This window comes from Pectinophora gossypiella, chromosome 24, assembly GCF_024362695.1.
Source record: "Pectinophora gossypiella chromosome 24, ilPecGoss1.1, whole genome shotgun sequence".
NCBI lineage: Eukaryota > Metazoa > Arthropoda > Insecta > Lepidoptera > Gelechiidae > Pectinophora > Pectinophora gossypiella.
In genome coordinates, this window is record NC_065427.1 from 8,701,885 (window position 1) to 8,827,588 (window position 125,704).

Below are 125,704 nucleotides of genomic sequence, written 5' to 3' on the forward strand. Positions count from 1 at the left end.
TAATGGAAGATAAAATTATGGAAGTACCTACCTTAAAAATATTTAATTACCTACCTATCTACTAAGTTTTATAATGTCTTTCAAAAGAGATCTAATGTGTTATACACATTGCATAATGTTTTTACATAATATTATTTATTGACACAAACTATAAATTACAATTAAGCCTTTCTTGGATTTGTTATATTTCCTGATGTATAGCCGACATCTAAGTACCTACGCTTTACTTTGGTACTATCTCACATTATAACTTTTGTCACATCCCGGATAATGTCTGTGTAAAACACTTTTTACACGACATTATACATTGACGTTATCGTACACGCGCATCTGTGTGTGTGACGTCTGACGCCATACGATTGAAGACTAAAATAAGACCGAGAGGGGGTGAGGTAAACCTAGGTCAGCCGCTGGTGCGGGGCGAAGAGTTGCCGTTCTATACGTATGCTTTTGTGATAAAATGTTAAAAATGTTAGTGCGACAGGGTTCTTAAGTTGGTTTATAATATTGCTCATAACTGTACCTAACTATATTAACTTATACAGCAATGGTAAAATGTTTAACTAACTTTGGTCCTCTAGCTTGCGTGCGGAAAATCTTAAATTATTTTTATTTAATTTGTAAAAATTGAGCCAATTTATTTATTTACAGTCTTTTAATTGAGCTTCATTATTTATTTTACATACATACATAAAGTCACGCCCGTAATCCCTAATGGGGTGGGCAGAGCCACAAGTAATCAAAGACAACTTGCACTTATTTATTTTACGAAATCAAAATTACAATCTTTGATACCTCGGGACTGTCAATTTATCCCTAATGCACCTCAAGGTGGTCAATTTCGCTGGAGAGCTGGGTACGAGCTGCTCCTCGGGCCTTCTGAGGGGTCTAGCTGGTGGTATACACGTCCTGGGCACGTTGACGTGGGGGTGGGTCTTGACGTGCTTTCTGAGGGACGAAGGGTCCGTGTAGCGCTTGCCACAACCCGCTGCGCCGCATGCGTAAGGTCTCTGGAAGAGGAAGGCTCTTTAACCGACTTAAAAAAAGGGTCTCAATTCGTCAGATTTTGTTTTTTAAAGAATCTCTTGGTATCAAAAACAGTGACTGTGCTCCTGTGGTACACCGGCTTGCTTATCAAACGGGGAGTGCCGGTTCGAACCCTGGTACCAGACTTGCACCAAAGACCAGTATAGACAGCGATACGGCTCTGCTATCACGTTGGTAACAGAAAGCTCGGTGAGGCGTGGGTTAACTCACGTCGCGATGTGTATAGATGTACCCCTGATTACCCCAAATGAAATGACGCAATCAAAGTCCAATTAAAACTAATTTTGCACTTAAAAAGAGCATAATCGTAACGAACAAGTCGAAGAATACTTACAGCATTAAAATGTGTTCTCTGATGCTTGGCTCTGTCTGAAGAGTTGGAGAAGGCCTTCCGGCAGTGAGGAGCAAGACAGGCGTAGGGCCTCTCGCCCGTGTGGGAGCGCACGTGGATCTTCAGGTTCTCCAGCCGGGAAAAAGCCTTGCCGCAGCCGGGGTGCTGAAGAGACGGGAGGAGTTAGGGTAGCTGTTACAAGAGACCGTATCTGGGGCCTCTGGTTAATAATACCCCTAATATTATCTAGAACAGGGTGGTTAACATTTGCATTTGCGCATGTAAAAGCAAGTGTGCACTGTCAAGAACTGTGAGAGCCATGTTAGTGCCTTGGTAGAACGCTTGCCTCTCACTTTGAGGTCGTAGGTTCGAATCCAGCACAGTCCTAAATCAATGATTGTCGAATTTGTTTCCTGCGCCGGTTCCAACTTTATTGTACAAATGAGCTATTAATTATGGCTCGATCGTTGCAGACGACTCATGTTGGTCTAACAGAAAGCTTGGTGGTGGGTACTTAGGTCATCTTGCGATGGATGTACCTCTGACCTGATACCAATTGGGAAACAGTCGTGTTATGTTGTGTGTTTAGTCTCATTTCTTATTATGAAGGCATTATCATCACTAATTTAAGAGCCACGCTCTTATCTGTGTAGCATTCTCCATGCAACTTTTTAGGGAAAAATAGTTCAGTGGTTTCCCTCTTAGCTTGCGCCCTGTAGTACTCTGTCTGACGCGAGTGGGATGACGCCCAGAGTAGTATATTTCAAAGCCGTACTGGGACTCCTCCGCCTCTGAAGTGAATAGTACTGACAATCGCTGCTGCCCACTGTCAGGTTCTGAAGGCATAGGGGGCTCCTTATTTGCCCAGTCAAGTAGTGAACGCTAAAAAACTCACATGGCATCGATTGGGTTTATGTCCGGAATGCACGCGCATATGAATGAGCAGTTTATATCTCGCGTTGAACGGTCGACGGGCACGCGTGCAGTCGCGCCAGAGGCAGCTGAATTCATCTCCTGGGGATGAAGATATTAGTCGTAGATATTATAATGAGCATAATACAACACATAATTCTATAATGCACTCAGAACAATATTATGTAAAAAAAAAAAACACAAAAATGAATTCCAAAATTACCTTTGTACGAGTTGACATGAGCTTTTTCGATATGCTCTACCAAGGTGTTTTGATTTGGATATCTTTCATAGCAGTGTTCCCATAGACATGTTCGTTCACCTGAAAAAAATGTACAATAGATAGAAATCAAGTCAATGACGAGATACATGACGTTAATATTGTTCTATTTGGATTTGTTACTCTACAACTCGATGATACTGCTACTCCTGCCCTTAACTCACTCTAGGTCTGGTGGGATCGGTACAACATGTATTCTTCTTCCATTCATCTCTGTCAGTTGTCATCTCAGTACTCCCATCTCACACACATATCCTTCTTTTCACAATCCATCCCCCCACATTCATACTCATAATTTTCCTCGTTACATGCCTTTCATCCCTCCTCATTACATGCCCATACCAAGTCAATCAGTTGCTCCTCAATTTCTCACAACACAACTCGATAACAAACTTATTTCTATAACAAACAAATGTATAAAAAGCAATGCTCAAAAATGTACGGACGACAATCCCAAAATCGGCAGATCCCGATGCCACATAATGTCAATCAATGAGTTACAATGGTACATTATGACTGAAAATTATGTGTCTGAGTTTTTGAGCGTTTTAGATAAACGTACCTTGTACTTTCTCTTTTTCAGCTTTCTTTTCAAACTGCAGCGTTCTGCTTTCTACGGCAGTTACCTCTTCATCCTTCTCAAAATTCAACCCAAAGTCATCCAAATTAACAAATAGTTCATCTTCATCAAATGTTTCTGAATTTTCGTCGTAATAAGTAGAACTTTGTACATCGCTTTCTATAGATTCAGATACGGACACCTTTCTTCTATCGAAATCAAATTCTGTACAACTCGTTGGAGTGTCTGGTAGGTTCTTAGCATTGTCAATATTGTACAGAATATTATTCGGATAACTGTAATGCTCTATACTGTTCATTATTTGAGTATTTTGCACCGGATATGGAATGGTCTCTTCAACGTTGTAATTGCAGTACCTTTTTGAAAACGCTGTTTCCATTGAAGGTAGAATCTTCTCATTGTTTGCAAGAAAGTCTTCATTAAAACCTTCTGGCGACAGTCTAGACTCACCTTCTTCTCTGCAAAGTTCATCTATCAAAGATTCATCGTCAATGTATTCATTGGTTTCGTATAAACTCGTCTCGGTTTTGTTTGTGCTACTATTTGAATCAGTTTTGATACTTTTACTATCGAAGTCTATACTATCCAGATCTAAAAGAACTTCTTTGATGTTTTGTTCATCAATGTTGCTATCTATAACCTGATCTATGATTTCTAGATCTGTGTTTTTGTTGCTGTTCCAATCGAGGACTTCTAAATCGAAACTTTCTTCAACTCCATATTTGAAACTGTCCTTTTTCTTGCAGTTTTCTAGTTCCAAGTTAAATTGTGTCATGTAATAAGCGTGGAGGTCTGAGACATTGTCGTTTCTCTCTTGGAAAAAGTCTTCATAGGGCATTACATCGTATTCCGCCATTTTGCGTAGTCATTCAACTGTAAATGAGACATTTTCGTTAGTTACATACTCTTTTGACATAAAATCCTTTACATACACACATAATAGCTCAGTTACTAGTAATTTGATATATATTTTTTGACGTGATTTATTGTGTAGATTTGCTGCAAACAGCATTAACCGCTTGGCCTGACAAGTGGAAGCGTTGAGGGCTCTCACCCGGTAGTAACTTTGATAGGCTTTGAATCATGTAAATTGTTTTGAATTTTTTTTGACATGTAGTTATTTTATATTTATTTTATTTGGGGATCTTACAGATAAAAATACCTTCTCTTCAACCATCAGTTCAGCTGTGCCTCGTTCAATCAGTTCATGGGCGGAAACGTTTAAATTTCAGAGCTTTTCAATTCAATTCAAAACATTGTATTCTACGCAAACACAACTTATAGGACAACAAAACTCTAAGCTCTGGAGCACTTCAGCACTAGTAAAACTGATCTTATTTTTTGCACACTTTTCAACATAGCTAACCACATTGCAAGTTCATTCACCTATTTGCTATACCTCGGTAAGTACTTCGCAATTTGCCATGTGCGGATCGTTAACAACACCATGTGTTTTGCTATTATTATAAAAATAAACTTTCTCCGTACATCTGTGGATTAATAACATTTATAGCGTCTTTTTGCAACAAACTTTTTTAAACATTGCTTTTTTTTGCAGGAACGTCTTTCAAACTTTGGTTTTTTGCAAAAACTTTTTATGTTCTTGCTTTTTTTTGCACACGTGTTTGGATGCCTATTTGGGATTAGGAAGTTAACGGGTTTAAATAATTATTATTAAGCTCAATTCGGATGTGTCATTAGAATTTTTGGTTGATGATTTATAAGCGGTATATTTTTAGGATGGTGAATACATTAGTTAACCACTGCACAATCATCTGGACAATCATGGCACACAATAAGCTCACTGCTACATCCCAATTGGGGTAGTCAGAGGTACATCCATCGCAAGATGTACTAAGTACCCACACCTCACTGAGCTTTTTGTTAGACCAATGTGATAAGTGAACCGTATCGCCGTCTATAATGCTCGAGCCAACTGTGTTGGTCAAAACTGTACTTAGGATAAATGAAGAATGAGAAGCATTAGCGAATGAGGCATAGGTGGTGATAATAAGCGCTTGTTTTGTACAGATAGATGGGTACACAAATTCACGCCTTTTTGCCTATTGGAGTCGGCAGAGCAACAAGTCGTTAGAAGACAACGTGTATGGCCACTTGTCATTGATGGATTAAGTCTTCTTCTTATCGTGTGGGTTGTGAGATGGAATACCAGCCTCATCAACCCTGGTTTCAGGGTTATGATTGAGCCGCTAAAGGCCCCTGATATGGCTCATGTAACGACTACTCACTTACATCAGTAAATAGTAACCGGGACCAACGGCTTAAAGTGCCTTCTGTAGAACGGATCATCTTACTTTCGGACAATCAGGTGATCAGCCTGTAATGTCCTAACCAAACTAGGGAACACAAAGTGATTTTTGTGATATGTCCCCACCGGGATTCGAACCCGGTTTCCGGATCGTCCAAAGCTCAACTACTGGACCACAGAGGCCGTTCGATGGATTGGTAAGATAGGTGTAATGGTTTGCAGGTGACAATAACTATTTGGCCGCACAGAAAAGAGAGTAGTATAGAAAGTTGTCTGACAGATGTCGCTGTTAGCGATATGGCGGCCTTAGTCATCTTTTAGTTTTTCCTTGTTAGTATCTGGGGGGTTAAAATGGCCACATCGTAGCACTTTATCTAAGAAAGCAATATGTTATAATATGCTATTTGACATTTGTTTGCATTGCTCACGTACTTTTATATACGCAAATGTCAAATTGCAATATTGCTTTTTTAGATGAATTGCTTCGATGTGGCCTTTTTAACCCCCCATGTTCTGTGTTTGTGTGTGCAATAAAGTGTTTATCTACGGGTACGGGAGTATTCCCGCCAAGTCGAGCGAAGCGAAGCGCACGGGCATACATTTATTCATTACATTTTTTTTTATAAGTGTTGATAGTTTCCTCAAATTATGTTTGCCTAGAAGAAATCGTTTTAAGCGACCCGCCATTTGCCGTGAACCTAGGCAAATTATGAGGCACTTACCCCAAAAATAATATAGATGGCGTTTGCAAGATTTGACGTGATAATTACCTATTTTCTCATTACTCGGGTCGTTAATTAGTCAAAAATACAATGTAATGGCAGAAGCATATAAAATAATTGTTGCTTGATATTTGGATCACATTATGTAGGTATTGAATTATGTTGCTATCTTATTGCTTCTCTATATTTTGATCAGAATAATGGGTGGAAGATGTAATTGTGTCTGGGTGTAATAAAAAGGGTCATCATTTATACCCAAAAATGAACGAAGGAAAATCTTTACAGTGCCATCTATATTGTTTTTGAAGAATGTAGCCTGAAAAGTCCATCATTCAGTACAATAAATTATACCCCTTATATGTATAGATTTTACGATTCAAGCAATTCAAATGCCTATTATTTTTGCCTAGTACCTACTTACCTACTTAATTTAATACAGGTTACTTATACCTAGACTAATTATATAACAGTTAATTCAATTAAAAACTTTAATAGAAGGTTAGGTACTTTACAATCTATCTACCTTACAAATAAAATCCTAAAAAGATTTTAATATAATATCTACTTTTACTACTAAAGGTGGCGTAGTTTGTTTTTAAGAAGGTTTAAAACATAAGTAAAATTATAGGTACCTAGTGGCAATAAAAAAATGTTAAAAAAAATAAAAGCACTCACCTAATTAAAACCACAAGTTGAAACACCAACAAATTCAAATTCAGAATTTTTCACAAATAAAAATAAAATTCAAAATGGCACCAACTGTCAAATTGACACATAACCTCAAAATTATCACTAAAGGGTTGACACAACCTTACTCATTCCCGTTTCAGTTTGAAATAAACTGAAATAACCTCTTCGAACTACCGGGGCTTAAAAAAAATGGATTCAACATGTGCTTTTCAGCTGTCAAAGTTAGTTTTACAGTTCAAATTCTGCACTACTTTATAACTTTGTTGTTAACTGATATGACATAAGGTTGAAATTATAACAATCATTCGTTTTTCAGTAGAAAAAATATGTTGGTAGTAATAGCATCTAGTCTTTTGGCGCCTAAGAAACCATTTGGATATTTTTATTGATTCATTTGTCATATTTGAAATGGTAAAACTATTTGGAATATGTTAATTGAGTTCAAAAGAAGATTTTAACAAGTTTTAATAGAAAAAAAATCTGCTTGCTTTTTAAAATACACAACATTAAACATAACTTAAGCTCACGACTAAAATTTCAATTGGGTTAGACAGAGGTACATCCATCGCAAGATGAACTAAAATGAAGCTTTATAAAATATTTACAGTTTAATTGTATTTATGTTTATGAAGCTAAGTTAGCGATCAATCGCAGGCTGCAAAATAGTAATGTAATGTTTATTATTATGAATTAAACGTTTGTGTTTTTAAAGTGAAACGTGGACTACGACACAGAGAGATACAGAGAGGTTGAAAGCGTTTGAGATTTAGTGTTGGCGAAGGATGGAGGGTATAAGCTGGACTGAAATGGTGTCAAATGAAAAAGTGCTGGAAATAGTTGAAGAAAAAAGAATCACAATACATAATTTGGAGAACCGGAGAGGAAATATGACTGGCTACCGGATACGACACGATTCATTTATAAAAAAACATCACAGAAGGAAAAAATTAAGACAGAAAAGGGTAGACCTAAGGGAACTTTTATGAAATAAATAAAAGAGAAGGTGCAGGTCGTGTCGTATTAGGAGAGAAGAGAGGAATGGCGATTACTCCATCGACAAGAGGGTTATCTCTTAGATAATGAGAGAGAGAGAGGATTATATTTATTATTGTTCGCTTTAAAAAAATGGACGGTAATCGAACCTGGGTTAGTTTGGAGTTAGAAGTTAGTTCCTAACATACTTACTTACCTAACCATCTTCGATCGAATCTAAATACTTTCGGTTCAATTTTCTGGTTCCTGAAGCAATCACAAATCATTTACTGCACATTTAATGTCATCATCATCATCATTATCAGCCGTACGACGCCCACTGCTGGCCATAGGCCTCCCCCAAGGATCTCCACGACGATCGGTCCTGCGCTGCCCGCATCCAGCGGCTTCCCGCGACCTTCACCAGATCGTCAGTCCACCTTGTAGCGGGCCTACCCACTGAGCGTCGTCCGACACGTGGTCGCCATTCGAGAACCTTTCCGCCCCAGCGGCCATCGGTTCTCCTCGCTATGTGTCCTGCCCACTGCCACTTCAGCTTTGGCAATTCTCCTAGCTATGTCGGTGACTTGAGTTCTCCTGCGGATCTCCTCATTTCTGATTCGACATTTAATGTAATTACACCAAATAAACGATTGTTTAAATAAAAGAAAAAATGTTTATTTCATTTTTAAATAAAGAAACTAATAGGTAAATAATAATAATTTCAATGGATTATTTTATTTGCCTATTTTTTTGTAACAAGCTGGTAAATTAAATTCAAATTCAAAACTATCTTTATTCAGTAGGTAACATAGTTACACTTTGAATCGTCAATTTTTACATAACGGACGTCTCATCCGCCTAAAATTACTGCAGCTTCTCACAACCTGTATAGCTGGGGAAAAGAAGCTGCAAGAAAAACCTCGGTAATGTCAAACCACCATAATGTCAGCCAAATGTGACTTATTGATGCCGTAAAGGGATATGGGCCCTTAAAAGTAAACGGCTGATGAAGACATAACGACAGGCGTCAAAGTTTTTATGAAGTAGCCGTTTTTTTAAGTTTTTATTATTTTAACTTGCGCTGCGAAGTAGTGTTTGTTTAATCAAAAAGTTTCATTATGTCCTTAGCGTCATCGGCCTCCGTAGTCCAGTGGTTGAGCGTTGTGTTCACGATCCGAAGGTCCCGGGTTCGATTACCGGTGGGCTGAGTCATTACAGGCTGATCACCTGATTGTCTGAAAGTAAGATGATCCGTGCTTCGGAAGGTACGTTAAGCTGTTGGTCCCGGTTACTACTTACTGATGTAAGTAGGTAGTCGTTACACGAGCCATGTCAGGGGCCTTTGGCGGCTCAATAGTAACCCTGACACCAGAGTTGATGAGGTTGGTAATCAACTTCACAACCCACACGATAGATCTATCTGATACATTGTAGTTATCTTAAGGTCAATAATCGATTAATTATGCATTAAAATGTATTGATATCTGCTACACGTGCGATTTAAAGGCACCTTATAACCTTTGTCGATGTCTGATAGCCTTGCACGCTTCATCAGCCTCGTGTGGTTCGTCTGGGAGTCGAACCCGGGAGTATTCCACCTCACAACTCACACGATAGAAGAAGGACCTTGATACCGACCCCGCGGGCTTAGGGCATGGTCGACGATTCCCATTCAGCGCTTATCGCTATCGACCCACTTAGGGTCAATTCATTCTTTCAAATGTTTTTCTGGGCTGGGCACCCTCAGGCCTGTTGTCTTAAACGTTGTACCGGGTGAGAGCCTTCACCACTCCCCATTTGTCCGGCCAAGTAGTTATTTCCATCTGCGGCAAATCTACAATAAGTCACGTCAAAAAAAACTTGTTTTCTGCAACACAGGACACTCAAACTCCAACAAAACAAACACTGTAGATAATAAAATAAAACAAAGTTAGAAAGCGCATCGCATTATTACTACACTTATGCGTCCCACGTGTCTTTAATGCGTGCAATGCATGCATAGCGTACGGTGCACAGAGCACGGAACAAAATAACGCTCGGCATCCAGAAGCGTTTTTAATAAAATTATTCATAAAGAATCATTTGAAAACAGTTACGTATTCAATAGATTCAATTTCAGTTCTCTCCAGCAATAAAACTTATAATTTACCACTTGGTACATACTTCGGAATATATCTCGGGTGAAGAGAATAAACAGCGGAAAGATATCCTCAACACACGGTTTTTTAAACCACATTTATGTTTTATTTTAAGAACTAGAGCCCTGTGCCGAGGATTTTCTTGCAGCTTCGTTTTCCTGGTTGTACAGGTTGTGAGAAGCTGCAGTAGTTTGAGGCGGATGAGACGTTCGTTATGTAAAAAAATACGACTTAAATTGTAACTATGTATGTTACGTACTGAAGAAAGATTTTTTTGAATTTGAATTTTAGCGATTGTAAATCAATAAAATAAAGACAATCAAAAATCAAAGAAAATTAAATAAGTACTATCACAATTTTATTTTTTAATGGCTTGTAAATGTTGCATACACGTTATAAATAAGTTACACATAAAGTGTTTTATTTTGATTACTATCATTTTTCGATCTAAACATTTAAATTAATTTTAATTTATTTTATTCTTATTCTAAACATTACACTCGTCTATACTGGGTGTTAGTGACATCGTAACGAATACTGAGGGGGTTGATTCAGACCATGATTCTGAGTTAAAATCAAGTGGAATTTTCCGTCGCAAAATTCATGATTTTTTTTAGTTTTTTTAAATTATTTTCAATTCTATACTTTTGCGATGAAAAAATCCACTTGATATTAACTCAGAATAATAAGCTGAATCATCCCACTCAGTATTCGTTACGATGACACTTACACCCCACACAGGTACATACGGTAGCTATATAAGTAGGTATGGGTGTTAGTGACACCGTAACGAATACTGAGGGGGATGGTTCAGACCATGATTCTGAGTTGATATCAAGTGGAATTTCTCTTTTTTAAATAAAAATTTTTCTTTTCTTTTTAATTATTTTCCAATCCATACTTTTGCGACGGAAATTTCTACTTGATATCAACTCAGAATCATGGCCTGAACCACCCCTCAAAGTTTTCGTTACGATGTCACTAACACCCTGTATAATAGCAAGCTCTTTTACATAGCGTGTTATTTGGAAGTATTTATATATTATGTATATTAAGTAAGTAGATATCGACCATTACAGAGGCGATACTGTTCACCACATGATTGATTTTATACAGCTCGATGAAAGCGGGTACGGTCACGAGCATTAATATGTATACACTTTGGTACCATGTCACATTAACTTTTTTGACAAATTGTACTGTAAGTCTCACTAAATGTCAAATATGTTAGCGCGACAGAGTTCTAAAGTGGGTACATTATATTGCTCATGACTGTACTTAGTTCATCATGCGACGGCTGTAGCTCCGCCCACCCTGATTAATAATAATAATAATAATAAAGATCTTTTTATTTGTTCTCCACAATGTACATAAATGGGTTTCACAAAATAATGCACAATTGAAGGGTATGTACGAGTGGAGACTGGCGCCCGAGATAAGCCAGAGCCTGTGTTTCGGGATCACCAGTGCTCCAGATGTACTTCCCGGATGTCTTAACATTAGTTACCTATATGTATACATGTTTAAGTTTTAAACTAAGAAATTTAATTGGTGTGTGTGTGTGTGTGTGCGCGTGCGTGAGTGCATGCGTGCGTACGTGTGTGTGTTTGTGTGTATAACTCCAGACTAACCTGGTGGTGTTAAGAGGTCTTCAGTGGCATTGTAGTTCATCCCTTTGAGCCATGAGATTAGTTTTGTTTTGCAGTAGTATTTGTTATCAGGGAAGATAAGAAGTTGTTTGTTGATTGGGAATATAGTCTAGTTAAATTTATTATATTATTATTATTTATTTATTTATTTATTTATTTTTTATTTGTATATGTTATGTACCAGTCAGGTTTTAACTTAGGTATCAGCTCTAGCAGCGAATGATCGAACGTGATATTCCGTGCTCTATGGTGCATGCGATGCCCGATGCGTGCGCTTTAGATAAACTTACGACAAAAATAAAATCAATTGTTATTTTATTATGCGTCCTTCTCATTTATGAAACATGTGCGTTAATTAATAAATGTAAACAATTGACTCCTCGTCTTATTTCTTGCGTATTTATTATCTTAAACTCTGGGGGAGGGGCAAAGGATTCATCCTTTGCGTTGATTGTAAAAAATAAGTCTGATAATGGCCCCGATTCCTGACAAGTGCTAATTTTATTTTAAGTTATACCTGTCATTTCTTTATCCGCCGAAAAGGAAAGGGACGGATGATAGCCAACGTGTTAATTTTAAAGTGAATGAATAACCCGTGCGAATAAAATAGGCATCTCGCTGGTATGCTATCCGTTTGACATGCTTTCTACTTAATTCTGTCGGTGTAAAATTTTTAGACGGTTGTTTTAGATTTGTTCTTAAAATCGACGTGTATTCCATAAATATGCCCGTTTAAGTTATTAATTTGTCTTAAGTACAATTGTCACTAGCACAGTTGGCTCGACATCGCTAGACGAACTAAGTACCCACACCGGACCAATAAAATTTATAAAAAAGTTTACTAAAAGTAGGCGAAAATATGTAATTATGTGACATTTATCATAGTAAGAGTAGGTTGATATGATGAGGCTTTTCGGCGGGAAACGGGAACGGGACAGTTGCTTTCTTCATTGAGTAATCTAAATAATTAATACGAAGTGGTGTTTTGTGGTTAATGATCGCATTAAGTTAGTCGGAAGACATTCGCGAGTGTTATTATATTGGAGTATTCAATAAACAAAGTGTATCTGCCTATTTTCGCTTCGTGCCGGGAAGCCGCTTCATAACTCAAAAGTTTATGCGGACTTTTGAGTTAATTCGTTTGGGGTTCGGAGTAGGAGTCTACTCCGAGGGTGGGGGCTTAGGTTTCATCATCATCACCTTTCATCATTTCATTAATCATCAAGAAAAAAAATACGTCCGACATGGCTGTATGGGCATAGTTCCCTTTGCCTTACCCTTCGGGGAAAACCAAAACAAAAAAAAAAAATTGATATGATGAATGAAATGTCATTCCATTATCCTAATAATACTTTACAAAAACTATATTTCTGTTAGACACTAGAATAGATCTAATTTCCTATCCAACCTATTTCTTTCTTGCTTAACAGTTTTTAAATGACCTAACTGCTATATTTTTTTTTTAAATAAGTATAGTAAATTAGTAATTGTTTTAGTGTAATGATCTGACCTGATGTCTGATGATTTATGAACGTTTGGCATCTTGACTTTATCTAGGCCAGAAAGAAATGCTTTGCACTTGTCTCTTCACAAGCGATGCTCAAACTGTAAAAAATGATCGATTCCGGCCTTTTATTTTAGTTATTTGGGAAACAAACAGTTGTCTTTTATAACAGATTGAAATAAGTACAGTCGTGAGCATTATTATGTACCCACTTTAGAATCCTGTCGCACTATGATATTTGACATTTAAGGAGACTTACGGTTTCATTTGGCAAAAAAGTTTATGAGACATGGTTTCAAAGTGTATACATATTAATACTCTGTGACCGTACATATAAGTAGCTTAGATTAGTAGTTTGACTAAGCAGGGACGGCAGACAACAGGCCTGAGGGTGCCCAGTTGGACGCCAACCTCGGCACAGGACGTCGTTTGAGAGGATTATATTCGAAATAAGTAATTATTCGAACCTTGTGGGTCGATAGTGATAAGCGCTGAATGAGGGAAATCGTCGACCACGCCGGCGGGGTCCACATGTGCGGTGTCGTGTTTATAAATTGCATCTTCTTCTGCTCGTGTCGATGGCAAACTAAATAGCATCGGCCCAAAACTTGGCAACAAGTATGGCGCTATCTGCAGCGCTCATCAGATCCTCCTGCGTGCAGGTGTTCGGGCACGCAGGACACGATGTAAGATGTTCCATCGTTTGGGGAACAGTGCCGCACTTGCACTTTAAGTCCGAGCCATCCGAGAAACCCCACCTGAACAAATTGTCCTTACACAAATTGCATGTAAAAGTTGTTTACATTATCAATGTTGTAATAATAATCAAGTAGTAGTGAAACGTTCCCAGTTTGAGCGCCTCTGATCGTCGCGGTGGTACACCAAATTAACACACTCGTGCGCATCCCTACTGGTCAACTGCGGCCCGCTGTTTTTATGCTTCAAGCACGGGCTTTAAGTATTATTTTTTTTATTTTCCAGAAATATACTATAGCGCCATGGTACCCCAGTTTGAGATCGCAGGTTCGAATCCAGCACGAGTCTAAACCAATAATTGTCGAATTTGTCTTCGAATTCATGTTTGGATCATAAATTATTATCACGTGCTCGGCGGTGAAGAAAAACATCGTGAGGAAACCCACATTTCGGAGGTATGTGACTTAACCTGTTTTGGGCTGGTTTTCCCTTCGCGGGCTGGAAGGTCAGACAGGCAGTCGCTTCTGTAAAAAACCGGGCCTGTCAATCTTCAGGTTAGGTAAGCGGACGTAAAATTACCTAAGTAAGTTTTGTTAATTAGTGTTAAGTATTCCGAATAATAATGTAATAATTTCAATAAACTTTGTAAGGAAGTTGATCTTGACTTGTTTAACACCGGTTTTGTAGCGGCGAGGAGATTACTCAGTCAAAGGTTTTTTGATACCTAATCTTCTTTTTATGTTCTTTATTGTAACTTTAATTTGCCTGTGCACAACTCTCTGATATCATATTAACTAGTTAAGGGTTATCAGTGGAAACCTGTAATTAGTTTTCAACTGTTATGTTTTTTGTAACTGTTTTATAACTGTTGGTTTTCCTTAAATAAAATAAATAAATATTTTTTCTTCTACTTCTTTTCTTCTTCTTCTTCTTTTGTACATTGGCTTTCTTCTCAAACGGTGACCTCCGCCGGTTTGAACCCGTTCCCGGACTTGCACCAACGAGTTATGCAGTCATCACTAACACAGTTCTCTGGAGAATATTTTTGTTTATAAAGCAAGTTTAAATCATCATCATCAATTTAAGAGCCACGCTCTTGTCCGTGTGTCATTTTCCATTCCAGTCTATCAAAGGCCAATTCCTTGACTTCCCTATAAGACACGACGTTAACCTTTTCTTTAATCTGTTCCATGTAAGCTCTTCTTGGTCTTCCCCTTCCTCTCTTTCCTTCCAGCTTTCCTTCTATGATGTTTTTAATAAATTCGTCGTGTCTTAAATTAGGTGTCCAATCATCTTGCCTCTTCTGTCCTCAATAATTCTCAGTATTTGTCTCTTTTCCCTTACTCTTACTAGCACTTCCTCATTTGTAACCCTTTCTGTCCAACTTATTCTTTCCATCCTCCTCCAACACCACATTTCAAAGGCCTCGAGTCTCTATCCTTCTGTGGTAGTTTATATACCTACTGTAATTTCTTCTAAAAGTTTGCTTCCCACGGCTATCTTCTAAACATCACTATTCGGAAGAATTTAAGAGAAATATACCTATTTTCTTGTTGCATACTTTTTAGAGCGTTATTTTTTTTTTTCCGTAGGCGGGTTTTCGTTTTTAAACTAATATTTAAAAAAAAACTATATTCTCAATTCCAGCCCTCAACTTGAATCTTAGCAGCCCGCGCACATGTCTTCGTTCAGAAATAAATACAATAATGGTAGAAGAGTAATTGTACTGCGCATGTGCGTAAAAAAGATAATAAAAATAAACTTTCCTTGAACGCTAGATATGAGGGTTTTTTTCTTTTAGTACAAGAGTGTTTATAAAAAGTAATTAGTAGGTATTTTGTTTGAGGAATTTATGTATGACCTATATACTGAAGGCGAAAAAATTAAACAACTGTTGGTATTCGTTTGTGGCAGATGAAATATGCGAATCGTAACGGTAAAATGGTTATATTTTATTTACAATTGGCTACTTGACTCTCTAGCCATAGAAGTAGCCAATCAGCTCGCGACACCAAACACTTCAGGACCCCGATACCGACCCCGCCGTCGACCCACTAGGGTCGATTAATTCTTTCAAATATTTTTCCTCTCAGACTACACCCTGAGCCGAGGTTCGCGCCCAACTGGGCACCCTCAGGCCTGTTGTCTTAAACGTTGTACCGGGTGAGAGCCTTCAGCGCTCCCCATTTGTCCGGCCAAGTAGTTAATGCCATCTGCGGCAAATCTACAATAAGTCACGTGAAAAAAAAGGCTACTTGACAACCTAGTCAAATGAGATACTTTTCACGAAACGTCAAAACGAAAGTTTTCTTTGGAGTTTGTATTTAAAATACTGTCCTGTGACGTCATCAATAAAAGCGGTCAAACGTCGTACTCATTGTTACTTAATTCATAAATAAAATTCGAAAATAAGTCGAAAAGTAAAATGTCATTGATTTTTGATCATCTTAGCTTGGCTTCTATTTCTAGATTAGCATTTTATAATTTATCTTTGACCCAGTCCAATACCCAATCACCTAAATAGGTATTTACCGGTCTAATATTATGTAAATTTTGAAAACAGGTAGGTATGATTAGGAAAATATTCAGTGTCTAAATTGGTACTGATAATGATACAGATAACAAAATTCAATGAGGGGCTACTGTTTAGGCTATGTTCACCAAAAGATTAGATTAGATTAGATTCATTTATTTCACATTTTAGACACAATATTAAACGGTAACAACATAAATATGATCGTCGGAAATGATAATAAAATAATGTCAACAAAGAAGATAATAAATTAAATCTTAATGTCAAAAGATAATAAATCAATCCTAACAATGTCATGGCTAATAATAATTATAAATTAATTATGTATAAAATAAAATTATATTCAAGTAATTACAATAAAATACAATATCAAATTCAAATAAATTCAAATAATTTTATTGTTAAGCTATAAGTTTTTAAGGTCGAAAATAGTAATACGTGGTGATACATTAGTTTCATTTCAGCTACCTAATTAGGTGTCAATTTTTAATAAAATCGTCCACAGAATATAGCTCCATATCCAACTAAAGGTTTTGTAGACGGTGATCGAAAAACAATACAGATGGCGTTGTATAGCTTTAACGTGATAATTACCTATTTTCTTATTACTCGGATACATAATTAAAGTACTAGTTTTTTTTTTTTTTTTTGTATTTTTTAAATTACATACATAAACTGCCTATATACGTCCCACTGCTGGGCACAGGCCTCCCCTCAATCAACCGGAGGGGGTATGGAGCATACTCCACCACGCTGCTCCACTGCGGGTTGGTGGAGGTGTTTTTACGGCTAATAGCCGGGACCAACGGCTTAACGTGCCCTGCGAAGCACGGAATCATCTTACTTTTTCGGACAATCAGGTGATTCAAGCCTGAAAAGTCCTTACCAAACAAAGGACAGTCTCACAAAGTGATTTCGACAATGTCCCCATCGGGAATCGAACCCGGACCTCCAGATCGTGAGCCTAACGCTCTAACCACTAGACTGTTATTCTTTTTTTTTTGAATTATTATTTAATTGTTTTTTAAATTATTCTTCTTTATTTATTTAACAGTTCATTGTACACTAAATAGAATATTAAACAATTAGACTAACACAAGACAGACAAACTGATAGAGATGAATCGTCAAAACCTTTTGGTTAGATGCTTACTTAACTTGGGTTGTCCTTCGGGTTGGAGTTGGAAGGTCAGACAGGCAGTTGCTTCCGTAAAAAACCGGACCTGTCAAATCTTCAGGTTGGATTAAGAAGACCCTGTGAAAAACGGGATAACCTTAGTCAGACAATGATTTATACGTTCTAATTCTACATGAGTAGGTAATATTTTTAGCCGGGCTTGCATACCGACACGTCAAACGGATGTAATCGTCATCTTTCAAGACGATTTTTATATCACAAGACATGAGATAAACGCATCAACTGTAGTACCATTAGACCCCTGTAAAATGCTACATACAAACATACATAAACTCACGCCTATTTATCACCGACCGGAGACTATAGAATTCCATTTGCTTCGATCCTGACACACTTCTCTTGCTTCCTCCACATTCATCGCTTCATACACGCACGCCAGTTCAGAGTAGATCGTATTCAACCTTTTCTAAGGACATCTCCAATTTGGTCAATGTAAGTCCTTCTAGGTCTTCCTCTGCCAGCCCTACCATCAACTTTCGCTTTATACACCGCTTTTACAATTCTATTATCCTTCATCTTAAACGTAATAATGGAGTTCGGGACATACGTAATAAATGAACAGGTCAGGTTTGAACTCCAGTACCGGACTTGCACCAATGAGTTATTAAGTATCTTAAGTGCAGTTTTCACTAACACAGTTGGCTCGACCATTACAGACGGCGATACGGCTCACCACCTATCACGTTGGTCTAACAGAAAGCTCGATGAGGAGTGGGTACTTGGTTCATCTTGCGATGGATGTAACTCTGACTACCCCTATTGGGGTATAGTCGTGAGCTTATGTTATGTTGTGGAACCCATTGTTGATAGGTGGGACAGTCCTATTCTGGATTTCTGGGTGAAGATGCGTGGGATTTCAAGATATTTCACGAGGAGGATGCTGTTGTAAATATCTAAACAATGGTGCTAATTCCTGTAAATACCATCTAATTTTATTTTAGGTTATATCTGTCATTTTCTTATCCGCCGAAAAGGAAAGGGACGGGTAATCGACAAGCATAAAATTTATGGAACACACGTCAATTTTAAGCACAAATCTAAAACAACCGTCTAAAAATTCGCCCGGGTTATTCATTTATTTACTCATTCTTCCTAAAATTAAGAGCTGTCAATCATCCGTCCCTTTCCTTTTCGGCGGATAAGAAAATGACAGGTATAACTTAAAGTAAAATTAAGAGATGTCTGCAGGAATCGGGGCCAATAGCAACTTAGCAGTTAAAATATATGTGTAAGTGTGTGTAGGATAGGTACTAACGTAGTTTAAGTTCACTTTGTTACTAACAAATATGGATTTAGGTCTAAAATAAAATAATTCATTGCCCGAGGAGACGATTTTTTCTGTCCTGATTTATTGTAGATTTGCCGCATAAGGCATAAACTACCTGGCCGGACAAATGGGGAGCGCTGACGGCACTCACCCAATAGTCGAAGTGACGAAAGAACAGCGCTTAAGTAGGTAAATGTTTGGAAACCTACTATGAATTCTGGCCATTATTCCTCTGGTTCCCGCCAAAAATTCTCTCTATCCCAAACCTGTAAAAAAATAAAATGTCAGTCGGCTTAGCGCCATCGCGCGCGTATCTTTGCAAGAAATTTAAAGAGTGATAAAAGGCTGTTCAACCTAACAATCTCGTCTAAAATACATTGAAAAATGCATAATATCAGCTTCCAGAGTAACCGGAGTTAGAAAAAAAAACTAGCTACGGAGGAAATCATGTGAGTAAGTACCTACTTATGTTAATAGGACAGTTGCTTTTTTTTGTTTTCCCCGAAGTGTAAGGCAAAGGGAACTATGCCCATACAGCCATGTCTTACGTATTTTTTCTTGATGATTAATGAAATGATGAAAGGTGATGACGATGAAAGATGAAATCTAAATCCCCACCCTCGGAGTAGACTCCTACTCCGAACCCCAAACGAATTAACTCAAAAGTCCGCATAAACTATCGAGTTATGAAGCGGCTTGTTGGCACGAAGCGACAACAGATAGATACACTTTGTTTATTGAATATTCCGATATAATAACACTGTCGCGAATGTTTCCCGACTAACTTAATTCGATCATTAACCACAAAACCCCAGTTCGTATTAATTATTTAGATTATTCAATGAAGAAAACAACTGTCCCGTTCACGCCGAAAAGCCTTGGAGTTCAACGATTACATTAGGTATTTATAAATATCATTGTTGATCCGGAAGTCCCGGGTTCGAGTTCCAATCCTGGCGGAGACAAAGGTAATTATCACAAAAAATCACTTTTTGGACCCTGGTTTGGTTAGGACATTGGTTAGGACATGACCCGTTTGTTCGAAAGTAAGATAATCCGTGGCTTCGGGAGGCACGTTAAGCTGTTTGTCCCGGTTAGTTCTTATGATTTAAGTACGTAGTCGTTACATGAGCCATAGCAGGGGCCTTTGGCGGCTCAGTAATAACCCTGACACTAGGGTTGATAAAGTTGGTAATCCGATTCATAACCCACACGATAGAAGAAGAATATTATTGTTCCCTATTATTATCCCGTTTTTCACAGGGTTGGCTAACCTAACCTGAAGATTTGACAGGTCCGGTTTTTTACAGAAGCTACTGCCTGTCTGACCTTCCAACCCGCGAAGAGAAAACCAGCCCAGTACAGGTTAGGTCACGTACCTCCGAAAATACATTTATCAGGAATGTAGTTTATGTAGTCGAAAGTGTATTTATTTTTAAATGCACAAGTATTCCCATGCTGCACTATCCCGCTATATTACTTAATATTCAATATCTCCTATACTTAATGGTTACCTGGAAGAGATTGCTACTTAGCAATAAGGCCGCCTATTGTACTAATTCTATTTCTCTTTTGTTTTGTATTTTGTTTTTTCCTGTTTGTGCAATAAAGTATTTGTTATGTTGTTATGTTATGTAGGTTTCCTCACGATGTTTTCCTTCACCGCTTAGCACGTAATAATAATTTATGATCCAAAGATGAATTCGAAAATAAATTCGACAATCATTGGTTTTGGTCTGTGTTGGATTTGAACCTGCGACCTCAAAGTGAGAGGCAAGCGTTCTACCAACTGCGCTACCCCGGCTCAAATGCATTATTTGTGTTAGGTTACTAGGTATCTAACAAGCGAGTCAGTCAATGGTTCCAGCATTCGGAAGTGGTGTCATCTCGCGCATGCGTCGCGCATATGACCTGCTGACTCATTGCGATGATAAGTTGCTGCTGCACTTGTATCGATCAGGATACCTAAAGAAAATATAATTATGTACTTATTATAATATTCTAGAAAGATTCATTAGATAAATTCACTGTGGTCTTGTGGAATACCGGCTTGCTTTCCAACCGGGGTGCGCCGGTACGAACCCCGGTACCGGACTTACTTTATACTAATTTGAATCACCTTATTGTCCGAAAAAGTAAGATGATTCCGTGCTTCGGAGGGCACGTTAAGCCGTTGGTCCCGGCTATTAGCCGTAAAATCACCTCCACCAACCCGCATTGGAGCAGCGTGGTGGAGTATGCTCCATACAACCTCCGGTTGATTGAGGGGAGGCCTGTGCCCAGCAGTGGGACGTATATATAGGCTGTTTATGTGATACTTTATTGCACACAAAAATTTTTTTTTTTTGATAAATAGTCGATCATACTAAGGTTTTTAGCTTTCTTGTGATAAGAAAGGATCTCCTTGCATGATAGTCGATATTTTTTCTTTGCTCTGCAGGTTATAATACACAAAACGACCTTTTAATATACCTACTACCGCGGAGCTCCATGGGTCGTAAACTTTGCGGACGAGTGGAGTGCAAAGTTGAAGTATGAACTATTTGCTCATACTTGTATGGCGCGCGTTTCACACTCACTTGGCCCTGTCAACTTCTTTCGTCTATTCCGTGACTACTCTGGGCGCCATTCCACTCGCGTCAGAGAGAGTATTGCGGGGCGGAAGGCAAAAGGGAAACCCCTGCCGTATTTTTCCCTAAAAAGTAGCATGGAGAATGCTACACCGACAAGAGCGTGGCTCTTAAATTAGTGATTATGATCTACTCTCAGTACATACATATACTGCCTATATACGTCCCACTGCTGAGCACAGGCCTCCCCTCAATCAACCGGAGGGGGTATGGAGCATACTCCACCACGCTGCTCCACTGCGGGTTGGTGGAGGTGTTTTTTTTACGGCTAATAGCCGGGACCAACGGCTTAACGTGCCCTCCGAAGCACGGAATCATCTTACTTTTTCGGACAATCAGGTGATTCAAGCCTGAAAAGTCCTTACCAAACAAAGGACAGTCTCACAAACTGATTTCGACAATGTCCCCATCGCGAATCGAACCCGGACCTCCAGATCGTGAGCCTAACGCTCTAACCACTAGACCACGGAGGCTGTTACTCTCAGTACAATCTTCTTCTATCGTGTGGGTTGTGAGGTGGAGTACCAACCTCATCAACCATGGTGTCAGGGTTATTATTAAGCCGCCAAAGGCCCCTGACATGACTCATGTAACGACTACTTACTTACCCTCAGTATAATAAAATATCATAATAGATTTATTTGTAAGGTTGAATCTGGGGGTTTAAAATGGCCACATCGAAGCAATTCATCTAAGAAAGCAATATTGCTATTTGAAATTTGTATTGCGCACTTACTTTTATATGCGCAAATGTCAAATTGCATTATTGCTGTCTTAGATGAGTTGCTTCGATGTGGCCATTTTATCCCCCCAGATGTTGAGTTGAATGTTTAGAAATGATTACAAAAACCCCTTTCTTTAGTAAACGATAAAAGCATGGTGTAATATCATAGCTGCCGTGTGCCGTATGTTGATTTATGAGACGAACAAGTGCAATAGGGATGTGCCGATGTTGTGTCGTTGGTGTATCGATATCGATAATAATATTATAAGCTTCAGAACTGGATTTAATTTAAAAAAAAACTCTTACAAAACAAAATTAATTTACTTATCAAGAATTTTATAACACAATAAAGCACATAATTAGGAACAGAATAACAGGTAACTAAATAAATATAAGAAAAATATAACGATACCGCACATGACTCGTCGAACACGATGCGTACTATCGGAGAGCCAAGAACGAAGTGAAACTTGTTTGTCAGAACGCTCGCCTTTTTTAGCAATGGCTACCACACCCCTACTCCAATTACTTAAAATTGCTAATAATATTTTTATTTTAAGTACTTCTTCTGTCGTGTGGTTGTGAGATGCTTCGAAACGCACTTTAACGTGTTGACAGTCCAGAACTCTTTAGTTGGGTAGCGACTGGTTGGTCTCCGGCCTGTCATGAAATGACATTTTTATTTTACATTTTTAATACGTTTTTTTTTTGTTTCTGGCTGACTTTCTGCGGTGTTCCCTTACTGTTTTTACATTATATTTTGGCTTTTCTCTTATTTCGTTTTATTACCCACTATCATGAGCCGCCGAGTATTAAGTCCGTTACAAGTCCAGTGATCCATAACGAATCATGACGGACTAGGTCCATACTTCCGTGACCCATACATGGGTTGTAAGTCTGGCATATTACTTCAACCTTTGATAAGTTACCCGTGGTCCAAGTGGACCACCCGCCCTATGTGCGTACGTGGTCGTTTCTTAGTGACCCATGCATGGGTCACGGAAGTATTGAGCTAGTCCGACTCATTTGGGTTATGTTATAAGCGCTGAGGGGACACTAAAAAGGATTGTTTATCATTAATATAGCTACACTCTTCTTCTTATTATGTGGGTTGTGAGGTGGAATACCAACTTCATCAACCCTGGTATCAGGCTTATTTGAACCGCCAAAGGCCCCTGACATGGCTCATGTAACGATTACTCACTTAAATCAGTAAGTAGTAGCCGGGACCAAAGGGTTAACGTGCCTTCCGAAGCATAGATCACCTTACTTACGGACAATTACGTGATCAGCCTGTAATGTCCTAACCAAACTAGGGATCACAATGTGATTTTTGTGATATGTTCCCACCGGTATTCGAACCCGGATCGTGAGCCTGTTATAGCTACACTGATATTTATCGATACTTCTATCGACTCTGTCCCCTCTCTAGTCCTTACTGACATGTGGCCCTTAATTATAACTCCACTACAAAACCAGTGAACCGACAAAAAATCTAAAATAACTGTATTTTTAATCCCGATCTGGTTACTGAACTTTGAAGAAAAAAAAAAACACCTTTTTTTCTTTCACCGCACATGTCTACGAATGGGTTAACTTTCTTTTTATCTTTTTTTTTCGTCCGAAAAAGTGTCATTTCGATTTGAAATGGAAAGTTAGGGGTTAATGTAGTATTTTTGAACGTGTTTTAGTGGATTTTGGTTTTGTTTTTTTTTTAACTAGATGAGTAATGGTGTGACATGTGGCAATGATTCGGTCGTGAACAACACGTGAGAAAAGGCTTTTTTAGGACAACTCGTCACTGGTATTACACATCCCAAAAAGAAAATGATTTCAGGATGAGTTATTTTGCAAAATGTCTTAATATTACTATTAGCTCTTAGAGCGATCAGAATATAGTCAAAACTATATAAACGCCATTTCGAAAAATCACACTCCGATGTGATTTGTGCTAACAAAAACACGTAAGTTAACAAAAGACTCGCTAGTTTAAGTCCAGGTAGAACAAACCATCTTTTTTACGGTTGGAAAACTATTCGCTCCACACATCAACATAGGTCGTGATTAGTTTACAAACTGCAAATAAGTTTGTAATCACAGACGGACACACAACCAACGTTTGAAGTTCGGAACTCTAAAAAAGTATAAAAACTTTCTCGTATCGTTTAACGTTATAAAAGTGTATTTATTACTTTTTCTCTAGCTCTGCTCCTACACGAAGAAAAAATCATTTGACCAGGCTGTATGGCTATGTTCCTTTGCCTGCTCCTTCTTGGTGCAAATTTAACAAAAAAAATCTCTGTCCCTTCTTTTTTGAAAATTTTGTAATATATATGAAAATGCAAAAATGCATTCATTATATTTAATGAACAGGTATGAAAAAGCTATATAAATAAAACAAAATATTAATTGTAATGATTTGGTTTAATACAACACTAATTAAGTATAATTTACAATGATTGATTAATGTAATCACGCCTCAACTTTGGCGCCAAAACAGCCGCTGCGGGCGATTCCAAAATACACATATTTCTGTCTCTTTTACTTTTGTAGCCTCAAATAAGCCACGACAGAGACAAACATATTTTCGATTCGCCCGCCTAACATACAGCAAAAACCGCTAATCGGTACAAATTAATCATTATTATTTCCATAATAATTATAACAATATCAATTCCAGAATTATTTAAAGTGTGGTCAAATAATATTAATTGTGTGCACAAAATTGGTGTGAAATTCATAATATACACATATTTTTAATGGAATAAAAATTGTACTTTAATGTCTCTGTAAAATATGAACAAACGTAAATGGCTCAACCAATTATATTAATTATTAAAAATGGGTTTTGAAACAGAATAAAAAAACTTTTTTTTGTTCTTTTCCAGCCTGTTTCTAATCATTTTCAATAAAAATTAAGTGACAATAAAAATGGTCTAAGTATATGGATCGCATTTAAAGATAAATTCTATCGGTAAGTAAGTACTTACCTATATGATGATACTCAGTGTTAGCATTTTTGTAAAAAAAAATACTCATTATGTAAGTATTCTGTGTCAAAACCCTTCCTTCGTGACTGGGTTATAAGTATACTTTATGTAATAACAATAAGCTCAGAATTAAACCAATTTATAGAAATTATTTTATGATTCAATTTTGAGTTCGGCCCCCGCGGCATGTATTATTATCCCGCGAATTATATCGACGGCTTCTAACCATAGACGCAGCGAAGGCTATCTAAGCAGATAAACCTCGTACGGCTATTGGTGTAAGCCGCGGCGCGGTTACTGTGTCGCGGGGGCTGAAGATGACAGGCGAAAAGTAAGAAATATGATTAATATGACTTTTAACACTATTTTGAAATTTATTGCAAAGTCGAATACACATTTACATATCCATCGATATTACAGCACTAGATTTAAATATACATACACAATGTGATATGATTATTTTGACCCTCTTTTAATAATAATAATTTAAGTATATTAATTCCAGAATACATAGTCTCTTGCGGGTATTCGAATATTTCAAAATAAATGCGCTTTATGAATGGTACCGAACTGAATTGCACGTTATATTTTTTTTGTATTGAAAAAAAAATACCAGATATAATTGAAGGTACAATGAAAATTTTGCCTACAATTTTTTTTTTCTAATTTTCTACAACATGAACGATTTAATATGCAATAGTAGATACAACGTTTACACGCATCTAAAGTTATCATTTTCGAAGAATTTACAATTTTTTTATAAAATATTTACACCTTACTAACTAATCTAAAAGATTAAAAAAAAACGCAATTCCATGATAGTTTACGAGCTATTTCCATAAAGTAGTACCATTAAAAATTATGGCACACTCGTCATAAATCAAATGGGCTAACAATATAATCTTAATTTTAATCATCAGATCGTTAATTAAATTAAAAAGTAAAAATAATTTTAATTTTAAATCAATTCCATTTTGAAAAAAAAAATGTGGATAATAATACATCATCTCTATTGATTCTTGTTTATCGGATTTTGAGATCTTTAACTTAATGCAATTCTGTTATCGATGTAATATAAGTAGAATATTCTCACTTGGATGAAATTGGATGTAACATTTTAGAGTTGTATAATAACAGCGAATCTCATAGCTCTATACTATTTTTAAATTCTATAAATTGAATAAGACTGATAAAAAATATAATATTTAGATTCACATTTTATATGTTAGCCTCTTACTTAATATAATAATGATAATAATAAAAAAAAAAACATCCTCAATAACATCAAATCGTTTTTTTTTCTTTCAAATTTGATAATATAATAATAAAATATGTCAAAAATGAATATGAATTATTATACTAGATTCGCTGTTTAAACAACCTTAATTGAAATAATATAACCATGTACATAGCGGTCAAACACATAACTCTCCTTTTTTTCTTCGCCGCAGTCGGATAAAAACTGAAACGCTAGGCGTTATTTAACATCCATTACAATACAATAAACAGTCCAAATACAACTACTTATTGTTCAATATTATTTGTAAAATACAAATAATGATTATATATTTAATATTGATATGGACCTTTTAAGCCTATTTATCGTTGACGCGCTATAAGACAGCGGAATTCGTTTCATCTAAAATGTCCTAACACTTACACCTCTAAATACCTCTAACAAATATTTGAAATGCTTACCTTAAATAACCTAGAAAAAAAAACTAAACAATAAAAAAATAAATCGTAAAAACTATTAATACTTCGAATTCCCGTTAAAACCGGGCGAATTAAAAAATAAAAAAATATTTGGTTAACCCTAAACTTACAATTCCGTTTGGAGATCGTCCATTTTCTTTTTAATTATAAAAAATCCAACAGTGAACACATTACACTTTTAAAAACACTTCTAATAACTTGAAATACATCTACACCCGTAAATATAAATCGTATTACATACTGTGATATTTATAGCACTACTCTATTATACGCAAACTATAATCGTCTTTAAGTACGCAAACCACTTGTAAAGTTTCCAAATCACTTTTACCACTTTTCACGATAATTACAACATTAATTTCGCCGCATACTATGTCGACACTTTCGCATCCTAAAGCGTTGTATTTCGTATTTCGCTTATATATTTAAAAAAACACATTCTATCTCGCTTGAATACTCACCTCATTGACTTTAATCTTGTCGCATTCTTTTTATTAATTCTACTTCTCATTGTATACATTAATTTAATAAGAAATATTCAAATGGGATATTAGTATATCTCGCGACCGCACTAGTTGTATCTCGAATGGATATTCGAATATACTATGATGGTATACTTTCGTATACTTATATCCGTTTACTTGTCGGATCTCTGTTCGTTGAGTGATAGATTTTCTGCTTCGTCTTTGATGTGGGATATAGTTGCACGGTATCTGTCTTCTGAGCGAGGGTAGTCATCGTAGGGACTGGTTTCACCAGATCGATTGCTTGACGACTCTTTGTTGGAGCTCGAATAGTCGGCTGTGGAAAAACAGTATAGATAAGAAGTGCATTGACACAACTTCCACACAATATCCCAGGAAGAGGAAATGACTGAAAACCAGCGCTGGATTGCGCCATAGCATGGCTCCATCACAGCACAAGCTGAGCCATTTCCTTTTGCCCGTATTCGTAATATTCATAATTACATAGTTCTTGAAGAAAAATATAAACTGTTACTGGCAATAAATTTATTCAAATTCAAATTCAAAAATATCTTTATTCAGTAGGTAACATAGTTACATTTTGAATCGTCAATTTTACATAACGAACGTCTCATCCGCCTAAAACTACTGCAGCTTCTCACAACCTGTATAGCCGGGGAAAAGAAGCTGCAAGAAAAACCTCGGCACAGGGCCCTAGACGTTCTTTATTTTATTCTTATTCTTAAGTGAAAATACCGATCACAATGAACCGCTCAGAAAGTGATTTCGACAATGTGTTCATTAGCAATCGAATCCGGATTTCCAGATCGTGAATCGATTTAATCAATAGTGTGGTTCTTCGAATATCGGAAGTTAATACATTATCATTATTGTCATTATCGTAAACGAAAAATATTTCAAAATCTTTTGTATTTTTGCAATATCCACTTATGTATGTCGCCAACTTACTTAAGTTCTAACTGAATATTTGCAGAAAAAGACCTAAGGATTCTAGGACATTTTTGCTTTAACAGTAATACTGGCCAATGGCGATCGAAGAACCAGTCTCTAGTGACCTGGAAATCCGAGTTCGATTCCTAAGAGAGACATTATCGAAAACACGTTGTGAGACGGTTCATTCTGATCTGTATCTTAAACTACCCTAAACATGACTAGAGGATTGTTATTGTATAGTGAAACTCATAAAACGTACCTTTGTTAGAATAATCAGAAGCTTGCATCTCGTTTTTCAGAGCGTAGATGTTGGGCTTGATGTCTTGAGCCTCGTTGGCGCTCAGATCCTCTGCCTTCACGTCATGAGAGGATGTGCTGCTGCCGTAGCCGTTCATCATCGGAGGCCGGCTGGGGAAAACGGTTCATGGTAAGTTTCCTTCTTTCGTTTTGCCTCGGATAATACACTACGTAGCCGAATAAATGAAAGCTTTCAACTGACAAAAGAATAAAACCAAAAAGTCTGACTCGGAGACTTTTCTAATTCAATTTGTCTGAAGGTGCACTCCACCCAAGAAGTATGTATCCTTAAATCACTCTAAGTGCCGTCGGTCGTTGACACCATCGTCGTTGGGTCTATAAGCGCCCTAACACCAGTGGAATGTGACAAATTAATCCGGACCGTGCAGTTTCGATTTTAGATAAATAGCAAAACAAAGTCTGATAACACTTAATCCCAACCCTATCTAAACCTCTTAAGGCCAAGGTTTACAGACTCAATAAATAGTTAAACAACGGGGTTAAAAGAACATTCGGTCTTTGAAATTTTAAATTATTATTTTTATTTTTGGTACAAATATGGACAACACAGAAAGCTCGGTGAAGTGTGAGTACTTAGTTCATCTTGTGATGGATGTACCTCTAACTAGTCGTTTTGGGTTATAGTCGTGAGCTAATGTACGCGGTATAAATATCTTACCTGTAATCGTCATGTGAGGAGGGATAATCATCAGCTCCCTGCATCATGTGGTCCTCACCAGACATGTACGACAAGTTGCAATCTTCCATCATGCCCTGTTCAACACAATTAGCAATTATTATTTTAAATGTTAGATATTTTGCCTTCTATATTTAAATTCTCTTCGTTTTGTGAAATAAAGCAGAAGTTTTATGTTTAATTGTGCATCATTTTATTAATAGGAATACAAAATCCAGGTAATTATTTCAATTTAATAAACGTTTGTTCCAAATCGGTGCCTTAAAGTGAAATCCGTGAAAACGCCTTTTTAAAAAATTACATTTTGATGTAATTTTCTTCAATAAAACCTCAATTAATAAATTAATTGAATTCCGCGTTAAAATTGGGATCAAGATATTTTATCTGAATTGAAACTAGCGTGTCTATTGCAAGGGTTTGTTAACAAGAATCTTTTAGTTTTTTGTAAGTTTTTCTTTCAGTAAGACTCTTTTTACAAGGAGAAATTTTAGTTTTCATTTCTCATGACGGTAATATTTAGGTGGTTTTTGTGCTATTGCTATCAGGCATATTGGTAATTTATGACTAACCTGCAGGTTACGTTTCAAAGCCTCGCTGTAGCCATGAGGGCTGGTCATCATTGGTGGACTTTGAGCTCCCATGAATCTGCAATATCATAATATCATTATAACCTCCAAAGATGATAATAAACAAATAAAAAATATATATTTTTCAAATTAAATTTTGACTTTAAAATTGAAAAAAAAAATGATTGATTTACAAAATTGTAAAACTTTTAAGTTATTATGGAAATAAATAAAAAAATAAAATTATACCCTGGCCATAACAGACCTCTTCTAATATTTTTATTCGCTTAATTCTAATGTGTGTTTTGTACCAGTGTAATTTTGTAAAGTGTCTAATTTTGATTCAGATCACCAATTTGTTTGTAAAGTTATTGATGTTAAAGTGAGTGTATGTGTGTGTGTGATAGAGAGAGATAAATAGAATAATAAAATAGACAATAAAAAAGGCAAGCTTATTGAAAAAAGTTATAGAAAACCCAAACTACCATTCGACAATGCACATGCTGAAGCTAAGCACTTACCTGACAAAGCTATAGGAGTTAAAAGACATGCATACTAAAAAGATGGGAATGAAAAAAGTTGAAACGATCTCTTCAGTCTTACTCGGTTTTCCAACGACGATCCTTCTTTACAAAATCGTTTTTAATGCAATCATGCATATCATATATTTTAAACAGTATGTCGTACACATTAGGCGTTTCGATAAAATTTAAAATTATATCGGAAATTACAATGCAACATATGATTTAAGCTATGTCTTTTGAACAAGTTATGTTGTTAAAAACTATGGCAAAACAATTGGTTATAGCTTGTCACTCTAGGAGTCTAATGCAAGGGTGTGTGTAGGTTTCTAAAATACATCATGTCTCCTTTTAACAATAATAAGTACCCGGTAAATGCTCTCCGTGGCAAATAATTATTCAAGTATTTATTTACAATAATCCACGAATCTAACTAAATTATTGAAGATTTTCTCAGCAATCCGTGATATCAAGATTTTAATTTTAGACAATTTAAGTATTTTATCAGATAAAAAAGACGATTTTGTGCTCAAAGAAATATATTCTTTGACTAAAAAATGATAAAAATAAGCATATCAGAAAACTACACACACCAAAATATAATTTCGTCTATTTAATTTGGATATTCATGTGGTTCTAGTTACATTCTAACATGACATGTTGAATTAATCTATGTTTACACAGTGATACACCTTACATAATGGTCATACATATAACATCAACTAATTTTTGTCAACCAAAAATTTTCTTTGCAGTCAATTTTTGGTTTTGATCTTGTGTTTCACATACAAAAACGCTATGGACGCGATCGTCCAACGAACTTACACGACAATAAAGATATGATAATTTAAAACTTCTTAAAATATTGTTGGATCAAATAGAAAGAACCTGAATTTATAAGAATCTTACATTGTTAAAGTTTATGATGTATTTTAGTATCCAATGGCCACGATTCAACGACGTTGGAGTTGTAAATTATAGAAAAGCGTCTGATTTCAAAAATAAAGATAGCATCCTAGACATTTTTAATCAATAGGCTAATTTCCAACTAGTCAAATCAGTTACTTTTTACTAAACGTCAAAACACGAAATTACTATGGAATTTGTACGAAAAACAACCTGTGACGTCATAGAAAACCGTGACAAAATGTCACACTTATTATTACATTTTTCTTTATTAAAAATTCATAAATAAGTTCAATAGAAAAATGGAAATGTTTTTTGTCACCTTTTGATCTGTCTTTATTTAGTACTTAATCAGAATTTCAAAATTTGTTTCTGACCTTGGAAACTACTCAATTACCAGTGGCCATTGCTAAAGCAGAACCTGAGGTCTCAGTATTCTTCATATTTCCAATTGCCATTGGTTTTCTTCTATCATGTGAGTTGTGAGGTGGATTACCAACCTCATCAACCCTGGCCACGTCACCCTGGTCAAGTGCTACAGGCAAAATGTCAATCAATGGCATATCAATCAAAAACGTCCCTGCAAAACGATAGGTCTCATAAAGAGCTGTCTGTCTGTTATGTAGTTATTAACGTCGTGAATCGTGTCATTGGCAAGGCCATCTTGCCAGCCTAAGCTAGATTCGTTGGACGGTCGCTTCGGATGCAGCTGCGCCCTTACTGTGGTGGTGGTGCATTGGGCCCGGGAGCCGGTTCATACTTTCTCGGCCGCCCTCGGCTCAGATGCCTCCTCTTCACGAACTCCGCGTCATCCACCATCCAAAAGGAGCCGAAGTCGTCTTCGTACCGCACGAAACACTTGTGCAGTGACAGGTTCGTCCGGATAGCATTCTATAATTCATCTCCGTTTAGAAACAGTCAGTGAATTAGTGCTACCATCGCGTTTGGAGCAAGCTGGGCTTTTCTTGTATACCAGTGAAAAAGCATGATCGGAACACTATTGTTGATATTAAAAATGAGTCAGATACAGTATTCAAAGAAAATATGTACGAAGAAGTTAATTTAGAAAATGATTTAAATACTAAACATCCCCAAAATACAGACAAAGATAACAAAATAATTGACGTACACAGTTTCGTTGCGTACTGTACACGAAATAAACATGATACTGACGTAGTAGTTTCCCAAGGGTACACAATAAAAGCCCAGACTCAATAATCCCGAGTCAAACGATGAGAGCACAGACAGATCGTCGTGGAGAAAACGAAATCATGCAGGAGGGCCCAGAAGAGACCTGAAGGAAGGGAGAAGATAGGAGCAGGTTGTAGGCAAGCGAGAAAACGTTATTCACCGTTGCGCTGAAACCCACAAACACACACAATGACAAGTCCTAAATACGAGTTTACATCACCTTCACAATTTGGTAGCGTTACAGTTGACATACTTCGGCCTTGAAAATTAACATGATAGTAGTCTAAAAAGATTGGAAGTTTAAACCACCGATTTTCGATGGTAAAAGAAAGTTTAGATACTTTTGAAACTTAAGTTTGTCTCTGTGGAATAAAGATAGTTTTTAGTAGTCAGTTGTAACGTTACTTACAAATCCAATTCAAAATTCACTACACAAACAATTACAAAATTCTGTAAAGTCTGAAACGAGACAAAACGTTTATTTACACAATAAAGAGTTAGATACATCGCTAGGTTAGATAGAAAATATTTAGGAGAAGATTAAAATGTATCCCAAAAATGTGTCGTAGTGTTGAAGATGTGGGTAGTGTTATATTTGTGAATAGCTGTGAATAGTTTGAATATTTGGTGTGTATGTGTGTAGTATGTATATGCAGATGATTGTGATAATGCGCGGAGACGAAGAGTGTTGTGTAGGTTTTTAATTTTGTTAAGTGTTTAAAACTTCAACAATGAAACCATCTTCTAACTTCGTGTTTCTGTGTGCAGGTATATTTTTAATTCTCAGGCATATTTGACTAAGTCCAATATTCATGATGTATTGTGTAAAATGAATTATAATAGATGTACTTACTAGAAGTAAATGGTTACATTAAATTATCTTCTTATTTATCTTCTTATTCTATTTCTCTTTTATTTTGTATTTTGTTTTTTCCTGTTTGTGCAATAAAGTATTTGTTATGTTGTGTTATGTTGTAAGGATCCAGGTTTTGTGACCTGCTTATGTAAGTAGTGTCTTTGTGAAGTGTATTTTTAAGTGGAGGTTTGTGTAAGACATCTGCATCTGTTGCATCTGTTGTTAGTAATTGTTAGTTACAATTTCTGAATTAGTAAAGTGCTGAATGATATTTTCCATGTGCATCCGTAGCAGTTAGCATTATGCTATTTCATGTCTTTAAAGTTAATGTGTTTTAGATATTTGTATTATGTATTGTATTGTATTGTTTTCATGTGTACAGTGCTGTGTTTGTAAAAAAGAAGTAGGTTAGTTAGTAGCGTAGGCAGTAGTGTTAAATTTGTGTTTGACTGTAACAGTATACTTAAGTGATGTAGTATTTTGTTAGAGTAATTTTCATAGTTATAAAATGTAAGTGTTAAATGTTACAACGTAAAGTATTTTGTATCAGTCAAGTGTAGTATTAGAATCATGGTAAATAATGAGTAAGCAATAGGATGTTCGTTCGATTTTAAAAAATGTGTTTTTAAAATTTAGAATATTGCCTTGAATCAATAACGTAAGTGTTTCTAAGTTACTGTGTTTAAGTGTTATTAGTTGTTTTTGGTATATTGGTGCTAATTCCTGTAGGCACAATCTAATTAAGGAAAGGGACAGATGATTGAGTGAATGAATGAATAACCTGGGCGAATCAAATAGGTATCTCGCTGGTATGCAACTCTCAACACAATTCTGGCGGGTTATTGGCCAATGTGCAATCTTTAGAGTGTTGTTTTAGATTTCTGGCTAAAATTTACATGTGTTTCATAAATATTATGGCTGTGGATTACCCACCCCTTTCGGTTTTCGCGGATAAGAAAATTACAGTTGCGAATAGTTGTGTAGTAATAGTGTCTTATTTGTGATAAAGATTTGTGTGTATCATTATGAGTATAAAATGATTTATTTGTTCTTGTGTATTTCATTTGAATGTTGTATGTCTGCAAATGTCATTATTGTATTTAGAAAACAGAGTAATGTGTAATTGTACTGTATTACTGATTCATGTATGTATCTGAATGACAAAAAGAATGGAATATTCAAAATTAAAATCGGTCTGCTAGGCCGGGGGTCGTACCCCGCGTGCACGGGCGGCGGCGGCGCGTGCGCAGCCCTCTGCGGCCGTCGTTTGTAGAACTCCACCTCATCCACGGTCCACACTGCTCCCTTCACATTCTCCACCCGCATGAAGCATTTGTGCAGCGACAGGTTGTGACGCACAGCGTTCTGTTTGTACTTATCTAGTATTTATATGTTCACGTATCCATTTCAGATACGACAATGTTCCAGTATTCATACAAATTTAATAATATATTTAATTTAATATATCTTGTCAATATTAAATATATCTTATAAGAATATTCGTTCCGTTTACTTCGAATATTTAGAACATCATCATATTATTAAGTCAACACATTAAAAATGACATATATGATAAACACAATAAGGTACAATTAACCAAACATAACAATTGTATATTTTATCTCATTATTATGATTTTGTTAATTATATTATGTTTGATTAATTGTACTGAAACATTCTGTACGATATCATTAAATACGTATTAACTAAATTAAATTTACTAATTTCTAAGTTGTTATACAAGTAAAAAACTCTTAAAGAGCTATTTACTCGTATTTTTATTTAAATAATATTAATTTTATATATTATGAAACAAATAAAAAGAAATCTACTATAGTTTACATATATATACGTAATATTAATTACCTTTCTTTGTCCGACAGGTAAATTGTACACATTCAAATATTAAAGTATAACTTTTATTAGGTATTGTTATTAAGTTGAATTTCTTTTCTCGACTATCTATACCATATTATTTTTAATATTATTATTTACAAATATTGCAAATATATTTATTTTATAAAGTGCTGCTGTAAAATAAATGCTGTGGTCGGTTTACTATTTCATGTTTTATTAAATTATTCTTTATACGAGTATCTCATTCGGATATTAAACCCTATGCGGTATTTCATATGGATATTTTATTTTTCTTCTATTACTAGATGCCGTACTTTTGTTATTTCATTAACTTTCTTCATCAGTTTATACTTTTTTGGCGGGATATTGAAAACTAAAAACCCATTTTTTTTAAATTTGGTACGAAACCCATATAAAAATACAAAATGAAGAATGTAAATGAATTGACGAAGTTCAAATACGTAATATTGAAGGTTCAATCTCTACTACAAATCGTTTACACAAGAATGTTTGTTCCATTATCAGGATAAATATGATTTCTTATTTCAATATTAAAATAGATTACTTATATTAATTTTTTTTTCATTAAATTTTGTAATATTAAAATAATTTTTTTTTTGAATATTTAAATTACAATCTAAAACATACCTTCCAGGTGGCAGCGTTGCGTCTGAAGTAACAGAACGTGGTCTGGAACCAGTTGTAGATCTCGTTCAGTGTCAACTGCTTGTCTGGAGACTCGATTATGGCCTGTAATTTCAAGTAAGTAAATTGTTTCAATATTTGCATAAAAGTAAGAAAAAAAATGTTCTTTGGCCGGTATGACACCAAAAAAATATTAAAAATATGCTTAAATTATAATAAAAAGAATACAAATACATTTTATCACAAGAACAAAATCATGGGAAAAATAAGTGATGGGGCATGATGGAAACGATTGTATTTCTTCAATCCTTGTTTATTAAAAACGTTTTATGAATTTAATACATTTTCCATTTTAAAACAATCGACCGCCATTTCCCTGTCATTCCACAATCCTCTCTTTTCACATTAGAAGAAGAGCAAGTTAAATGAAAATATGGTTTATTTATCACATAAAAGAATTTCTTGTATATAAGCCGTGTTCAGAAACCACGACTACAGATTTAAGTGAATACGAAAACTTTAAAAAAATAAAATAGTGAAAGCAAAAAATAAAGTATTACCTGCAGTGAATATGTTTTACTATGATAATACAGAAATATAAAAAAAAACTACTTAATGTGCCTGGGGAATAAAAGTGCCTCTAATATAGAGCTCTGTGGCAGAAAAAGAAGATTTCTGTGTATAAAACGAAAATAACCAAGATTCATTTTCATTTCTTATTCTGAAAAGGTAACTGTAAATTGTTTCGAATGTAAAATAATTACTGTATATATTATAATATCTTATTCTTATTTAGCCTATACGATCCCACTGCTGGGCAAAGGCCTCCCCTTGATTTTTCCACTCCTCTCGACTTTGCGCGATCTCCGGCCAATCCTTGCGATAAGCATTGAGGTCGTCACACCATCTTTTACGCGGTCTGCCTCGACTTCTAAGCCCGCCCTGAGGTATCCAGTGAGTAACGACTCGTGCCCACCGCTCCGGATGCATCCGACAAACGTGTCCGGCCCAGTCCCACTTCAGTTTGGCGGACTTTTTCCCTACATCAGTGATACCCGTTTTGGATCGCAGTGTAGTGTTTCGCACACGGTCGATTCGTTTAACGCCTAGGATACTGCGTTCCATTGCTCTTTGGCAGACCTTGAGCTTGGACTTTTGAGATGCTGTCAGTGACCATGTTTGGGCACCGTAGGTTAGGATCGGCAGGATACACATGTCGACGAGCTTACGTTTCAATGAAAGGGGGAGATCCCCCTTCATTAGATGCTTTAGTGACCAGTAGCTCTTCCAGGCGTTGTCGATACGACGGTCGATCTCTTTTGCTTGTCTATTTTGGAACGAGACTACTTGGCCCAAGTAAATGTATTCGTCGACATAATGTATTACCTGCCCATCAACCTCAATCCTACTTTTCCTGCCATTGGTCATTAATTGGGTTTTCTCCCTGTTCATCATTAGTCCAACCTCAAGGCTCGCTGTGCTTAGATCTTGGAGCATTTGTTGGAGCTCATCTGGCGTGGATGCGAAAAGTACTATGTCATCGGCGAAACGAAGATTTGTAAGTCTTTTCTCGCCGACGACAATTCCTTTTTCCGTCCATGGGACTGTTAGCCGCCTGAAAACTTCCTCCAGGGTACAAGTGAATAGTTTTGGGGAAAGGGGATCACCCTGCTTCACGCCCTTTTCTATTCGGAATGTGGGACCCTGAGATTGAAGCTTGATGGATGCTGTACTGCTACTGTAGACTGACTCCAAAAGCCTTACGTACGTGTCGTTTATCTTTTGATTACGAAGAGCTCTGAAAATCGCGGAGTGTTTCAGACTGTCGAAAGCCTTGGAGTAGTCCACAAAAGCTACATACAGTGGCTTATTAAATTCATTCGACTTCTCTATGATCTGGTTCAGTGTGTGCAGATGGTCAGTGGTGGAAAAATAAGGGCGAAATCCGGCCTGCTCTATAGGCTGTTGTAAGTCCAAAGTCCCAGCTATTCTGTTCTCTATTACTTTTATAAATGTTTTATATATATGGGAAACAAGGCTGATTGGTCGGTAATTATTGATGTCAGACTTGTCTCCTTTTTTGTGAAGAAGAATGATATTAGCATGACAAAAGTTATGTGGTAGTTTTGCTGAATATAAAATACTATTGAATAAATTAGTCAAATGTGGCAGTAATATAGACTTTCCTATCTTTAAAACTTCGGTGCTAATACAATCTTCGCCTGGGCTTCTACAGTTCTTCATATTTTTTAGGGCATATGCTACTTCTTGACCTGTTATAGGACAGATGGCATCAGTACAAGAGTATTCCGTGGATGGTGTTGGTTGCGAGCAGTCAGAGTATAGAGATTTGTAAAAATCTGTGCATATGGTAGTTATTTTGTCTCGGCTATTTTGTTTGTATCCATTTGAGTCCTGTAAATTTGTAATCCACGTTCTGCCCTGTATCGTTCCTTGCTTAGCAGTTCGTAACGATTTATTGTTTGCCAGTGCGGTTTGGAATAATTCTGTATTTACTGTTCTGATATCTTTTCTTATATTCCGTTTCACTTCCCTATCTAGATTTCTATATGTGTCTGTATTTCTTTCTGCCTGTGTTCTTCGTTCAATTAATAATAATGTGTCTCCTGATAGTCTATTATTCTTGAATCTACGTTGTTTTATTTTTCTACTAGCTGTATCGATGCCAGTTTTTATGTTGTTATATTGAATTTCAACATCATCTGTGTCCATGTTTAAAGAGTCAAAAGCATTCTTTAGTTCTAAATTAAATTTTTCAATATTGTTAATTAAAATTTGATTTTCTATTTTACAAAGCTGTTTCCTGAATGTGTGTAGTCTATGAATACGAAAGTTGAAACTGATTCTTGCTCGAAGCGGGCGATGATCAGAGCTACACTTAATTTTGTTAATTATTCCAACGTCTTTGATGATGTGTTTGCTGGACGATAATATGTAGTCAATCTCGTTCTTTGTTTGACCATCTGGTGATACCCAAGTCCATCGACGTTGAGGTTTTTTGGCAAAAAAGCTATTGCTAACACTCATCATTTGTCCAAAGGCAAATTGGATAAGTCGAGTGCCGCGATCGTTTCGGTCACCGAGACCGTAAGGCCCGATGATATCGTCATTATCCATTTTTTCTCGTGTGCCAACTTTGGCATTGAAATCGCCTAAAACCATATTCCATGTGCCTCTGTTGTCACTGCATGCCTTGTTGAGAAGATCGTAAAATTCCTCTACCTCATCATTGCTATGCGCAGATGTTGGGGCGTATGCTTGAATAAGAGTGAGGGTCTTGTTGTGAGTGAGTCGAAACTTCATCGCCGCAATTCGTTCGGAGTAGCCCTTAAATTCAACTATATTGCCTTTCCATTTTTTAGCAACCAGAAATCCAACACCATACATGCCGCTGGTGGCTCCAAAATGGAAAAATATATTGTCCTCTCTTTCCACCGTTGATTCTCCTTCTCGGCGCACTTCTGAAAGGCCAATGATATCCCACTTGATATCTTTCAAAGCATTTTCCAGTTCTATCAGTTTCTCTTCCCTCATTAGAGTTTTTACATTGTAAGTGAGTATACTAAGCATATCGGAGTCCTTTATGTCGCAAGCCGTAGTCGTTTGACGGGAGGTCGCTCTCGCCCGGAGATTATTCGCACCCCTGGTTCCGGCACCGATCCGGCTCCCGTCAGAGCCATCACAGTTACCGGAGCCGCCGGGCACTTGGGGCCGGAGTTGTGGAGTATTCATCATAGGGGGTTTGGACCTTTACCCACCACGCTGGTCCAATGCGGGTTGGTGGGCCGTCAGAGCCTCGTTTGTTGATTAGCAGGATGCACCACGGGCAGGTGAGGTTGACTTGAGACCCGAAAGATGATATATGGGTCCCCTTACATGCCTATATATTATAATACATCATTTTAAAATAATAACTTATGAATAAGTTAGTCAAAGGCTTACTAAAAGTCTACAAACCTGGCGAATGAGTGATGCGTAAGTGAACGGAGGCCGCACATCTGCCGACTTGTAAAACTCGCGGTTGCGTTGGATCTCTGAAATTAAAATTGATTTTAAAAATGGAAATTTTTCATAGGAATTCACAACAAAAACCTTAACTGAATGTTTCTTTTCTGTGAACACAAACATCATTTCTTCTTTTGAAATGTTGTAAGTAAATTGATTTTATTGATGATTATGAGGAACAAATTATCCTAAGTTTGATGACACTTTTAAATACTCCCAATGGTGCTGATTGTAGCTTAATTTTATTTAAGTTTGATAGTATTAAAAACTAGCCTTATCTCTGTCTTGCACTCGTTGTAAGTGAAGGACGACACTATTTTTAGAGCTGTAAAGTGTCCGTTTTTTTGACGTCACTTATTGTAGATTTGCCGCAGATGGCATTAACTACTAAGCCGGACAAATGGGAAGCGCTGAGGGCTCTTCCCCGGTACAAAATTTAAGACAACAGGCCTGAGGGTGCCCAGTTGGGCGCGAAACTCGATTCAGTTTTGTCAGTCAATCGGCAGCATTGTATATTTTTCACTAATCATCATCATCAGAAATCAACATCGTCAAATACCATAACGTTTACTTCTGAAACATGTTTTGTAATAGCTTTACCTTGTTGGACATCTAATCCGGCTCTTTCGAGCATATAGGGAAGACCTTTGACAAAAACAATTGGAAATTTATTTTTAGCATAATAGTCAATACACATAAAACCAAGTAAGACCGAGACGAAATTACTTAGGCCAGATGTAAAAGAAAAGGTAAAGAATCGGCAAAACAGGAAAGATCTCCACCAATACATTTAAACAATTGTAACTACAAAATTAAAAACTAAAACATCAAATAATCACCAAAAATAATACAATTGAAAAGTAACGCATCCAAATGCATATGAAAGATTGCTTTCAAATGCAGATTAGAAACGCATATTAAAACCGATTTATATGTCATCATTACTAATTTAAGAGCCAGCAGGGCTCTTGTCGGTGTAGCATTCTCCATGCAACTTTTTTAGGGAAAAATAGGGCAGTGGTTTCCCTCTTGCTTTCCGCCCCGCAACACTTTGTCTGACGCTAGTGGGATGACGCCCAGGATAGTCTTTTTCAAAGCCGTACTAGGACTCAGGGGTCCTCTGCATCTGAATAGTACTGACAATTACTGCTGTCCTCTGTCAGGTTATATGTATAGTCTTGAAAAAAGTGTGTGAGGCCTTATGATGATGATAGGAAAACCAATTACCTCCAGCGATAGCGACCCCAGATTTGTCGGAGACGCGACGTCGCACCGGTCCCGGGGAAGCTCCTTCGCTCGCAGCGCCTGAAAGTACCACAGATAAAATAAATATTACTAAGGAACCAGAGTAAGGACCTCATACTTTAACTACAGGTGCTAGGGTAAGGAATGCAATACCGATCTCGCGAGATCTCGTAAATTTTTTCGGGATCAATCCCGAAGCATAATATGATGAGATCCCATTCGAGAGTGACGGGATTGGGCGAATCTCATTTAATTTCAACCAAATAGACTAGAAAATTAATGGTTTCTATCCAGATTCTCACTCATCAATGTATATTTTAATTAACAGTTATCATACGTGGCGCCTCTTTTAAAACCGGCTAAGTGGGAGTTTATACGATTGAAGACTAAAGTAAAACCGAGGAGTGGAGGGATGAGGTAAACCTAGCTCAGCAGCTGGTACAGAACGGCAACTCTCCGCTCCTCATACGTAGTATTATTCCTTATTCTATGCTTTGGATTCGAAACCAGTATGCTTACCATGCGGATGTTTGGCAGCATGGTGCGTGGTGTCCCTGGCAGCGTGCAGGTGACGCATCATAGCGGCGAGGCGATCCCTCTCGCGGCGTAGCTGCAGCTCCAGCTGGGCCACCACCTGCATCTGCACTCGCGCCTGCGCGGCTGATCTGTCGTCGAGGGTGTGAGCTGCCTCTAAGTGCCTGGTTGGGTAAGAAAACACAATACTTGCTGTTTCTCAAAACTTTGTTTGTGTGGATTTTTTTATCCCTTAGTTAGGCTGTCGTCAGACGGATGAATCACAGCAACCACATGCAATTGGATTCGTAACCGCGCGCAGTCGCGTTGATGATAACAGTCGTGATATCAACCTTACAACTTTGTCACCATAAATTTTCTTATATTCATCTTAGGACTTCGTATCAACAGTGGCTGGGCTGCAAGTTGTTTTACTACTTCTGGCTCTACCCCATTAGGGATTACGGGCGTGACTTTGTAGTAGAGTAAGTACGAGCAAAAAGGTATCAAAGCATTTAATTGCAACAGGTTATTTCAGTCATGCAAGTTGCTCCTAGCACGTTACATTTTGTTTTTGATATCCAAGGTCTTACTTGAGGAACGCCTGGTAATCCTCAGCCAGAGCGTCGCAGCCGGGCCACTTGCAGACTCCTCGCCCGAACAGAGGATGTTCCTCCATCTCACTACCCCATAGCATGAGGCCTGGAATACATGGTTTAGCTTTAAATCAACATCATCATCTTGTATGGGTTGTAGCGTAGATGGACCTTTCTAGTCAAAACTAAAAGGCTCAGCGAAGCATGGGCACTTCAGTTCTTCATGCGATGGATGTGCCTCTGATTTGGAAATCATTTGGGAGTATAGTCATGAGTTTATGTTACACTATGACTTCATTAGGTCTGGTTTAGAGTTATTGAACGACCTCGGAAATATCCTGAACTTCGGATGCGGTTCTAGATCAGATAATTTATCAGTTCAGTTGACTTTATTGGCTGATCAACAAGATATTTGAAAAATTTTGGCTTGATTCTCAAAGAAAATAATAAAACGTTGATTTGGTTGTGTTAGAGTTTCTGGGTTTTCATTTGGGTTGAAAGAACAGGATGTTCCGTCAAGTCAAATTCCGTCAAGTCTTCTGGTACCAGAATAATTAGATTCTTTGAAAACAGGATACTTCCAGGGAGATGATGATGGACTGATCTTCGATGTACTTACATACATAAGCATAAATAGCCCATATACGACCAAGCCTCCCCTCAATCGACCGAAAGGGGTATGGTGCATAAGCCTTCTGAAGCAAGGAATTATTTTACTTTTTCGGTCAACCATGTGACTCAGCCTGCAATGTCCTAGCCAAACAAAGGAGAGTCTCAGAAATTGATTTTCGACAGTGACTGAATTTCGAGTCCTCGAGCCTTAAGAACTGGACTACAAAGGCTGTTGTATGTAATTACAGAAATGCTTTGGATATAAATTTACAGACCTGGTGGCGCGTTGGGTGGTACAGACAGAGGTCCATGCATCAGGTACTGACGCTGCACGGCCTGCAGCTGCTGCACTAGTTGCTGCTGTTGCGCGCCCAGCTGTTGCTGGAGAGAACCTGAGGACATTGGTAGTTGATGGTCAGGTATCAGGGGCCAAGATAGAAACGTGAAAATCCCCAATATTAGGCAGCCAAATTAGTCAAGGATGGGCCCCAACAGTGGGTGGATACAGGCTGAGTAGATAAATAGGTAGTGCAAGCAGCACTCACCAGGCGACGTGTCCGGGGGCGGCAGATGAGACTGCGAGAGCAGGTTCAGGTTGATCTGGTCCTGCAACCGGGATTGCTCCAGCTGCCGCTTAGCAGCCTCCGACGACATGTGCTGGTGACAGAATGGTTGGATTAACTTATTTGACAAACTGAGGTCTTCTGATAACATAATAGACTAGATTTCTGCGTTCTCCAGTCTGTCGTGTTCAACTGCTGAGCACAGGCTTCTGCTCTCCTCTTCCATAGTTCCTCCTCCAGACAGTCATTCTCCTTCAAAGGCATCCAAATCGTCTTTCTATCTTCAGAATAGAAATTGTATTTTTAAAAGGACGATACACTCAAAACAAAACAATAACATCATTTTCCTCATATTATCCCGTTTTTTCCAGGATCCGCTTACCTAACCTGAAGATTAGACAGGTCCGGTTTTTTACAGCAGCGACTGCCTGTCTGATCTGCCAACCCACGAAGGGAAAACCAGCCCAATACAGGTTAGGTCACATATCACCGAAAATGCATTTCTCGGGAACGTGAGTTTCCTCACGATGTTTTCCTTCACCGCTGAGCATGTGATAATCATTTATGATCCAAACATGAATTCGAAAACAAATTCGACAATCATTGGTTTAGGCCTGTGCCGGATTCGAACCTGCGACCTCAAAGTGAGAGGCAAGTGTTCTACCAACTGTGCTATCACGGTTCGTCCAAACAAAACAATTTAAAATTTTCACGAAATAACAATAAGGCAAGTCGAAATGATCATAAGGTGGTGGTGAACGTCCTGAAATGAATGGGCTTCACTCAGCACAAGTATTATGTGGACACTGCTGAGTGAGGCTGCACCTGCAGGAGAGATCAGGAACCTATAACTTCTAAGTATCGGAGTTATTAGCATCATATTACTTGCAGCTAACTGTCTATTCGAGAACTTTGTTTTTGATTGTCGGCTTGAGTGGACGGAGTTTGGAAAAAACCTTGACAGATAGAACTGAGGTTCTGGACCACCATAACATATTCTCCTTCATAAAGACATGACGTTCGGAAGGAACATAGCAACCCTAATTTCCTCTTACCTGTTTCTGCATATGATGCTGATGGAAAAGTCGTTGCTTCATCAGCGCCTGCAGCTGCGAGTGTTGGTCTAGCAGCTGCATGGCCAGCAGGTCTGGTGCTACCAGCGGCAGTGGGGAGCGCGGGGCGCCGGCGCTCCCCGTGGGGGACCCCGGGGCCGGGCTCGAGTGGGTTGACCCGGGGCCTGTTGGTGACGCTGGGGCTGAAGCCTGGGTAAAGAGGAATTTGGTTAGTCCTGGTTGCATAAGAAAGCATGACGCCTGTTTTCTCGAAGGGACGCAAAGGTGTATAGTAGATACACCCACCTCTCACCAGCTATGTTAAGTTCCACGTAATTGGGGGCGAGCCTATTTCCATTAACCGAGCACAAACCCTGGAAACCACGCAAACTGGGCTATCATGGATTTAGTCCTGTATGGTTGAATAAAAAACAACAAGTAGCATTACTTTACGATTCTCTAAAAATAAATCTTTGCTGGCCTTTCAAATCAAAATCAAAAATTCAAAATCAAAAATTATTTATTTACCAAAAATCAATACAATCCTCGTGTTTGGGACAACCTTTAAGCAAATATTTACTTGTGTTAGTAGCTCCGCTCTTCTATGTGATACATTGGTATTGGTAATAAAGTAAACATAAAGTACAAAAAAAAGAACAATAAAGAAAAATAAGAAAATAATAAAAAAGAGGAACATTAAAAACAAGTGGGTATGTGTGTAAACTTATAAGATCTATATTAGTGGTGTTAGTGTGTGTATATGTGTGCGTGTGCTTGTGCGTGTGTGTGTGTGTGTATCACTCTGCTGAAGTAAGAGCGAGACAGAACATGCGTATTCTTACCCGTGCGAGGGAGAGAGGCTCATTGTCTCTGGGCGGGGAGGCGCGGCGTGGTGGCGAGGAGCGTCGGCGTCGCCGCGCCGCTTCACCACCCCACCTGCCGGACTCCTCTCTGGAAACATCACACATAAACATCATCATCATCATCACCAGCCCATTAACGTCCCCACTGCTGGGGAACGGGCCTTCCCTAAGGATGTATAGGGAGATCGGGCCTTAAACCACCACGCGGGCCCAGTGCGGATTGGTGGTTATTAATGACTGCTAATGCAGCCGGGACCAACGGCTTAACGTGCCTTCCGAAGCATGGAGGAGCTCGAGATGAAAACTTTTTTTTTGTGGTCCCCCATCCTATGACCGGCCTTTGCGAAAGTTGCTTAACTTCAACAATCGCAGACCGAGCGCGTTTACCGCTGCGCCACCGAGCTCCTCAATATATAAACATAACATAGATAAATAAACAGCCTATATACGTCCCACTTCTGGGCACATACCACCCCGTCATCAACTGAAAAGAGCATATTCCACCACGTGCATAAAAAAAGCAGCGCAGTGTGGAAAACGCGTGATTTTTCCGTAGTCGGGTTTTACTTTTTAAACTTATATTTTTTCGGCTGCATAATGATACTATAGATGGTTTTTTTTTCAATGTTTTATGTGTATAGGTACACTAATTAATAAGTCAATGTAATCGGATCAGAAGGATCGTATATTACGTCCTTCGGGCGCCGATGCTTTTCGGTACCGGACCTAAGCATCTATTTGGAACCTCATTGCGGCTAGAATTTACAGTCATGAGCAATATAATGTACCCACTGTAGGACTCTGTCGCACTAACATATTTGGCATTTAGTGAGACTTACAGTTCAATTTGTCAAAAAAGTTAATGTGACACGGTACCAAATACATATTAATGCTCGTGACCGTACTGACATTCTATATGGAAGTCGCAACTAGTAGGAGATATGGTTAATGCCAGAATAAACTACTAAATCTTTTAAGGGGCAATGTATACGTTTTTACAATAAAATTACCATTGACATTCAGATTTACCTTTGAACAGTTTTAACACAGTAATTAATCAGAATCTTTGTAAAAAAGGTTATTATAAGATTGGTGATTATCTAGATAATATGAATGCATGGGATTAGCTGTCTGGGACCTGACATTTGGCAGCCAAATTACTAAGTCGTATAACAGAATTATTGTTTAAAAATAGGTCCTCTAGGGCCCTGTGTCGAGGTTTTTCTTGTAGCTTCTTTTCCCTGACTATACGGGTTGTTAGAAGCTGCTATGGTTTTAGGCGGATGAGACGTTCGTTATTCGATTCAAAGTGTAACTGTGTTACCTACTTACTGAATAAAGATATTTTTGAATTTAAAAAAAAAGCTAAACTAGACAGACGAAAGAAGAGAAGAATAGTTGAAGAGTAAGCGAGATAGAAGAAGTATTTCTCTTACCGGTCCAAACAGCGGTCCAGCTCGAAGGCGTTGAGTAGCGGCGGCTTCGCGGCGCCACCCGGGTTTGAGTTCAGTGCCGGCTCCGGACCCTAGAACAACACAAACAACAAAAAATTACAAACTGTACAGGGCGTTAGGTGACATCTTACCGAATACTCAGCTCATGAATCTGAGTTAATATCAAGTGGAATTTTCCGTCGCAAAACTCACGATAATGTTTGTGTCTTATTAAATTATTTTCAGTTAAGTACATACTTAAACATATTGTAACCTGGAACCTGGCAGAGGGTAGCAGTAACTGTCAGTACTATTCAGAGGCGGAGGACAGGAGTCCTAGTAAGGCTTTATAATAGACTACTCTGGGCGCCATCCCACTTGCGTCAGACAGAGTACTGCGGGGCGGAAGGCAAGAGGAAAACCACTGCCCTATTTTTCCCTAAAAATTAGCAAGGAAATTGCTGCACCGACAAGAGCGTGGCTCTTAAATTGATGATGATGACTTAAACATATTACAAGTCATTTTTTGATCCCCAGTTTGGTCAGGACATTTCTGTCTGATCACCCGATTGTCCGTAAGGTGATTCATGCATCAGAATGTACGTTAAGTAGTCGGTTCCGACTTCTGCTTATTTATTAAGCACGATGTCGTTACATGAGTCATGTCTGGCGGCTCTATAGTAACCCTGACACCAGGGTTGATGAGGTCGGGCATTAATCCCACAACCCACACGAGAGAAGAGACTACACTCAGAGTTAGGGTAGTTAATCAGAGATACATCCTTCGCATAATAAAGTAGAGTTTGGGCCTGTTTTTTCCCGTTTTCAGACGACATTATTCCCAATAGTAACGAAGGCTGAAAAGCCGCAAAAATCCGGAAAACTGCTTTGTAAAATGCTTTTATAAATACAAAAATCATCTCCCTAGCATTATCCCGTTTTTCACAGGGTCCGTTTACCTAACGTGAAGATTTGACTTCGATGGATGTACCTCTGACTAACCCAATTGGGATATAGTCGTTAGCTTGTGTTATGTAAATAGGGTTAAATCTAACGATCGTTTTATAATTACAAAACTACTTAATTCCTTGTGTCGCAAAACATTTTTTTAAGATCATATCCGGCACGTTTCTAGATAAATTAATGCTTTAGTAACATCCTTCGTGCTATCTGCGATAGATAATTCCGAAAGATAATTATATAAAAAATCTATTTGTCGATACCTATGCAACCATTGATTGGGTCATCATCTCCCTAGTCTAGGGCCCTGTGCTGAGGTTTTTCTTGCAGCTTCTTTTCCCCGGCTATACAGGTTGTGAGAAGCTGCAGTAGTTTTAGGCGGATGAGACGTTCGTTATGTAAAAATTGACGATTCAAAGGTGCTAATTCCTGTAAATACCATCTAATTTTATTTTAAGTTATATCTGTCCTTTTCTTATCCGCCGAAAAAGAAAGGGACGGGTAATCGACAAGCATAAAATTTATGGAACACACGTCAATTTTAAGCACAAATCTAAACCAACCGTCTAAAAATTTTACGTCAGTCAATAACCCGACACATTAATTTACTCATTCTTCCTAAAATTAAGAGCTGTGAATCATCCGTCCCTTTCCCTTTCGACGGATACGAAAATGACGGATATAACCTAAAATAAAATTAGGTGGTGTCTGCAGGAATCGGGGCCAATGTGTAACTATGTTACCTACTGAATAAAGATATTTTTGAATTTGAATTATCCCGTTTTTCACAGGGTCCGCCTACCTAACCTGAAGATTTGACAGTTCCGGTTTTTTACAGAAGCAACCGCCTGTCTAACCTTCCAACCCGCGAAGGGAAAACCAGCCCGATAAAGGTTAGGTCACATTCATAAACCTCCGAGAATGTATTTCTCGGAATGAATGTGGGTGTCCTCACGATGTTTTCCTTCACCGTTGAGCATGTGATAATCATTTATGATCCGCATGGATTCGAAAACAAATTATAAAATCATTGGTTTCGGGCTGTCCTGGGATTCGAAGCTACGACCTCATTTTGAGAGTCAAGTGTCGCCTTGGCTTAATTTTCGCCAGATATCGATTCATAATCTACACTACACTACTAGAAAAATGGTATAACTAAGGATGTTTAAAAAATTAAAACCAAGCAGTTTACAATACACATTTACACGAAGGTATAATGTTTATAATAGAACGGTGTTATTTATGATAACAGATCTCCCTTCTATGACCTCATATTGTAAATATCACTGTTACATTAATACTAGGTACAAGTAACTAGTATAATAACACTGTTATTTTTTATTGACCGTCTCTTCAGGATGTATAGAGAGAGCTATTGTTTTTTTGTGAAAATAATTACGTTAGGTTTTATTGTTCGTTTTGTAGCACCTTAGCATGTGTACCTAGTGGGTGGTCCGGTTAGTTGTCATAACAGCCTCCGTGGTCTAGTGGTTAGAGCGTAAGGCTCACGATCTGGAGGTCCGGGTTCGATTCCCGATGGGGACATTGTCGAAATCACTTTGTGAGACTGTCCTTTGTTTGGTAAGGACTTTTCAGGCTTGAATCACCTGATTGTCCAAAAAAGTAAGATGATTCCGTGCTTCGGAGGGCACGTTAAGCCGTTGGTCCCGGATATTAGCCGTAAAAACACCTCCACCAACCCGCATTGGAGCAACGTGGTGGAGTATGCTCCATACCCCCTCCGATTGATTGAGGGGAGGCCTGTGCCCAGCAGTGGGACGTATATAGGCTGTTTATGTATGTATGTATGGGTGGTCCGTAGGTCTTTGGCGACAACTGATATTATTATATCGTACGATATCGTACTAATTATGGTAAGTATAACAAAACAAGGTATGCTCAATCCTACAAAAATCCGCCATTGCTAGCCGTTTGATCTTCCTCTTATCGTGTGGATTGTGAGGTGGATTACCAACCTCATCAACCCTGTTGTCAGGGTTATTATTGAGCCGCCACAGACCCCTGACATGGCTCATTTAACGACTACAAAAGCCGTTTGATGACGTTAGTGTTTTGTAACTTCTGCCTAAAATGTACATGTGTTCCATAAATTTTATGCCTGTCGATTACCCGTCCCTTTGTTTTTCGGCGGATAAAAAAAAATACATACTTAAAATAAAATTAAATGGTGTGTACAGTCATGAGCAATATAATGTACCCACATTAGAACCCTGTCGCATTGTCATATTTGACATTTAAGGAGACTTACGGTTTAATTTGTCAAAAAAGTTAATGTGACATGGTTTCAAAGTGTATATTAGTACTCGTGACCGTACTGGAATCAGGACGATTATTGATACAATTATTTACACGCTTATTTCCCGTTGAGAAGGCAGACACCACGGAATTCCACTTACTGCGATCCACTTCGCTTCTTTCATTCTCACCAAAGTCTAGTCCAAATATTCCCAAAATATCATTTTTTTTTACAATACTTACATCAAGTATGACAAAGTGCTATTGGCATGTTTAGTGTTTAGTATATTCTAGAGTTAGTCAGAAGTTTATACAGCCGAGGTGTTGTTTACATAACCAATATACAAGTGATTACATCATGCACGAACATATAAGGTAATCAATATTTAGTGCTTAGTTAAAAAATATAAGTTTAAAAACAAAAACCCGACTACGGAGAAATCAAGAATAAAAATAATTAAAGCACATGATAACGGGTTCTTACCGCGTTTTAATGGGGATATGAGACTCCCGATATTTCGACACTGTTGCAAGTGCCATGATCACGGGATGACTGATGAGAAAGAGGGTAGACAGATATGTCTGCCCGTAGAAAATTATGGATCTACCTACTCCACTCCAATCTACTCCACTTCAATCAAAGACCAATTCTTTGACTTCTTTATAAGACACGACGTTCACCTTAAGCTCTTCTTGTTCTTCCTTTTCCACTCTTTCCTTCTATCTTCCCTTATGTGATGTTTTAATGAATTCGTCGTGTCTTATTAAGTATTCAATCATCTTGCCTCTTCTGTCGTCAATAACACTCAATGTTTGCCTCTTTTCAAACAAGTTTGCGAATTGTTGATAATTTTATTATCATTGCAAACAAACATACGTAAATCATTTAAATATAAAAAAAAAACTATCCAAGGTTATGTAACACAGTATATGATTAAGTAAATTCATTCATCATAGCTCGTTCGTATTTCATGTTAAGTAACCTAACGTAAGCTCACGAATATATCCCAATTGGGGTAGTCAGAGGTACATCCATCGCAAGATGAACTAAGTATCCACAGAAATCAGAATCATTTATTCATTTATGTAACATTTTAGAATTTAGGTACGTCATTTCGCAAGGTGTTATGGCTGAGGAGAAGAAATGACAAGAAACTGCAACAGCAACACATCTTTTAAATCAATGAGGGTATACATTACAAGTTATTTAATAACTAGAGGAACACATTCAACACCAGGTATTTTTTATCATTTAGGTAGTCATTAACCTTATAACAAGAGTTTTTTACATAAAGTAAGCTTAACATGAGCTTTAAATTTATTTTCTGATAAATGTAAAATATTATCTGGTATTTTATTGTAAAAAACGTATAATACATAACCCCTAATAAAGATGAATTTAATTTACTTAATCTAGAATTTTGAACAACTATTCTCAGTAAGTAGTTCCTTTAACAGTTCCTCTGAAGGAACTACTGAGCATTTTTTGTCCTTGTAGTTCCCTCAAAGGAACTAAAGGAACTACTGAGACTACCAAGTTCCTTTATTTCTGTATCAAGTGTCAGGAAAGAGATTATATGCAATAGCAATTTTTTTATCCCACTCCACACCGAGCTTCCTGTTAGACCAACGTGATAGCTGGTGAGCCGTATCGTATAAGTTAAAATTGCACTTACGATAAATTAATAACTCATTAGTGTAAGGTACCGGGATTCGAACTGGCGCTCCCCGTTTGAGAAGCAAGCTTGCGTACCACACGACCACGTCAAGTCAAGTAGCATACATCAAATCAAATACACTTTATTGTGCTGAACTTTATTTCAACAATCAGACATAACACATGAATACAGCACAATTTGGACGGCTTTATTTCTCTACAGCAATTTCTTCCAGGGAAATAAACATTTACTAAACTTGGATGTGGGATACATATGAGTAGTATGCATAGAAGTAGTTGTGTAGTACACAATAAAATTTGTTTTATATTATGGCAACACCGCGTTTAATCAAATCAAATATACTTTATTGCACACAACATACAAAACAAATTAACACAGATTATGATAGATACAGTACAATCTGGCGGCCTTATTGCTAAGCAGCAATTTCTTCCAGGCAACCAGTGGATAGGAAACATTATTACAATAATATTATTATTATTGTTTTAATCTTTCTTCTACCCTTCTAACATCATGGGGATGGGGCTTTTTTTACTTTTGTTAATTTCATTTATACAGTCCGTCCATTTCTAAAAGTCAAACATGTGTTTTTGTTTATATTTAACACTAGCAACTCACAGTAGTATTCATGTTGTTGTTTTTTTGTGTCCAGCTTAATTTACCTCCCCCTTTCATTGTACTTAGGTGAGATCACCTTCTTCACCGGTTCACCACTTTAAGGCTTACAGGCGCGAGGTTATGCTATGTTTGTTATGTTATTAATTATGTTTATTATATAATTTGCTTTCTAAGCTGTTTGTTTCCTAATCAACGACACGTTATTATTGAATGACGTACAATGAACGTGAGTACTTAGTAAATAATGATTCTGCTTAATTTTGATGTCTTACAATTGTGTTTGTTAAAATTAAAATGCAAAGCACACGGTATTTTATTTATTTTCTTTCACAGTAATTTGTTCAAACATCCATGTACAGTCATGAGCAATATAATGTACCCACTTTAGGACTCTGTCAGTTCAATTTGTCAAAAAAGTTAATGTGACACATGGAAGTCTTTAAATAGGCTCCGGACACAGGTTGGCTGCTGCAAGGATAATCTCTGCAGGTGGGGATACCTTGTTGATGGTTGCGATGTTTGCGAGTGTGGAGTATCACCACAAACTATGGCTCACCTTTTGTGCTGTCCTAAGTGCTCTAACACCTGCACTATTAAAGTACGAAGCCACTGACAATGCCGTAAGCGTGGCCAATTATTGGTCAGCAAAAATTTAGTTTCGATCGCCATCGACTCGCAAAGAAGAAGAGATGTGACACGGTACCAAAGTGTATACATATTAATGCTCGTGACCGTATGTTGTTTAGTCATAAGTGATGGGGGACTTTGCAAGCTACGTTCCCGAAAAATATACCTCTAGATGGCGCTGTACAGATTTGCCTTCGTGTAACCTTCTAATTTCATGGATAACATGTCAGGGTTTCATCATCATCATCAATTTAAGAGCCACGCTCTTGTCGGTGCAGCATTTTCCATGCTACTTTTTTAGGGAAGAATATGGCAGTGGTTTCCCTCTTGCCTTCCGCCCCGCAGTACTCTGTCTGACGCGAGTGGGATGGCGCCCAGGGTAGTCAATTACAAAGCCGTACTAGGACTCCTGTCCTCCGCCTCTGAATAGTACTGACAGTTATTCTGCCCTCTGTCAGGTTCCAGGTTACAGTCCATGTCGGTGTTTAAACCACCGAATTCGACTTTTTGAGTTTCAATTCATACTTGGATCACAGATAATTGATATCACGTGGTTTCCAGGATGTGTGCCTGGTTAATGGCAATATCTGTGACTTGCCCCCTATTACATGGGACTTAAAAACATAATTAAAACACATAATAATGGGTTCCGACAGAGGGATTGTGTCCTCTAACATGATGGACTAATGTTATGGGCGATAGGCTGATCCCTTATCACCATAAGGTTCATCATATCCATCTTTGGACTTCGTATCAACAGTGGCTGCAAGTTGTCTTTGATTACTTGTGGCTCTGCCCACCCCATTAGGGATTACGGGCGTGAGTTTATGTATGTATGTATGTATGTAATAATGGGTTCTTACCGCGTTTAAAATGGGGATATGAGACTCCCGATATGGCACTCGCAACAGTGTCGAAATATCGGGAGTCTCATATACCCATCCGTTGTTATGTGTTTTAATTATGATAATAACCGCGTAAACTTAAAACAATGTCTTAAAAACATAGTTGGAGAGAAATGGGTGTGTATACTATATACCTCTGCCTACCCCTTCAGGGATACAGGCGTGATGGTGTGTTAGGTTAGCAAGAAAGCAAGAAAGTACAGTTTACACTAACACAGTTGGCTCGACCATTATATACGGCGATACGGCTCACCACTATAATATGATACAATCTGACAGAAAGCTCGGTGAGGTGTGAGTACTTAGTTCATCTTGCGATGGATGTACCTCTGACTACCCCATGTGGCATTTAGTCGTGAGCTTATGTTATATTGTGTTATATTTTTACCATTGTCACTGTCGATTGACATAATCGTTTGCAACTTGGCTAAGGCCGTTTCCAATCATTGAACAAAGCACTAAGCCCACTCGGAGAAGTTCACCTTAGCTCTGAGTAAGGCGTTCATTGTTTACAATAAATGGTTGTTTTGTTTTTTTCGTAAAACACGCCTCGAGGCGGGTGGTATGGAAACAATAACACGACCATAACATAAACATTATATGTTGTTGGTTCACCGGCTGTGATATGAAAGTTGGTGTTTGTGAGTGATAAAGACGGGGCACGTGAAATTGCTGCGATAGATTCAATTTAACATAACCTCACTCCCTCTCGAACATAGTTTAGACTTGAATCGTATGGCGTCAGACGTCACACACACAGATGCGCGTGTACGATAACGTCAATGTGTGGTGTCTGTGTAAAACGAGGTTGTTTGTATGAAGTGTCCGGGGTGTGTCATAGGTGTGATGCTACAGGGTGTTAGTGACATTGTAACGAATACTGAGGGGGGGTGATTCGTACCATGATCCTGAGTTGATATCAAGTGGAATTTTCCGTCGCAAAATTTATGTACTTAAAACATAACATACGTAACTAGCCTATATACGTCCCACTGCTAGACACAGGCCTCCCCTCAATCAACCGGAGGGGGTATGAAGCATTCTCCACCACGCTGCTCCACTGCGGGTTGGTGGAGGAAAATTCATATTATTTTTTTAATTCACTTTTGCGATGGAAAATTCCACTTGATATTAACTCAGAATAATGAGCTGAATCATCCCCCTCAGTATTTGTTACTATGTCACTATCAAGGTGATTTTCCTGTCGGAAAATTCATGAAAATTTTAGCGTTTTTTTAAATTATTTTCTATTGTTACTCAGAATCATGGCCTGAATAATTCCTCAGTTTTCGTTACGGTGTCTTTAACACCCTTTAGCATCGTATGACACACCCCGGACATTTCATACACACAACCTAGTTTTACACACAGACACTACACATTGACGTTATCGTACACGCGCATCTGTGTGTGTGACGTCTGACGCCATACGATTCAATTCTAAACTATGTTCGAGGGGGAGTGAGGTAAACCTAGCTCAGCCGCTGGTGGGGAGCGGAGAGTTGCCGTTCTATAAGTTGTATTATTCCTTATTCTATGCCTATGAAGAAGGGGTAGGCAATTACACGATCTCTCACTCCCTGCCAGTTATGTTTCTAAGTCGAAATCACTTAGTGATTGTCCTTTGATTCATAAGGACATTGCAGACTCACCTGATTGTCTGACAAAATAAGATGCGTCCCAGGGCACGTTAAGCCGTCGCTCCTGGTTATTAGCCGTAAAATTTTTCCACCAACCCGCAGTAGAGCAGAGTGGTGAAGTACATTCTATACCTCCTATCCGGTTGATTGACAGGAGGCCTGTGCCCAGCAGTGGGACGTAAATGTGTACGGTCACGAGCATTAATATGTATACACTTTGGTTCCATGTCACATTATCTTTTTTGACAAATTAAACTGTAAGTCTCACTAAATGTCAAATATGTAAGTGCGACAAAGTCCTAAAGTGGGCACATTATATTGCTCATGACTGTATGTCTTATAACTACAACTCACCTGTCTCACAGCATACAGCATCGCAAATATCTTCTGTCTCCCTCTTACACTTTATGTAACACTGGCAAAATATCCTAATATTGCTTTAAATCTTTAGATTTTCGGTATGACCGCTAAACTATCAGTCATGTTCGTATTAACGTTGTGTTATTACCGATATATTACCGTTATTACCGATTTGATCATCATATTACCGATAGGTCCGCATTATCTTTTGGTATTCTGGAAACGGTAAAAATTGTAGCATTTGTCGCAGTACAGTGTTGTTTATAAGATAATAGGTTTTGGGTGACATCTATTTAGAAAAAACCCTCCAAAATAAAGATAAAAAAGATAATAGGTTTCCGCTTAAAATCACTTCACTAATTTAAGAGCCACGCTCTTGTCAGTGTAGCATTCTCCATGCTACTTGTCAGGGAAAAATAGGGCAGTGGTATCCCTCTTGCCTTCTACCCAAAAAAATAAAATAAAATAAAAACTCCTTAAAATATAAGCCAACTGAATAACATAAGGGCACAATAAATTTGTTTTAATGGAAGATATTTTTTTTGCATCAGATTATAATAAAAAAATATATTATTGTTATTACAAAATTAATCACTTGAAGGTATGGATAAATAGATGTACGTCGTTTCTATGTTTTACGTCAGATCTTTATAAAACCTATAATAATTTTTAGATAACAGTTAAGCAAATGATGTAATGACATTTGGCAGTACTTTTATAAAAATATTGGTGCTGATTCCTGTACACACCATCTAATTTTATTTTAAGTTACTTATTTTAAGTTAGAAATTTAAACAACGCTCTTAAAATTTTACACTGGCCAATAACCCGACAAAATTAAGTTGACAGCATACGTCTAACGAGTTGCATATCAGTGAGTTTTAAAATTAAGTTGTCGTTGTCAATAATACGTCCTTTTTCTTTTCGGCAGATAAGAAAACGATTGGTATAACTTAAAATAAAATTAGGAATCGGGGCCAATAAATAAATAAAATTAACTACGAATGCCGTGAGTGGTTAAGTTTTCGTAACAATTTTAAAATTACTATTATAAACCTGGCATAAAGTATTAAATATGCTTCAAGATCCAATAACGCAAAAAGAAAACCGGGTGAGAGCCCTCTGCGATCTTCATTTGTCCGGTCAAGTAGTTATTGCCATTTGCGGAAAATCTACAAAAAGCCACGTCAAAAAAAAAACAAAAAAAAGAACATTCTATTATACTGTCGTCGTATCAAATAATCGTATTTCAACAAACTGAGCTTAATTTAAATCCATCCTACATTTGCCATCGAAAACTTAATTAAAAGCTGTAAATTACAAAAAAGCTTTCCCATTTAATAAAGGCAAATCGGAAAGCTCGAAACTTTTCGCAACTACCTACATATAATATTTTACTGAAAAGCTTCGGGAGCTTTACTGAAATTTGCCTCTGTAAAGCTCTCGCCCGGCCCACTGTTCAGCGGCGAGATCAGACGAACGGTCGACCAATCACAGGCCGTCACTGAAAAGAGACACGCCCACCCGCTTTTGAGAGACGCCGCCCGCCTTTGATATACGCCGACAATATAGCTGACTTAGAATTTACTATATACATACATGTATAAGATCACGCCTATTAACCGTTGGGGTAGGCAGAGAACACGGAGTTCCACTTACTACGATCCTGACACACCACTTTCGTTTCTTCCACTCTCATCAAAGACTTCATACATGCTCGCCAGTTTAGAGTATTTAAACAATTTAGAGGTTGTTTATTTAGAGTAAATATGTATAGAAATTATTATGTTTGTTTTTATATTGAGGCCGAAATTCGTTTGAATTGGAATTTGAGGGCGTTATTTCGATGTCATTAGCAAAAAACTTGTAGAAAGGAGACCTTTTCATGGCAATTTTATAAGTACATCATATTTTATATTATGGTTTTATACCTGTGTACGCTGTTAAGAGTCTATCAAGTATTTTATGCTAAAACGGCCTCCGTGGTTGCCCAACCCAGTCGCTGAGCGTTGGGCTCAGGATCCGGAGGTCCCGGATCTTGCGTTCCGAATCCCGGTGGGGATATATCACAAAACTCTCTCTGCCATCCCTAATTTGCTTAGGACATCACAGGCAGATCACCTGATTGTCCGAAAATACGATGATGCTCGCTTCGGAAGGCACTAAGCCGCTGGTCCCGTTACTACTTTGATGTAACTTAGTAGTTGCATGAGCCATGTCAGGGGCCTTTGGCGGCTCTATAGTAAATCTAACGCCAGGGTTGATGGAGTTGCTAATCCAACTCACGCGATTTCACGCAAACAAATGAACGTGGGAAATGATTTCGATTTCATTTTTTCAACTGAATTTCTCTTTCAGTTTGATTTCAACGTGGTTTCTAGGAAAATAGTTGTTAGACAAACCTTGGCACAGGGCCTTAGATGTTCTGGTCATTGAAGAGGGTAGGAACATGCAGAAGCTGAGTGAATTAAAATAGGACTGGGCTGGCCACGTCTGCCGTATACCGGATGACTGGTCTCTGGATGAGTTGTCCCCAAATCCCGGCTCGAAACCACTTTATGTTTCGACCATAGATAATTGATATCACTTCCCATTTGTGCCTTCTTAATGGCAATAGGCTTTAAGCACACCCTGGACACTTCATACAAACAATCTCGTTTCGCACAGACACTACACATTGACGTTGACGCGCATCTGCGTGTGTGTCGTCTGACGCCATACGATTCAAGTCTAAAATATGCTCGAGGGGGGTGAGGTAAACCTAGCTCAGACGCTGGTGAGGAGCGGAGAGTTGCCATTCTGTACGTTGTATTAAGTAAAACAGGTCCTAAAAAATTGGTGGTTATTAACGACTGCTAATGCAGCCGGGACCAACGGCTTAACGTGCCTTCCGAAGTACGGAGGAGCTCGAGATGAAAACTTTTTTTTTGTGGTCACCCATCCTATGACCGGCCTTTGCGAAAGTTGCTTAACTTCGACAATCGCAGACCGAGCGCGTTTACCGCTGCGCCACCGAGCTCCTCACAAAGGATCTTAATAAAGGTACTTAATATACTATTGGACATCATAATAGGGAAGATAGAAGGAAAGAGAGCAAAGGGAAGACCAAGAAGAGAAGGCGAACGTCGTGTCTTATACAGATGCGAAAAAATTAGCCTTTGATAGACAAGAATAGAGAACGCTACACCGACAAGAGCGTGGCTCTGAAAATAATGATTACGATGAATATATTGGACATTTCAAACAATGGAATTGTAACAAATGATTAATTTTAACGCAGGTGTAAACATACGTTGTTATTATTGTTTGCGCGTGATTCATGATAATTATGAATCAGTGGTTTGATCACAGTGAATGATGTAGGAAACTAAATGGTATGTCACTTGGGTTTACCCGTTGTAAGTGACAAATATATCACTTTCGCAGGTCAGCTGGGAGATGTTTCTTGTAGAAATAAGCCCCACCTTTTATATCCCACGTCTCTGTTTTCTTAGATTGTATACCGGGCATTGAGGAGCTCGGTGGCGCAGCGGTAAACGCGCTCGGTCTGCGATTGTTGAAGTTAAGCAACTTTCGCAAAGGTCGGTCATAGGATGGGTGACCACAAAAAAAAGTTTTCATCTCGAGCTCCTCCGTGCTTCGGAAGGCACGTAAAGCCGTTGGTCCCGGCTGCATTAGCAGTCGTTAATAACCACCAATCCGCAGTGGGCCCGCGTGGTGGTTTAAGGCCCGATCTCCCTATCCATCCATAGGGAAGGCCCGTGCCCCAGCAGTGGGGACGTTAATGGGCTGGTGATGTGATACCGGGCAACAGCCTATAGAGCTCTTCATTCATCCGGACGAGAAGTAAATGGCATCCAACAGTAAAATGTACCTGATAAGTATTTGACGTTTCAATGTTTTTTTTTCTTCAATAAACTGTCAATTTCAATCGGTCTATCATATCTGACGGTATGCAGATCCCTATTTCGTCGCTCTAAAGAGAGAACCACCTTTTTGAAAAATCACATTCGGACATTCGGGTGGCATTTTTGTTACACCCAGGCATAACACACATAAATCTATACATATCTGATCCAAATATCAAGCAACAATTTGTTTGTATGTACGGTCACGAGCATTAATATGATACACTTTGGTACCATGTCACATTAACTTTTTTGACAAATTGAACTGTAAGTCTCACTAAATGTCAAATATGTTAGTGCGACAGAGTCCTAAAGTGGGTACATTATATTGCTCATGACTGTATATGCCTCTGCCATTAAGTACATTATAATTTTGTAGAATTATGCATCCGACCAATGAGAAAATAGGTAGTTGTGACGTTAAAGCTATATTGGAAGGTCCTTCATTAACTTAGTGACTGCATGTCAATGTATAGAACGTTTAAAGCCCTGTGCCGAGGTATTTCCTGCAGCTACTTTTCGTCCAAATCGGAGATATTCTTAGAAAATATTTACGAGAGTTTTGATTAGGTACTATCAGAAATGATTGATGAATGTGGAAAAAGCAAAAGAAGTGTGTCAAGATCGAAGTAAATTGAATTGCATAGTCTCTGCTTACCCTGGTGTTTTATGAGTACATAAATAATTAAAATTTGAATTAATTACTTGGGCGTCTGTTTCCATACCGATACTGAAATATTCTAGAAGATTTTCTTTCTTTAAGACATCCTCAATATGATTATGTTCGTCTTGGCCTACCTCTTTAAATCATATCATATCAAATATACTTTATTGCACAGAACTTAATTTCATCATCATCATTCATAATCCTCATCCAATTCTATCATTTCCTACCCTGAACAAAAGTACGCTAAATTATTATTTATTTATTTTATTTATCATAGATACAATTTAATGCTACATTTTAAATAGTTAACATCGGAAAACCCTAAAAGGGTTTGTCCCGACATTAATCCCACATATTATTATACTAGTACATCTTAAACTAAAGATAATTACAATCAAATTGCGACACCCAACGAAGATAGATTTGATAGATTTTTATCAAAAGATAGTGTAAGTAGCCTTCTTCAGTCGTGTTGATTGTAAGATCAATGGCCGACCTTATCAACCCTGGTGTCAGGTTTGTTAATGGGTAAGCTAACCGTGTGTTTGAGCACTAAGTTTAAAATCGTAAGAGCGAATGTACTTTTAAAATCCATTATCTGTTTGTATTGGTGGAAAAAAGTTTATAAGTACCTAATTTTTGTTTTGTGGCATCTTATTTTTTAATAAAAAGCCTTTCAAGTGTGCATGTAGGTCTAGATTTCAAGTTTCTATTATAGATAATAAGAAATTAGGTAGATTTTGTCGTCAAGAAGCAAAAAAACTCTACGATTAGAAAATTTTACTTACTCATTTTCTTTAGTACCTAATAAAATTCCAATAATCAGATCAAACAGTATCCAATCAAATAATTTTAATTAAGTAAATTTCGCCGATTTTAAATTACACTAACCAAACTCTCAATATTATTATGCAAAATATAATAATTTCATTATTAACAGTATCGAAAAAAAATACAATCGTATATCGAAATCACGAAAAACCCGACGTGGAAAGCTATTTCCCGCGCGATCTCTCATGAACTGTCAAAGTTGGCGCTGAAAAGCGGGCGGCCCCCATTGGCCGGTCGCTTATAAGCGACGCGCTGATTGGTCGGCGACAACACATGAGCGACGGGCCACGTGCTTATAAGTTCCGCTTTCGGAATTCAAACTTTTCCGACTCGACGCGCCTTCGAAAATGTACTTTTCATTCGTCTATTTTTAAATAAATTTATGTACAATTGTAGTCTTATAAAATTGTTTTTTAAAAGAATGTGCAAATGTTGAAATTATAACATTCCAGTGTTTTTTTATCAGAACACGGAACAGATAATTGCTTGTATATCGTAACCTTAACGCAATTCTTAGAAATTAATGCTTTTATAAACAGTTTTGTTTCTACACTTATTGTGCATATTATCACGTATTATCTGAATCGCAACAGTTGTGAGATTAAAATGACGTACTACAGTTTTACTTACGAGAATCTGATGAGTAAGCTCTCGCACGTGACAAAACCTTGAAGATTAAAAACAAAAATTATAAAAAATCCCGAAAAAAGAAAAACTCCTTCCTTTGTTCAAAATAGCGAACTGCTTTATCGGTGCGTATACACTCGGAAAACTGCGAAAAACCGCGCGAAAAAACTTTTTTCACTCACAGCCATTAATTAAACAATAAACAACAACAACAAAAAACAATTAAACAACAAAACAAATAAGCAACACTGTACAGCGACGAAATCTACCACTTATGAGCACCGGCGCTACTGCAGCGGCGAATGCAAATTATTTACTTCACTGCAACGCGATGCATTTCAACCAAAAATACACGGAGAAAACACTGACAACATTAAAAAAGTATTTAGGGTATGTTGTGCTCTTGTTAAAAAAAAAGAATTTATATTTGGAAAGCGCGCCTCTAAACAATACACAACAGCCTTCGGCGCGGCGGGAACAACAATGCTAGGGCGAAATAAGCAAGAAATATTTAACTACCGCGCGAGGGGAGGGGCGGGCAGTGCCCCACAGTATTGGCGCTACGGCTGTGTGGTAGTTATAGTTTACGTGATACACAGCTCAAATACAAATAATATAAACATTACAACCGAGCATGCGCCGTAGATGCAGACAGGGACGCAACTACATCACTCTTAACGCGACAACGCAATGAAAAAAGCATTTTTAGACACTTGAAAAATGTCCAAACTAAATTTACGATGCGTAAACTAGATACGATAATGTAGTGGATTGTCTAAATCGTTTTTTTATAGATTAATTTGCATATTTTTGACAGCGTCCTTGGATCGGCGTTGTGCGCATGTGCGAAACGCAGACACCAAAAATGTTATTGACGATGCAAAATGTTTATTTTTTGACGCAACTCTGTGGCGGGAAATTTTTGAATTTGACATTACAACATTTTAAAATTCTATTTTTATTTTTAAGTGTATTCTTATTTAATTAAAATATTGAATAAGTAAGTACTAATATGCAATCTTTTTGATGGCAAAGAAAATCCTGTAACCTAACCTAACTTTTTATAAGTGATCATGTAGAGAGCTAAGAAAAAAAAGTGTCAAGTAGGCATAAGATAAGGAAGTAATCAGTTTTCAGCATAAGTCTGTGGGGAGTTAGGGCTGGATTTATTTCAATTATAATCCGATATGATAGCACCGCGCATGCGTACGGAGACATTTACACCGAAACGATTTACTAACTCGGAAAACAAATTTGATACTCCTCTACGAAAGTACTTGGGTAGTTTTTAAATTGAAATTAAAGTAAAATTGCTTGTTTCAGGTACAATTCTTTGATTGAATGTCTGAATATCATTCAGGCTGTTAGTCAAACGGCGTCGTTTAGTGAAAAGCCTAGGACTTAAGTAGCGGATTAAACTATTTAGTTCAACGTAGTGACTGTTGTGTGACGGTAATTAAAGAATATAAAAACTGTGTTTTACTATTTAATAAAAGATAACTGGGGGGTTAAAAAGGCCACGTCAAAGCAATACATCTACAAAAGCAATATTGCTATTTGACATTTTGTTTACGTTGCGCGCTTACTTTTGTTTGCGCAATGTCAAATTGCAATATTGCTTTTTTAGATGAATGCTTCGATGTGGCATCTTTATCGCCCCAAGTTGTTTACCACCACTGTTTAACAACCAGTTGTCCCAAGCTGTCGTTGTAGCTTCCAACCCAGCACAGGAATTAGGTGAAAAAAAATCCTTATAAAAACGTGGCTCTATTAACAAAATAGAATAAGAAGTCTATCCGTTTGCCGTTTTACGTGTAAGTAGGAGCGTGACAGACATACGCGCCCGCTCCCTTACTCCTTAGAAACTAAGGCCGTTTAAGAATAATGTAAGACCTAGTAAATGTAGCTATCAATTGGTGCGGGGCTGAGAGTTACTGTTATCCCTAACATTCCCATGCAATCCCGATCTCGCGGGATCCCGTTTTCGCAAGATCTCATGATTTTTTTCAGGATCAATCCCGAAGCATAATATGACGAGATCCCATTCGAGATTGCCGGGTTGTGCGAATCTTCTTGAGTTATTCTTTTGCTGCTTTCGAAAAAAAGTTAATTTAGTAAGTAATATTGAATAATAAAGGTTTTTGTTTTCTTTCAAAAAAATATTTTGTTTTAATTAACCTCACTATTACCTACAAACAAGCAGTTTTCATCGTTTTCAACCATCCTAAATTCAAATTCAAAGTACTTTATTTGTAAGGTACAAAATGATCTTATAGCTAGGATGTCCGCCATATAGATGTCCGCCGCAAACTTTACATAATATTTTATTCCCGAAAATTTCGGGATGTTTCCAATCACGCGGGATCTCGAATTTGCGATCTTGAGTCAGGATTGCATTCCCTAGTTGCCGTTCTATACCTAGTATATTTTTTATTGTATGGGTTGGGTTCGTTCACAAATATCGGTGTAAGGACGTCCCCAGCCACTAGGCCAGTGACATTTTTATTGGGCGATGATTTAGCACCTATCGATTGATGTCGCCTGCAAAGGAATTAGAATTTAGGGCGCTGACTGTACTAGTCTGCTCTATGTCTGGATTTATTGAAGAAGATATGCGTTTTTTTTTTAATTTCAGAAAATGGCGGGCGTTGATATTTTTTTTTCAAATTTAGAATTTTTAGTTTCGGTTTATTTTCTTCTTATTTTTTTTTAATAGTCAATTTTAGCTAAGAAGAAGGAAGGTAATAATTACTTATTTGATATAGAGAACAATTAAGCTACAATACAAATAACAATGGAAGCTTTTTTTTTCATAAATCCATAAATAAGTCAAAAACAAATCTACTACGAAAATGTACGTTTCACTTCAAAGGTCCATCGCAAGAACCACCATTTTCCATCAAAAACTATCTCGTAAAAAAAAACAATCGGAAATTAATTGCGTTCCGAAAAAAAAACCTCTTCAGCGACGGAATTCCGATAGAAAAAATAATGAAAAAAAAAGTAGAATTAAGATGGTGTGAGGATTTTTTTAATTAATGGGCTTGTGACGTCGGAAGGTGGGCGTGGTTGGTGCTGAAGAGCGACGCCCAGCGCCGCTTTATAGTGACGCCTACTACAGTCTGAGAGCTTGCGAACGAAGATCTGTCGCTTTTAAACGTGGATTTGTTTTTCTATCGACACACAGATAAGAAAGAAATAAAATATTTAAAATATTTATTTTTATTTATTACAGGACGCCACAGTAACAATACAAAAACAGTAGAAAAAAAATAATTAAAAATTTTACTTAAAAAAAAACGAAGCTTGTGCGGATTTTATTAGTATGAATTGAATATGCTTTCCCTTATTTTTTTTTTATTTTTTTTTTTTAAGTATATTAATGTTGGTACTGACGAAGCCTGTGAAAATAATAAAAATCCACCGATTTACAATCTGTTTTTTATTATTATTGTTTCTGAATAAATATTTCTTAAAAAAATATATATCAGAAACGTAAAAAAAAAAACAGAAAAATAATAATAAAATACAAAATGGTGGTCGTAACAGTCACACAGATGTGGCATTCCGCTATTGTTCTAGTTAAATAATAATAATTGTTATGTCTTATATGTGTTTGTTTCAGTCGAATTGGTTTTTACCCAAGTAGCAAACAAGAATTGTGATTAAGTCATATATGTCTAAACTTTAGCTAAAGTGAGATTTATCCAAATCAAAAAGGACTTATTAGGACTTCATAAATTCTTTTCCTTCTTTAATACTATATAGTTTTCAACAAATCCTACTTTAGATAATTTAGAATACACAAAACCAAGTTAAGTATTCTCAAAACTATTTAGTCTTATCTCAGCCTACTGTTAAGTCTATAAGTATATTTTTACTTTACTCAGATTATTTGAAGGCTCACTTAATACTAAATTGATTTACTGAAGTATCAGTTTAGTCTTGTAAAGTAAAAAATGAATTGCCTAGATATACTTAAGGCAATTTTAATACTACGCTTTGAGAATAGATTAATTAAGATTATTTGTTGCTCTTATACAAGACTGTTTTATTCGTTTTTGACTACAATAAGTAAAACATAAGAAAAGTCTATTCAATGGACGATAAAATCGAAATAGAAGCAAGCAGAAAGATGGATGAAGTCCAAATAATAAAAGGATCTGGTGGTTTTCGAAGGCAGAATATTAAATACAGAAAATTAACCTGTGATAATGCACATCCCACTGTTTTTGTTAGCGATGCGATATCTTCTTCATTGCCATCATTTTTTTTACCATTTAACCATTTCATTTTGGCAAAAAAATCGTAAGTTCCTGTTTTTCAAATCCGATCCAGCGTGTGGCGGCCCAGGTACCTACGTCTCGCACAAATCTTCTCAAAAATGACTAAGCTAGTCTAACCTGGTCTAAGCGCACGGCAACACTACACCATGAAAAATCGAGTTTTATATTAAAACCTGCTAAGTTCAAATATAAAATTAGGTACCTATTAGTCTAATAATAAATAAATCCAATCAAAAACTTAAATGTGAAATGAGAGCCAAGTTCAATATCATATCTTCTTATAACATAAGATAATAAATTGTAGCCTAAGGTCAGTCTTATTGTAGGTAAGTACATATCCTTGTAACGCGTGGGTCGTTTTAAAAGGACAAATTCAAAACTAAAAGTCGACTTTATAGATATAAAACATTTGAATACCTATTAAACTCGTTTAAGATTCACGTTAAGTTAAAAAAAAAAATATGCCAGTAAAATGGATAAGAGTTGTTGTATCGTGGGCAAAAAGCTGACAACCTATCACCGCTAAACACATGTTCCAACTTGCTTACCTACCCTTAAAGTACTTGTCGAATGTGGCATCAAGTGGTTTTATGATCACTTAGTGGTCTGCCTACCCCGATAGGGCATATAGGCGTGATTGTATGTTATGTTAAGTTAATCTACATACCTACCACAAAAATACCGGCTGTCATGAGTTTTGATTACTTACTGATTCTTATATCTATAGTTAGGTACAGGCACTAATTAGGTATTTATGTTAAGCGTTCATAATAGAATCTAATTATTTAAAAGTTGCCAGTTTTTTTATTTTTTACTTTATATTCATCTAATTACCTATCTGCATACCAAATTTTAACTCTCTAGGTCATCTGGAACTGGGTTAGAGTTTTGATCTATAGGTCAGTCAGTCAATGATAAAAATGAGGATTTTTGTACATTAATATCTAAATAACCGTTTGAGATAAGCTTATGAAATTTAGAACACTTATATGTATCTCACAAGTCTCAATATATGAGCCAAATTTGATACGTTTATGTGAAATAGTTTTTGATTTATGAGTGGCTCCAAATGGTTCGTGTAATATTACACACAGTGCGGCTCGCCAGTTCTATTTCTTGAACTTGGCTTGACACGCTACCGCGTGTAAAAAATTTAAAGTGGGCATTAGATTCGATTCCTTTATTTTTTTAGCTTGATAAAGTCATCGGGAATTTGGCCGCCTTTTTTAACAATAATGTTTTTGGTGGGATTAGAAACTACCGCGCACACACACGACGTTAATCAAATTGCAAGGGTTCTTCGTATATACAATATTCAACGGATACTCGTTAATTTTTACAATAATCACATTGTTTCCGTTGGCAATTAGAAGCGCGGTGATCGTACCTACTTTGCATCAGCGAACCATGTAGGTACCTATGAGAATGTATGCGCGGAGACTCATTAGCAAATTGAATTTATGTTTGTTAGTTCCAATTGTGATAAATATGAAATAATTAAGTAAATCACATTCCTATCCAAGTAAGAACTCAGCATAACAACATTTTTTTATCTTCCACGAGTCGAAAAACTTACCTCTCAAACAAACATACTTTCCATAGGTTTTAAAAGCTTGTTCGATTTTAATTGTTACTTGTTACATAAATGATTCTGGCACAGAATAAACAAACATGATTTTACGACATTACTTTACTAAATCAAAATAGAGGATCACTTTAGATATAAGAGTTTTAAGTAGGAATTCACTAAATACTTTTTGTCTTAAGTTGGTATACTCCTAGACAATTGAAGTAAAATTTTTCTTAACTAGTACTTGATGAAGTGCAACTTGACTTTACTTTTCTAAACTGATTCTTACGAAATCAATTGTTTCTAAAGTCTTACTTCATTTAGAAAAATATTACTTAACGCCATTTTGCACTTACAGGAAGAAAACATGTAATATTTTTTTGACAATATTATTGTCAAAAACTGAAGTAAATTAATATATATTTCTGTTGTAGTAACAATTACTGCGTTCAGCTGTCACATATTAATAGAAAATGAATTTCTCTATACTATATGTCACCATTTTTTTATTTGCTGAATAATCAATCCAAATTTTATTATTATTTTTCTGGTATATTAAAGGCCCTTCTGTTTTTTAACACTTTCTATCGATTTTACACGAGAAACAATCATGCGTTTATAATTTCCTGTATGTGAAACGGCAGAATAACCTTTTGTTAAAACAACTTAACAAATATTTTAGACGCCATTTTCTTACAGACTTCATTTCTTGTGTTAATGTAAATGTTCGCCATTATATTCTAAAATAAAGACGCGTGAAGTAAAAATCGTTTTAGTATGATCTGAAGTTTTACTTCGTTAAGTTACAATTGACTCAGTGCAATTCAATCCTATAGTCTTAACTAAGTATTGTAGATATCTTCAAGTATACATTCTTGGTATTAAGTGATACTACAAGAATTCTAAGTTTAGAATACGCAAGAACATTGTCTAAAGTAGGGTTTAAGTCTGACTTAGCGTTGTCTTAAGTCTGTCTTGTATAAGAGTTAAAGTATGTGCCCACTTTTACTAAACTGTATCTTCAAGATATCTTGAGGGATATCTTGGAGACATATAAGACTTATCCAAGACAAGGGTTTGATTTAGTCTACTTGCCTTCAAGATATCTACAATTCTCTTTTAAGACAATCGGTTGCTACTTGGGTACTGTAATGGCTGAATGTAAAACTGTGAAAAAAATAAAAATAAATAAATGTGGCGATCAACAGCCTCCGTGGTCTAGTGGTTAGAGCATTAGGCTCACGATCTGGAGGTTCGGGTTCGATTCCCGATGGGGACATTGTCGAAATCACTTTGTGAGACTGTCCTTTGTTTGGTAAGGACTTTTCAGGCTTGAATCACCTGATTGTCCGAAAAAGTAAGATGATTCCGTGCTTCGGAGGGCACGTTAAGCCGTTGGTCCCGGCTGTTAGCCGTAAAAAACACCTCCACCAACCCGCAGTGGAGCAGCGTGGTGGAGTATGCTCCATACCCCCTCCGGTTGATTGAGGGGAGGCCTGTGCCCAGCAGTGGGACGTATATAGGCTGTGTATGTAAATGTGGCGATGATGGACGCCATCAATAAAAAAACCAGATTACTTACATGCAAAATTATTGATTGATAACATTACATACTTATGGCTAGCAACAATGAAATCAGTAATCAGTACTTGGGCACACACCGGACAGTTCACGGACACAGGGTCACGTCAAAAAAAAAAAAAAAAAAAAACACGGACACTAGAAAAATCGCGTATGTTGTATGGGAAGTACTTATTAATTAAGTAATTATTCATTTTATTTTGTGAGCCGTGGTAACCCAGTTGGTAGAACGCTTGCCTCTCACTTGAAGTCGCATGTTCGTATACTTATGTCATCTTTAAATTATGCCTCATCATCACCAGCCCATTAACGTCCCCACTGCTGGGGCACGGGCCTTCCCTATGGATGGATAGGGAGATCGGGCCTTAAACCATCACGCGGGCCCAGTGCGGATTGATGGTTATTAACGACTGCTAATGCAGCCGGGACCAACGGCTTAACGTGCCTTCCGAAGCACGGAGGAGCTCGAGATGAAAACTTTTTTTTTGTGGTCACCCATCCTATGACCGGCCTTTGCGAAAGTTGCTTAACTTCAACAATCGCAGACCGAGCGCGTTTACCGCTGCGCCACCGAGCTCCTCAAATTATGCCTACTTAATAATTGTATCTATAGTATAAACAAAATACTGGAAAACACAAATAAGATAATTTATAATATAATAGGTATCTGGTTATCTATCTAGATGATTGTTATATCAACTAAGAAGGGCATTATTTTAATTAATTCAGTAGCTATGTAACTATTTGTTTCAATGATAATACGAGTAAGTAACTACTTTATCATAAAATTGGGAAAACCATATAACTAAATTGATTTCATAGACTTTGAATTCGCGCTTACGCGGAGAGTGATTCTTTTATTTCTAAGTAATTTCGCTGGTTGCCTATGGTCCTCTGCTCTCAGACGACGCCCTGAGCCGAGGTTCGCGCCCAACTGGGCACCCTCAGGTCTGTTGTCTTAAACGTTGTACCGGATGAGAGCCTTCAGCGCTCTCCATTTGTCCGGCCAAGTAGTTAGCCATCTGCGGCAAACCTACAATAAGTCACGACAAAAAAAGAATATGGTCCTCGTATGTGGGTTGTGAGACTATTGGTCGACCTCATCAACCATGCTGTCAGGGTTACCACTGAGCCAGCAAAGGCCCAGGGGCTTCCTGGATCTTTTGCCTGACATGAGTCATAACTGATCGGCCTCTGCGGTCTAGTGGTTGAGCTTTGGTCCTACGATCCCGCTGGAGACATATCACAAAAATCACTTTGTGATTCCTAGTTTGATTAGGACATTACAAGCTGGCCACCTGATTGACCGAAACCAAGATGTTCCGTGCTTCGGAAGACACGTTACACCGTAGGTCCCGGTTACTAGTTACTGATGTAAGTACGTAGTCGTTAGATAACCCTGACACCAGAGTTGATGAGATTGGTAATTCACCTCACAACCCACACGATAGGAGAACACCAGTCTTCTGGTCAGGCTGATGATGTCAGATGGACCTCATATCCAATATAGCAGGAGTCTAAGAAGTATCAGCTCTTCAACTAGAGTCGTTAATGGCGGTACGATGCGCAGTAACTCTCAACAATAAAGCTAGCACTAAGCTCGCCTGACTACTCTACATAGAACCCTCACCTTTATAATGATCCGTAATCCCTAGCGGGTTGGGCAGATGAACAACCTACATACATAAACACGCTAATTTTGCACAGTAATTCCATTCTCTCGCTGCTTACCCCGGCAGCAAATAGGCACGCCTATTTTATATATATATATATTATAAATGTATGTATGGGCAGATCGGAAAGTTACATAACTCTTACGCTTTTATTCCTAACTGGGGTAGTCAGAAGTACATCCATCGCGAGATGAACTAAGTACCCACACTTCAACGAGCCATCGGTACAGGGGCTGTAACCTGGAACCTGACAAAGGGCAGCAGTAACTGTCAGGACTATTCAGAGGCGGAGGACAGGAGTCCAATGTATGGCTTTGAAATAGACTTCTCTGGGCGCCATCCCACTCGCGTCAGACAGAGTACTGCGGGGCGGAAGGCAAGAGGGAAACCACTGTCCTATTTTTCCCTGAAAAGTAGCATGGAGAATGCTATACCGACAAGAGCGTGGCTCTTAAATTGGTGATAAACAAACGTCAATTTAGGGCAGAAATGTAAACAATTTTCTCAAAAATTACATTGGTCAAATTACGTTTACGACCCCCGTCAAACAGGTCGCATATCAGCGAGATGTCTATTTGATTTGCCCGGGTTATTCATTCATTCACTCGTTCATTTCAAAATTGACAGTTCGCAACCATCCGTCCGCTTCCTTTTCGGCGGATAAGAAAATGACAGGTGTATCTTAAAATTAGTTGTCTGCAGAAATCGTGGCTAATAGCCTTTATATAATAGGCTTGTAAAAATGGATTTTGCCAGGAAGGTTCGTCATAAAATGGTTTCCCAGATCCGCAGTAGTTGCACCCGGAGTAGCGCCCGTATTCCTAACTATACATACCCATAACTACTTCTATACATCGGTATTTAAGCCTGCACTTATAGTATGACTTAGTTGAATTGGTGGCTTTGCAATATTTATATTTTTTTAAACGCAAACATCTTCTTCTCTCGTGTGGGTTACTATTGCGCCTCCAAAGGCCCCTGACATGGCGCATGTAACGACTACTTTCTTACATCAGTAAGTAGTACTCGGGACAAACGGCTTTACGTGCCTTCCGAAGCACGGATCATCTTACTAAAATCAACTGTAAAAATAAAATAAATAAATACTTTAGGACAATCAGGTGATCAGCCTGTAATGTCCTAACCAAAATAGGGATCACAAAGTATATTTTTTGTGATATTTCCCCACCGGGATTCGAACCCGATAAAATGTCGGACTTTTTACTACGTTTTTCTTGATTAAAATTCATAAATAAATTAAATAGAAAAATAAAAGTTTTTCGTTAGTTTTAGATCTGTCTTTATTTAGTACCTAGTACTGTCATGAGCAATATAATGTACCCACTTTAGGACTCTGTCGCACTAACATATTTGACATTTAGTGAGACTTACCTACAGTTCAATTTGTCAAAAAAGTTAATGTGACATGGTACCAAAGTGTACATATTTATGCTCGTGACCGTACCTACACGACCCAATTTTCACTGGTTTCACTATGCTCCGAAGTTTGCTTTCGTAGCTCTGCGCTGGTGAAAATTACAGTCCTTTGTTCTCACTTTGTATTTCAAATCTAGCTCAGCAACTGAGAGATTAGTGAGGAAAATATTTTATGTAGATTCGAGGAGGATATACTATCTACCTAAGCATACAGTTAGTGGCATCGTAACGAAAACTTTGAGGGATGATGCAGACAATGATTCTGAGTTGATACCAAAAGTCGGGATAATGCAATGTAGATAATGATGTAGATAATTATATCATTGATATAAACCTACCCCCCCCCCAGCAACCCCTAACCCTACCCCTAGCATTAGCTAGGGAGACAATGATATAAACCGGGATAATTCCCGTTTTTCTCAAGGTCCGCTTACCTAATCTGAAGATTTGACAGGTCCGACTTTTTACAGAAGCGACTGTCTGTCTAACCCTCCAACCCACGAAGTGAAAACTAGCCCAATACAGGTTAAGTCAAACACCTCCGAGAATGCATTTCTCGGGAATGAGGGTTTCCTCACGATGTTTTCCTTCACCGCTAAGCACGTGATCATTTATGAACCAAACGTGATACCAAAAAAGTATGGAACTGAAAATAATTTTGAAAAAAGAAAACAACATAAAAAAGAAGAACCTTGTCCGAATAATATTAGTTTTACACATCCATGTTCGTCCAATAAAATGTCATTTAACGATCTCACAAAAAAGTAATGGGTGGTCACAACTATTGAAGCAAGGATTGAACAAGCACAATTTATATGACCACTTTGGATAGGAAAAACACTTTTTATAGCCTAGTATTTATGTAAAGTTGATGGAAATTCGCATACAGTTGGCTCGACCATTATGACGATGATGAATTAATCGACCCTTGTGGGTCGATAGCGATAAGCGCTGATTGAGGGAAATCGCCGATCACGCTGGCGGGGTCGGTATCGGGGTCCTGTAGTGTTTGGTGTCGCGAGCTGATTGGCTGCCTCTATGGCTAGAGTGAGGAGCTCGGTGGCGCAGCGGTAAACGCGCTCGGTCTGCGATTGTTGAAGTTAAGCAACTTTCGCAAAGGCCGGTCATAGGATGGGTGACCACAAAAAAAAAGTTTTCATCTCGAGCTCCTCCGTACTTCGGAAGGCACGTTAAGCCGTTGGTCCCGGCTGTATTAGCAGTCGTTAATAACCACCAATCCGCACTGGCCCCGCGTGGTGGTTTAAGGCCCGATCTCCCTATCCATCCATAGGGGAGGCCCGTGCCCCAGCAGTGGGGACGTTAATGGGCTGGTGATGATGATGATGGCTAGAGTAGTCGGGTCATCGGGATCGTATATTACGTCCTTCGGACGCCGATACTTTTCAGTACAGCCCCTAAGCGGGATGTATTCGGAAGCCGCAACTACCAGGGGATTTGGGTAATAACCCTTCGGAAAATCGACCCTTGTTTGAAAAACAGATTTTTTTCAAGTACCTTTGTGAAGTTTAATAGCTTATGAGCATAAAGGAGTCTTTTGACTTTGACCTTTGACTTGTTGGTATATTCCCTGCTTCTAAGCCTTAACTTACACAAGTAGGTACTTACTTATAGCATCTTTTAGGTAGCGCACATCAGAGACCGGAAAGAATAAAAAAAAAACTTCCTCAGTTTTAATCTGCCGCATTATTGTGACTTGAAATCACTCCTTATGAGTATAATGGAGGAGTCAAAAAAATAATAAAACATTTTTTTCCTCAGTTTATGTCCGCTAGAGGGCGCCGCATTCAATTTAGTGCATACAACCTCTTTTGTTAAATTCTCATACGTAGTGTAGATAGTTAGGTTGGAACAGATGTACAGTCAAAGAGCAAAAGTTCAGTCACTGAGCCCAGCGAATTATTTATAAACAGTGGTGAAATTATCAACCATTAGTTGTCATAATTATAAAATTTATATTTTTGTAGGTGTTTTTGGTCTATTACTAAAACGATATGTAACCAGTTAATTTATTATCAATCAATTCATCATGCATAATCTTCTTTCACCCTAAGGTTGCCTGGCAGAAATTGCTGTTTAGCAATAAGGCTGCCTATTGTGCTTATATTTTATTCGTATGTTTATGTCCTTTGTATATGTTGTTGTGCAATAAAGTATTATTGATTGATTGATTACTTTGCAAGAAACTGATTGGACTTTTGCAGCTTATCGTACAAACATAGCAGTCAAACATAATAACACTTCTTTTTGTTTCGCCGCAGTTGGATAATAAAAATAAAATTAATGTGTTAAGACTATAGCTTTCCGCCCGCGACTCTGTCTGTGTCGACGTGTGAATTTGCAAATGCGTGTCCCACTAAAATAACTATCACGTAAAAAGAAGGTTATCTGTCTGTCTGTTAGTCTACAGATAAGTAATCGTTACCATAAAAAAATGTGTCAAAACTGGGCTTGAAGCGTATCTCCTTGACCTACTAAGATTTTTGCGAATTATTGAAATGCCTACTTACACAATAACATTGTTTAAATAGTGTCTCTTGAAAATCTAAGTAGTCAAATGAGATACTTTTTACGAAACGTCAAAATGACGGTTTTCTTTGGAATTTGTATGGAAATACTGTACTGTTACGTCATCAATATTTAAGCGGTCAAACGTCGTCCTTAATGTTACTTAATTCATAAATAAAATTCGAAAATAAGCCGAAAAGTAAATTGAGATGTATTTATGATGATTAAAGACTTGCTTCTTGTCTAGATTAGCATTTTATAATTTATTTTAGACGACATGGCTTTGGCTTTACGGGCATAGTTCCCTTTGCCTTGCGCTTCGGGAAAAACCAACCATAAAAAAAATCTTAAGCGCCATTTTGAAAAGTCACATTAGGAGGCAAAAACTCGTAATAGACAATACAATCTTTCTCCCAAGTATAACATTGTGAAATAGGTTAGTTTCCAACTAGTCGAATCAGTTACTTTTTACTAAACGTCAGGGCTTTTTGGCGGGAAACGGGAACGGGGCAGTTGCTTTCTTCATTGAGTAATCTAAATAATTAATACGAAGTGGTGTTTTGTGGTTAATGATCGCATTAAGTTAGTCGGAAGACATTCGCGAGTGTTATTATATTGGAGTATTCAATAAACAAAGTGTATCTGCCTATTTTCGCTTCGTGTCAGGAAGCCGCTTCATAACTCAAAAGTTTATGCGGACTTTTGAGTTAATTCGTTTGGGGTTCGGAGTAGGAGTCTACTCCGAGGGTGGGGGCTTAGGTTTCATCATCATCACCTTTCATCATTTCATTAATCATCAAGAAAAAAAATACGTCAGACATGGCTGTATGGGCATAGTTCCCTTTGCCTTACCCTTCGGGGAAAACCAAAACAAAAAAAAAATACTAAACGTCAAAACACGAAATTACAATGGAATTTGTATGAAAAAGCACAGTGTGATGTCATAGAAAAACGTGTCAAAATGTCGCACTTAGGTTAGTACGTTTTTTTTATTATAATTCATAAAAAAGTTACATAGAAAAAAGAAAATGTTTTTCGTTACTTTTAGATCTGTCTTCATTTACTTAGTACTTAATTAGGTTTAACCAACCAATACAAGTCATTGTATTAAACCTCGATGCCAATCGAGGTTTCGGTTTGAAGTAAATCACATTATCATCATTGGCCTTATACGTCTGTTTCAGACGATTTATGACGTCATTGCCTCGAAGAAATGCACTTTCTCTCATGGCTGTGCAAGCCAATCCTAGAGCGGCAAACTCTACCGCACACTCTCACAAAAAATCACATCAGAATGTGTGTTTATGAGTAAGTAAGTACGTATAATTAATTCAAATTCAAATTCAAAAATATCTTTATTCAGTAGGTAACATAGTTACACTTTGAATCGTCAATTTTTACATAACGAACGTCTCATCCGCCTAAAACTACTGCAGCTTCTCACAACCTGTATAGCCGGGGAAAAGAAGCTGCAAGAAAAACCTCGGCACAGGGCCCTAGACGTTCTTTAAAAAAATAAAAATAAACATAAAATATTGATATCCAATTGAGTAATTTAGCTGCCTAATATCAGTTCTCAGACAGTTAATCCCATGCATTCATATCTTCTAAATAATCACTAACTTTATAATAACCTTTTTTGGGAAGTTTTTGTTTAACTACTGTCTTAAAGCAGTTGAAAGGCAAATTCTGAATGTCAATGGGAATCTTATTGTAAAAACGTATACATTGCCCCTTAAAAGATTTAGTAATCTTATGTACTTAATCGACTGACTTGTAAAGCAAGTTTATTTTTATTCCGGGTATTAACAATGTGCCGATCACTATTTTTTGCAAATAATCCTATATGTTTTTTTACATATATTAAGTTTTCAAAGATATATTGTGATGCCAAAGTTAAAATATTAATAAAATACTTACCAGTAAAGGTAACTGCACCATTGGTCTCTGAAACAAAAATAAATAAATTAATATTCTGTTTCTAATAACTTTTTAAAAGTAGAAATTGGACAACGCGTGGCTTACATCGTAGTATGTCGGTTCGAATTCCTACTTCGACTTTATGAGTTTGAATTTATGTTTGGATTATAGATATGAAAAAAAACATCAACATCGGACTTGTATTCCTATGTTCCTAGCAAATAAGACGTTAGAGGGTCCTGAATCGGGTTGGATAGGCCTTCTTCTTCTTCTTCGAGGTTGATTACCAACCTCAGCAACCCTGTTAGGGTTATTATTAATCCGCCAAAGGCCCACGACATGGCTCATGTAACGATTACTCACTTACATCAGTAAGTTACCAATGGCTTAACGTGCCTTCCGAAGCACGGTTCATCTTACTATACAGGCCTGCTGGATAGTCCTAGGCCTGGATAGGACACGATGTCATTTTTGTTTACTTTTTTTGACGCGACGTGACACGATACATGAATAATAGTTGACATTCAATAAAAGTTCTTGATAAATATACTTTAAGTACTTGTGTTATCTTAGCCTTCGTCATATTATATTTTGCAAATAAATAAAAAAAAAACGGATGATGAATACAAATAAATGCCTATTTTCTTATCTCCTACGTTTGACGTAATATCGTTGGACCCGTACGATCCTGCGGGTTTGCTTAATTGTTTTTTTATTAATAAAATATGATTTACCGACTGCGATATGATTTAACGGCCTCCGTGGTCCAGTGGTTGAGCGTTAGGCTCACGATCCGGAGGTCCCGGGTTCGATTCCCATATCACAAAAATTACTTTGTGATCTCTAGTTTGGTAAGGACATTACAGGCTAATCACCTGATTGTCCGAAAGTAATATGATCCGTGCTTCGGAAGGCACGTTAAACCGTTGGTCCCGGTTACTACTGACTGATGTATTCAAGGGCCTATCGCGGCTCAATGGTAACCCTGACACCAGGGTTGATGAGATTGGTACTCCTCCTCATAACTCACACGATAGAAGAAGATTATACATATAAACCTTCCTCTTGAATCACTCTATCTATTAAAAGAAACCGCATCAAATCGTTTTAAAGATTTAAGTGTACATAGGGATATAGGGACAGAAAAAACGACTTTCTATTATACTATGTAGTGGTTGTTTTTTCTCTGTTATACAAGTAGTATAAAGTCATAATACTTGTTTGTTTGCGTGCGATATCAGAGCCATGATATGCTTAAGTAAATAAATTGATAAGCACGTGTTTCCATTGATATTTATTTAGATTATTACTATTTCCCGTGGGTTTGCCTGATATTTTAGGTATACAGAGTGTTAGTGACATCGTAACGAAAACTTTGAGGGATGATTCAGACCATGATTCTGAGTTGACATCAAGTGGAATTTTCCGTTGCAGAAGTATGGAACTGAAAATAACTAAAAAACACAAACATTTTCATTAAATTTCTGATATGAAATTCCGCGTAAGTTCACTCTAAGTTTTCATTACGATTGTCACTAAGACCCATACGTACTTGTATGACTACCTTTACGTACTTGTATGGGGTGTAAGTGAAGTCATAACGGATACTGAGTGGGATGAGTCAGACCATGATTCTGAGTTTGATATTAAACTGATTTTTCCGTCGCAAAATTTACGATATTTTTTGTGTTTTCTTAATTATTTTTAGTTTCATTCCTTTGCGACGGAAGCATCCACTTGGTATCAACTCAGAATCATCCTTCGAAGTTTTCGTTACTATGACACTAACAAAAATGCTAATATATACCTCTAGGACTGGCAGAGGAAAACCTAGAAGGACGTACATTGACCAAATTGGAGATGTACTCAGAAAAGGATCAGTGCGATCTACTCTGAACCGGCGTGCGTGTATGAAACGATTGATGTATGTGGAGGAAGTAAGAGAAGTGTGTCAGGATCGAAGCAAATGGAGTTTAATCTCTGCTTACCCTGGTGGGAAATAGGCGTGTGTTTATGTATGTATATATGTATGTGTCACTGTTAACCTGTATATTTTTTTTCTACATCTAGCCTGTCTTTCCACTCCTCACGGTTTTTGGAAAACTGCCACCAGTCTGTCCAATAGACATCAATCATGTTTAAGATAATATAGTTGACTTTTGATAAAGATCAAGAGATGCGTCAATGTGTTGTTACAACCCAAAGAAAACCTCTTCCAAACAATAAAGTTTAAAAGCGAAGATTGAATTAAAAACACATAACCGTTGTAGCATAAACAAAAATCTTGCTCAGTAAATGTTTTCAAAAAACAACTTAAACGGAACATAAACTTTGGCAAGCGAGAAGTTTTAATTCTAAACAACGCGCGCAACTACAGGGAATATTATAAACAAGAAAAATCGATTGAAAACAAATATTGTAACGCGACTCCACATGCCGACCGAACTAACGAAACTTTACACAACGCTCACGGCTATAATACCTACTCAATTTGGCATACATCCATCGCAAGATGAACTAAGTACCCACACCTTACTGAGCTTTCTGTTAGACCAACGTGATAGGTGAGCCGTATCGCCGTCTATAATGGACGAACCAACTGTGTTATAACGCATTGGTGCAAGTCCGGTGTAGGTAGCGAACGAAATTGGTATTAGGTACATTTAAACTCACGAATATACAATCCAATTTTTTTTTGACGTGACTTATTGTAAATTTGCCGCAGATGGCATTAACAACTTGGCCGGACGGATGGGGAGCGCTGAAGGCTCTCACCCGGTACAACGTTTAAGACAACAGGCCTGAGGGTGTCCAGTTGGCCGCGAACCTCGCCTCAGGGCGTCGTCTGAGAGGAAAAATATTTGAAAGAATTAATCGCGATAATTGATAGCGATAAGTGCTGAATGAGGGAAATCGTCGACCACGCCGGCGGGGTCGGTATCGGGGGCGGCGGGGTCGGTATCGGGGAATCTTGGAGGTTCAATAGATATTTTGTATTGAAATATATTTTTAACATAACATAAACATCCTATATACAACCCACTACTGGCCACAGAACTCGCTTCAATCAACCGAAGTGGGTATGGAGCATAATCTACCAAGTTATTCCACTGCGGATTCGTGGAGCTGTTTTACAGCAAATAGCCGGGACCGACAGCTTAACGTGTCGTCCGAAACACGGGATCATCTTACTTTTTTGAACAATCAGGTGATTCAAGCCTGCAAAGTCCGTAGCAAACAAAGGACAGTCTCACAAAGTGATTTCGACAATGTCCCCATCGGAAATCGTTCCCAACGCTCTAAGCACTAGACTACGGAGGCAGGAAGATATACACTTCTCATCAAAAAAATCGAAACACCTTGCAAGTTTACGTTTTGTCAGGATTATCAGAAAAATGTGTACATTTAGGAATAAATGTTAAATGTCGTTTAATAGTGAGTAATATAAGCTTATCAAATCTTAATGTTAATGTTCTAAATTTAAATGAATTTTTCATAGGTTTCGTATTTTGTTAAATGAGTCATTTTTATTCCGTATGGAGTATAAAGGAAATGGATAAAACAACACACGTAAATGAAAAAAAAAGCTAAAAAACGTTTATTTAATAACTTGTATTCCCTCCCCGAGCTCTAATTACTGCTTCCATACGGTTCTTCATCGATCGGATGAGAGTCACGATCACATGCTGTGGTATATTGTCCCATTCCTCTTGGATTGCATCTTGCAGCTGGCTAAGTGTTTCTGGGGCAGGATCTCTTGCTCGAATTCGTCTCTTTAATTCATCCCACAGATGTTCAATGGGATTCATGTCCGGGCTTCTTGCTGGCCATTCCATAATAGAGATATCGACTTCGTTAAGATAATCTCGTACGACGCCCGCGGTGTGAGCCCTAGCATTGTCGTGCATGAATATGAAGCCGTTGCCAATAAAATGTGCATAGGGCATCACATGAGGCTCGAGACACTCTTCGACGTACCGATGACAGTTTAGTGCAGGCAGACGTGGCCCAGACACGAAAGCAAGCTCTGTCTTACCGTCGGCGCTGATTCCTCCCCAAACCGTCCACGAACCGCCACCATAGCTGACCTTTTCTTCAATGCAGCATTGTGCATAGCGTTCTCCGTCTCTTCTGTAGACCTTGTTCCTTCCGTCGTTACCATACAGCATAATTTTACACTCATCAGAAAAGAGAACTTTGCTCCACTGTAGGTATGACCAATTTAGGTGCTCACGTGCAAAGTTAAGGCGCGCTCTTCGATGGTCTGCAGTTAATTTCGGCCCATTTGCTGGCTTATGCGGTACCAGTCCACGATCCTTCAACCTTCTTCTAATTGTAGAGTCACTTACAGCCACCCTTCGTACAACACGAAGCCGCTGCTGCAGTTGAAAAGCGTTAAGGCGTCGATTTCTTAAAGAAGTTGTTACAATAAATCGATCATCTCGCTCAGAAGTGACCCGATTCCTGCCAGATCCTGAACGGCGCGTGAACAAACCAGTCTCCCGATAACGTTTATAGACTCTATGAACAGATGACAGGCTTAGATGCAGTCTTGCAGCCACAACACGCTGACTAAGGCCAGAATCCAGCAATGCCACAACTTGGGCGGCTTCTGTGGGCGAAGTATCCATACGTTTTAGAAAAAAAACCTTTTTTCAGACGTCCCAAAGTCACAGTATTGAAATAAAAAACAAAAAGTTTAAGGATAGGCGCCAATTTTTAGTTTTTAAACGCTAAATGTACTCCAACCCTAAACACACATTTGTCTCAAAACAGTGATTCATTTCGTTTATAAGATAAACAAATGAAATTCTAATTTTGAATTTAGAATTTTCGCTTATTACTGTAATGGCCAAACTGCCAGCTATACATTTATGTATTTTTTTTTCATCGTATGAATTCTTTTTTGTGTTAAATTCGGACAGAAACAATGAAAACGGAAGTGTTTCGATTTTTTTGATGAGAAGTGTATTTACTTATTTTACATATAGTCTCTGTCACACGGAACCTTCTCAATTTAATTTCCTTTTAGTAAAGAAGAATGGTTACTAGTAACGCCATCTGTTATCATAGTACGGAACTATTTTTCCCAAGTTACAAGTTTATATCCAATAATATTATTAAAAACACTGGACGTATTTTTTTTTCTTTTTACATTAAGCTACGCATGCCTATCAGGGTGAGCAGAGCAACAAGTCATCGTCTATCGTGCGGGTTACGAGGTGGATTTCCAACCCCATCAACCCCAGGGTTACAATTGAGCCGCCATAGGCCCCTGACATGACTCATGTAGTAACAGGGGCTTAAGTTGCTTTCCGAAGCACGGATCACCTTACTTTAAGACGCTCTTCATCATTCGTCTAACGAATCTCGGTGGGGACATATCACAAAAATTACTTTGTGATCCCTAGTTCGGTTAGGACATTACAGGCTGATCACCTGATTGTCCGAAAGTAAGATGATCCGTGCTTCGGAAGGCACGTTGGCCGTTGGTCCCGGTTACTATTTACTGATGTTAGTGAGTAATCGTTACATGTAACGATTTCATGAGCCATGTCAGGGGCCTTTGGCGGCTCAGTCATAACCCAGACACCAGGGTTGATGAAGCTGGTATTCCACCTCACAACTTACACGATAAGAAGAAGAATTCAAACTCATGAAGATCGTGGAGTCGTTATATTAAGTTTTCTAAATGTGATGGTTTAATTTTAACATGATAAAAACACTTAATTTAAAGAACATAAAATTTTATATAAATTCAAGCTTCATAAAAGACAGGAAATTTCAAAATTGATTTACTTAGAAAGGAAAGTTTCTCTTTAAATTAATAATCTTGAATGCCCTCCCTTGCCTCACCCTCCAGCCCCTTTAACCTCTCCTACTTTGGGTTTTTTATACCAGCCGATGCGATATAGATCGGAGGTCCATACGATACCTGTCATCGATCGATATAAACACGGATAGAGGTCAAAAAAGGACCTGAAAAGGTACTGAAAAGTATCGGCGTCCGAAGGACGTAATATACGATCCCGATGACCCGATTACTCTAGCTATAGAGGCAGCCAATCCGCTCGCGACACCAAACACTTCAGGACCCCGATACCGACCCCGCCGGCGTGGTTGACGACTTCCCTCAATCAGCGCTTATCTCTATCGACCAGTGGGTCTCTAAGGTCAATTAATCCTTTCAAATATTTTTTCCTCTCAGACGACGCCCTGAGCCGAGGTTCGCGCCCAACTGAACACCCTCAGGCCTGTTGTCTTAAACGTTATAACGGGTGAGAGCCTTCAGCGCTCCCCATTTGTCGTTAAGTAGTTAATGCCATCTGCGGCGAATCTACAATTAGTCACGTCAAAAAAAAATGTATATACTATACAACTCTGTGATCCTCTGTGAACTCTGTGACCTATGTGTATGTTATGCTGGAGCTGAATAAAAAAACATAGAATACGTCGAGCTGATACCTGCCCGGGCATGTCGTCAAAAACGGCTTTTTTGACATTACTTACAATACAATACATTACAAAACTCTTTATTTCACTTAAAATGAACATTAAAAAAGCAATATACTTATTGTAAATCTACCGCATATGGCTTTCACTTGGCCGGACAAATGGGGAGCGTGTCTTTCACCCGGTAAAAACCAGCAGAGGTATGCTTTCTAACATGATATAGCATTATATGGACAATGGACTGATTACCGTCAATATACGTAGACAGTTCATCATATCCATCTCAGATCTTCGTCTCAAAAGTGGTTAAAATGGCCACATCAAAGCAATTCATCCAAAGAAAGAAATATTGCTATTTGACAGTTGTTTGCATTGCGCACTTACTTTTATATGCGCAAATGTCAAATTGCAATATTGCTTTTTTAGATGACATTCGATGTGGCCTTTTTAACCCCTCTGGTCGCCTTGTAATTTCCTTATGGCTCTGCTCGTCTCATTAGAGGTTCCACAGCCAATCATTAAAAAACCGGACAAAACGAAAGTCCGGATAAATCCAGTCGGATGGTAACCCTACCAGGGGGCGAATCAAAACATGTTTTCCCTAAGACTTGCTAAGTCACGTAATGAGATCTCTACATCTTGCAAATTTTCTTTTTCACAGTAACTGTCTGTTTTTATTGTCCAATGAAAAGGCTTTTCTACCTAACATCTTAAAATAGACAGATGATTCGAATTTTTTGGACTATGTTTAAATAATTTCAAAGGTAAGGTATTTTTATACTCTTTAGTTATTTGTTTTTGTCAATTAATCAGTCAATCAAATGAAACTGTCTCAGTGGTCATGGTACGAAAAGAGCGAGTGAATATTGATTCTTAACACGATCGTACTAAAAGTTCATATTAATATACCGGGACTGGAAAAGAAAAACACCGAGTTCAGATGCTTATCAGCCCGGATATATCGTAAATATTGTCATAGTTTTTATTTATGTATACGGACATTACGGACCAATTCGTAAAAAACAAAGAAATCTAAAAATAGAAAATGAAATTCTTACTAAAAATTAACCTAAATAAATGATAACAATAAGTACAAGTGTAGTTCAGAAGAAGAAAACATTCCAAAAATAATACTATTTAAAAACTATCCATAATATAAGAAGCATAAATTGACTCACCGCTTCATCTAAGTGATCACCATCATCATCCCTTTGCAGACACATCCAGATGGCACAACAAGTCTATCACAGTCACCAACACATCAACTTTCATATAAAGTCAATAACACTGGACCTAATGTTGCTCCCTGCGGCAACCCACTGGCGCGTACCTCATACGACTGTACGGCACAACTCAAATGTTTTGAATACGACCTGTAACAGAAAGAAAAAACAATAATAAACTTCGCCAGTACAGTAGCACGATGTTTATGTGTTTGACAAAGGGTTCTGTTGTGAGTGAGATGGTCTAATGCCTTCGAAGGGTCATTGTACGTAAGGGCTACAGGGAGAAGAGATAATGATTGTTTTAAATTTTGTCTTTCAGATTATATTTTGCATACAGTTGATTTTTTTGTCTTAAGTTTCACTTTAGGTTATTTTATAATTTCGGGGGTAGACAGAAATGATACAACAGCTACGAGAAACGCTACATTCTAAGACCCAGCGGTCGCCAGAAGTTTGTTATTTTATAACAGCTGATAGTTACCGTGCGCATAGTTGCTACCACGGCTAGCAATGATCAACAACTATGAAATTTGGATCATCATGAATCTTTGGTAGACGTAGAGGCAGATCTAAAAATCTTTGGAGAAATATCTAGAGACCGAATGAAAGACCTGATTCTGGTTTTGAGACTAGTTTTAGAAAGATAGACGAATGAAACCGTAGAAGAGTTAAAATACGACGAAGACGAAACAAAAGCCTTATGACACACTGAGTTTATAAAATAAAAGAATATCTACAGAACCATATCAACTAGTTCAGTTATCACGCCCTCTCCTCGCCTAGGAGGCACCAATGTACTATTACATAAACAATTAATAGTTATTTTTAAAATATTGCTTCGCAATCTTTACCTATGACTAATTCAAAATTCAACAATGAATGTTGCTTACAAACGTTATATTGTGGACCGTGCAGACGATAGATTATAGGTTTATGTATTAAATTCCGGTCATAGATCTGTTCATTTTAGTTTAATTATTATAATTCATAGTTTATAGGTACGTATTCGTTATGTAGTCTATTGGACAATAGGCTGCCAAGTTGCTGGTGTATGTCTGGCTAGATGCTATTCTTCTTCTTATCGTGTAGGTTGTGAGGTGGAATACCAACCTCAACCAACCACCCCAATCTCTCCCCAACCTCCTCAACCTCTAGATGCTATTTATACTTATATTTTGCCCTTATCGGTCGACAGAACCCGTTTTCTTTCTTCCATTCATCTCTGTCAAGCGTCATTTCAGTATTCACACCTTTCACATAGATGTCCTTCGTTACGCAATCCATCCTCACTTTATTGGGTCGTCTCCTATCTCTGCATTGATGTAACACATCCACATTATACATCCACAGTAAAGTGACTCCATCATCATCATCAGCCCATTAACGTCCCCACTGCTGGGGCACGGGCCTTCCCTATGGATGGATAGGAAGAACGGGCCTTAAACCACCACGCGGGCCCAGTGCGGATTGATGGTTATTAACGACTGCTAATGCAGCCGGAACCAACGGCTTAACGTGCCTTCCGAAACACGGAGGAGCTCGAAATGAAAACTTTTTTTTGTGGTCACCCATCCTATGACCGGCCTTTGCGAAAGTTGCTTAACTTCAACAATCGCCGATCAAGCGCGTTTACCGTTGCGCCACCGAGCTCCTCAAAGTGACCTAACTACCCTTTAAAACAGCCATGTTGTCAAGTGTATAATCTAAAAAGTCATTTTTAATCAATAAATTACTTGCTTACTTAATTATATTTTTTAATCAATAACGTACATCATTATCAATATATACATTGTTTACGTCAATAACCTAGTTACATCATCAGCAACATAAACATTGCTTATATCTAATGATGTAAGTTATGGGTTTCAGTCGCTAGCATTTGGAGCAAAGCCTCTATTATAAACTGTCTACTAACAGATTTATTGTTACATACATACATAAACTCACGCCTATTTCCCACCGGGACAAGCAGAGCCAATGGAATTCCAATTGCTTCGATCCTGACATACTTCTCTTGCTTCCTCCACATTCATCAATCGTTTCATACACGCACGCCGGTTCAGAGTAGATCGTGCTAAACCTTTTCTAAGGACATCTCCAATTTGGTCAATGTTCATCGTAGATTTATTGTTACTTAATTGTATTTTAATACTTAGGGTGACATTATCCAGAATGATATAACCAGCGTACATTTCTTTTCCCTCCCTGACGATGCACTAAACGATTCCTGTCAATGATAATCTTGCCAGAAACACAGCGTCACCTCAAGTCTAACGAAAACAACTAAACAAAGGCTTCTGTTTTCGGATTATATTCCTCTAGACCAAAACATATCGGTGAGTTGTTTATCAAACCACAAGGTGTTAGGTTCGACACTGTTTTGGGCTATCCGGTGACGGCCAAACACCACTCGTATACTATGTTTTTATTACCACCATTAGGTTACAGGTTGTAAAGAAACTAATGAAAATTCTTTGACTCGACCTTTAAAAGGTGATGTTGGAGGAGGATGGAAATAATAAGCGAAACAGAAAGGGTTACTAATGAGGAAGTGCTAGTAAGAGTAAGGGAGAAGCTGCAAATATTGAGAGTAGTGAATAGGCAAGATGATTGGACACTTAATAAGACACGACGAATTTATTAAGAACATCATAGAAGATTAGCTACAAGGAAAGAGAGGAAAAGAAAGACCAAGAAAAGCTTACATGGAAGAGATTAAAGAGAGGGTGAACGTCGTATGTTATAAGGAAGGGAAAGAATTGGCCTTTGATAGACAAGAATGGAGAATGAGCCCAGCAAATTATTTGTAAACAGTGGTGAAATTATGAACAATTACTTGTCATAATTATAAAATGTATGTTTCTGTAGGTGTGTTTTTGGTCTATTACAGAAACGACATGTAACCAGGAGCACTTAAGTGCTGCTAGTTCATTTATTACTTTGCAAGAAACTGATTGGACTTTTGCAGTTTATCGTACAATAAGTTACGTCAAAAAACACTTTCGTTGATGAGAGGTCTGTGTTCATCAGTGAGCCGTAGGCTGTTAATGTAAATAATAAATTGAACCAACCATTTTTCAACAAAAAAATAGGTTTTTCGCGAATGCTTTTATCAGATTATGTAAATAAACTTGTTCGTTGTTTTGTAAATATAACTGACCATACGATAACGATATTATAGATGTTTATTTCTCCCTGTGTAAATAATGTACATGCGCGATAAAACGTGCGCGATTGCAGATAAGAATTTATATTATAAAATACACAAATGTGTTGGTGCTAATTATAGATTCGGTTGCTTACTCACATTTTCTTGAAGAATTTGGTATACATAATACGGATAAAACCACTTTCTGAGACTGTCTTTGTTTGGTAAGGAGTTTTCAGGCTTGAATCATCTGATTGACTGAAAAATTAAGATGATTCTGTGCTTCAGACGGCACTTTAAGCTGTTGTCCCGGCTATTAGTCGTAAAAACACCTTCACCAACCCGCAGTGGAGCAGCGTGGTGGAGTATGCTCCATACCCCCGTTGATTGAGGGGAGGCCTGTGCCCAGTAGTAGGACGTATACAGGCTGTTTATATAACAAGTAACTTCAACACAAATGAGCGACTTTATTGCTCTGAAGCTATTTCTTACTAACAGGAATGAACCAGCAAAAAATCTTAGATTCGGGCGGGACGATGTTTTCTAACATTCAGGTGGGAACTAGAAGGCATCGGACTCATTCGATGTGGAAGCCCTTTTTTGTACCTTTGATAGGTTCGCTCTTGGCCCCAGACTTGCCCGAAGGCATTGACGGGGCCTGAGATGGAGCGTGCTCGCCCAGAAGGTGCCTGTTCACTCTGGCTTTGCACCCGGGTTATATGCATTCGGAAATACAGAAGACGGCAGAGAATTCCACTCCTTAGAAGTGCGCATAATGAAGGACGATGCGAAGCGCTTAAATAGAATAGTTGGGATATCCACCAAATAGTGATGGAACCCGGCCGTACGTCTGGAAATCCGAAGATTAAACAAGGATGGTGGAATGAACTCGTGTAGATCGCTCCTAGATGAGGATAGATCCTAAGAAGGATATAACACAACACGGCATCACGCCTGCAATCGGGAAGGGGTAAGCAGAGGTATATGTACGTTACACCCAATCCTCGCTAGATTATGTTTAAGTACAGTCATGAGCAATACAATGTACCCACTTTAGGACTCTGTCGCACTTACATATTTGACATTTAGTGAGAGTTACAGTTCAATTTGTCAAAAAAGTTAATGTGACATGGTACCAAAGTGTGTACATATTAATGCTCGTAACCGTACCATATAACAGGGGCGAGCCAGATAAACCAAATGATGATGGTTACCTACTAGCATATCGTTAAGAAAGATGGTCCATCATGTTAGAGATGGCATAATTCCTCAATCGAGACCTATGGTCAGTAGCAATGGAATCCTGGCTGCAATCGCTAATAGGTGTGACAGCCCTCTGATATTGGACCTCATAAAGCGTGTCAAATCCCCTCTAGTTATAAGGTACTAACATAAGTTAAGTATTTTGTACTAACAAATAAATGGATCTGTGTTATCTTTAATAAATAAATAAATTATTATTATGGTACGCAATTATTAAACGCTTTTATGAAGTTTTTTGAAGTAACTTATGTTGGCAATTTCAAAAAAGGAACGTTACGTCACTTTTTAAGAGAAAAACGTTTTGGCGGGTGTTCCGTCTGCGACTACGAGGAAAGAAAAACAAGTGAAGACGTTGATTGTCGAGAGAAGCGAAAACTGAAAGACTATTTGTTGTATTCTTTTGTATTAATATTTCTTATTATAATTTGTAGTAATAATATTTGGTTCCCGTAATAAGAGTGATATTTGAGCTACTTAACATTTACTGATTAAAACTGGGTATGTTACTAATATTTACGTTTTATTGTAGAATTGGGTAGTTTCCTAGGTCTAAGATAAATTATAAAATTCTGATAACTAAATAAAGACAGATCTAAAGGTGACAAAAAACGTTTTCTTTTTTCTATTTAACTTATTTATGAATTTTAATAAATAAAAATGTAATAATAAGTGCGAAATTTTGTCACGTTTTCCTATGACGTCACAGGTTGTTTTTTCAAATAAATTCCATAGTAATTTCGTGTTTAGACGTTTAGTAAAAAGTAACTGATTTGACTAAGTAGTTGAAAACTACCCTATTGCCACAAAATATATGGCATTTGACAACTTTTTTATTCTTTCTTACTTCAACAGAAAAGTAACATTATTTCACTAATGTAACATTTTACTGAATGTGGAGGAAGGAATAGAAGTGTGTCAGGATCGAAGCAAGTGGAATTCCAAAGTCTCTGCTTGCCCAGGTGAGTTTATGTATGTATGTTTGTATAAGTATGTAACATTTTATTCTTATCAAGTAAAGGATCGGCAAGTGAATCACTAGCTAGGGGAATCACTTTACCATGTTTGGTAACAGATAGAGCATTACATGAGCAAAAAGAGCAAATAAAACGTAACCTTGCTATCACTTTTTCGTGTGTCTTACCTCATCATCATCATCATCATCATCAGCCCATTAACGTCCCCACTGCTGAGGCACGGGCCTTCCCTATGAATGGATAGGGAGATCGGGCCTTAAACCACCACGCGGGCCCAGTGCGGATTGATGGTTATTAACGACTGCTAATGCAGCCGGGACCAACAGCTTAACGTGCCTTCCAAAGCACTGAGGAGCTCGAGATGAAAACTTTTTTTTGTGGTCACCCATCCTATGATCGGCCTTTGCGAAAGTTGCTTAACTTCAACAATCGCAGTCCGAGCGCGTTTACCGCTGCGCCACCGAGCTCCTCAAGTGTCTTACCTATTCTTATTAAAATAATCATCTCGCTACCCCTTTTTCACAGGGTCCGCTTACCTAACCTGAAGATTTGACGGGTCCGGTTTTATTACAGAAGCGACTGCCTGTCTGACCTTCCAACCCGCGAAGGGAAATCCAGCCTAATACAGGTAAGGTCACATACCTATATACGTTATGTATAATATAACAAATCATGCTTATTCGCTGATATTTTCAGTGTAAAATTGCAAAAAATATTTATAACATAATAAATTCAGCTAAATATTTACTAACGCCATCTATCCTGACCACCCAGAACTACTCACACCTCAAGCGTTCTAGAAAAGACTGAAAGGCGCACAGCGCCATCTATGTGCTATAACCTCTAACTTCATTTTTTTCCGCGTCATGCCTGTTGCATACTCGCACCGCATTGTTTACACAACACAAAAGACCCTTGTTTGTTTTTCGCTAGACGTTTCCTGGTTTGTACTGCGTTGTGTATGTATGTATTTGTGTGTGTGCGTGTTTTCACAGCCGGCATTGTAGGGGACCGTACACAAAATGTTGTTGTTTGTCTGGCTTGGTAATAAATTGTGTATAGCGTTATGCCTTCGTTGTCTCTACGTTTTAATTTCGTTTTGCAAGGCCGAAACATCGCAAATATTTACGTCCATATTCCAATATGAACATGACATTTGAATTTAGAATTAGGCGCGTTCTTTTTCGCTCGTCATTTTTATATTTTTTTGAGGTCTTTTTTCGGTCGCGATTGATGTCAGTAATTAATTACCTTTTGAAACAGCCTATTCCTATAAATTTTACAACTAAGCTATGATCTGTCAAGGTACATAGAGCCAAGATGCTCCACTGCAGGTGGGTAGAGCCAAATTATACGTATAGAGTAATTATTAGCAGGTAGAGATGACATCTAATAATAATTTATTCCTTTAATTTACATAATTTTAAAAGTAGTACCAACCCGCAGTGGAACAGCGTGGTGGAGTATGCTCCATACCCCCTCCGGTTGATTAAGGGGAGGCCTGTGCCCAGCAGTGGGACGTATATAGGCAGTTTATGTATGTATGTATGTAAAAGTAGTTTCATCAAATTGACTTAAATAATGCCTGAATTGTGGCCCTTTTTTTAAATGAAGACCATTACGATGGCATTGTTAAGTTTTTTCTTCGTTTAATCGTTTAATTTCTTGGATAACAGACATAAATCTTTTATCTTTGTTTTTGGGTGTAAATGATGACACTTTTTATAACACCAAGTTACAATTACAACTTCCACCAATAATTATTCCGATCAAAATAAAAATAACATAATTCTTTACATAATGTGATCCAAATATCAAGTAACAATTAGTTTCATATATGCATATATGCTTCTGCCATTTACATTGTATTTTTGAATAATTATGCACCCCAGCAATGAGAAAATATGTAATTATCGCGTTAAAAGTGAACAACGCCATCTATCGTGTGTTTGGGGAACGTCGATTGGAAAGCCCCTCATTCTCTGCCTACCCCTTTAGTGATACACTCGGAACTTCGTAAGTGACTGCAAGTTATATTCTGATTCTACTTTTAGCTGTTCCCACCCCATTACGGGCCTGAATTCATGTACCTACGGTCACGAGCATTAATATGTATACACTTTGGTACCAACAAACAACATACAAAAACAGCCTATATACGTCCCACTGCTGGGCACAGGCCTCCCCTCAATCAACCGGAGGGGGTATGGAGCATACTCTACCACGCTGCTCCAATGCGGGTTGGTGGAGACTTATCCAATTTGGTACCATGTCACATTAACTTTTTTGACAAATTGAACTGTAAGTCTCACTAAATGTCAAATATGTTAGTGCGACAGAGTCCTGAAGTGGGTACATTATATTGTTCATGACTGTATGTATGTAACGTACATTATATCAATTTAACAAAAAAAAAGAACAGGTGTTTAATTCGCAATTATTACCACAAAGAAAACTAATATATTACGTTAAAACACGTTGAGCAATTTACTTTACGAATAATGCTATTAAAAGTAATATATGAGCATACTATTTATGGCCATTTATTAATGATTATGGATGGAGGTAGGTACAACTTTTGTAAAAACAAAACTCTTACTTAAGTACCTACTAAGTAGTACCTACAGCATAGAATAACACTTGACGACCTCCGTGGTCCAGTGGTTGAGCGTTAGACTCACGATCCGGAGGTCCCAGGTTCGATTACCGGTGGGGACATGTCACAAAAAAAAACTTTGTGGTCCCTAGTTTGGTTAGTTCATTACTGGCTGATCACCAGATTGTCCGAAAGTAAGATGATCCGTGTTTCGCAAGGCACGTTAAGCCGTTGGTCCCGGTTACTACTTACTGATGTACTTAAGTAAATAGTCGTTACATGAGCCATGTCAGGGGCCTTTGGCGGCTCAATAGTAACCCTGACACCAGGGTTGATGAGGTTGGTACTCCACCTTACAACCCAATAAAATAATATTTGACCTAACCTGTATTGGGCTGGCTTTCCCTTGTCCCTCGCGGGTTGGAAGGTCAGACAGGTACTCGCTTGTGTAAAAAACCGGACCTGTCAAATCTTCAGGTTAGGTAAGCGGACCCTGTGAGAAACGTGAGGAGACATCAGTTCGTCTGTATGTGTTCAGTCATGAGCAATATAATGTAGGTACTCACTTTAGGACTCTGTCGCACTAACATATTTGACATTTAGTAAGACTTACAGTTCAATTTGTCAAAAAAGTTAATGTGACATGGTACCAAAGTGTATACATACATATTAATGCTCGTGACCGTTCATAAAATAATTTTCTCTTGACAAAACAAACAATGAAATCACTTGTAGAAACAATTAGTTTGCAAATTTTAACGAACTTTCTACATATCTACCTACTTTCTAAGTAAATACATTGCTATATCCGAGTTTTTTTTTATGACTGATGGTGGTTGCCTGGAAGAAATTGCTTCAGAGATTTTCGGAGGTCGCGCTTTTAACAGAAGCGACTGACTGACTGCCTGACCCCTTGCACCCCTACGCCCTTACTAAATTAAGTTACTTTCATCACTTACTAAGTTCTAACTTTTTTTGAGGTGACTTATTGTAGATTTGCGCCAGATGGCATTAACTACTTGGCCTCACGCGGTTCAAAATGTAAGACGACAGGCCTGAGGGTGCCCAGTTGCGAGCGAACCTCGGCTCAGGGTATTGTCTGAGGGGATCATAGTTAAAAGAATTAATCGACCCTAGTGGGTCGATAGCGGTAAGCGCCGATTGCAAGACTAACTCCCCACCTAGAAAAGTCATGAGCAATATAATGTACCGACTTTAGGACTCTGTCGCACTAACATATTTGACATTTAGTGAGACTTACACTTCAATTTGTCAAAAAAGTTAATGTGTCATGGTACCAAAGTGTATACATATTAATGCTCGTGACCGTACATGAGCATGACCAAACAAGCACCGTGTTTTGCTTCTAGGTTCACATGGAAACAATTTGTTTGTCTAAGTCAAACGAGAACAAACATCTACGTAAGAAACCAGCCATTTTCCCATACCTCATTGTTTTCCTGCAGTAGCAAACACAAATTGCATAACCCAACTATCTGATATAATGAAACTCTGATTTATATACTTGCGTCTGTTGCGCGTTCAGTTGAGACTTACATTGCGGATATGTGTGTTTTGTAAGTAAACAATCCAGCTTTTATTTACTTAGTCATTATAACCAGCCCATTAACGTCCCCACTGCTGGGGCACGAGCCTTCCCTATGGATGGATAGGGAGATCGGGCCTTAAACCATCACGCGGCGCGGGCCCAGTGCGGATTGATGGTTATTAACGACGGCTAATGCAGCCGGGACCAACGGCTTAACGTGCCTTCCGAAGCACGGAGGAGCTCGAGATGAATACTTTTTTTTTGTGGTCACCCATCCTATGACCGGCCTTTGCGAAAGTTGCTTAACTTCAACAATCGCAGACCGAGCGCGTTTACCGCTGCGCCACCGAGCTCTTCCATGTTAACATAATATCTACTACGACTAGCGCTATTCCGTTTTGACAGGCCCACTTATTTAACCTAAAGATTTGACAGGTCCGGTTTTTTTACAGAAGCACCTGCCTGTCTGACCTTACAACCCGCGAAGAGATAACCAGCCCAATACAGGTTAGGTCACATACCTCCGAAAATGCATTTCTCGGGAATGTCGGTTACCTGACGATGTTTTCCTTCACCGCTGAGCACGTGGTAATCTATTATCTACATTATTTAGAAATAGATTCAAAAACAAATTAGAATTAGAAAATCATTGGTTTTGACAGTTCTCCACTTCATAATTCGTATTAGGTACATAAACATACATAAACTGCCTATGTACGTCCCACTGTTGGGCACAGGCCTCCCCTCAATTATCCGGAGGGGGTATGGAGCATACTCCACCACGCTGCTCGACTGCAGGTTGGTGGAGGTATTTTTACGGCTAATAGCCGGGACCAACGGCTTAACGTGCCCTCCGAAGCACGGAATCATCTTACTTTTTTGGACAATCAGGTGATTCAAGCCTGAAAAGTCCTTACCAAACAAAGGACTGTCTCACAAAGTGATTTCAACAATGTCCCCATCGGGAATCGAACCCGGACCTAATCGTGAGCCTAACGCTCTAACCACTAGACCACCGAGGCTGTTTATATAATTCGTATTAATAAATTGATATTTATCTTATCCATAGTAAAGCAGTTTCAGGCAAAATCTAAATTACGTCTTATCCTAATGTAACGGTTATTTAATTTGGCTTATCTCTATTATCCTAAATAATGTTATAAATTGTATTTAATATATAAGAATTAAAACTATTTCTTAGATTTCGTACTAACGTAATTAGTGCAATGTAGTGGAGTATTAGACGGGGTCGCTTTCCCGGTTGGCGGTGAAGTGGTCGGGAAGCTAGTATTGACTTGTACGGGGCTTCCCAAACTATGTGTCATGACCCACAGGTGGGCCACTTGTGGACCATATATGGGCCACTTATGAACCACTGGTGGGCCATTTGTGGCGAGCTTGAGGACCGCTTGTGGACCATGGGTAATTGATATCACGTGGTTTCCAGGGTTCGTGCCGGGTTAATAGCTATAGGCTCACCGCTTATACATGGGTTAAACAGATGGCGAGGAATGTGTGTTCTAGGCACCTCTGCCTACCCCATCGGGAATACAAGCGTGATGCTTTGTATGTATGTTAATAAAACCTAGAACACTCTTATCCATATCAGTGTACTGCCTACGTAAAACAAACAATGTTTTGTTTTTTTTTTGCTATCAGTTTTATTGTACTACATACATATTATGTCGTGGCCAGATCTTAGAATTGATCATTTCATGAACATACATAAACTCACGCCCGTAATCCCTAATGGGGTGGGCAGAGCCACAAGTAATCAAAGACAACTTGCAGCCACTGTTGATACGATGTCGTAAGCTGGATATGAGGAACCTTATGGTGATAAGGGATCAGCCTATCGCCCATAACATTAGTCCATCATGTTAGAGGACACAATCCCTTTATCGGTTTTTACGACATGCCCGGGAAGACAAGCAGCTGAACGTTTTCTATGTTTTTTTATTTGCTCCCAGAACAGCATAGCAGAATTTCATGAAAATGGTCCTATTTCATGAAATATAACATCATTCGTTGGCCACATCATGATGTAGTTTGTCCAGATCAATGAACACAAAACGTTTAACAATATGAACAACTAAATTCATGATTACTTCATGATATTTGGCCAAACGTTAGCAATCATGATTATCGTAAAATTAGTAACATTATCCACCGATAGTGGCGCTGGTGTCGATCATATTTAAAACTTGATTGATATTATAATCGATGAATCAATCTAATTGTACAATTTTCCATATCGAATAGGTAAAGGTTCAATACGATCTACTCTGAACCGGCGTGCGTGTATGAAGCGATTGATGAATGTGGAGGAAGCAAGAGAAGTGTGTCAGGATCGAAGCAAATGGAATTCTATAGTCTCTGCTTACCCCGGTGGGAAATAGGCGTGAGTTTATGTATGTAATAGGTAAATAATTTGGACCTAAGGAATTACACCACACAACATGGACACCGCCTGCATTAACAATATGGCCAAACGTTAATTGAAATATCATTAAACGTTGACGTTTTAACGATAGTTGGCTATTTCATGAAATGGTCGGACACATCATGAAGTGATCAATTCTACGATCTGGCCACGACACATACAATACATTAAAACCGTGCCTATAATCCTTAATGGGGTAGGCAGAGCACAATACAAGTCATCAAGACAACAACTTGCATCAGGCAAACATTCTTGCGGCATTTGTGACCTTAAATACCTATAACATGTTCCGTTTTTATTTTTTCGTAGTAAGTACCTAGTTAGTTTTGTAGGCCAATGTAGTTTAGATGTAGATTTAGGTGTAGTGCACAGGGTGTTAGTGACATCGTAACGAAAACTTTGAGGGATGATTCAGACCATGATTCTGAGTTGATATCATATGGAACAGAAAAAAAAAAAAAAAACAAAAATCTTCATGATTTTTCCGACAGGAAATTCCACTCGATATCAACTCAGATCATGATCTGAACCATCCCGCTTAGTATTCGTTACGATGTCACTAACACCCTGTATGTAGCATAGAATAAGAAATAAGTCTACGTATTATAGATGAGGGTACTACTTATCTGATCTAGAATTTGCACAACAAAGAGTACCTAGCAAGACAAGTACTTAAAGATACGTATGTGAATACGTTTAAAAGGAAAAGAAAAAATATAATGGTGATAATTCCTGTAAATACCATCTAATTTTATTTTAAGTTATACCTGTCATTTTCTTATCCGCCGAAATGGAAAGGGATGGGTAATCGACAGGCATAAAATTTATGGAACACACGTCAATTTTAAGCAGGCATTTTAAAAACCCTCCCTATATATTGGCCAATAACCCGGCAGAATTAAGTTGACAGCACATGTCAATCGGTTTGCATACTAGCGAGATGCCTATTTTATTCGCCCGGGTTATTTATTTATTAACTCATTCGTTTTAAAATTAACAATTGTCTATCATCCGTCCCTTTTCTTGTCGGTGGATAAAAAAATGACGGGTATAAGTAACTTAAAATAAAATTAGGTGTCTGCAGGAATCGGGACCAATACCGGGTTCTAATCGCATAAAAATCAGAGATATGAGACCCCCGATATATATATATACTTTTAAACTTTTTTATATTTTTTTTATTTAAATAAAAATAGAACTACGCGTTCTTGTTGCAAAGGCCAGCCCTAGCGGCACAGCACCCTTGTTGTTTTAGATTTCTGCCTAAAATTGACGTGTGTTCTATAAATTTTATGCCTGTCGATTACCCATCAGACAGGCAGTCGCTTCTGTAAAAAACCGAACCTGTCAAATCTTCAGGTTAGGTAAGCGGACCCTGTGAAAAACGGAATAATGCTAGGGGGCTACTGTCGATTACCCGTCCCATTCTTTTTCAGCTTATAAGAAAATTACAGGTATAACTTAAAATAAAATTAGATGGTGTGTACTGGAATTATATTGTGTTTTAGTTAAGTTTAAAAGTGACTAACACGAATCTATACACTCAACATAACCTACATCTCTTTTGAAGTCGGTTAAGAAGCATAAATGTGACTGCACGTTCTGACATTTGAGAGTTATTGGTGAAGGATAGCGACTAGCGTACGGTCACGAGTACTAATATGTATACACTTTGAAACCATGTCACATTAGCTTTTTTGACAAATTAAACCGTACGTATTATTAAATGTCAAATGTGATAGTGCGACAGGGTTCTAAAGTGGGTGCATGATATTGCTCATGACTGTACATATATAGCATCACGCCTCTATCCCTGAAGGGGTATGCAGCCGTGTGTAGTGTATGCATCGACTGCTCGCCGGATATGCCTTATTTATCAACCGTTCAAACACGAGGAATGTATTAAAAACATCATAGAAGGAAAGCTACAAGAAGAGAGGAAGGGAAAGACCAAGAAGAGCTTACATGGAACAGATTAAAGAGAAGGTGAACGTCGTGTCTTATAAGGAAGTGAATTGTCCTTTGATAGACAAGAATGGAGAATGCTACACCGACAAGAGCGCTCTTAAATTCGTGATGTAATCAATTACGTAAAAGATACATAAACAGCCTATATACGTCCCACTGCTGGGCACAGGCCTCCCCTCAACCCACCGGAGGGGGTATGGAGCATACTCCACACTCCACCACGCTGCTCAATTGTTATATTACGTTTATCAAATCTATTGCATGTTTTTATTTATTTATTTAATTATTTATCTAATAATTACAACTATAAGTTACCATACAGGCATATGCCCAAGGCGGTAACTTAGACACATAAGTTAATATAAACTTAAATTATTATTTCAATATTTACAATATTACGTATACTTATATACCTAGATACTAAACTTATCAAATATCTTACCTATTATCACATAAAATTTTAATTATAGCCTCTGCGAACTTCGCCAATGAACAATTGAACAGGTCTATTTCCTTGGCAACCTCATTTAATATATTCAGAGCGGTGGTAACGGGATCTTGCCTCATTATATTAGTGCGACTCTTGGGTATATGAAAAATTTGATTCCGCGGACCATGCCTCAACCGTAGATTTGGGACTTGCAGCCCGATAGCTTGTAGGATCGCAGGGTTATGCAGGACCCCTCGAAATACCTTAAAAATATACGTAGTTAATGCTACTTTCCTTCTAACCTCCAGCTTGTAATATGTTATGACCGAGTGCGCCTGTACGCTTTGTACTGATTTAAAAGCAGTTGTTTACTTGAAATGCTTAGATAATAAACACGTAATACACAAGTGATAAAAATAATTAAATAATTGATATATTTATGTACCATTATACACGGCGATACGGCACACCACCTATCACCTGCATTTAATAACGCCCTGATTTTGTTTCATCTTGTTTTATCTCTAAAATACTATAGATATTATGATTAGAAACATTAAATTAAGGTTTAATGTATTCAAATTAAAAAACATATCTTTATTCAGTAGGTAACATAGTTACACTTTGAATCGTCAATTTTCACATAACGAACGTCGCATTCGCCTAAAACTACTGCAGCTTCTCACAACCTGTATAGCCGCGGAAAAGAAGCTGCAAGAAAAACCTCGGCACAGGGCCCTAGACGTTCTTTAAAAAATGTGTATGAAGCGATTGATGAATGTGGAGGAAGCAAGAGAAGTGTGTCAGGATCGAAGCAAATGGAATTCTACAGTCTATGCTTACCCCGGTGGGAAAAAGGCGTGAGTTTATGTATGTACCTATGTATTAAATTAAAACTCTGAAATCGATACGGTTTTTAGTCTATCAGGAAAAAAAGGAAATCAGGAAAAAGGTCTAATCGTTATTTTATGATTATACCAATGAGGGACATACCAGGCTACGTTCATCAAAAACAATATAGGTAGATGGCGTTGTAAATCTTCAACGTGATAATTACCTATTTTCTTATTAATCGGGTACATAATTATTCCAAAATACAATGTAATGGCAGAAGCATATAAAAATAATTATTGCTTGATATTTGGATCACATGTAAGTATTGAAATGGCCCCGATTCCTGGAGACACCGCCTAATTTTATTTTAAGTTATATCCGTCATTTTCATATCCGTCGAAAAGGAAAGGGACGGATGATTCACAGCTCTTAATTTTAGGAAGAATGAGTAAATTAATGTGTCGGGTTATTGACTGACGTAAAATTTTTAGACGGTTGGTTTAGATTTGTGCTTAAAATTTACGTGTGTTTTTTTTTTTTTTTTGGTAACGAAGGGGAAATCCTCATGGATACCTCGCCACCCGGGGGAGCGACGAGGTTATGTCGGACTCCTACCGACTAAAACCCCTCCGATGGCCCTCTGCGGTGCATGTCGGGGAGCTCCGGGATCTCTGTCGAACGCACCGGTGCTCCCCTCGCACTTGCTTTCACTAAAGCGCGTCCCGGGGTAGATCCCCACCCCTACGCCATCCCAGTTTTACGGCGATGCGAGGCCATATCGCATTGCCGTCCATCCCGGAGATCGTGTGTTGAGTGGTTCGGGCCCCCGCCCTTATCACTCACGATCCCCAGTGTCCCCTTTCAGTCGCCTCTTACGACAGGCAGGGGGTACCGTAGCCCTATTCTTGCGCCCGGAACTACAGGGCGGGGCACAGGCCTAAACCAATGATTGTCGAATTTGTTTTGGAATTCATGTGTGGTTCATAAATGGTTATCACGTGCTCAGCGGTGAAGGAAAACATCGTGAGGAAACCCACATTCCCGAGAAATGCATTTTCGGAGGTATGTGATCTAACCTGTGGGCTGGTTTTCTGTTCGCGGGTTGGAAGGTCAGACAGGCAGTCGCTTCTGTAAAAAACCGGACCTGTCAAATCTTCAGGTTAGGTAAGCGGACCCTGTGAAAAACGGGATAACGCTACGGAGATGATGTCTGTTATCCATGAAAATAAGGTTAAACGAACGAAAATACTACCATTAAAAAAACCACAATGTATTATACATCATAAGTATTTAATACATTGTGTTTTTTTTTATTGTCTTTATGTATTTTTCGTAGAATAAATACATATTTTTCTTTCTTTATTTCTTGACTTTACTTATATTCTTCTTCTTAACGTGTGGGTTGTGAGGTGGAATAGCAGCCTCATCAACCCTGGTGTCAGGGTTATGAGCCGCCAAAGGCCCCTGACATGGCTCATGTAACGATAACTCACTCGATTATTACTCGATAATTTGTCTCGATTATTACGTATCTAATGTTGAGTGTATCTATACGATTAGAACGCGTAGGTAAATGCACAACAGGTTTATAAGTTATCAATGTTGAACTTGACAGATGCAATTCTATATGATAACGTGTAATTATGTAGGTATATTGCGTTATATTGCGGCAGGTCATGATCGAAATGGAAGTAAGAGGATTGAAAGGTACTAACGCGCATTTTGTATGAGAATAGAATAATAATAATAATATAACATAACATAACAAATACTTTATTGCACAAACAGGAAAAAACAAAATACAAAACAAAAGAGAAATAGAATGAGTACAATAGGTGGCCTTATTGCTAAGTAGCAATATCTTCCAGGCAACATTTAAGTATAGGAGATATTTAATATTATGTAATGTAGCGGGATAGCGCAGCATGGGAATATTTGTACGTATAAAAATAAATACACTTTCGACTACATAAACTACATAATAATAACAATACACATAATTATAATTGTTATAATAAATAAATATCAATTCTTAAACTACTACATATACTATAGAAGGAAAGGAGTAGATAGATTATGAAGATGAAGAGGAAATAGAAGTAAGGAAATGCGCCTTGACTTGCCCTTTAAAGGACTCCATAGACGAAGCTCTCCTAATGCTTTCAGGCAGAGTATTCCACAAACGGACAGCATGCACCGTGAAAGACTTGGAGTAGAAAATTGAGGAATGGGAAGGAATATTTAGAGACAGATTGTTGGATGAACGGAGGTTGCGGGTAAGAGTGGAAGAATGAAAGACGAAGCGATCTTTAAGATAGCAAGGAGATTCTATACGTAGTATTCCTTATCCTATGCCTCAGAGGCGTTACCTGAACGAATACAGACAGTTCAATCTCTTTATACGAGAAAAATACGTTATGCAACATGTCCTTGTTTCTGTTTTGTACCTACTTTTTAATACATAATGTACATTATTTATAGGCAACTGTTGAACAATTTATAAGTTTATCCTAAATTTATCGCGGGCATGATAAATAGATAATAGGTAACTATCTATCACACGTGTCGACTTTTATTGTACTTAGGATAAGCGATAAGCGCTAAATGAGGAAAATCGTCGACCACGCCGGCGGGGTCGGTATCGGGGTTCTGAAGTGTTTGGTGTCGCGAGCTGATTGGCCGCCTCTATGGCTAGAGTAATCGGGTCGTCGGGATCGTATATTACCATAACATAACATAACAAATACTTTATTGCACAAACAGGAAAAAACAAAATACAAAACAAAAGAGAAATAGAATGAGTACAATAGGGCCTTATTGCTAAGTAGCAATCTCTACGTATTACGTCCTTCGGACGCCGATACTTTTGAGTTCCGTCCCTGAGCAGGATGTATTCGGAAGCCGCAACTACCAGGGGATTTGGGTGGTGCGGAGCAGAATTGAAAAAACGTTTTGAAGCTAATTGGAGCCATTGGGCAATGGTTGGCAGACCTAGGTCAATGTGCAGATTTTCATTTCGAAGGAACCACGGAGCTCCCATGGCTTTCCGCATGAAACGATTTTGTATTTACTGTAGACGGTGGATTTGAGAGGGACTCGCGTGAGCGAAAACTACCCCTGCATAGGTCATGATCGGACGGATGCAAGTCGTGTAGATTTTCACCTTATTCCTAAGGGATAATTTACTACGCTTGTCAATGTGAGAGTTCCTATCTTCTTCTATCGTATGGGTTTGTGAGGTGAATTACCAACCTCATCAACCCTGGTGTCAGGGTTATTATTGAGCCGCCAAAGGTCCCCACAGTTCCTATATAAAAACAGGGATTTGAGCATAATCTTGGGAGTGAGGTTTGCTCAAGTAGAATAGAATAGAAATCATTTATTTTAGATATAAGTATTGGTATAACAGTAGGAGTGAACATAGTAATTACAAACTTATTTCTAAAAAGGGACGTCATCTCAGCAATATGTTGTGACACTCCGACATTGAGGGAGTGCCATAACGCTGATTTTCAGCTGTGCCCCAGTCTCAGTTTTTATAAAATTACATGACCTTGAGGGAAGATATAGTGACTAAGATTGAGAATTGAATGTTACGTTGGTTTGGACACATAGAGCGGATGAAGGATAATAGGATTACGAAAGCAGTATATAAAGCGAAGGTTGGTGGTAGGGTTGGCAGAGGAAGACTTAGAAGGACGGACATTGACCAAATTGGAGATGTCCTTAGAAAAGCATCAATAAGATAAGATCTACTCTGAACCGGCGTGCGTGTATGAAACGATTGACGAATGTGGAGGAAGCAAGAGAAGTAAGTCAGGTTCGAAGGAAATACATACACAGTCTCGCAAAGCGTTTTTTGTTACGTGACCCCACCGGGATTCGAACCCAGGACCTTTGGATCGTCAGCCATGGACTTGTCCGCTGTGACTTGTAGATTTGAGGCCTGTCCATCCCCATATGATCGCATGCGTGAGTGTATGTGTGAATGAAGTGATAAGCAATTTTAGACATATGCCTATTTCAACGAATGTCATGGCTATAGGTAGATCTGGTAGATTATCTTGTTAGTCTTTGTCTTTGCTCTGCCTACCCCCGTTAAGATTCTCGGGCGTGAGTGTATGTATGTGTGTATGTATGTAATCATACACACGTGCCTATTTCAGAGTATTTAGGAAGCAAAAGCGGGTCGGAAGTATGTTGATAGCCATTTATTTAGATTTCGAGGCCGAATTATTATTTAGGTTGTTTTGTTTTATCAGTAGGAAGGCGCAATTTCGTACTAGTCGAGTATGCAGAAAGATTTCAGATAAAACAGTGTTTTTTTTTTATTGGATTTTCTGTTTAACCGACTTTAAAAAAGAAGGAGGTTATTGCATTGTCTAAAACATTGTCTTTTTTTATAGCGCCGAGACAAACCGCCGGGTTTAACGGTGTTATTTTATTTATTTATTCACATAACCAGCCTATATACGTCCCACTGCTGGGCACAGGCCTCCCCTCAGTCAACCGGTGGGGGTATGGAGCATACTCCACCACGCGGCTCCACTGTGGGTTGGTGGAGGTGTTCTTTTACGGCTAATAGCCGGGACCAACGGCTTAACGTGCCCTCCGAAGCACGGAATCATCTTACTTTTTCGGACAATCAGGTGATTCAAGCCTGAAAAGTCCTTACCAAACAAAGGACAGTCTCACAAAGTGATTTCGACAATGTCCCCATCGGGAATCGAACCCGGACCTCCAGATCGTGAGCCAAACGCTCTAACCACTAGACCACGGAGGCTGTTTATTATTATTACAAGTTATTATAGCAAATTTACACCACTATCCAAAACAGATCCAAGAGAGCGTAGCAACGCGATATATTGTTTTTAATCCAGTGTTACAGTAGCAACCCAAAAAGACCGGAGCCTGAAACTGAATTTTTAATAAATTGTATTTTTTCTTTGTATTCTATTATAAAAAAAATAATAATAACAAAAAGGTTTATTCCGCATAAACCACAACACACAATTGTCCTGATTGCTTTATTTTAAGTCATACCTGTCTTTTTCTTATCCACCAAAAAGGAAAGGGACGGATAATCGACAGGCATAAAATTTATGGAATACGCAGCAATTTTAGGCGGAAGATTTAAAAAAAACAAAATTGTATATTGGCCAATAATCCGACAGAATTAATTTGACAGCACACGTCAAACGGACTGCATATGAGCGAGACGACTATTTTATACGTTATTCATTCATTTTAATATTAAAAGTTGTCAATCACCATTATTATTCTGATCAAAATAAAGAGAAGCGATATAGGTAGCAACGTAATTCTATACATAATGTGATCCAAATATCATGTAACAATTAGTATTATAATGTTTCTGCTGCTGAATAATTATGTATTGAGGAGCTCGGTGGCGCAGCGGTTAACGCGCTCGGTCTGCGATTGTTGAAGTAAAGCAACTTTCGCAGAGGCCGGTCATAGGATGGGTGACCACAAAAAAAAAATCATCTCAAGCTCCTCCGTGCTTCGGAAGGCACGTTAAGCCGTTGGTCCCGGCTGCATTAGCAGTCGTTAAAAACCATCAATCCGCACTGGGCCCGCGTGATGGTTTAAGGCCCGATCTCCCTATCCATCCATAGGGAAGGCCCGTGCCCCAGCAGTGGGGACGTTAATGGGCTGATGATGATGTATCCGAGTAATGAAAAAATAGGTAATTACCGCGTTAAAAGTGAACAACGCCATCTATCGTGTGTTTGGGGAACGTCGATTGGAAAGACCCTCATTCTCTGCCTGCCTATTTTTATATATGCTTCTGCGATTATTATACCCCCGAGTAATGAGAAAATAGGTAATTATCACGTTGAAGCTGTACAATGAATGAATGAATGAATGAATGAAATATTTATTTCAGATATTTATCCATATTACAACAACATACAACGCCATCTGTATTGTTTTTGACGAACGTAGCCTGGAAAGTCCTTTTCAAATTTCAAATTCAAATTCAAAAATATCTTTATTCAGTAGGTAACATAGTTACACTTTGAATCGTCAATTTTACATAACGAACGTCTCATCCGCCTAAAACTACTGCAGCTTCTCACAGCCTGTATAGCCGGGGAAAAGAAGCTGCAAGAAAAACCTCGGCACAGGGCCCTAGACGTTCTTTAAAAAAATAAAAATAAACATAAAATATTGGTATACAATTGAGTAATTTAGCTGCCTAATATCAGTTCTCAGACAGTTAATCCCATGCATTCATATCTTCTAAATAATCACTAACTTTATAATAACCTTTTTTGTAAAGTTTTTGTTTAACTACTGTCTTAAAACAGTTGAAAGGCAAAATCTGAATGTCAATGGGAATCTTATTGTAAAAACGTATATATTGCCCCTTAAAAGATTTAGTAATCTTATGTAATCGACTGACTTGTAAAGCAAGTTTATTTTTATTCCTGGTATTAACAATGTGCCGATCGCTATTTTTTGCAAATAATCCTATATGTTCCTTCATACTCCATTGTACCTACCTCCGTACCGTCATGAATTCACATAAAAGCATGTCTTTTGTTCTTTATTGCATAAATTATTTAAACATTACAAATGCATTTAATTACTTAAAGCCTATTAAGACAATGTATCAACAGCTGCTAGTCATTATTTTAAAAAATGGCGTATCCATTATTTTAACCAATTTTACTTACCAAAATTATCATTAAGTTAAAACACCTGTATAAGTTATGTAATCGTATTTAGTAGACTATATACCTTTTTTTTGGACGTATTGTAGATTTGCCGCAGATGGCATTAACTACTTGGCCGGACAAATGGGGAGCGCAGTCAACCAAGACTGGTCCACCCTGGCCGCAAACTAACTTCATCGGGTAAAGAACATTTTTAAAGATTTAAACTGGTAAATTTCGATGGCCGTGAACTAATCGAAAAATTTTGTGTTTTAACGGACTGAGGGGTGTCACTTTGATGTTTCGCACCGTCTAAATATTTTGCTAGGGCCGCCAGTATCTAAGGCAGAGGATATTAATTAAATAATAAGAATTTGTGCAACTAAAGTGTGTTATTTTGAGAAATAATTCAGCAATTTCGGTTTATGCATGTAATTCCAATCTTACATATTATGTCAGAAGTGAAAAGACAGATTGAAAAAACAATATCGTATAAAAAAGTTAAAATATTCTAAATAAAAAAAAATATACAATAAAGGTTGTAAAAAGATTTGATATCAAAAGACAAGTAACCTACAAATTAAACGACTAGTGGCCGATAGCGGTAAGCGATGAATGAGGGAAATCGTCGACCACGCCGGCGGGGTTGGTATCGGGGTTCTGAAACAAGCGTAGAGCGCCGATTCGAACCCCGGTACTGGACTTGCATCAATGAGTTATTAATCTATCAGTGCAGTTTCCACTAACACTGTTGGCTCGACCATTATAGACGGCGATACGGCTCACCTATCACGTTGGTCTACCTCCACCAACCCGCAGTGGAGCAGCGTGGTAGAGTATGCTCCATACCCCCTCCGGTTGATTGAGGGGAGGCCTGTGCCCAGCAGTGGGACGTATATAGGCAGTTTATGTTATCACGTTGGTCTAACAAAGAACTCTGTGAATGTGGGTATTTAGTTCAACTTAATTAATGTACTCTGACTACCCCAATTGGGGTGTAGTCGTGAGCTTATGTTATGTAATAGAGCGCTTTCACCCAAGGTTGTTATCTATTAGTGAATCAATTCGCAATTTAATACAATTCATGTCTAATTTCGACATATACTGAACTTATGTTTGTTGTGTATTTTTGCAAGGCTTATTCCGATAACATTATCGCGAACCGTCACGCCTACACGCACACACACACAATCCACACACACACTCACACACACACACACACACACACATACACACACACACAAACACACTCATACTCACATTTTGTACGTATATAGGAAAAAAACATCAAAGTTTATGTAAGTAACTATAGTTGTTTGTTGCCAAGTTGCCTAAAGAGCTTTGTTTGAATAACGATGGTCTGTTGTTTGTTCTTTATTTCGACACTCCTCGTTATATTAAAACATACATACATACACATACATACATACAATAATAAATACCGTGATAGCCCAGTTCGTAGAACGCGTGGCTTGCGGCGTATAGTCACGGGGTCAATTTCCGGCTTGAGCTCTAAGCCACATTCGACTTTATGAGTCTGAATCTGAACGGCCTCCGTGGTCCAGTGGTTGAGCGTTGGGCTCACGATCCGATCACGGTCCTGCGTTCGAATCCCGATGGGGACACATCACAAAAATCACGTTGTGATTCTAAGTTTGGTTAGGACATCACCTGCTTGTCCGAAAGTAAGACGATCCGTGTTTCGGAAGGCACGTTAAGCCGTTGGTCCCGGTTACTACTTATGTATATATTTTCAAATTATGTTCCAATTTTAATATTAAGAAGTTAATACCCCCTCCGGCAAAGGCCGCCTATTGTATTCATTCGATTGTATTTTATTTTTTCCTATTTGTGCAATAAAGTAAGTATTTGTTATGTTATGTTATGTTGTTGACGGGGGGGCCTGTGCCCAGCAGTGGGACCTATAGAGGCTGTTTATGGATGTTATGTCATAGGTGGTGAAGTATCGCCGTCTATAATGGCCGAGACAACTGTGTTAATGAAAACTGCACTTTGCAAGTCCGGTACCAGGGTTATAACCAGCGCTCCCCGTTTGAGAAGCAAGCCGGTCTACCACGGGACCACAATGAGAAGTAAAAAAAAACAATTAAAAATAAATAGATAGAAACCCAGTGACTGACTAGAGTAGTCTTCAGGAATGGACTTAGTGAACTTGTGATAAAAAGTCTCACATCGCTAATTTAAGAACCACACATGTCTGTGTAGCATTCTCCGTGCTACTTATTAGGTAAAATTAGGGCAGTGGTTTCCCTCTTGTCTTAAATTTTGAATGAAGTACATTTAAACAACTTTAACTACAAAATTAAGAACTAAAACTTCCAGTAATCACATCAAAAATACTACAATTGAAAAGTAAGTAAAAAGATCGCGTTCAAATGCAGATTAGAAACGTATAGGAAAACCGGTTTATATGTCGTCATTACTTATTTAAGAGTCACGCTCTTGTCCGTGTAGCATTCTCCATGATACTTTTTAGGGAAAAATAAGGCATTGGTTTCCCTCTTGCCTCCCGCAGTACTCAGTACGCGAGTGAGATGGCGCCCAGAGTAGTCTATTTCAAAGCCGTACTAACTCCTGTCCTCCGCCTCTGAATGGTACTGACAGTTACTGCTGCTAAGGTCAGGGTGAACTAAAAGTTTACACCAACGAAATCGCGGCGGAAAAACTAGTTTAAAAAATGAGCCTTGCGAATATATAAATAGCTACAAATGAATACATAACCGGATTGAACTCAGGATGGCCATTTATTAATTCAGATTGGTAAATAAATCATTGGGTAATAAAATACTTGTTTAGATCTAGCTAATACTTAATTTGAATATTCCAAACGAACATAACCTATCCAACGTGATTTTTGCGTGTCTTTAAAATGTTAACAGAATTATTATTTCTCGGTCATCATCTTCCTAATCCCGGCTTCCAATAGGTCCGGTTTTTTACAGAAGCGACTGCCTGTCTGACCATCCAACCCGCGAAGGAAAAACCAGCCTAATACAGGTTAGGTTAGGTACTTCCGAAACGCATTTCTCGGGTATGTGGGTTTCCTCACGATGTTATCCTTCGCCGCTGAGCACGTGATCATCATTTATGTTCCAAATTCGAAAAACGATTTCGAAAAAGCATAGGTTTAGGCCCGTGCTGGATTCGAAGCTGTGACCTTAGAGTGAGAGTCAAGCGTTCTTCCAACTAGGCTAGCACGGCTGGGTTCCTAATTTTATTTTAAGTTATACCCGTCATTTTCGTACCCGCCGAAAAGGAAAGGGACGAATGATTGTCAACAAGTTAATTTTAAAATGAATGAATAACCCGTGCGAATAAAATAGGCATCTCGCTGTTATGCAATGCATTTGACGTGCTGTCTACTTAATTATGTCGGGTTATTGGTCGATGTAAAACTTTTAGACGGTTGTTTAAGATTTCTGCTTAAAATTGACGTGTATTCCATAAATTTTATGCCTGTCGATTACCCGTCCGTATCTTTTTCAACGGATAAGAAAATGACAGGTATAACTTAAAATAAAATTAGATGGCATCTGCAGTAATTAGCACCACTAAAACATAAACTGCCTATATACGTCTCACTGCTGGGCACAGGCCTCCCCTCAATCAACCGGAGGGGTATGGAGCATACTCCACCACGCTGCTCCACTGCGGGTTGGTGGAGGTGTTTTTACGGCTAATAGCCGGGACCAACGCCTTAACGTGCCCTCCGAAGCACGGAATCATCTACTACCACCACGCACCACTACTTAATTAATTAAAGTGGACTTATGAATAACATTTATGATGCGGGTGTAAGTGGTAGAGTTGGAAAAGGAAGGCGTACAGTCATGAGCAATATCATGTACCCACTTTAGAACCCTGTCGCACTATCATATTTGACATTTAGTGAGACTTACAGTTCAATTTGTCTAAAAAGTTAATGTGACATGGTATCAAAGTGTATATTAATGCTCGTGACCGTACATACCACGATTAGATCCAGGGTGTTTTAAAGAAAGGCCAGGGGTTTAAGAAGGCCACATCTTTTTTTTTTGACGTGACTTATTGTAGATTTGCCGCAGATGGCATTAACTACTTGGCCGGACAAATGGGGAGCGCTGAAGGCTCTCACCCGGTACAACGTTTAAGACAACAGGCCTGAGGGTGCCCAGTTGGGCGCGAACCTCGGCTCAGGGCGTCGTCTGAGAGGAAAAATATTTGAAAGAATTAATCGACCCTAGTGGGTCGATAGCGATAAGCGCTGAATGAGGGAAATCGTCGACCACGCCGGCGGGGTCGGTATCGGGGTCCTGAAGTGTTTGTTGTCGCGAGCTGATTGGCTGCCTCTATGGCTAGAGTAATCGGGTCGTCGGGATCGTATATTACGTCCTTCGGACGCCGATACTTTTCAGTACCGTCCCTAAGCGGAATGTACTCGGAAGCCGCAACTACCAGGGGATTTGGGTGGTGCGGAGCAGAATCGAATCGAAAAAGGCCACATCAAAGCAATTCATCTAAGAGCAATATTGCAATTGACTACTTTACAGTTGTAACAATGAAATATGAAATAAATTCAGTTTAACAATGGTCTGCCTAAACCTACGTTATAAAAGATGCAATTGACAACATTTCAAATTTTTAAGCCGTGGTTTTTTTGTGCTATTTCGAAAGTACTTGTTTAAATAGAAGACACGTATTTTTTCTTTTCAAGATTTTTCCACTAGAAGTTACAAAAAATATTTTTTGAAAATTGGATTCTGCCATTGATAGAATGAAGGCAGTATAATGTAATGTACCTTTGCATGCGTATTTAAAACAAGTCGCAAACAAAGTGTCATGTTATGTATGACATTTACTTTTTTTATAATTTTTATGTAAAGGTCTGAACTTATTATGCCTTCCTCTTCTGACCTCGTGGATTTTTCAATATATTTCTATTATTACTGAATTAAAAAATCTGAAAAAATGTGTTTTGTGTAAATCATAGAAATATCTCGAAATGGTTTTCGATTTAAGGCACCTTAGTAAAAATAAAATGTTGTCAATTGCTGAACACTGCTTCCTGAGATACAGGTCTCCTAGTTCAGGTAGCAGGGTTATACTTCTGTAGCATTTGTGTGTCCTAGCTGTAGTACCCAATGTTGTGTCGATCTTTTTCTATGTCAATAAACAATTATTTATTTATTTATTTATTTAAGTGAGATATGGTAGTTCGTCATTTAACGATTTTTGTAATATTTTATTTTAACGGCCTCTGTGGTCCAGTGGTTGAGCGTTGGACTCACGATCTGGAGGTCCCGGGTTCGAATCCCGGTGGGGAGATATCACAAAAATCACTTTGTGATCCCTAGTTTGGTTAGGACATTACAGACTGATCACCTGATTGTCCGAAAGTAAGATGATCCGTGCTTTGGAAGGCACGTTAAGCAGTTGGTCCCGGTTACTATTTACTGATGTAAGTGAGTAATCGTTACATGAGCCATGTCAGGGGCCTTTGGCGGCTCAATCATAACCCTGACACCAGGGTTGATGAGGCTGGTATTCCACCTCACAACGCACACGATAAGAAGAAGAAGATATTTTATTTTTACAAAATAAGAATATAGAGTGTTAGAGTGAATATAGACTGATGTAGGGAAAAAGTCCGCCAAACTGAAGTGGGACTGGGCCGGACACGTTTGTCGGATGCATCCGGAGCGATGGGCACGAGTGGTTACTCACTGGATACCTCAGGGCGGGCATAGAAGTCGAGGAAGACCGCGTAAAAGATGGTGTGACGACCTCAATGCTTATCGGAAGGATCGGCCGGAGATCGCGCCAAGTCGAGAGGAGTGGAAAAATCAAGGGGAGGCCTTTGCCCAGCAGTGGGATCGTATAGGCTAAATAAGATAAGAATATAGAGAGAAAAAATAGTATGTCACTCTCCTTCCCTTCAACTATCTCCACTTAAATAGTCGCGTAAATTCGTCGCTCCGTGTTGCCATGATAGACGGACAAACAAACAGACAGACACACATCATTAAACTTTACTTATTGTAGATTGGCCTCAGGTGGCATTAACTACTTGACCGGACAAATGGGGAGCGCTGAGGGTACAAAATTTAAGACCTGCTGAGGGTGCCCAGTTGGGCGCGAACCTCGGCTTCTAAATAAACGTTAACCCGAAAATGGAAACTATTTTTAAAAACACTTAAGTTAGTAGGTACCTACTTACTTATCTAGTTAATTATACTAAAGTAACTTTATAAACTAAAGTAACTTTATTGTACTTGGCCAACCTAAAAAAAACGCAAAAAACGGTGAAAATGGTGTATCAGGATCGTAGTAAGTGGAATTCCGTGGTCTCTGCCTACCCCAAAGGGAAATAGGCGTGATATTATACGTATATGTACGTAAGACTAAAAATTCTTAACTAATATTACAAAAAAGGTAATTCATTATTTATTCATTACGGTTGCCTGGAAGAAATTGCTACCATAACAATAAGGCCACTTTTTGTACGTTTGTATAATTTGTATTCTTGTGTTATATTAACTATGTTCCTTTTCAATTGTGTATAAGTAGTTTTATTACCAAATGCAATGCAATCGAAAAACGCCCAAAAAATCATTCAATTTTAGAACCACTGACCACCGTCAGAACGTGGTAAGTGACATTTCCGAAAACAATTTTTTTTTAGGTTTGAGGTTCAATTAAAAAAAAAAACAAACACATAAATTATGGATCTACCTACTCCACTTCATCAGTCATCCCGTGATCATGGCACTTGCAACAGTGTCGAAATATCGGATTCTCATATCCCTGATTTTAACGCGGTAAGAACTCGGTATTATTTATGTATTTATTATGTGTTTTAATTATCTAAAATAATTTGGCTACCTACTTTTCTTGGTCAAAAATAAATTAAATAATATGCTAATGCTAACAACATTAACGACCTCCGTGGTCCAGTGGTTGAGCATTGGGCTCACGATCCGGACGTCCTGGGTTCGAATCCTTACTGGAGTAGAAGGAGTGGGGACACATCACAAAAATTACTTTGTGGTCTAGTTCGGTTAGGATATTACAGACTGATCACCTGATTGTCCGAAAGTAAGATGATCCGTGCTTCGGAAGGCACGTTAAGCCGTTGGCCCCGGTTACTTACTGATGTAAGTACGTAGTCGTTACATGAGCCATGTCAGGGGCCTTTGGCGGCTCAATAGTAACCCTGACACCAGGGTTGATGGGGTTGGTAATCCACCTCACAACCCACACGATAGAAGAAGCTAACGCCTCTATCCCACGAGGGGTAGGCAGAGATGTCCAACACACTACTCGATGGATGCAAGTCGTGTAGATTTTCACCTTATTCTTACGGGATAATTTACTATGCGTAAGGAGAACTACTTTAGTAAGTATGAAGTTGGTAAAAAAAATGATTTGGAAATCAAAGCAAGGGTGATAAGCAGCAAACAATGGACAATGTGAACATATCTACACTTCGCGTTTGTCTTTTGTGCTGATTGTTTGTTCATTGTATACTGTTCCAGTTTTTTTGTTTCGATCCTGTTAGAACTTAAACCAGCCTTATTTTTGAATCACTCGGCTTCTAGACGGGTTCGAAAATATATACCCATTTCACACAGCACATCATAACTTGTCACTTAATAGGAAAAAATGTACCTTTCTTCAAAAAAAAATAATTAAAAAAATGCAAGACAGTATATAACATAACATAAACAGCCTATATACGTCCCTCCGCAGGGCACAGGACTCCTCTCAATCAACTGGAGGGGGCATAGGCCATACTCCACCACGCTGCTTCACTGCTCCGTGGTCTAGTGGTTAGAGCTGGAGGTCCGGGTTCGATTCCCTATGGGGACATTTTCGTAATCACTTTGTGAAATTTTATAGGAACTTTACTTGTAGGCATGAATCACCTAATTGTCTGAAAAAGTAAGATATGATTCCGTGCTTCGGAGCGCACGTTAACCCGTTGGTTCCGGCTATTAGCCGTAAAAACATCACCACCAACACGCAAGACAGTGACAGGTATATATTTTGGCGCGCGAGTTGAAGGCCCCTAGTGAAAAGAAATACTTTTTACTAAATCTACACGCTTAAATGTTGCTGCCCGTTAAGGTAGGTAAAGACCACAAAAACATGAGAAGACTTAAACACAGCTAGCGAAGAGTGGGAGTATATACTATACACCTCTGCCTACCCCTTTGGAGACACATGCGTAATGCTATATTGTGTTTATTAAAAAAAATAATTTAAAAAAAAAATATTTCAAAAAAGATGTAGATGTGTACATCGGTACCGTCCGCCAAACTGCACAAGAGTTTGTTGGCAATTAAATGTCAAATTGGCGCTTGTTGGACGGTTACTTAGGTTATTTTTTTTAATATTTTTTTATATTATAAATCTTTAGTTTTGCTAAACTGACTTACAGACATTTTTTTATTTAACGAATGCAACCGAGAGACAAAAGGGTTTTTTCTCTTTTCTTACATTATTCGTAACATCAAATTCCGGCCAAGTAGTTAATGCCATCTGCGGCAAATCTACAATAAGTCACGTCAAAAAAAATACATCAAAATATGTAGGTAAATGTTTTAGTATACTACAACTACGACTACATCTGCCGAATTTCCTAAAAAAGGAAAATGGGGTAATTTGTAAAGAGCTTGTTGTCAATGACTAATTAACTAACGAAAAAAGATATGTACTATCCCAATGATTTATGCCATTGATTTTAAATATAAACCAATTAACCTCTTTTTAATTCAGTATTTTTTCTTTTTATTAGCACTGATTCTTGTAGATGCAAACTTTAATTGTATTGTACTTTGACATTTCTAAAACAAGCTCTATCACTTCCTTGCACTTTCCGTTGCTGAAGAATTGAAGAATTAAATTTTGAATTTTGAATTGAATTTTGGTAGAATTGTAAAAGCTGTGAAAATAAAATAAAATTAAGTCTTGTCCAGCTTTTTCAGCACCATTAGCCAGTTTTAGAGCCACCGCCTCTTTTGGTAATTCTATCTCGAGCAGTCTTTAAGTGTGTCTGAAAAAAGTCGTCGACAAGGGCCAACGGCCCAACAAACCCTTGTTTTTATATTCCATCCCCTTTATTTGCCTTTCCCAGTCTCGTTCGATGCGACCTGAGCAAACCCCTTTTTTGTACAGTGAATAATATTATTTGTAAATATCTTCTACTTGGTTATAAAATATAATATAAAGTTATATAGATATATACGTAGGTATTGTTGGAAAGAAGGCTTGACTCCGGCTTCTACACCACTGAATTTCACTTTATGACTTTGAATTCATGTTTGGATCGTAGATAATTGATGTCTCGTAGTTTCCAGGATTTGTGGCCGCTTAATAGCAATAGGCTGGCTGGCGAGAACTGCGTGTATTGTATATTAATACTATACTTCTCTGCCTTCCCATTCAGAGACAGGCGTGATGCTACGGAAAGAAGGAAAGTAGCATTTTTTACAGTAGCTGAATTGAACTGTGCATTAAAGTGTAATCACAGTTCTAGGTCTATGTTTAGTCTTCTCGAACATTACAGGTTTTGACTAAGGGTCGTTTAACTAATATTCTTCATCGTATCGTGTGGGTTATGAGGTCGAATACCAACCTCATAAACCCTGGTGCCAGGGTTATTACTGACCCGCCAAAGGCCCCTGACATGGCTCATATAACGACTACATACTTACAACAGTGAGTAGTAACTGGGACTGTATATATAACTTCAATAACATATTTATTAATGCCAATAGTTGTTATTTACAGGTAAAATTTTATAATTTTATTTATGTACTTAATTAAGTATATTACATACAGAAATTAAACAAAATAAATGTTTGCGAATTTGATTAGGATGCAAAGCAATTTGCAACAATATGTTTCCTTAAATTAGCAAAATATGATGCCTATTGTAGCGGCTTTAGATAATGTAAATAAAATACGTACTAACCTGATTTGAATTTTACAGTTATATAATTTCTTTGACGAAAGACTTAATTTCAATATTCATTTCAATCTAGCTGAAAAAGTAAGTTGGTAGAATCTGTGTTGCTTTAGGTTTTATAGTACTTATTTAAATAAATTAGCACTAAATAAGTATTATAAATTATAGTAAGTACATAATTCAAATTCAAATTCAAAAATATCTTTATTCAGTAAGTAACATAGTTACACTCTAGCTAAAAAAGTAAGTAGGTAGAATCTGTGTGGCTTTGGGTTTTGTAGTGGGTACTTATATAAGAAAAATGGCACTAAATCAATTAGAGTAAGTACATAATTCAAATTCAAAAATATCTTAATTCAGTAGGTAACATAGTTACACTTTGCATCGTCATTTTTCACAACTTGCAAGTATAGCCGGGGAAAAGAAGCTGCAAGAAACGCCTCTGCACAGGGCCCTAGACGTTGTTTTAAATACATACTTAAACTCATGCCTGTAATACCTAATGGGGTAGGTAGAGCCACAATTGAGGAAGGACAATTTGCAGCCATAGTTCATACAAAGTCCTAAGATGGATTATATTGATGTACCTACGTAAGTACGCTGTTGGGTATCTTAATTAATTAATTAAAGAATAAATATAGCGAAATAAGAATAAACATGAGTATGATACTCGTAGGTACAAAATGTGTTAATGTGTTTAAGCCGCAATTATCATAGACATGATTATTCGATCATAAAAGCACCTGCTCAGATTCGCAAGTTAAAATACCAACGTATAAATATAGACGCCTAATTAATATTCGCGTTTACATAAAACATCGGGTGGCGTGATATCAGAAATCAATAAAGATACGGAGATAAATTCGGAGAACTGTACGTGTGTCAATATAGGCACTATGTCCCCCAGACCCACGCGAGCATAAGGAGCATATAAATTAAAAAGTCAACTCATCAAAGTTTCGTCTTCGCCTAAATACATGACAAGTAACCTCTCCCTCCTGTCGCCCCTCTTACACAAAGTGACAATAAGTCGCGTATGCTACGCACACACCGCCATTGTTTGTTCACTCACACACGCACAGAACCGGCTAGGTATTCGGTTTCCCGCCACCGGCGCGAACACTCACACAAAACACCGAGAGCAAACAATACAAACACCAACACACAAGTAAATTTAAACTCACCTCAAAATAAATCCATTAGAAAACACACTTGTTCAAACAACTAGCGCTTAGCCTCGAAAACGCGTTGAAAAAACACTCGCATCCGATGTGTACTCAACACTTTTCCAAACTTTCTGTGCAGCCTACTTCTTGGTTAGCACCTCTTCCCGCCAAACTTACAAGTACAATCCTCAAATTTCAAACTTTTGAATTTCGCGCCCCTAGAACATACCGGATTTTAATCGAATTGGCAACTAAAATTAAAACTTGTTATCTCTTTAATTAGGTCTGTAGTCTTCACTTGTCAGTCCCAACCGGCAAACTTATACTTCATGTATCACACGCGAAACTTCCGCAATTCAAATCGCGAATTTCAATCAAACGCGAACACAAAATAAAAATGCGACAAGTGGCCCCAACACAATTATTAACACACGTTGCACGGTAAAAATAAACTATGATTAACTGCTATTAAGATTCGCGGAGACAACCGCGCCGGCACCGGCGGCGAGGTTATAATAAAAAATAAATAAATAAAAATACAACTCTTTTTAATTTTAGAACGCCTAATGAAATCGCGAAATTGTTTACCGCGGCGCGTAGAAGCGGTCCCGATATGAATAATTATTGCTTGCGAGCGAACATCGAAGCATAGTTGTCGTTTCATAAAACGTGCGCGTTAAAACTGAGTCGAAAGGCTCGCCCCGTGGCGGAGCATAGCGCCGAATAAAATAAACAACAATATACCTAAATAAGCGGCTCGACGGGCGCGGTCTAGTGTGCGTGCACGGCCATGTGTGCGTGTGTAAACAAGGGGCAGCCCGGCTACAGTGACATCCTGTACTCAACCTGGTGCGATGGATAGACCTAGCAAGACCTTAGACTCGAAGGACTCGACTTACCATAGGATTTCGCGAGATTAACTGTTGAAAGGATTTTTAAAACGGAAAAGGAAACGAAGAAAAGTTCATTGTGACAACTTATGCCTATACCTGCCCCAATATCGAATTATGAAAAACATGTAACGTGTGGGTTGTGAGGTGAATGACCAACCTCGGCAATTTTCAATATAACATAATAGTTACAAACGAGAAATCCAATTTGCATTACACAAGAAAATTATGCGTTCACTTTATAAAAATAAATTTAATTAAATTGGAATCATAGCTTTAAAAATAGAACAACATCATATATTATAACAATAACAGAAGAAAATTTCGTGAATCAACTGTACATAAATTACTTTTTATCACAACAATAGAGTAAAGCCACTAACTCTAATGCATTCGATACTCTACGCAACATTAATGAATAAAAAGAACAATACAAAACACAAAAGAGAATCGCTTACCAACAACAATTCCACATCACGTCCATTTAGCCCAGACTTCCCCGCGAGAATAAACATATGACGTCACCGGCGGGTAAACAAACAAACAAACACATGCGCCGCGCTCATGTTTCCTTAATACAATTATTATTTCGAATGTGGAACGCGCGCGGTGCGGACGCCATGCCTGTTCAAGTTTTATTTTTAATTTCGCGAGGTTATGCCTTGAGCATGCAACACATACAGCCGTCACTAACTCATTGTCTATGCGAATTAATTAGAACCCGGCGTTGTTTAGCACAAAAATGAATGTAAAAATAAACTTTGTTTCTTTAGCATCCGAGTACAATCTCGATGATAAATGCGAGCTATAAAATGCCTTGTCAAATTGACGTCATGTATTAAATGAAACAATTATTGTTATTAGGGTAGCACGCGTGTTTTTTTTATCATTTATGTTTTCTTAATAAGTACATGTATTGTGTGCTCGTATCTTAAGTAGGCCATTAGCCTGTTTTATGCTTTATGCGAAGTCAGTTTCTACTAAAGAACGAGGCACACTACTCTACATTTAAACGCTTCATAAAATGAGCCTAGAGTCTTCTTGGGTTACGTGTTACTTTACCACCCACCTATGCTATTTAGTTCTTTATTTCTATAACTTTTGGAGTCTATTTTTATATTTTCCTGAATAAACAGAAATCTTTGCTACTCTACTTATTTTTCTTTAATTATATTTGACGCATTATAGAGTATAAGAAAGTTGCTTCAAGAAATAAGTTTGCGCATCACTTCTTATAACATGGCCACCTATTTTTTTTTAATCTTCTAATTTCTTTTTGTATTACGTTTGTGTTAAAGGATTTTTGTTTTTATTGCACTCACCTGTGCTTAGGGAAATTCACAAAGAGAAAATTACATCGAAAAATTCTTTGGTCATGAGCAACAATTGTGAATGAAAGAGCTGCGGGTTCAAATCCCGTCCGAGTCCGATTTTTTTTTTCGATTTATTTTTTCTCTTTATACGTTTATGTTCTCCACAATAAATCCTGGTTAAATTAACACCAATGCCATAGCAGTAGAGCAAATTGCACTTAAAATCATCAACAGATAGAGTATATAGCGCAACGCTACTTTTGAAATTTAGACCTACTCTATTAATTTAGGAGTAAAATTGAATATAATGTAATAGAGTTATTAAAGGAAAAAGAGGAAGGAGTAGACCTAGGAGGAACATTTAGGAAGCAAATAAAAGAAAAAGTGCAGGTCGTGTCGTATCAGGAAGTGATGGATTTGGCGGGAAGAAGAGAGGAATGGCGAATACTCCACCGATAAGAGCGCAGCTCTTAAATAAAGAGAAAATAGAGTTATTCATACTCTACTCCCTAGTTATTAAGAATTTAGTGCACAATAAATTACAGATATTATGTTGAACCTAAATTAAATCAGTAAAGCACTTAGGGTATATTTTAAAAATCTGTAAGTTTTATCTTTACATTGGTGCTAATTTCTGCAGACGCCATCGAATTGTATTTTAAGTTATACCTGTCATTTTCTTATCCGCCGAAAAGGAAAGGGACGAATGATTGACAGCTCTTAATTTAGGAAGAATGAGTAAATGAATGAATAACCCGGGCGAATTAAAAAGGTATCTCGCTGGTATGCAAACCGTTTGACGTGTAACATAATTCTGTCGGGTTATTGGTCAATGTAAAATTTTTAGACGGTTGTTTTAGATTTGTGCTTAAAATTGACGTGTGTTCCAAAAATTTTATGCTTGTCGATTACACGTCAGCTTCCTTTTCGGCGGATAAGAAAATGACAGATATAACTTAAAATTAGATGGTATTTAAGTACGTACAGGAATTAGCAACATTACTTACATAAAAATAATTCATTGATATCTTATGTGTAACAAAAGATTAGTCATCTTATTACATAGAATGAGTCATAATGTCTATCTACAATGGGTTTAGTAATAAGATACGGTCTTAATGTAAATACTCACATAAGACAAACTACATAATTTCGTTAGTTAAATTACTTTAAGATGGAACTGTTTAAAATTTAGTTTTAAGCAGTTTTTTTGCATGACTTTTATAGGTGCCTCAGATTGCATGGTCTACTAGCCTGGGTCTGTGTCTGTTAAACGTAAACTGACTATTTATATGTATTTAATGATATCAACAAATTAATTTGATATCGTCAGTAAACTACACAGTCCGCTTGTAGCTAAAATTTTCTTTAATAAAATTTACGATTCACCATCTATCACTTTAGTCTAAAGTTGCTCAAACAGAAAGCTCGGTGAGGTGTGGGTACTTAGTTCATCTTGCGATGGATGTCCCAACTTGGATATAACCGTGAGCCTATGTTGTAAATGTGTGAAAAAAACTGGATAAACAATTCAAATCGATGTTAACTGTGAAATATCATTACTACAAAATATTTTTAATAAAAGTATTAAGGCATGAAAAAATTTAATTAAACAACAAATTCTTGAGCATTATGTGTTTGTGTCAAACAATAAAACCATAGTTATAATGATAATAAAATACGTAATTTTATTAAGCTATTCATTTTACACATTTTTTTCATTTGGTCCATTTTGTCTCGGAAAATGTCATTTACCAAGTTCCGAATTAGAGCATGAAAATATGTCAAATATGATAATGCGACAGGATTCTAAAGTGGGTTCATGATATTGTTCGTGACTGTACACACCATCAGTTTTAAGTTATACCTGTCATTTTCTTATCCGCTGAAAAGGAAAGGGACGGGTAATCGACAGGCATAAATTTGCAACCTGAGACGTCATAGGAAAACGTGACAAAGTGTCACACTTATTACATTTTTTTTTTGTTAAAATTCATAAATAAGTTAAATAGAAAAATGAAGTCTTGATAAGGAGTCTAGCGATATTAGGAATGAATGAACGATTAAGCAAACACTTTATTGTACACTCAAACGCAGAACAGGGGGTTAAAATGGCCACATCGAAGTTGTTTGCATTGCGCACTTACTTTTATATGCGCAAATGTCAAATTGCAATATTGCATTCTTAGATGAATTGCTTCGATGTGGCCATTTAACCCCCCAGTTCAATACTGGCCTGAAGAGATGGCGTGACGACTTGGACGCTTGCCGGAGGGACTGGCCGGAGTACGCACAGGACCGCGAAAAATGGAAAGAGGAAGGGGAGGTCTTTGCCCAGCAGCGGGATCTTGTAGGCTAGATTAGATTATATTTTCTGCAGAGGTTGTCAAAGATACGTTAACTGCAATCAAAGTACTTACTTATCTAAACTTAATTTTTAAATTATTACTTATATAATTACATACAAAAACCCACGCAATTTCCAACTGGGGTAAGCAGAGATATTCATTCCATTTGCTTCGATCCTGACACTTCTATATTCATCAATCGTTTCGTAGACCATATTATATTCAGCTGTAGACCATAATATTCAACTTTTTTTTCAATGTTTTTTTTTAATTATTTGTTTTTTTTAATGTAGAACGCGAAAGGGCGCGAAGGCTGACTTCGTGCGAACCTGCGCGCTGTAGGCATATCCGGTGAACAGACGTACTTAATATAAAGACCACTTTACATTATTTTATACATCATAGATTTGTCAGAAAATAAATTTAAAGTTCATGCAAGCATTACATGAGCTTTAATTTTTTTTAATGTAAAATGACTTTATGCAAAAAAGCTTATAATAAGGTCAATGATTACCTAAATAATAACGACTTCCGTGGTCCAGTGGTCGAGCGTTGGGCTCACGATCCGGAAATTCCGGGTTCGATTCCCGGTGGGGACTTACCACAAAAATTACTTTGTGATCCCTAGTTTGGTTTGGACATTACAGGCTGATCACTGATTGTCCAAAAAGTAAGATGATCCGTGCTTCGGAAAGCATGTTAAGCCGTTGGTCCCGGTTACTACTTACTGATGTAAGTAAGTAGTCGTTACATGAGCCATGTCAGGTGCCTTTGGCGGCTTCATAATAACCCTGACACCACTTTAGGACTCTGTCGCACTAACATATTTGACATTTAGTGAGACTTACAGTTCAATTTGTCAAATAAGTTAATGTGACATGGGACCAAAGTGTAACATATTAATGCTCGTGACCGTACTTACAATCTTGCTGTTGAAAAACAATGATAGCTAGATAGCACTGAAGTACCTATGTGTGTAAACACCTCCTTCTTTTTGAAGTCGGTTAAAGAGTATTTGTAACAAACATACAATCTCCTTTACATGTGCTCCTTGTACCGTGAAGGCGGCTCATCCTAAAGCTATGTTACTGACCCCACCAACCTGCTCAGGTGAAGTTTGGATTATAGTTACCGTTTGCTTGCTTATGTTACATCTTATTACACAGCTAGAATGATGGGGCACATATTATAATATCTTCTATCGAAGGTTGTCTGGAAGACATCTCTTTGAGCGATAAGGCCGCCTTTGTTTACTTTTTAAATATTCCTGGGGGGTTAAAATGGCCACATCGAAGCAATTCATCTAAGAAACCAATATTGCTATTTGACATTTGCGCAGATAAAAGTAAGTGCGCAATGCAAACAAATGTCGAATAGCAATACTTATTGCTTTCTTTTAACCCCCTTTTCTGCGTTTGAGTGTACAATAAAGTGTTTGTTCATTCATTCCTAATATCGCTAGACTCCGTATCAAGGCTTCATTTTTCTATTTAACTTATTTATTAATTTTATTAAAGAAAAATATAATACACACGCGACATTTTGTCACGTTTTTCTAAGCCGTCACAGGTTGCTTTTTCATACAAAGTCCAAAGTAATTTCCTGTTTTGACGTTTAGTAAAAATTAACTGATTTGAGTACTTACTTGGAAACTATCCTATTCTGTCCGATAATTAGCCATCATAAAATTTTGGAAGGGTTTTTTTTTTAATTGTTACATGTGATTGACATGGTGTTCCATAAAATTTATGCCTGTCGATTACCCGTCCCTTTCCTTTTCGGCGGATAAGAAAAAGACAGGTATAACTTAAAATATCTGTCTATGCTTACCCCGGTGGGAAATAGGCGTGAGTTTATGTATGTATGTAACTTAAAATAAAATTAGATGGTGAGTACAGTCATAAACAATATCATGTACCCACTTTAGAACCCTGTCGCACTATCATATTTTTGACATTTAAAGAGACTTACGGTTTAATTTGTCAAAAAAGTTAATGTGACATGGTATCAAAGTATTTATTTATTTTTTATTTATTTATTTATAAAAAGGTACATACAACATTACAGTGTAATCCAATGCGCTGTATGACGAGAAAAAAAGACAATATAAAAACTAATATAACACAAAAAATAAACAATGAATGAAAAAAGAAACAAAAAGAAAAATAAGACTATGAACATGAAAAACAATAAAAAAAAAAAAAAAATAAAATAAATAAAAAAAAAAAAATTACAATTTCAAAATTAATTAACAAATCTTCTCGCAAAAAGCCAAACACTCTCTCCATACACTCCACCATCTGTCAGCGAACACATCACAATGTGGTGTCGATTCCAACATTGCGGAAAGGAGACGCAAAGCACGCATGAGAGGTGAATTCGCGTGAGACACAGTGCGCGCACGCGGCACAGCCAACAGCTGGTGGCTGCGTGCTCTCTTGTAATTGTCCGGAACGAACAGCCTACACGAGTGCTCCACCAGTTCAGGGCAATCAATACCGCCGCGAAGAATGCGACACACTGTGCTCATAAGTTCGCAGTTCCGCCTCGTCTCTAAGGAGTTGTGCCCGAGCATTCCCAATAAAAATTTTGTTGGGTACAAGAAGGGATAGTACCCATACTTTTTTTTATATAGGAATCGGAGAAAGGCTTTCTGTACCTTTTCCAGGAGAAGAATATAGGACTTCTCATGAGGGTTCCATATCGCAGAAGTTGATTCCAACTTACTCCTGACCAGGGCAGAGTAAATTAGGTTGATGACACGGGGATCATGAAAATCACGTGCATTACGCAACACAAAACCTAACCTGCGATAGCTGTCAGCCGCCACTTCGTTCATGTGGTCACGGAAAGTTAAGTTGTTATCAAATAGCACTCCCAAATCCTTCACCTTTTCAACACGTGTAAGCAGCTGTGAACCCAACATATAATTCGCAAGTACGGGGCAACGAGCTCGAGAAAAAGACATGGTGCAGCACTTGTTCAAATTGAAGGAGAGTTTGTTCGTGATACTCCATTGGAACACGGCATTTATGTCCTCTTGCAACAATGCTGAATCTGCAACGTCTTTAACAGCTCGAACAAGCTTTAGATCATCCGCGTATAGCAAACAAGTTGAGTGCCTGAGTACTGCATCAAGGTCATTGATCATCAGTACGAATAGGAGTGGACCTAAAATAGATCCTTGGCTAACTCCTGATCGTGTGTGGTACTGAGAAGAAATATAACAACCATGACGTACAAACTGCTTACGATCGCGTAGATAGTCCGCAAACAAAGCCAGTAATCCCGGAGCAAAACCCAATTCGCAAAGTTTGTGCAGAAGCACGTCATTGTCTACACTATCAAATGCCTTTTTGAAATCAAAGTAAATGACGTCTACTTGAGTACCTTTATCTAAATGTCGCGAAATGAAGTCCACCAGGGTTAATAGGTTCGTATTAACGGACCTCCCGCTTCGAAAACCATGCTGGGCATTTGATAAATATGGGTTAACCTGCCTTACAATTTTTTGATGTAAAATTGATTCTAGAATTTTGGATAATGAAGATAATATTGCAATCGGACGGTAGTTTTCAACACACGAACTATTGGAAACTTTCGGGATAGGGGTTACACGGGACAGCTTCCAAGATGTTGGGTATTTGCTAGTGCGGATTACCAAATTAAATATGT

General features: G+C 37.9%; 2 protein-coding genes and 2 long non-coding RNA genes across 8 annotated transcripts; 2 read left to right on the forward strand and 2 right to left on the reverse strand.

The window, feature by feature from the left end:
- Window positions 1-762: 762 nt before the first annotated feature.
- On the reverse strand, window positions 763-13,129 carry LOC126377873 (zinc finger protein 572-like). Of its 4 annotated transcripts, XM_050025908.1 has the most exons (7): window positions 9,445-9,647; window positions 8,021-8,070; window positions 3,133-4,023; window positions 2,514-2,612; window positions 2,274-2,392; window positions 1,382-1,543; window positions 763-1,010 (listed from the first exon to the last, which is right to left on the reverse strand). In XM_050025908.1, exons 3-7 carry the CDS (start codon window positions 4,004-4,006, stop codon window positions 780-782), a joined length of 1,485 nt encoding a protein of 494 aa, XP_049881865.1. In that variant the 5' UTR covers window positions 4,007-4,023; window positions 8,021-8,070; window positions 9,445-9,647; the 3' UTR covers window positions 763-779. The 4 variants fall into 4 exon arrangements, with proteins under 4 accessions (XP_049881865.1, XP_049881867.1, XP_049881866.1 ...); XM_050025910.1 differs by lacking the exons at window positions 8,021-8,070; window positions 9,445-9,647 and adding an exon at window positions 13,104-13,129; XM_050025909.1 differs by lacking the exon at window positions 8,021-8,070.
- Window positions 13,130-24,549: 11,420 nt separating this feature from the next.
- LOC126377852 (forkhead box protein P3) lies at window positions 24,550-118,974 on the reverse strand. 2 transcript variants are annotated; one of them, XM_050025842.1, is made up of 18 exons: window positions 118,827-118,974; window positions 84,410-84,604; window positions 76,779-76,805; window positions 46,711-46,799; window positions 45,254-45,362; window positions 44,415-44,621; window positions 43,342-43,453; window positions 43,072-43,188; window positions 42,182-42,290; window positions 41,595-41,773; window positions 41,058-41,135; window positions 39,783-39,859; window positions 35,808-35,909; window positions 34,519-34,667; window positions 29,832-29,907; window positions 29,245-29,339; window positions 28,528-28,676; window positions 24,550-27,651 (listed from the first exon to the last, which is right to left on the reverse strand). In XM_050025842.1, the coding sequence occupies exons 2-18, from the start codon at window positions 84,452-84,454 to the stop codon at window positions 27,488-27,490; spliced, it is 1,884 nt and encodes a 627-aa protein (XP_049881799.1). In that variant the 5' UTR covers window positions 84,455-84,604; window positions 118,827-118,974; the 3' UTR covers window positions 24,550-27,487. The 2 variants fall into 2 exon arrangements, with proteins under 2 accessions (XP_049881799.1, XP_049881798.1); XM_050025841.1 differs by lacking the exon at window positions 118,827-118,974 and adding an exon at window positions 117,497-118,205.
- On the forward strand, window positions 28,571-63,883 carry LOC126377937 (uncharacterized). The gene is made up of 4 exons (XR_007568009.1): window positions 28,571-28,695; window positions 35,815-35,921; window positions 41,613-41,781; window positions 63,109-63,883. It is a non-coding gene; the product is annotated as an uncharacterized LOC126377937 (long non-coding RNA).
- Window positions 75,749-90,470, forward strand: LOC126377945 (uncharacterized). The gene is made up of 3 exons (XR_007568016.1): window positions 75,749-75,832; window positions 76,043-76,166; window positions 90,416-90,470. It is a non-coding gene; the product is annotated as an uncharacterized LOC126377945 (long non-coding RNA).
- Window positions 118,975-125,704: the final 6,730 nt, after the last annotated feature.

What these genes read in the sequence shown, in the direction of transcription:
- LOC126377852 (XM_050025842.1), bottom strand. Translation starts at nt 84,454, where the DNA reads ATGTGTCTGCAAAGGGATGATGATGGTGATCACTTAGATGAAGCG. An exon ending in GTGATCACTTAGATGAAGCG is followed by an intron (nt 76,806 to 84,409) that starts GTGAGTCAATTT and finishes TTTTTGTTTCAG; the next exon opens with AGACCAATGGTGCAGTTACC. An exon ending in TGGTGCAGTTACCTTTACTG is followed by an intron (nt 46,800 to 76,778) that starts GTAAGTATTTTA and finishes GTGTTGTTCTAG; the next exon opens with GGTCCGGAGCCGGCACTGAA.
- LOC126377873 (XM_050025910.1), bottom strand. Translation starts at nt 4,006, where the DNA reads ATGGCGGAATACGATGTAATGCCCTATGAAGACTTTTTCCAAGAGAGA. An exon ending in TGAAAAAGAGAAAGTACAAG is followed by an intron (nt 2,613 to 3,132) that starts GTACGTTTATCT and finishes CATTTTTTTCAG; the next exon opens with GTGAACGAACATGTCTATGG. An exon ending in TCATGTCAACTCGTACAAAG is followed by an intron (nt 2,393 to 2,513) that starts GTAATTTTGGAA and finishes CTTCATCCCCAG; the next exon opens with GAGATGAATTCAGCTGCCTC.